Here is a 109,349-nt window from a genome sequence, read left to right on the forward strand (position 1 = left end):
AGCTCAACCACGATCATGCTACAATCCATCACACTCATTAAGTTTGAAAAACTCAGGATTATGGATAGTACCTAGAATATCAAAATGAACTCCTCTAGCCGAGTCAGTTTCTTCTAAAGGTACCTTTTTTTCAAAATCAGAAAAACCATTTAGAATGTGGTTAAAGTAAAATTTGATGAAATTTCACTTCTTTTGATTAACAGAATCTCTGATATCGTATGTGATGTTTTCTATTTTTCATGGATAACCGTTATAAGGATCTCCATCTGATCACACTAGAGACACAAGACGGAAACGCAATATAGCAAAACAGTAACCAGATAATATCTGGATACAAAAGTCATGTTTATGGCAGGTGTAAGGAAGGCCACAGTGCATGTAGTGTACATCTTCAAAACTAAAAACCTCAATCAAACAAAATAGACTTTTATTGTGCCAAGTATTGAAATCTACTATATGAAGCCAAAAATTCAAAATGTAGTGTGTGAAGTTATCTTTAGATACAGATTTTAAAACAACTTAGTCACTTGATAAAGGGTAAATAAAGAAAAAAAACAAACAAACATATGATCAGTAATACTGATTTGTACCGTATGGAATGGACCTTTGGAATGTTGTCCAACCTTGTTATTAACATAATAAAACAAAAATAAACAGGCACTGAAAAACGAGTGTAAGAAAAGTAGTAGTATATTACCATAGGAATAAAATGAAGGTATATGGCGAGCTCCTCTGTTAATTTTCTCAAGCCAACATGAGACAGAGTGACACTCTTTCAACTACATGAAATCCCTACAAGTGTTACAAACAATACAACATTTGTGATATTAAGTCCACCTGCCTTTGGAATAAATTTGGAAAGTTTTAGAAGCATACAGGAGTGTCTTCAGGCGGTACCAGGGGCAGGTCACATGGGCAGATCAACACTGTTATGGCGCGTTTTCCTGGAGGTACCATCGTAACGGGGCAGTGCTTTCTGCAGGCTTGACATGGCAGCCGTGCGCTCCACGTCAATGACCGCATAGAGCTCTGTCCTGCGGGTGGGCGTCTGGGGCAGAGGTGAAGTGGGCGTCTTTGGGGTCTGAGGGTTGCTAGAGTTCTCTGTCTCCGTCTCCACCTCAATGTAGTTCAGTTTGTGGGACTCAAAACAGGGGCGGCGGAAATCAAAGTTAAAGAAGGTGGGTGCAGAGCGGTCCCGCCAGCGGGCCGACTCTACCTTGTTAGCGCTGAGGGGGGCGGTCACATTCTCTGTGTTGATGTAGTAGTGAGTGGGGTCAGGGCTGTACTGCCGGTGGTTGTGGAAACCATTGATGGGCTGTGACTGAAGCTCCACAACCTCTTCCCCGTCCTCATCTTCGGATCCGCCCTTTGGGTGTTCCCGCAAAGGAGGTAAGGCGGGGAGGTTCTCGTAATCCAGCAAAGCCGTTCTTCGTTGGGCTGAGTTGTTGACGTTGGCCTCAGGAGTGAGAGGTGGCGGCCGAGTCCGACGGCGAGAGAGAGCCGAGGTTGAACCATTAAAGTTCTCTGGAATGACTGAGACCTCAGGAGAGATTTCCTCAGATCTACCGCTGTCAGTCACATCTGTGCTGCTTGTGTTTTTAGGGTGTGAAATAACACTCCCATTTGAGTTCTGGGCAGAGCTACTTGCCCCTCCCTCTGCCCCAGCACACTGCTGTCCTGACAAATTTGCCTCTCTCTGCCTCTGTCTCTGCACAGGAGTTGGCCCCAACACAAACCGAACACCTTCAGGCTCCAGCTGCACTCGAGGACCAGGATCAGGGGCCTCTTGAGGGATGGATTCCTCTCCATCAGGTAACGAGACATTCAGCACTGCAGGAACATCTAGAACACTTGGGCTGTGCTGCTCCAGCAGACCAGTGGTGTTCACATAGGTGTGCCCCTGAGGAGTTATAACACAAGACATGCTTTAGTGACTATCACATCTTTAGTGTCATGACATTTTTAATAACGATAACCACCAGCTTGTTGTGGTCGTTAACCAATAATTTCACTTCTTTCGTTTGACCTCCTTCCAAACTAATGTGGCAGTTTAATTCATTAAAAACTCTCCACCATAAAGGCGTAACTTAAAAGCCTTAAATAATCCCATATTCATAAAAAATCTTAGTGCAAAGTGTTGCTCCTAGTGACAAAATTCTAAGAAAGTTCTCAGAAATGACATTAGAAATGTGGACATTTCCTCTTAAAATGAAAGAAAAGATCCTAGTAAAGAAAAAAGTAAAAGAGGGTCTTAAGGTCCAAAATTTTTAGGAGTATGGATGAGGGCTTTTAAGAGGCTTAAGAGGTTTTTTTTTTTGGTTTGTTTTTTTTTAGCAGCGGAGAAAATGGACAAAATGTGAAGAGGGAGAAGAAATGTGTTGCACACAATGCATGACAGTGAGTTAATAAGACACCTTATTACCATAAGACATCTTATTAGAGACACGCTAACATCTTCAACAGAAATGGAAGTAATCACTATATTAACTACATTAACATATTTGGCAAGTGGAAAAATGCAACTATGCATCAGTTGTAACTTTTGCTCTCTTTCTGTATATTATATTTATTTTCATGCTGCTGACTACACATTGCAAAGTTTCTGCATTGACAACATTGGCTAGCAACATTGTTTCAATGTCTGTAAAACCGGGCCTATGTCTACACCAGACATAACTGGTGATGCATCGCAACATGTTTTGTTAATTATTGAATTTTTCCAGTAACTGATGAAAAATAATCTGCTCCCTCTAAAAATTTCATTTTCACCTACCCTTACAGCCTCTTCCGCAGCTAAGAGAGGATGTGTGGACTCCTCGCCCAGTGAGGGAAGGCATGTGCTCCCGACAGATGGATGCCGACTAGAGGGGTGAGAGGATGCATCCCCCAATGAGGGATACCGTAAGCTGCCATTTGGTAAGGTGGGGAGAATGTTGCCAGGAGCTACAGTAAAGCAAACAAACAAACAAATAAGGTAAACTATACTAAATCAAGCAGTCTTTAAATGTCTGTTTTATGTTTAAATCATTATAGCAATATCTTGGATATTGCAATTACCATAGTGTTACATTGTTTTGCCAAATTAACTGTATATTGGTCTTTGTATATGAATTTACTTACAAATAAACACTGCATTTGACAAGTAAACAGATCATATTTGCAGTGCAGTTCATTTACTTTCACTCGAACCACTGACAGTCATCAGTAAACTTTTATACACGTATGTAATGCTAAAGTCTCTAAATACATCTGCAACATTCAGCATCAACTAAAAAAAAAAAAAAACAGACATTAGAAACAATTTAGGAGGTCTGACAGCTGGGCAAGTCACACCTATGTGTTTCATAAAGAGTTCCATGGTAAGAGTGAACAGGTTTATTCATGAGTTAGGGTCATACTGTGATTAAAATTATAATGTAATATATATAGTGTAATGGTGAATACATTTTTAAGTAGGGCTGCCCCCCTTACTATAAAGACTGTTTAAAATACGGTTTACTATAATAACTTTTAACCAAAAATGTGCATTGTTATTAGGCGCATATCTAAGTGTTTGTGTGGAAGCTAAATTATTATTATGCTTTATTGCATAATGTGCCATTTAATATGCTCATCCACTATACTATGGAGATGACAAGTCAGCGTTAAATTCAATGCATGCTATTGTGAAATCACAAAGGCTGCGATTCAATTAAATAAGTATATGCGCTGTGGATTTCAGAGCGAAGCGTGACAATTTATGCATATGCTTCTTCTATGTGTTTCTTCCAGCGTCTCAGAGCAGCTCCGTTCACAGTAAATGCTGCTCCACATGAACTTGGTCCCTGCATGTGCTGTTTGTTCTCAGAAACTGAGTGGGAACCCTGTAAATTATCAAAATGTTCAGAGTGTCTCCTTTCTGTTTTTTTTCTGACACATTCATAATCATAACTTTTGCCGGCGTGCAGGGGCAAGTTTGTGCGCTTGAGTGCTTAATTTTTATTTTAATGGCTCATTATTATGGTTTAGTATTTCTCTGTAATGTAAAACAACATTAGCAATGTTATACATAATATTCTTTCCCAGCACTGAATCTCAAACTATTTTCCAATGCCACCCCCTGTATATATTTAAGTAATTAATTAATATCATAAACTTGTGACTAGTCAACGAATGGTTTAAATGAATGACTATTAGTCGACTTGAAAGATCTTTGGGCGGTGGCAGGGCTGTTTTAAGGTTTCCTTTAGGGGTAGGGTTTGGGGTTGGTAATAAATAACTAAACAGAAAAACTAAACCAAAACTCACAATCAGTGAAGGAAAATCAAACTAAATTGGAAAGACAGATTCATTTTAAATGGGATTACAAACTAAATTCTATAAAAACCATGACTGTGACATTTTCTTAAGAATTTGGGTGGAAAATAAGCTTATTTGTCATTACCATAATGCAAAGGTTTTCAAACTGTTCCTGGAGCCTTCCAGCACTGTACATTTTGGATGTTTCCCTTGTCGGACACACCCAGCTCAGATCATGGAGTACTCTACTAATCAGCTGATCATCTCATTACTGCATTACATTATTTTTGTATTTATAAATTTATAAATCAGTATGAATTAAACAATATGAATTAATTGTTTAATTCAGTATGAATTAAATTAATTGTTTAATTCAGTATGAATTATACAATGAATTTCGATAATGAGAACTCGAATGTCACAATGCGAAAATCTTAACAGTCTTAAAAAATACTTTTAAGTAAAATATACTTATTCTTTATATTCTTCTTTATATTTTTGGAGTGGGAGGTATGATCTACAGATGTTCTTTGGAAGTTTGATGAGATTCACCCAATATGTTATAGAAAAAGTCAGCTCCTAAAAGAACTATTGCTACTTTTCAAGATCTTGCCAATATTGTGAAAAGATTTTTCTGTATTTAGTAGAGCTGTAGATTAATTGTTAAAAGATTGAGATCTCGATTCATTATTTCTTACAATAATTCAAATTATCACAGAAGTAATGGTATAAAGGTTTATAGCTTGGATATAAACACTGATGTCTACGGTAGTTATCAAAATATAGTAAATCACCTTTCGAAAGTAACATAACGCTTCAAATAAAGCTTGACTCAATTACCTCATTATGCCAGCAGGTGGTGTGTATTATTAATTATTAATTCAAACCGATTTTAAAATAAAATGTAAATTAAAAAATGAATTCAATTTAATTAAATATTTTTAAAAACAAACTGCAGCAATTAATATTTTTTCAGAACCTCTAGTAAATTAAGTTATTTTGTTTAGTTATCTATTCAGAATCGCGATTTCTATTTAAAAAACAAAAAAAAACAAAATCGTGATTATCAATTTATCCAGAATCGTGCAGCTCTAGAATTTAGTTTAACATCCAAACCCAAGTCTGAAGAACCAAACATGTTTTGAGTACTTTATAGAACTTTGGTTAGGTGGCGAAGCTACACACAGTCACATGTTTCTGTTCAGAGCTCTAAATAAATGTTGATGAATGAATGAAGTGCAGACATACTGGTTGGCGTGTGTGGTGTGAGAGGAAGGTCTGGTTCAGCTTGTGTGAGGGTGGGCTCAAACACCGGCTCCTCTACTACGCTGATGCTGTTATTATGCATGATGTCCTGCAGCATGTTGAAGATCTCTTCAGCACGTGAACACTTGAAGGCAAATATCCCTGCAGACCGTGAACACATGGTTAAGAACACTTGCTATTCTGCTGTAACAGTTGACCAAAAAAGTCCAAAAGTGGATACTATCTGTTGCAAATAGTGACATATTAGAGTAATAAAACAATATTCTAATATATATACACCTTATGATGGACAAACAAACACACCACACAAACACACAGTGCTTCCCACACATAGACTTAACCAGGGCTGGCCACCCAGGTATATTAACGGCCGCCCAATATATTTGGTGACACATTTTTGCTTTTATTATTTTTGCCCTTTTATACTTATAGGGGCCGTTTAGATGTTGCATCTAAAAATGCATGCAAAACGCCACCCGTGCCATTTTCTTTTTTCAAAAGTGCTTTTTTCAAAAGCGCATGGTGTCTGTCGTTGCTAAGCAATCACAAGCCATGTTTTCCTTGAAGATGAAGAAGTTTCAGCAAAGGATAAATGGATTTATCCATTTAGCTAGTAGCTCTACTATTAGATATACAGTATTTGGAGATGAGAAATAAAAAAAAAAAAACGCCCTGTACAGCTATGATCAGCTGTTCGTCCATCTTGGCTAAGCTTTTGATGTTGTTACGGAAAGGGCGAAGCTGGTCGGTTGGTTTGTCACATGACTTGCAGTGTGCTTGTGGCATTCTGAAAAGTTGAGATTTTTTCCATTGTTGCGGTGTAAAACCGAGCGTGTTACGACGTTTGAGAGTTATAAAATAAACTTCAGCGTGCAAAAGAGGCAATGTCTTGGACCCTAACTAGTGGAAAATCTCCCCTTGCTCTACGCGTTTCATACCTGCTCATTCTGTGTGCGCGAGAACTGTTTACTCCCACTGACAATCCTACATGCGCTGCAGAGACACACAGAGTGTATATACGCGGTGTATATTTCACAGACAAAGACCAGGTATGTGTGTGTGTGCGCGTGTTTGTGTGATCATTTTCGTTCCACATTTAATTTATAAGAGCAGTTGGCAAAATCCAGAAAATGAACAGATCTCTATGAGCCTCTGCTGGATATATATGGTCATCACACTTTTTTATTCTAAAACTGTATTTCCTACAGATTTTTCTCTAACCAACTGATGGAGGAATTCTGCCCCAACACCTAGATCAATATCCAGAAACAACTCATAATTAATTTTGATCATCATCAATTGTTTTTGTTTTTTTATAAAAATGTAATATTTTATATGCATTTTAATTTTGCGGTAAATTGGTAAAAAAGTACTTTATCCCCCAAAACACGGCATAATCTTTATCAAAATGAATTTCAATAAATAAAAATATTGTTAAAAGTCACACATTATCTGTTGTTTGTCACATGTAAGGGACCATTTTTGTGCCGTGGGTAATAGGAGGATATTCCACCTGGCTACCACCAAAAGTATATTTCAAACTTGTGGGAAGCACTGAAACATGTAGCATTATTAATTACTTATCAGGAAAGCCAACATTTGCCATCCTGCAAGAGGCTGCAGTGTTGAATCTAAATGTTGGGAGCACATCAAGCCGGACTTACCTGATCAAGCATGCAAACGCTCTCGAGCTCATCCTTTTGAAAGCATGGGTTCAAATGTTAACAGTCGTATATTAATAACTGTGCAAAGAGCTGGTGAGCAAGACCTCATTTGGGATGCCTTCAAATTGCTGAAATTTCTGTATTTTCAAGTCTCACAATATGCTTTTCTTATAAACTTGTAATTACATTTAAGTATGATGTATGGTATGGAAGATTTTAGCCTTACCTTGACCTGTTTGGCAACGACGGCCACTTTCAAATGAGAAGAGATTTGAATCGTAGCCATAGCGACGCAGGCACAGGTAAGGCCACTTGACAGCATCACATTTCCGTGTGCGTAGGACCAGCTCATCCTCTGTCAGCTCCATGATTCCTGCTCCCAGCTCATTCCCGTCATCATCCACATTCACCACCTGTATACATTGAACCAAACCGAACTCAACACAAACCAAATGGACTCAACAAACAAAGCCAACCCACCACAAACAAGATCATCACAATGTAATACATGCATGCTGAAAAATACCGACCTTAAATTTACTCTGGTGATTGTCAGGGATTGATTCTTTATCTGGACAGCTAAAACAGCTTCCCATGGCTTCTTCAGACCATTTGATACCTAAAGCACAACACAAAATTCAGCAGTGTACAACTGGCCTGAAGCACAAATTAAATTTTGACAGTAAAGGGGAAAACTGTGGACTGTTAATTGATAACTAAAATATATTAGTTCACTGTGCACAAGATGCAGCGGAACACGGAAAATGAAGTATACCTGGGTGGAATGGCAATCTGCTTGCTCAAGAGGTAGCGTCACGTGTTCCACAACAACGCTTAGCTGCTCACAGATGCGCCTGCCTATTAATCGGCCTCATTTGCAGCACAATCGGCCGATGCAGATTAAGCGAAATAAACCGTGCTAAAATAAAGCAACCCCGCTCTGCGTCATGCCTAAGCTGTTCTAAATTCACTGTAAACCACGGTTTCACAGGGCTTATTGCTTTTATAAAGCGGTTATTTCACATACCTGGCAAGGTTTGACAGACAAAAATATAAAGCTATTACTAAAAAATTTTATTCTTCCGCCAAGCAATTTAGCTCTTTAGAAATGGAATGGTTGCCAAGCAACACACAGATGCTGCAACACAAAGGCACAGTGGCACAGTAATACTTATGTATTGTGGTCAGAAGTGTATGTTTGTAGAGTAATTTACAACGGCTTCAGACGCGGCTCAACCAATCATAATCATGGATCAAAACTATCCATTTTATAATAACTTAATTTGATACTTGCAAGCTGTTAGAGAGGCGGCTCTGAATGTGTGAGCAAAGGCACAGAAAACAGCGTGATAGCGCTGAATGTCTCATAACGTTTGTGAAATTACAGTCTCAGAAAGTTTTCAAAATACTGATTTGATCTGATAATCTTTGTGGACAGCCTACATGCTTTAGTGAATAAATGTTTGCGGGATTTAGTAAAACATTCCCAAAGCACAATTAATACCCACAATTCCAAGCCGAAATGCAAACCCTGGTTATATATTATATTGTATTATATTATATATTATCAAAGTTCAATTTTAAAATTCACAAATATTCTGATGATATATGATGTCAATCAGTTAATACGATGTCATGAAAACTGCATTTATATTGCAATACTGTACACATTTGTCATTATTTTCATGTTTTAAAAAATATTTTATGGGGGAGTTTTTTTTTTGTAGCGGTATATACCAGGGTATGAAAATGTATTTATTTTGATTTATTTTCAAAAGAGATAATAATAATGACAACTGTGTAATGCTGTGAACCGTGATATTTATCAGTTATCATACTGTGAAAATCACATACCGTTGCAACCCTAGTGCCCAATATATTGGACCCAACAGTAATGTCAGACCTAACAAGGATGAGTAACCCTTATAATTCTATTGCTTTATCTGTTAAAGCTTGTTTAATATTTCCTAAGCTGTTACGCAAGCATAGCAGTGGGCATTTAAAGAAAATATGACCCTAAAACAAAGTGTTTAAAACAGAAGACCAAACACTTCTAGAGTAGAGAATGACTAATCATTATATATGAATTATATATTATGAAGCATGACGCCTTTAAAAAGTGAAATGACAGTTCTTACCCAGATCCAGCCACCAGGGTTCCTGGTTCATTCCCCAGCCCAAAGCAAACAGTCATTCTCTAAATGTAGAAAGGGTTTACAGATGTGACAGCTGAGCCTGAAGCAATTCTATAATGTTGAAAAAATAGATAAAATAAGAAACATTTCATATGTAAAGCGTTCTTTACTGCATAAGTGCCAGTTTACACTGCCACAGCAAACTCCATCAAACACAGTTGTTAGGTTTTGTTGGGTCAGTGTGACAGTGATAATTATGTTTTCCAACAATCTCAATCCAACTTCTTCCAACTATCAACTTAAGAATGTTGGAAATTATTGGTTGAAATTACTTTAAAAATTTACCCAAAAACACATGAACTGATAAACCTGTGTGTTTGTGTTTTGTTTTTGTGAATTGTGGGGACATTCCATAGGTGTAGTGGTTTTTATACTGTACAAACCGTATTTTCTATTCCCCAACACTACCCCTAAACCTACCCATCACAGGAAACTGTGCACATTTTTACTTTCTCAAAAAAACTCATTCTCTATAATTTATAAGCCTTTTGAAAAACAAACACACACACACACACACACACACACACACACACACACACACACACACACACACCTATTTAGCATTTCCATAGTAAGAGACATTTTAAAAGAAATAAATGAGCCTTCAGAGTTCAAGTTTGGCTGTACATGTTTACTAAACATCCTTACAAAACATTTTAAAGTCACTTTGGCCTAGAGCTGCACGATTAATCATATCGCAATCGCAATCGCGATGTCAAGCTTGTGCGATTATATGACGCAAAATGCTGCGATTTTATGAAATAAAATAATAATAAGTTAATAAAAAATAAAAAAATACATGTGTGGACACAACAACCTATTATCTGAGAGCTGTTTGCCCATTTTATACACCGCTAATAAAAAGAAGACCAGTCAGTTTCAGTTTAGGCAGTGGCATGTGTGGCGCGCATGGTCATGACTTTTCCGGTGTGCAGCGCAGAGAACGGGTAAAGATGGATGCGGAGCAAACGGTCACTGAACTGGTGGCAAGAAAAAACGCTACCTCTGTTATATGGCGATATTTTGGCTATAAGATTATAAACCCAGATTAGTAGTGGTTGAAGAGGAAAGAGGATTTAATTCGGTATCGCTCGCAGCGCTGTTATCAGTGCGCACATGACGCACATACATACATACATACAAGGCTCGCGCGCACGGAGAGAGAGAGAGGCGCGTTATAGCTCGCGAACTCCAAATTGATTTCTCTTTCGCGTCCTCAGTGCACTTGGATGGTCACATACACGCATTATGTCAGTCAAAATACCCCTCTCAGCAAGTATTCATGTAAACACATTCAGTTATGTCTTAACTGAACGAGGTGAGAATTCGGATGTATATCTGTCCGATGTGTGCGTGCATGTCTTACTCTTAAAGTGACAGCAACCTATAAATACCTGCTGTTGTCTGTCATGTAAATCAAACAACAAAACACAGCTTTAACAAAGATTAATCTATATTAAATTTATACAATGAACAGTGTCATTTTACATTTAATTATTACATTTCTGTGCATGAAAATTAATACTACAGTTAGACCTTATACTTTATTTGTAACTTTATGTAGTATTTATCTATGCTTGTTGTAATTGGTGTACAGTATTTGTTCTTTTTACAGTCTGTTCACTTGCCTTTAATAATGTATTATTTAGGCTAGCAGTTTATGCTATGGTATCAGAATAGTTTAAGTGGGCTAAGTAATAAATGCAAAGTTAAGTTACCCCCATCCAATTTTTTATTTTTTTTTGTGCTGATCCGAAAAATGATCCGATCTGTGACGTCATAACCGTGATGTGATCCGAACCGTGAGTTTTGTGATCCGTTGAACCACTACAGATTAGTAAAGAAACAAATATCTTAAATGGGATTATAACAAGTTTGCAGTAATGCAAAGATGTTATTTAATTTCATAAAAATATTTTAATTTGAAAACGCTGTGCATTTGTTTGCTGTTGTTGCTAGTTTGAGTTGAGAAATACACATTTCAGCATTATCAGTAATCTGTGTGTGTATTTTCATTGAGAACCAAGCAAGATGACTCATGATACTATTTGTTTATTATATCGCTATCGCAAATCGCAATCGCAATATTGACCTCAATAATCGCAATATGACATTTTCCCCAAATCGTGCAGCCCTACTTTGGCCACATATACACTAAAGTTTCAGGAGTAACAACCACATTTGAATACGAGAGTGAATCCTCTAAATTATCGTTCCATATGTGTATGGAACAGGACTCACTCCTGAAATTGTGATGATTGACACCATGGTAACTGGGGATGTGCTCGAAGCCTAAATTCGAATTTGGAAAGGCACGGAAAATGAGTAACGTATTCTACAGAGCCTCTAAAGGGACATGGTTAGGCTTGCTGCAGTAGCGGGTTACATTACAGTACATCAGACTTCACTTATCACATGAAGACAGTAAGGAGAGATGACTGAGGATTTGTCTGAAATGTTGGAGGATTTGGTGCACAACAGAACCTGAGCGTCATTGACAGAGTTGTCAAAAGTACTGACTTCGATACCTAGTCGGTACAAAAATTTTAAAAATGACACTTTGAGCGCTGTATCCGATGACCGCGTGAACACAATGGCCAATCAAAGGTGTTTACGAATCCGCTAAACAGCGCTCAAAGCGTCAAATTTTTTCAATTTCAGTACTGATAGGCACCGAAGTCGATACTTTTAACAACTCCATTATCTTGTAAAATGTGCAGTCAGTACTGCTGCTCCATATAGTCGTGCTCAAAATTATACATAGCCTTGGTAAATATGACCAAAGAAGGCTGCGAAAATAAATCCGCATCGTTAATACTCTTGATCTTTTATTTTAAAGGTCCCGTTTTTCGTGGTTTTTTTGAAGCTTTGATTGTGTTTATAGTGTGCAATATAACATGTGTACATGTTTCGCGTGTAAAAAAACACAGAATTTTTCACATAATTTACTTCTCTGTATACCGCTGTTTCCACTGTCATAAAAACGGGCTGATGACTTCCTTGTTCTATGAAGTCCCTCCTTCAGAAATACGTAACGAGTTCTGATTGTGCCAGCGGTTCCTGTGTTGTGATTCGAAAGCAGCTAAGCGAACCTTGCCCGGAAAGGTCACGCCTCTTACCATAACGTGGAGATGCACGCGCTCAGTGTTATTGTAAACATGTCTTTAATTTTACCCTATCAATTTGAGCCGGAATCAGACCCGGTGATTGGACGGTGGGATGAAAATAACAGCGTTTCGACGACATGGCGACAAACACACTCTACAAACGCAACTCTTGTGTATTCCTGTGGGCGGAGGTTAGTCAAAAAACTGTTTTAGTGACGTCATTAAAGAAGGAGGTAGAGGGATGTAGTCCAAACTGGCCGTTCGATGTAGGCGACTTCTGTTAAATAAAATATCTCGCTTGGCATTGAACTTTGAGCTTTAAAATTTTACAGATTTTATTTATACTCTAACAACAACATTACACACTAACTAAAGTTTGAAACATGGGATCATGAAGAACGGGACCTTTAAAAATCTACAAAAATCCAACCTTTCATTGGAGAATAATAATTTTAAATGGGGGGAAAATCTCATTATGAGAGAAATGTTTTTCTCTAATACACATTGCTCACAATTAATCATACCCATACCTCCTTTTCCCAAGATAACAGCTCTGAGTCTTCACCTATAATGCCTGATGAGTTTGAAGAACACCTGACAAGAGATCAGAGACCATTCCTTCATGCAGAAACTCTCCCGATCCTTCAGATTCCCAGCTCCATGTTGGTGCTTCTTCTCTTCAGTTCACTCCACTCATTTTCTTTAGTGTTCAGGTCAGGGGACTGGGATGATCAATGCAGAAGCTTCATTTTTTGCTCAGTGACCCATTTTTGTGTTGGTTTTGATGTTTGTTTGGGATCATTGTCCTGATGGAAGATACAACCACGGCCTATTATATGACTTCTAACAGGGACAGTCAGGTTTTGATTTTTTATCTGTTGGTATTTGATAGAATCCATGATGCCATGTATCTGAACAAGATGTCCAGTATCTCTGGCAGAAAAATAGGCCCACAACATTAAAGATACATCAGTATATTTCATTGTACACATGGTGCACACAGCGGTAAAAAGTACCCCATGTGTACAATGAAATATACTGCTGGATCTTTAATGTTGTGGGCTTATTTTTCTGCTGGAGATCCTGGACATCTTGTTCAGATACATGGAATCATGGATTCAATCAAAAAAATCAAAACCTGACTGTCCCTGTTAGAAGTCATATAATGGGCTGTGGTTGGATCTTCCATCAAGACAATGATCCAAAACAAACATCAAAATCAACACAAAAAAGGTCACTGAACATAAAACCAAGCTTCTGCCATGGCCATCCCAGTCCCCTGACTTGAATCCGAAAGAAAATGAGTGGAGTGGACTGAAGAGAAGCACCACCAACATGGAGCTGGGAATCTGAAGGATCTGGAGAGATTCTGCATGAAGGAATGGACTCTGATGTCTTGTCAGTTGTTCTCCAAACTCATCAGGCATTAAAGGTGAAGACTCAGAGCTGTTATCTTGGGAAAAGGAGGTTGCATAGTATTGAAGTATTGAATAAAAGGGTATGATTAATTGTGAGCAATGTGTATTAGAGAAAAAAAATTCTCTCATAATGAGATTTTCCCCCACATTTAAAATTATTCTCCAATGAAAGGCTGGATTTTTGTAGATTTTTTAAATAAAAGATCAAAAGTATTAACAATGCAGATTTATTTTCACAGCCTTCTTTGGTCATATTTACCAAGGGTATGAATAATTTTGAGCATGACTCTATGCTTGAAAGGCCACATAACAGAGCACTTTTGCAGTGTTTACATGCCCACTTATTACAATAGTTTTTTGGCTTGTTTGGGTTTGGCTCATGAAGTGTTATGGAGTTATTTAAGTCCGAAAGTCCGGGTTGCAACATTTTGGTCTTACTTTTAATATAAAGCATTTGGATTCATTTGGGTTTTTTAATAGGCATGCTCTTGTTTGCCGTTTTTTCTAGCAAGATCTGGCAACACGAATGAGTCAAGGCGCATACTCCTTTTCCTGATGCATCTCTAATTTGCGTTAACAAGTAGCCATTAACAAATAGTTGTTCAGTTCAGTTTCCATACACTCTGCATAGAATTTTTAAATCTGATTGTCACTACGGAGTTAATTCATTTGTACAATGCAATTGTCACTCCTTAGATTACTCAACTCTGTGTGTACAGAACAGGATTAAGCACTAAAGGTGAACTGACAACTGAATTCAGCTGCAGTGTGTACATAGCCTTTACGTTTTGAGAACAAGCCTCGATCAGGAGGTAGAGGTAAAGTATCTTAATGGAAAACAATAGTTTGGAAAATGAAACATTCCTGGAATATTTTCATAAAGCAATTCAATTCTCGCACTCAAGCATTTGATACCATTATATTAAAGGATTAGTTCACTTCAGAATTAAAATTTCCTGATAATTTATTCACCCCTACGTTATCCAAGATGTTTATGACTGTCTTTCTTCAGTCGAAAAGAAATTAAGGTTTTTGAGAAAAACATTCCCGGATTTTCCTACATATAGTGGACTTCAATGGCTACGAATGGGCTGAAGGTCCAAATTGCAGTTTCAGTGCAGCTTCAAAGGGCTCTACACAATCCCAGCTTGCACTAGCTCTGCGATGTGCCAGGCATTGCGTAATCACGTTGGAAATGTCACGCGTGATGTAGGCAGACGTACCAAGCAAGTGTTTACAAAGCGAACGTACGAAGACTAAGTCAAACAGCATTTACAAAAAAATGGTAAAACAACGATGTAGGATGATTTTGAAGTTGGATGGAGTTTTTCACCCTACCACAGTACTTCCGCCTACGTCACGTGTGACCTTTCTAACGTAATTACGTAATGCATGGTGCATCGCAGAACTAGTGAAAGACGAGCATTTATGGTTAAGTAATTATAATTATATATATATATATTTTTTTTTTTTATAGAAAATGACTGATTGTTTCTCTAGTCCTAGTCCTCTGAAGCTGCATTGAAACCGCAATTTGGACCTTTAACCTGGTGGTAGCCATTGGAAGTCCACTATATGGAGAAAAATCCAGGAATGTTTTCCTCAATTTCTTTTCAACTGAAAAAAGAAAGGCATAAGCATCTTGGGTGACTTGGGGGTGAGTAAATTATCAGAAAATTTTAATTCTCAAGTGAACTAATCCTTTAGAGCTCTATAAAAAAATATAGAAAAAAATCTTTTGACAGCCTTGGATCTTTATAAGGAAAAACAAGTGCTCATTTAACCTTCACAATTACAATGCTGCAAAACATTTTAGAGTAAACAGACTCATAACTAATGCCATTCATTTAGACAGATTAATTTAGATTACTATTAAAAATGAATAGTATGAACTGGAGTGTATTTTCTTCTTAACAATGCAACACTACACCGTACTGTAAAAATAAAATGACATCGCCTGTTTAATCGGTTTATAGCTTAAAACAGGTTTTATATATTGTATGATATAAAAAAAATATTTAAAACCCATGACTCAAGATCTGTATTCATGTTGGTTTTATATGGTTTTTGAAAAACTTACCATTTTTTAAAGAAAGGTTTTAATATTTTAACGATCAAGCAAAAAATAACACATTTCCCTTAAACCTTACACACACATAAGTGCACGCATCTTAATCTTAACCATTATTTACAAACAAAAGTTTTTAAATATGAATTAAGTTACAATGTATTTTTATATAATTAATGAATAAATATGTTCATGGAGTCACACCACGTGACGTCACAACGTGAACTAACCTTGCCTGAGGTTAGTTCATTATCTGATATTTTATTGACCCTGACACACAGGCATGAGGGTCCACAGGGGTTTTCTATCTATGACATTTTCCTGTTTGTTTGTTGTTGGTGTTTTTTTTTTATGTTGGTCGCACCACACCACTTTTATTAGGCAGACTGAGGTTTTATATATATATATATATATATATATATACACACACACATACATATATATATATATACATATATATATATATATATATATATATATATATATATATATATATATATATATATATATATACATATATATATATATATATATATATATATATATATATATATATATATATATATATATATATATATATATATATACACATACACACATACATACATATACACACACACACACACACACACAATATACAAATATAATATAACAGATATAAGCAGTAAATGAATATACTCTATATATATATTAATAAGCAGTGAAGCAGCATACTGTTTACTGTAGCTGGGATAGTTTTAATGCAGGATCCAATTCAAACGTGTACATTTAAAGTCATAACGAAATATCTACAGCTAAGCATTTATCAAATGACAAGACGCAAAGTGAAAAAAGAACAAAATAAACCCAAATTATTGTTACTCGATCAAATCATAATAAATAAAAAAAGTTTTTACTGGCACATTTTTGTTGTGAATTTCAGAAATCTATTTAATGCATGAATTCAACATGATTAACGTAGCCCAGCTAACATATGCATCTGATAAGATTAGCTAGATAAACATATTCTATTAAATAGATGGAGAAAATACTTACGATAGGCTTGTGATCAGTCAGGATGGGTACTTTTCATCGCTTAATATTCCACATATTATAACAGGTTCATATGTTAACTTTATGAAGAGTAAGAATCATTAGCCAAACTAGCACAAGTCCGCCCGAGCGCCAAAATAATCTCCCCTCTTTCACTCAATTACCACACGTTAACTATATAAAGCACGTTTAACGGCCCGCCGTAGCGTAAGATAATGTAAAGTTAAAGTTCACATTAAAGAGTAAATTCAGAATTAAGGTATTTTGCTGATTAATTTTGTTGCTATCTGGGGCCGCTGCAAACTAGTATGTGCTAGCATTAGCATTTAGCTAGGAGACACTGCGCATGCGCGAGTGTAAGTCATTTTACTTGGGATACATTTGGGCGAGTTTTGGAGGCTCAGCGCAGAATGGGTGGTCTGAAGTGGCCTAAAACTACAGTTTACAGTACGTAATAAAATTCTTCAGAGAAATCACCGACATCAGGTCTCTAATACACAGTACTGCACGTTAGCATTATTGGATGTTTCTTGAACGACAGACAGTTTTGGCCTCGTGGACTCACTAAACTCAATTAAAACACTTTATTAATTTCCACTAGTCGATTTTAAACAATTTAAATAGACTATGTCCAACAGTGGATAAACTGTACATACATCACATGGAATTCTGTCATGGTAAAAATAACAAATTTTGATATGGCAGTCTTTTCCGTGTCCTAAATGCACACAATTATGTAATATTTTGTTTTTGCAAAATTTGATAAAATTACAGCTACTAGAAATTATGCACAATAAAAATATTCTGTCCATATATTTACCTAGATATTTCTTTATTTTCTTAAAACAACACACAATTCTCTTCAATAACACAGTTGTATTCATGTTAAACAAGTCTTACAGTTTAGGCCTAAGGTTATTGGGGGAAATTGTTTGTTGTCACGTACACTACAACTAAGAGATGGTAACAATTTATGTTAAGTATGATAAAATATTAAACACTAAAAACTTAAATATAAAACATTTTAAATGCTAATATTTTATGCTAATATTTAACCATTTAATGATTCTTGGGATCAGTCTGACCCCATTTTAACTTTTCTTAATTAAAAAACATGATTCCTTTCATCTTAAATATATATATATATATATATATATATATATATATATATATATATATATATATATAAAATATATATATATACACACACACTACCAGTCAAAAGGGAAACATTACTATTTTTAATGTTTTTGAACGAAGTCTCTTATGCTCAGTAAGGCTGCATTTATTTCATAATAAATACAGAAAAATAATATTGTGAAATATATTATTACAATTTAAAATGATGGTTTTCTATTTTAATATACTTTAAAATATAATTTATTTCTGTGATGCAAAGCTGAATTATCAGCATCATTACTCCAGTCTTCAGTGTCCCTTCAGCAATCATTCTAATATGCTGATTTGATATTCAGTTATTATCAATGTTGGAAACAGTTGTGTTGCTTAATATTTTTTTGGAACCTGTGCTACTTTTTTCAGGATTCATTGATGAATAAAAGGTTAAAAAGAACAGCATTTATTCAAAATATAAATATTTTCTAACAATATAAATCTTTACTATCACTTTTTATCAATTTCACACATCCATGCTGAATAAAAGTATTAATTTCTTCCAAAACAAAAGAAAGAAAAATATTACTGACCCCAAACCTTTGAACGGTATGTGGTTACAAAAGATTTCTATTCTAAATAAATGCTGATATTTTTTAACTTTTTATTCAGCAAAGAATCCTGAAAAAGTATCACAGGTTATAAAATAATATTAAGCAGCACAACTGTTTCCGATATTGATAATAAATCAGCATATTATAATGATTTCTGAAGGATCATGTGACACTGAAGACTGGAGTAATGATGCTGAAAATTCAGCTTTGCATCACAGAAATAAATTATATTTTAAAGTATATTAAAATAGAAAACCATAATTTAAATTGTAATAATATTTCACAATCTTTTTGGTATGTATTTATTATGAAATAAATGCAGCCTTAATGAGCATAAGAGACTTTGTTCAAAAACATTAAAAATAGTAATGTTTCCAAACTTTTGACTGGTAGTATATATATATATATATATATATATATATATATATATATATATATATATATATATATATTCAAAAAAATAGGTACACATCACAAAAGCTGTTATAGAAGCAGTTAGCCACATCCAGAAAAATGAATGGATCTCTATGGGCCTTTGCTGGATATAGGGTCATTACACTTTTTTTTTTATACAACTGTAATTTCTACAGGTCTTTCTCTAATTCTGCCCCAGCGCCTAGATCAAAATCCAGAAACAACTCATATTTAATTTTGATCAACATTAAAGTGTTTTATATGTATGTAATATTTATAAGCAAAATGGTGTAGTTGAGTAATTTTGCAGTAAATAGGTAAATATCCCCAAAAACACAGAACAATTGTATAGTTGAGAAGTAAATAATAATTAAAAAATTATTAAAAAAAGTATATTTTTATACATGTGGGGGTTAAATTGCTTACTTCACTCTCAGTTTTAGATCATCCTGGTTTTAAAACTGTAAAAAATTATTTTATGCAATAACGGATTATGATATTTTAAGTTAGAAAGTCTGGGTCTGGGATAAATGTAAACCCCTAAAATCATCTTAAAAGACATCTTAAAATAAAAGACATCTTAAAAGTAGCATAAATAAATGATGAAGGCATGGTAAATTACAAATGAAATTGCAGTTTTTCTCAATTGGTAACACACACTAACTGATTCATTTGGCCCAAACTATTAATTCTATTCAACTATTAATTTCCCAAACTGTTCATTCAGTTATACAGTGACATTTCTCAAAACTATATATAATATTTTCCATTTTCACACACTTTAGAATTTTAGAAATGTTTTCTCCAAAACTTTACACAAAAATGTCCCAATTTAACCATGTTCTCATTCAGCATGCACAAGTAGGCTACAGAATATAATTAACTCAAGCCGACACAACGTGCTACTATGTGTTACTACTATGGGCTGCTATCCTTTAAATATGGTCATTGCCAATACTGCAATGCATTTCGGCTGAGGAAGATGCTGCGGATCCTGAATTTATATATTTATTTATTTTGACTGAACACGTAATACACATGCGCATGACATCACCGTTTTCACAAATTCACGTTTTTGTAGTTTACACTGAGAAGATAGCGATATCGTTTTCAAAAACTTGCACTTTATTTGAATCCTATTTTCAAATGTTTGCATTTTCAGGCCCCCAAATTGATGTTGTAGTGTAAATGAATGGCCAAAATGCTTACAGTTTTCCGTTTTCCGTGTAAACGGCCCCTAAGTGCACTTCTTTTTCACAAGGGTTTGTCAAGTCATCAGTTGGCTTTACATACATTCCTCCATTGTTGATTTATTAATAACTGTCATTGTGCCACATATTGATTTATTGATATTTATATCATTGAATAATAGTCATTGTAGTATGAAGCATTATCAGTAAGCTCTTTAGTTTACAAAATAATAAAACTAGCAATAATGCTGCAAGCCTCTGTATGAACAGTAGAGGGCAGTACAGGATCTGTAGGAGGCATGCTGCAATAAAGGATTAGTTCACTTTCAAATTAAAATTTCCTGATAATTTACTCACCCCCATGTCATCCAAGATGTCCATGTCCTTCTTTCTTCAGTCGAAAGTAAATTAAGGTTTTTGATGAAAACATTCCAGGATTTTTCTCCTTATAGTGGACTTCAATGACAAGGACTTCAACCAAACGGTTAAAGGTCAAAATTACAGTTTCAGCACAGCTTCAAAGCATTCTACACGATCCCAGACGAGGAATAAGGGTCTAAACTAGAGAAACCATCACTCATTTTCTAAAAATTATTAATTTTAACCATAAATGCTCATCTTGAACTAGCTCTCTTCTTCTTCTTCTGTATTAGAATTCCGGCAGTGTAGACACTGCTAAGTGTATTACTGCCCTCCACAGGTCAAAGTTTGAACTAAATTGTCATATACAATATGCTTGTGCAAGTAAAAACATCATGCTTTTCCGTGGAAATTTGATCATATTCTTTATGTGAAGATATGTCAAACCTGCCTTTGTTTCTTCAAGCTGTAATGTTGCTGAAAATGTAAAAATGTAACTCTTTGGAGTCAATACACAGAAAAATGACCCAATATCATCAAGTGTTTCATTTGAATGTTTATTTATGAAATAAGAAAGGGGCATCATTTCATTAATAGTCATAGTCATTACAGCATGTCTTTCCTCATATAACATGAAAACATGTTGATATTCAGAGTTTACCAAATCTTTCTCTGGTTAGTCATAGCAAATCATTCTTAACACAATACTTTGGTCAGAATTTGGGCCTTTTTGTTTTGGATATTGCCCGCTTTTGACAATACAATATTTTTAATTAATTAAGTTCTTCCATTGAAAAGTGCTACAATTTGTGAGTGCATCTGATGCCAAACTACACTGGTTTAACAGCACCTGCATGCATCTCATTCACAAAACAAACCAGACTGCTTTGAACCTCGAGTCATTCACATGGAGAGTGTTTAAAAAAAATAAAAATAAATTGAAAAATACAATAGAATATAGTAAATTTGCCATAACACAAATAAATGGTTTATTAAGGCAAACTTTATTTCTAAAACAAAAAATCTACAAAATAAGTTTATTTCTTTTTAAAACACTGCTCATGCAAACATGATGCAGGCAATATTAAATAGTGATTTCAGTGATTAACAAAGGTAAACAATATATTTATATGATTCGGGGACTTCTATTACCCCATCTAAATTCATATGATTTTATGATCTAAATTCATGCTGTCCAGCCAGTGCTGTATACCAAAGAAAAATAATTATATCTAACACAAGCTCTAACCCTTTGTGGTGCATAATGAGCAGGTAAACTGGTCCTAACTAAGCAACATTGGCACCTGTCACCACTTTGACAAATAAGAGTCGTCACACCTGAGATTAAACGCACAATATCTGTTACTTGTAAACAATTCATTAGCCATGCAGTCAAAGATAGAATTCTTTTTAAAACCAAGAAATGGACAGGAAGTTATTCTATTGTTCATCTCAAGTTATTTAGCTAATCAGCAAATTTCTCATTCATTATTATCAAGCTGAAATTATATTGTCAATAAGACATGGTCAATGTACAAATAATCTACAGAAGTGGTTAAATTTGTAATCATTTTAAATATAAATTGAGCATAAATGAGGAAGAGTGCAGTGACAGTGCCTGAATCCTAACCATATGGAAAAACATTCCCATCCCATACATGGTTAAAATTTGATGTGTGTTTTCTGCATGATTTATATAGATAATACAGCATAGATGCAGCGTGAGTGGGTGTGAGTTTGAAGTTGACATACTGTCAAGTTAAATAAATGAATCCAGAGCTCTGTGCCTGTGTTTGAGTTATTTTTTCCTGGGGTTGCTGGGGTAAAGGCTGGCTAGTGTATTTTCTTGCTGAAATATGAAGAGTTTCGAGCAGAAGGAGCACATCTGAGCTCTTGATCTCGAGAGTCACTGTAAGTGCTGTCGGTAGCTTTTTATTTTCATTAAAGGCAGTTTGACCATGCAGGCGTCACTGAATATTGTTTGGTTGAGAACAGAACATTTTTATATAACTTCGTTCTTGATAATCCATGTGATATTTTAAAGAGAATTTTCTGATGCATTTAATTGGGTCATTCTACAATTGTGATGTCATTTCCATCTCATCAATTCTACATTAAATGTAGAATTCAGAAACCCTTGTTATTAGCGGCACCGGTGGCCGTTAAGTGAACTGCAGTGAGCAACTTATTGCTCATAAAGTACAAGAGACTGAATGTGATTGAAGGCCCCGGCAGGGCGAAGTTCTTTTTCGTTCTTCGCTTAAAAGTAAAAAGAAATTGGAAATATCTTTGCAGTGATATACTGTTAACAAACATGCCAATGCCGTCCACGCAGCTGAGAGCGACGTTAAGATTAGTATGTAAATATGTGCGCTTTCCTCTGAATAACAAAATAAACACACAAGACAGCGGTGAGAAAACCGCAGTTAAGAAAGGGTCTCCAGAGTGTGTGTAAAGGCCCTGATATACTTCAAACGGAATCGAAGAACGAACTGATGTGACGTCATTTAAAAAAAAATCAGGCCAAAACGAAGTTTGTTTTTGGAGTTCGAAACAGCTAGCCAAAGCGAACCCTCTGGAAAAGTTCGCTCCAGCTGCAAAACACCTTCATACAACCATTGGTCTGTGACGATAACGTAATTGGAGTTTTGTGCTGAGGCTCCGCCTTCTTTCACACAAAATACTGGATAGCTGCTTTATAGTAGAAAATAAAGTTGTGCTTCTGATGAAATGAGGCACTGACACTGTTTGTCATGTTTGATATTGTAAAGCTGCTTGCTTTTAAGCAATCTATTAATTAAATTGCCATATAAATAAACGTGGCATGACTTTATTGAAATGCTAATTTGCAGAGCTCGCGCTAACATACCCATGTTGCTATGATCAGATGCTTATGCTTTCTATATAAAAAATGCTAGTTGTTTTCTAATTTTTGTTGTGTTTATTTTGTTACTGAGAGGAAAGCGCACAGCACATATTTACATATTCATCTAAATGCTGTGTGGGCGGCGTCAGATGTTCGATAACAGTATATCGCTGCTTACGTATTTCGAACTTCATTTTACCCCTAAACGAAGAACGAAAAAGAAATTCGCCGTGAGTCAATCAGGGCCTTAAATGTCACATCCTTTTCATTTTCCTGGTGAGACCGGTGTCATGACAAATCAGGTCCTCCCTCGAAATCGGGTCTCCCCAAACTGTCAGTTAATGATTATCCTAAGTATATACAGATGATATTAATTTAAAATACCCATATAGCTTACAATATAATGTGTAAGAAAACAAATTAGAGCATAATAAAACCAACTGAATGTATTTCTTACTCTTGATTAACTGTTAATTAATAAATAATAATTATAATAGCCTATTAAATGAATAATTGAACATCACTATTTTGTTTTATTTATAACTGAATCATTTGGACATTTACTTAATTTAACACAATTACATTAAAGATGATTGAGAATACATGTAGGGTAAGTGCAAATGCGTGTATAAACTAAGCTAATCAGGCTAAACGGGTAGTACATAAGCTAACTAATACAGACGTAATTGGTCATTATAACGTAGTTGAAACAGCATTTATCATAGCATAATTTTGTAGGAATTGTAAAAAGGTGCAAAAGAGAATACCTATTAAAACCAATTTGAACCAATAGGATGGTGTGGGGTCCTAATGGAGACCCGATTTCGATCAGTTAAGAAGTTAGATCAGTATACAGGCTTTCATAGACAATGGGGAAGGTCTTGTTTTTTAAGTTTCATTACAAGCTGTTCATGCATTGGCAATAAAAAAGTGATCGGCTACATGAAAATTCTTACATGTAGCGCCTTTAAACATGCCATGCAATCTTAATGTTAATTCTTTTTCAGTTAAGTTCTATTTTAAAATATTTTAAACTAAATAAAAGTCAGATACTATTGGAAAAATAATCGAACAAAAAGGTAATAGGAACCATTAAAATTATTGGCAGTAATGCCACTGACATTTCTTGATGAATTATATTACAATATGCATTAAAAATACAAGCACTGATCTTATTATTATCATCATGACAGAGTAAAACCATTTAACTAGTCTATTTAAAATGTCACAAATAATTTGGTATTTCTCAATTTTTCTAATTTTTTCAAAGTTACAATTTTCATTTTAAATAATTTTCTATCATTTTTCAAAGCTAAAGTATCTGCCACCACAATTGTAGAATGATTCAATGAACAGATCTCATTGCTTTCTCATTGGTTCTCATTGAACCCAGAATAACAGTGTATGCCTCAAAACTGTATGCAATTAAGACTAATGAATGCAAACAAAGCATATGCTACTTCTGTATGAGGCTGTGCTTGCATTTTTGTGCTTGGATACAGATATTCAGAGTAGCTACAGTTCTGTCTTTACAGGAATAGTTCACCCAAAACTGAAAATTTCGACATTTACTCAACACATTTGATGTTCTATTTTCAGTGGAAAAAGAGACACTTAGCACAATGTTCATGCTGCTCTTTTCCATACAAGGGAAGTGAATGGGGACTAGAGCTGTTAAGCTACAAAAATGACAAAAAACATTGTGAGAAACAGACCCAAAGTAAATCAATATGTTCAGCATGCATAGAACATTCCCCTAATGGTAGTGTATGGACCCCTTTATTCCTAACATTCTAAGAACATTCTTTTAACTTGACAACTAGTCTTTTAACTTAACTAACTAGTTAAGTTAAAAAACATTCTTTTAACTTAACTAGTTCAAGAACATTTCAGAGTGTGTGTGTGTGGGCGGGGGGGGGGGGGGGGGCAATCTAATAAAAGGGTCATTCCTACAGTTTGGTGGATTTTGAACAGTTTTTTTTTCTTTTCTTCTCTTTTCTTTTTTAGTCTTATCAGAGGGAGAAAAAGTTTGCCTATCAAAAAACACACTGGTCAAGCTCAGGCTAGTATCACCTAATAATTCTGACCAAATATTTCAAATTTCACATTCTATGAACTCTATCCATCCTGTTACATGTGTAATGTGTAACAGGGTGGATCATAACAGAGTGGATGTTTTAAACTAATAAAGCCCATTATTAGCTAGGACAGAACAACATGCTGGCAGAAGATTTACATACAGGAAGATTTTTAATATATATAATTTATATATATAATTTATTTAAAAAATAAACTATTTCAAGTCCAGTATAAATTGGCACAACAGGGTGGATATGTTATGTTTTACACTATTGAATAAGTCTTCTAAAAATGAGGAAAAGAGAGAAAGTTTTATGACTGATTTTACTTTGTTCTTGGTCTCCCTACAAGGAAATGATGTCACTTCAAGCAAGTCATGTGATTTAGGGCACACACTTAAGATTTTAAAGAATAAGTAGCACCAATGTAACAGGGTAGACTAGAGTCTGAGCCTGAGGTACATAAACTAATTTAATGATTTTACACATAAAAAAAAAACTATCACAATAAATTGTATTTTACCTCAAAGAGAGTAAGTAAATGAACATACTAATATTCAATTACAAATTTAGAAATATATATAATACTTTTATTTAGAAAACATGATTGAGGACATGGGAATTCAGGCTTTAAAAAGGTTTGTTTTTAAAGTGCCCCTATTATGGATTTTTGAAAATTACCTTTCATGTAGTATGTACCTGTAAGTATGATTAATACTGATGTTTATATTTTCTAGTGATAGTTCAAAATTCTTAGTTTTGTATGTTATGTTGTGTAACATACAACCGTCTGTCTCCTGTTAACCGGCTAACTCACATTTCTGTAGTTCTGCTATTCAGATGTGGGTCCAATATTGTCTAAAAATGTGTTGATTAATGCAGCTCGTCTGTCTTACTACTTGGAGTAATGATCAAGGATGGAGCACAACTTTTGTTTACAAATGCATTATCAGCTATTCACGTTTGTGCTTGGCTAATGTGGGAGTTTACAACATACAAAACAAACAGTTTTTTTTCCCTCTGCATTTTTATTATTACAGTAGAGTGGAGCTCTATCTGTATTGTAATAGGATGTTAAGATGCCAGTCCGCGCTAACTAGTTGAAGTATTCTCTCTGTGAACAGTAAACACTCATTGTAATGTCAAACAATGATATAGCCATTTTTCTTTGTTAATAGTTAAGACGAAAAAGTCTTTACACATCTGGCCTAAATGTTTATCTTGTTAGAGGTTTTCAGCTTCGCTTGGCATTCTGATACAGTTCCCACAGGTGCACCTGCACCTACATAAAGTTACTGTAAGTGACAGTGCTATCACGTCTTATAAATAACTAAGATGACACTTACCATATAAATACGTCGTACTCCAGTCATTATTGCATTATTGCGTTGGACTCGGGCTCGAATTGATTCGGTAAAATCGATGCTATCTTTTCTGTCTATACATTGTATACAATGTCTTGCGAACTGATAGCTGTCATTCAGTTATGGCAATGGGTGCGCGGTGTGCATTACACGCAGTAGAGCAATCACAAAGGGCCATCTGACCAATCAGAGCAGTGTAGGCTCACGGAAAGGAGGGGCTTAGAGAGACTGGCTGCGTCCGAAAACTGTAAAATGCTGCCTTCTGAGGATACATTTCAAGGTAGGAAGGCATCAAGGCACATCCGAATCCAATGTTAGCTTCACTTCCTGTTTCCTGAGATATCTTCATCTGATCGATTTTTGAAGGAAGCATAGATGTATCCTTAGCTGCCTTTGATATCCCACAATCCTGTGCTTTCCATTCTGTGACAGTTGAGCTAGAAAATTAAAGATGGTGTCCAAAAGTTGCGTTTGCTGCTCAGTTTGTGTATAAATGTACGATTTTGACCAACATATTTCAATTTTGATATAATTTCTATCGAGAAATTACTACTGTAATAATTAAATATTTGTTTAGTTCTCACCAAAGCTCACGCTATATTGCTGTAGATCATTGAACTATTACGCTGCCTCAGAAGTCTGTCCGAAATCAGTTTCGTGAGGTACCTTCATGTACAAACGCTGCCGTACAAGTCATTCTCTTATAAGACAGCGAGGCAGCAAGACAGCTACCTAGGTTTTCGGACGCAGCCATCGATTCATTGAACTACTTCTAACGAATCATTTACAAAACATTGAAACCTTAGGTGAAATTAAATGTATATTATGAGAAAACTAAACTGTTTTTTGACCTTGCATGCATGTAAACCTTGTTGTAGGAGACTCCCAAAACAATATTAGGAACCTTAAAAAAAGGCATAATAGGGGCATTTTAAATTATGGTTTCATGGGGACATAAAATCCACCAAACTAGGAATGACCCAAACTTAAAATGTTCTTCATTTATTTATTGTTTTTTAGGTTTCATTTATATAACCATAAGCTAATGTTCCCAAAATGTTGCAGGGGAGTTTTTTTTTTTTTTTTTTTTTGATAACCTAATGAGAACTTACACAGAATGTCCTCTAATGATTATTTTGAACATTCTCTAATGCTTTAAAAAAAACTAAAACAAAAACATAAACATAAACTAACCTTCTCAGTTAAATATTTCTCTTTCCATGATCATAAATTACATTTTGCTGAATCGCTCAATGACTGACATTAGTGTAATACAGCATTTAATTAAATGTAGAAATTAAGATCACTGTCAAAATGTAAAATAATTATATGTTATAAAACCAAATCTTACATGTTTGGAATGACTTGGGGATGAGTAAATAACGACACAATTTTAATTTCGGCTGAACTGTTCCTTTAACGCAGAGTAAGGCTTTTCCTGTTAAATCTCTGTGCTGTGCTAGTGCCGCAAAAGCTAAGCACAAATTCTTTACAGTTTGAGGCTGTCAAATGACCAAGAATATGGAATACGGAAATAGTAAAATAATTTAAAGCGAATACTGTACAATGAAATGAAAACCAAGGCCTCGCACAACTGGGTGAAAGTTTCTCTCAGTTTTGTATCAAGTGTGGATTCATGCTTTTTCTAAAATCACACTTGCTCTATTTACAACGTCATGTAATAAAATGAGTAAATTCCGTTGTTAAGCAGCTTTTCATGAGGTACAAAAAACATCTATTTGTAAAAAACGGTACAATTGTAAACGTCTGTTGAAGTTTGTCAGACACAAGAACAGGATGTGAGACAGAGACTGTGGAGTCATATCTGATGTTTGACTGATTGAAGAGGCCACGCGATACTTTAAAATAGTCTGAAACACCTTCTGAAACCTTAGTACGCCCGACAAAGGACAGTGCCGGGCGTAAAGTTCCCTAACGTCACCCTACATACTGGAAGTCAGCATGTGCAAGAGCTGCGTTTCACTCAGACAGGCCGTGTGTGATCCTGAGAGTGACAGTGAACCAAAGAGAGGACGTATGGTTTGTGCGCTCACTCAGATCTGTGTCTGCAGAGGGTGCACGGGGTGGATGAGTGACGAAGGGGGTTTGGAGGAGGTGGAGTGGGACGAGTGCTGAGGTTTGATGCCTCTGCACCTCATGTACTGGAGGAACTGATCTGGGATTTCCGCAAGAACGTCCTTGGCCAGACGGGCCATGCTGAGAATGTGATTCCCTCTGCGATCAATGTAGTCTCGGAAAGGAACAAACTGAGGAGGAATCAGACAGAGATTTAGGAGAAATATGTTGTTGATAACTACAGAAAATCATTTTGACATCCTTTAGTTTGTAAAAAAATAAGCTTAAATGACATCTAATGGAAGTCTTTGTGAACACCCACTTGAAAAAGAGGTGTGCTTAATTGTATTTAATATGTAGTATATTTAATCTAACATACTAAAGCACATGTAAAGTGCTTGATTACAATTTTAAATGTAGTGTATTATTTGATATTACATTTAAATGTACTAAATTGCAACTACATTACAAATATACTTGAATTGATGACATAAAAGTTTCAATAGAAATGACAAAGTATATTGTATTTTACCTCAAATGCTTTAACCATGTCTCAAAGACAGTAGAAGAGATTCCATATTATTCCATATAAAGATGTCCTTATATCCTACTTAAATGGCTCAAAAAGCACTCTAAAGTTCAGCTATTTGCATCAAATATAAATGATAAATTATAATAATATTTTATTATATTTATTATATATCTAGGCTACAAGACATTATAAGATCAGGCCCATTATTTACCACACTATTGAGGTCCTATATAGCACTTTTAAAGCATGGTTCTTTATGGAACCTTATAAAAAGGGTTCTATTTAGCACCAAAAAGGGTTCTCCTGTTGTTACAAGCTGAAGAACCCTAATTTGGTACTGTTTAGAATCATTTTATAATATGAGTGTATAATAAATTTTCATTTAATTGCAATTAAGTTTCCAAAACATTCAGTTTTCACCTAAGTAAATTCTTTTAAAGTAAATTTTTTCTCTTTTTAAAAGTATGCTAAAGTGTAGAAATCAGAAATCAGAAATGTTTGTTACCCTTTTAATATGATATGTCTCATGACCTCATCTCCAAAAGTTATCGTCCAGTTATATAAATGTAATTTTTTTTTTAATCCAATTTTGCAATAAAGTCTGAACTATGCATTAATCCTCCCATTTAGTTCGGGTTAGTTCACCTTAAAATGAAAATGAAGTCATCAATTACTCTCCCTGGTGTTCATCTAATGCTGTTTACTCTTCTTTCTTTTGCAAACCACAAAAAGAGAATATTTTAAAAATGTCCCACTTGCAGTTGTCTATAAAATGACACTGGCAGTGAATAGTAACCAGAATCAAGCTTTTTAAAAGTATCACAGAGCGGTCCCATGTGATGTGTCGCATATCCTGGGTGTATATGATAAGGTTTGGTAAAAAACAAATAGATATTTAATGGTATTTTATTATTATTTAAAGAAAATCCTGATCTTGGCCATTAGTCTTCTGTGCTCGACTGCGCGTTTGTGAAACTCTATTAGTGCTGCAGTTCACTCTAACTCACCCAGAAGAAGCACAAGTTCTGTGCAATCAAGACTAAGAAAAATGCAACATGAAATACAAATCCATGCTTTCTTCTCTGAGGTGAATATATCCGGTGTGTTCATTGCAACTGGAAGTTATTGCGTTCACATCTGTCAACTGTCATTCTGATTGTCATCTGACAACTGGAGTTCTGGTCTGGAGACGTTCAACTCAGTGAAGAAAGTACACAGATACTTTTTTGGGGTCTCCAGGCATTGTATTTCATGCCGCATTTTTATGAATCTTGATTTCTCACAACTTGTGTGTTTTTCTGGGTGAGTTGGAATGAACTGTGGTGCTAATAGAGTCTCAGGAACAGCCAAGGTTAGTATTTTTGTTAAATAATACAATAAATTTCTATATGCTTTTTACTAAACCCTATCGTTTACCCACAGAACACATGGAACATACGACACGTGTCACATGGGACCGTTCTATGATACTTTTACATCTTTTTTAAAGCTTGATGCAGGTTGCTATTCACTGCCATAATATGGATGAGCGCAAGTGGGACTTTTTTTTTTTTAATTTCACCCTTTGTCGTCTGAAAAAGAAAGAGCAGCATACGGCATTAGAACAACACCAGGGTGAATAAATGGGTATCCCTTTAATGCACATTTTCATTGTGCATAATTCATGAGCACACATTACTGTATTCCAAAGAAAAAAAAATTGTTAAAAAATGTTAAAACTTTGCTTCTGAAACAACATTTCTTGTCAGTTGATGTCACTAAGCCAGTTTATTTTTAAATCCCTCCCATTTACCCATTTGCCATCCACTGAATCACCCATGAATAAAGTCAAGTCCCACCCAATTTATTTTTCATAATATTGATTCACTCAGAAGAACATCACATTATGGCTGTAGACTTGGTTGAGAATGTCATTTCATGTTAACTTTGAAAAAAATTGAATAAAATTCCTGGTATTCTTGTAGAAAGCAAGTAAAAAGTAACCGGTTAACCTCACAGCAGTCTCACGCTAATACATTTAATGTTTAAGGATGATGGTTATACCCTTCAAAAATGTGATACTTAAAATTTAAACATTGATTTTCAGTTCTGAACACTTGCCTGCTAGGCTTCCATTGTAAGTGCATTTACTGTAAACATGTTTCCTGTTTGCTTTTACCACACAAACTGAGATGAGTCAAAAATACTGTCAGTGGTCATTGACACAATGCTTCAGATGCTGTAAGATATCGGGCCCTATTTTAACGATCTAAGTGCATGGTCTGAAGCGCATGGTGCAGGTGCACTTAGGGTTGTGTCTGAATCCACTTTTGCTAGTTTAATGACGGAAAAAATGGTTGGCGTGCCAGACACATGGTCCAAAAGGGTTTCACCTTGTCTCTTAATGAGTCATGGGTGTGTTTTGGGCTTAACATGCAATAAAACAATCAGAGTCGCATCTCCCATTACCTTTAAAAAAGCCAGTTGCGCTTGCGCCATGGCGGATTTGCTATTTAAATGGCGGAATTTGCAAGACTAAATGCTTCTCCAGCGAGGAATCCTTTTATTTTTAATATTTAAAAATGTTTGTGTGCTGCTGTGCATCCCTGTGTGTGTAATAAGCAGAGTGTATGCGTGTTGTGCACCCGCCTATAGGCACATATTACTAGTGTGCCCAAATTTAAAAAATAAATAAATAAATAAAATACTCATTTCGTTTTCAGTTGCCTCAAAATATTAGTGCACCAACAATGAACCTGAACACACCTCATTTTCAAACCAGCACGCCCATAGGCGAACAGATGGGCGTGAGTGCATTTGCTATTTAAACAACGTGGTGCTGGACGTGAAATTAAAAACTGTCAGGCTGAAACTAGCAAAAATTGTGCCGGGTGTATGATATAGGGTCCATTAGGTTAAAAATCATCTGGAATTTTGGAATATTACATTACTATTTTGGTCCACAGAAACATGAGATACAGGGTTGGAAAACTCACCTGCACAATGTCTCTCTCCGCAAAGCGACCCCTGGATGATATCCTGACCTCATCTCCATCTAGTTCAATCATCTCTGTCAAATGGAAGAAAATGCCACAGGAAAAACGATCATGTGGTGCTTCCACTCATCTCAGACTGTTATAGTGAAGTGTGCTATCATTGGATTTCATATTGGAGTTCAAATACATCCTTCAATGCTGCAGCAGCTATGAAATGAGTTCAAAGAGCAGATCATGACTGCTGTGAGATAACAAGAACACTGGGAGCTGCATATAAATGAGGTTTTATCTTCATTAAAGGAAAAATTGTATGAAACACTATGCAAATTATGAGCCCATCAGAGACTAAGGTGTATTTTTTTTAATGTGTACTGGAAATATGGATTTTTCTCACTTATGTTTAGATATATTTGAGAACACCACTAACCCTCTGATTTCACCGGGGATGGTGCATCACAAGTACAGAGGAGGAATGCAAGGGTTTGTGAGAGTAACACCCTGTCATGTGACCAAAAGCAGAGAAACTGTTCCAATTCACTGCATCCCCACTTGAATACAGCTCCATTAGAACTTTGTTTAGTGTGTAGGAACCCTACATTCAGAATGCAAAATGTCTGCCCCAGTACAGAGCATTTATTAAAATTAAACAGCAAAACTATCGATACGCCAGGGTCATAAAGTAATTTTCGTATAGAAGTCTTAAAGGTACAGTAGCAAAAACAGCCTATTCAATTGGAAGGGTCAGAAAGGGGGTGTAAAAGAGGATGGAAATACAAAATTATTACTGTGTTTGGAAATGTTAACTTACATTTTAGGTGGGTTTATGTAAAATAAAAAAATAAAAAATTTAAAATAAAAAAATAAAAACAACTGGGCCAAATTCACTAAAAAGATGCACCACTTTAACATGAGAAAATGTTCATTAAACAAACTTTTTTTTAATGTGTTTAATGTTAATGTGTTTAAATTAGTTCATATAAGTGCAAACATGCCACCTATGCAATTGAGGGTCAATATAAAATGCACTGGATCAATCAGTGGTTTAATTCAATTGAACATACACAAATAGTCAGGTATATAAAAAAAAGTGCAGCTGCCAAATTAAAGGTACACTATGTAACCTTTTTTGTTAAAAATGTACAAAATTTACATAATGAGCAAGTACATCATGAATCCATCTTTACTTTTATCCTCAGATATAAATCAGATATAATTACTAGAGGCAACAATAATATTCAAAAGGTGAACATTTATTAATAAGCAATTTAATAAGTGTTTATTGTTTAATTATTATTCATTAAACTTATTAATAAATGTTCATTTATTAAACACATTAATAAATGTTAATTTCCAACATACTTTGGGTTCATTTTAAGCAAGCAATACAGTAACTTTTAAACAATAGTTGAGTTAAATAAAACTACCTAGCAGGTTGGGCAAACATTTAACCCAACCGCTGGGTCAAAACAACCCAAATTGAAAGAATTGTCTGTCCATTTCAACCCAACTTGGGTTGATTTTAACAGAGCATTTTCTAGACTGTACTGTTAAACTGTTTTTGGAGAACATTTTTTTTTTTTTTTTTTAATCACTTTCCTGCTTTTAAATACAGTCATAAAGCAATTTCAAAATAAATTAAAATTAGTCTGTTGTCCAATTATTTTATCTTGTGAAAAAATATTATTCCACAAATAAATTTAAAAATAATTATTACAAAAGAAAGGTTGATATCATTGTCTGTAGGTCCAAACTATCCAAAATATTCTATTTTGTTTTATGGAGATACTTCAGTTGATTTGTTTACATACATATTGGGAAACATTCCAAAAATGCTCCAAAATGTAATCGTACATTAAGGCTATTTGCCCTTTTGTTGCGCTGTTATTGTCCACAAAAAGTTGGTGGTATTAAAAGGGATGTTTCTACATTATCTAGAGGTCATGGCACATAAACAACAAAATCAGTGAGTGCAAATCATTCTTGTTGAATTGTGCTATTACAATACAAATAATAAGAATTGAACAAATCCACAATAGGAAGAGGCAGAGAGAAAACGTTTAAACAAAAGTAACTAGATCACACATTTACCAGATGAAAGGAGAGGTGCAGGGTTAGTTAAGGAATGAACTGATAAACCAATGGAAATTTCAAAACTCTTATAGTACGTATGCTACTAATGACATTTTGGAAAATGTCTGATTGGTCTCACTGGAACATGTGTGAACATGTTTCTCATTTGATCTGATCTGGTCTGCTGAGTCTCTGATAGACTGGACTGATATCATATCACATCTTCACACATTCTCAAAGACACACACATCTCTCTCATCTTACCATCAAATTCAGCCGGCCCGACTCCAACGATTATAATTGACATGGGAAGACTTGAGGCCTTGAACAGAAAGAAACAGTTAATTAAAACAAGACCCCCAAGAATACACTCCTCATATAATAATTCATCACTTGCATAATGAAACATGCATAAAACAGACTTGCAATCATAGTATTACAATACACCATGTTGTGTTTAGATCATAGAGACATGAGGCACTTTCCTCTAATTGAGTACAAACTGGTTTAAACAATGGCTAATTTCAAACACTTTAAATGACCCCTGTAAAATGTTGATTTTTCTTTTTAAATTATTACTAATATTAATGATCAAAAATGTTATATTTAGCTTTGTCCTGCATGTTATGTTCAACCCTGTTACCATATGATTTATCACTATAAAAAAGGTCCATTCCATTGTGACATACAGGAAGTGACATCTTTTGGACCTTTCATATAGTATGGCATCATGTGGATCAATACACTTGTATATATATATTTTTATGAAGCAGATTCTTAAATGACAATATATGCATGGCATTCACGTAAAACATCACAATCTTCTTTCTTTTTTTTTAACATCCATTGAAATAAATGAAGAAAAATTATACAAATAACCAGAACAACACTCTTATCCCTACCCATCCCAAATTATCCCACAAAAACTGGAAAAAAGGGAAACAAAGGGGAAAAAAAGGGGGGGGGGGGGGGGACGAAGGTATGGTCTCAACAAAGGAAAGGACAGGGTTCCATATTTTATAAAAATGAGTTAACAGAGTCTCTAATGGACATTAAGTCCTTCAACCAAGAAAAATTAGAAGGGGGGCATGAGGATTTCCAATGAAACAATATTTGTCCTCTGGCTACCAATGAAGCAAAAGCAATAATATCAGCATGCCGCTTATTATACGAGCCATCAACAGGGGGTACTCCAAAAATTGCAATTATTGGGCAGGGTTTCACAAAAAAAGAAGACCAGAATGAATACAATTGAGGGCAGTTATGTATGTGTGGGTATGATCTGCTGGGGATAGCGAACATCTATTGCGCCTATCATCTTCTATTAAAGAAAGTTTCTTCAATTTCGCATTGGTGAAATGAATTCTGTGAACAACTTTGAACTAAATAAGATTCAAATGGGCACAGATACAGACAGAGTTAATTTTAGCTAGAGCATTATTCCACAGCTCCTCGTCAAGTTCCAGTCCTAGCTCTCTCTCCCAGGTTTCCTTAAATGCAAAAAGAGGAGAGAGCTGAGACAAGCATAGCAGGCCATAAATTCAGGCAACGTGGCTGTGATTTCAGAAGTGACATTATATCTTCAACTAAAGTTTTCATTTTCTCAATTTTATCACATTTTTGTTGAATGCATTTCTCAAAATCAATCATTCAACCCTGCTACCAGGGCTGTGAACAGACATTTTGAGGGGCTCGAACCAAAAAAGGGGCACTAAGGGGGGTGGGGTGCCTGTTAATACAAATTATCCAGTTGTTACAGATATCCAGTTAAAACAAAAGCACATGCTAGACCTTCACTTTGAGTCTTTTGAGTTGACTCTGAGGTAGTATCATCTTAATATAGAGAATGAATAACAAACCTTTTACTATCACATTGTAAATAAAATTGTTAGGCTTAGTGCTAATTCAATTTATATTGCTATAATTACTCTTCCATTCAAATAATTTAATGTCCATCTTTCTTCAACACACTCTAGCATTTTACTGTTAGCCAGTTTAACAGTCTTATCTATCTGATTTGGCTAATGCTCAGTGGGCTCTTCCCTCAATCTCTGAACCTGCCTCTGCCTCATCTTTAATGTAATATTATACAGCATAAAGCTGGTGTATAAATATAAATATATACCCTGGTGTATAAAGCACACGATGAGGAGATATAATCACAACAAGTCTTTTACTAGGAAATCCAAATGGAGAGATCAGGAACATATAGGAACACACACCAAAGAATACATGAATGATACCGGACAACACATGACTGGAAACACAGGGCTTATATACATGGGATAACAAGGTGGTTGATTAGACACAGCTGGATGTGATGATGAGGTGATCAGTTACCATGGTGAATGACTAGTGGCGGGAAATAGAACAACAAGAAGCCCAAAATGATTCCAAAACAGAGTGTACATGTAACAAATTCTAATTCTCTTCCAAGTATATGGATATTTTGTACAAGTTGTTAGCACTATTAGAAGAACAGCATTTTCTGTGCTGCTTTTCCATTGTTTTCTATGTAAACAAGTGCTAGACGGACATCTTTGACTATGGCACTTACATCTCAACAGAGAGCCGCATGTTTAGAAAGCCATGTAAAGAAGTTCAACTTTTAAAAAAAATGTCTCAAGACTTTGTGGTCATCTCATGTTTTTAAAAGCAAAAAGTACTCTGTGTGATCAGCACTTTGGCTCTTTCTATTAAACTATGCATAAATACATGATACCGTTTTGTTCTTAATTGTTTAAACAATTTACGAAATTATATTCGTAAAATTACACACACAGCTCTTATACTGGCCTATGTTACACTTTAAATAAACAATTTAATGCAGTGTGAGAGGGGCACCTCAGCCGATGAGGGCAGAGGGACAGTGGCTCTAGCCACCGGGCCACCCCCTGTGCAAGGCCCTGCCTGTTACCAAGTAATTTTAAGAAGAAAAAAAATTACTGTTAATGATTTATATTTATCAATAACTACAAAGATTAGGCCCCTTCTAAATGATGGCTCAATTTTAGTTCAAAATATACAAATATGTAACTGTTACTCGAAACCCTGTTATGCATTCTGGAGTATTTTTATATCTTTTAAATATGATTGAACTTTTATGCATATTTAAAGTTTATTTAAAGTGCCATGGGGTGGCAGCCACTGGGATGTAATTATAGAAATATGAGGAACATTCATAAAGCTCATGTAATGACTTTTCATCTGCACACTGACACATTATGAACGACTCCTGCCACCGTTCAAAGAGTCTCTACCCATCACAGTCTGTACAGTATATCATATTTCTGTCTCGGTTGACGTATTTTGAAGGAAAGACAAATGGATTCAATTTAAGATGTTTTTCTAATTCTGTATACTTATATTGTAATAATATCCACAAAGAGGAATCGACAACTTTTGTGAGTGGGCGTAAATTCTTCTGTTTTATTCAGTGCAATGATAGTCTCATTCTTCATCAAATAATCATCTCTTCTAGTGATTAGAATAATGAATGATTAGGCCTGTTGTTTACAAAAAAGTGATTTTTCAATACATTGTTTATACATTTTTATAAATTCTATCATGTATAGACTGTAATGTGTTTCAGTATTAATAAATTGCATTGTGCCATATACAGTATATGCTGTGGACATATTTATGCCTTCAGAAAGGAAACAGGGATGACGGTAACAGCGCTGACCGTTTTTTACTTTTAGATATCAATCAACATCAGTTTTGTTCATCTTTGGTAGCTTCTTTGAAGGCATCTTGAGTAAAACAGCTCTATATTTAACGAAAGACATACAAAAGACCAGAACCGGAAGTGATGCAACCTGTTTTACAGAATACGGAAGTTTGTTGCACATAACCCCCATTTGACATTACAAGCCTTGTGCCCAATACAGTTTTTTGATACAGAATCAGATTTACTGGGAAAAGTCAATACTGTAGTACAAGAAAATGAACATTTGTATTTATACAGTACATTTATTTTTGTAAAAATGTGTTACATGTACATGTAAACTAAAAATTCACAGTTGCTTGTTCATTTTTTAAACACTCTATTATGTCTTCCCCTAACACCACCACACATTCTTATCTTAATATTGCTCTTCAACAACAATCAATTGTGAATTTTCAGTTTAAATGTAACACATTTCTACAAAAAATAAAACAAATGTATTCATACAGTACTGCTGTAGCTGCTGCTGTTTAGGGTTGTGACATTCCTCAGTGTTCAAAAATGGTAGTGATTGTGCTGGACAAACTCCATATAGCCTGTACTGTATGCTTCCAAACTTGATTGGTAAGATTGTGATTACTATTTCAATACAATGCCAGGCTATTTGCCATAGCAGACATTACAAAGATTCCATGGCATAGGTATTCATGAAATATACATGCATGTCTGACAGATTTTGATAACTGAATAGATAATTTTGCATGTGACAGCTCACACGATGAAAGAATGTTTAGAAGCCCTGAAGAGTTTGACAGTTTCACTGAGAATCAGCTCATCAGTTTTGATCAACAAGCCATGTGCATTTAGTTATTGTGCAAATTGTAGACAATTGTATGAACTCTTTTGCACACATGTGCCAAAACACATGCAATTTGCTTAAATCGATAAGAAATTCAAAGAAACTAACTGTTCAGAGATCTGAATTTATTGTTTTGAGAAAAAAAATTCTCAGAAAAACTGTATCATAACTAAGTTACAAACATAACATTAAATTGGACAAAGATTTAAATTCTGTAGCATGTTGTCTTTATGAGACATTCATGGATTTGTTGATTTATGGATTATTTGTTGATTTAAAATTGGGGAAATCGGGTAATTGTCAGAGCGTGGTTGAGGCAAAGAATGAAAATAAAGCTATGCGCAGAAGTCTTTATTAATAACAAAATCAAAATAACAAAATGCTCAGGTATCTCAGAACTTATCAGAACACAAATAGAACAACTAGCATACATTGACAATAACGGACAAGGGACAACTGAAACTGAGGGCTATGGGCGAATTCCAAACGGCATTTTTAAACCCTTCAAGGGCACTTGAAAGTGACAAGGGTTCCAAATTAAAGTGAAAACCTGAATCCCTTGACAAAAGGCCCTTCCACAAGTCTGATAGTGAAGGGTACGTTTGATGGTCACTTCAAGGAAGTAATTTTATCATGTATGGTCATGTGACCTGAATGGCGAGTCCTCACGATTCATTTTAAACATGAAAATTTTGTCATTTTGTTCCAAACCTCAATGAGTTTCTTTCTTCTGTTAAACACAAAAGAAGATATTTAAAAGAATGTTGGAAATCAAACAGTTGACGGTATCCATTGACTTCCATAGCAGAAACAAATACTATGGAAGTCAATAGCTACCGTCAACTGTCAATAACTGATAATTAACATTCCAGATAATGAGGAAATTATGCTGTCTTTCACTGCTCCATTCGCTAAGTGCGTTCCAAGCGGCTTCATTTCGACCCACAGGTGCCCTGCCACCTTCAAAGTCCCCACTTCAAGGGCTCTGCCCTTCAGAGTGAGTAGGGATGCTCACTTCCGATTGGAATTTGCCCTCCAAATACACAGGCAAGCACTAGGGACTAAACGAGATAATTGACTAGAAACAGGTGTGACACATGAAGGCAAATCGAACATTATGGCAACAAATGAACAGAGACAAAGGAAACTGAACTGGGAGCAGTTCAAAACTAACTCAAAGTCCAACTCAAGCAAACCTAAGCACAAATCAAACGAGACAGTAGCAGCGTTGATGCATAACTTAGGGACACAATGGGGTCATTATGTCAAAATCTTGCTGTATAGAAAAATAAAGTCATACCACAAAAGTTGGCGTCAGCTGTTCATTGTCATGTTTTTAGAAATATGGCACACTTGAAGCACACTTATCTTTTCATTTTTTCATTTTTTTTCTGAATGGAATTAAAATTGCAAGGAACTGTTTTTTTTTTTTTTACTTACGTTTACGATGGATTCTTTAGTCTGAGCCATGTCGGAGATGACCCCATCAGAGATAATGAGGAGGATGAAGTATTCTGAACCATCCTTTACTAATGATGCATATCTGCAAAGAAGAAAGCTGATTACTTCATGTAACATACACAGGGGCTGAATCCCAATTCATATCCAATTCATCCTAATGTCCAAAGTACATCAAAAAACTGTCAAAAGTACCTGGATGGTATACTATTTGTGGTAGATTTTCCATGTATGCACTCAGGCATGTTTTTTGGGCTACTGTCTACAATTGTTTCTCTAATGAGGCACCAGGATGCAATAACATTACATTGTAGTATGTAAAATGTAAAGAATTGTAGCCAAATTCTACATTAAAGGGTTGGAATACTTTTTGAATGAACTGTATATGGTGAAAAAATGTAAATGGTTTAACATAATGTAATTTTACTGTAAAACAATGTCAAATTTAGGGATTTTGAAGGCAAAAAATATAAATTACCATATTATTTACACTGAAACACAGGGCACATCACATATTTACTTAGTTCAGTTTCTTTTTGTTATCAGTAATATACATTTGGGGGATTTATATTACATTTTCTGTTACTGAGTTAATGTTTATTGTATTATTTTAGTGTCATTTTCCATTGTACCACCTGTATTATCATGGTCAGTACATTTTAGGGTACAAATCATATTTTGATTGTTCAAGTAGCTTGGTATATTAATCGAACATCACTTAATGAAATAAAGTTTTATGTTGTAAAATATACAGCTCCAATATTCCATATTGTTAATTTAATGGGATATTGTACAATATATGGCCAATATTGTCAAATATGTAGAGTGTGTTATTCAGTATCTGTTTTCTCGTTTCCTATGTTTAGTTCCTGTTTTCTTGGTGTCCTAGTGTTTCTAACTTGTTGTTTGTTTCATTGGTTATGGATTGGGTTCACCAGTTTCTTGTTTAGTTCATCATTATCCTGTGTTTTTATATGCCTGTTTTATGCTTGGTTGTTTCGTGTTTTTTTATATATAGATTCTTGCTTTGATTCTGTCTTGTCTGTTTTTGGTTTTTGTTCATGTCCATGATTTCATGTCTTTTATTTTAAAGTTTTCCTACTGACAGGTTCCTGGTTTGTCATGTGATTTCCCTGACCCCATCATGAGATCCTGTCATGTGTTTCCCTTGTTCATGTGTCTTGTTTTCATTGGTTCTTTGTTCCTTGTGTCACTTTCTGATTGGTTCATTGTTTCATTAGGTTCAGGTGTTTCTTGTTGCTCATTGGTCTTTGTGTATAAATAGTCCTTGTGTTTCATTGTTCCTTTGTCTAGCTTTTTTTGTGATAAATAGTGTTTAGGAATTTTTAAATATAATTGGCCTCACCTTGCTACATGATTAATGACAGGGGAGAAGTATGTTGGTCCATAAAGACGAACAGACTTCAGACTCTGATAATATGCTTCTAGAACGCCCTCTATACCGCTGCAGTATGGGTTATCTGGGTTCCCGTTCTGTAAGTACACATATAAATAAACACATACACATATGCACAAGTTTATAATACTAGCATCCCAGTGAAGGATGCATACATAAATGTACAAATGTATGCCTTGTGAGTACATATGAGCCTTGTGAAAAGTTTGCTTAATTATATTAAATGTGCACTTGTTGAATACTTCAAATCTATTCAGTATAGTTTTAATAACACTTGCATATAATATAATATTAATGAAGTAAAGTGTATTTAGAATACACTTTCATGACTGTTTCTTGAACATAAGTAAACTTTTAAAAAGTGCACTTTCTAATCATTTCAAATTAATATTTTGGCTACACTTTATTTTAAGATGTCCTTGTTACAGTGTAATTATACATTTAAGTACTGAGTATTAATTAACCTAAGTATTAATAAATATGTTCACTTTAGACATTCTACTAAAAGTAACTTAATGCACTGGCCAGCACGTTTTTGATGGTGCTGATCCACTATCTCCACTGGTTTTACCCCATTAAAAAAAAAAAAATAAATAAATAAAAGGAAAAGTATGTTTTAGAATTCAGTTCGGGTATATGACTATTATCGAATCAGGAAAAAACAATTGCTACACCTCCAATCTCCCCAAATAAGGCTCCATTTAGGAGAGATATCTTTAAAAAAAAAAAGACACATCTTCAGTATGTACCTCAGGATCATTGGATCTTTCAGCTCTTTAAACACTAGACGCCCTCTTTCGAGGCAGCCTGCCTTAGGGGGATCAGTCCTAGGTGTGTGTCTCCAACTATCTCTATTAGACCCACCATTTTAAAATCATTGAGGTTCAATTGTTCTATGCTCATAGAGTTGTTAGACATGTGCAAGTTGTGCCCCTGGATTAGGATTTTGGGTTAGGGTTAGTAGAATAAGTTGACGTACTTCCAAAGGTTCCTCTGGTCAGTAGAATGTCTTTTGGGGGACTATCAAAATAGTGTGAGCAGATATTAAGCAGACACTCTTAATAATTCTCTATTGAAAGTTAGATGACACGTACTTGCAAAGTTAGTTACTTATAACTAGTACATTATCTTAAGGGTAGGTATACGGATTTGTGTTTTTATAGGAGTGTTTTTATTATTATGTATTGTTGCATTGTTTATGGATAAATCATATTCTCAATTTAAACAAACCTTGAGTCCAAGACAAATTTTCCCTTGGGGATAATAAGGTTTATTTCATTTAATTTCATTCCATTTTTAGTAGAATATCTAAAGTGGACTATTGAAATATCGAAAGTGTTACCACATACTTACTACAGGGTTTGGTTTAGGGTTTGGTTAGGATTAGTTGCATGCAGTTATGCATAATGTATAGTTATTACTACAGTAACTACACGTGTAACAAGGACACTAAAATAAAGTGTTGCCAAAGGTAGTAAAGTACATTTCAAATCATTACATTTTAATAATATTTTGTCATGCTTTAAAAAGTAAATTTTTTGATGTATTGACTAACATACTAAAGCACATGTAAAATACTATCATTTTAACTGCAGTGAGTTATTCGATATTACATTTAAAGTTAATGTATTTTAAATGTACTAAATTGCAACTTCATTATTAAAAATGTGTAATTATAAATGCATGACTTTATGATAAGTTTATGCTTATCAGTATATTCAGCAGTACACTTTACAACCTTATTTTAAATACAATAGATTTATTAAATTATTTATTTCTGTAATAAGTACTCTTTTTAAAAGGTATACTAAAGTGCACTTCTTTTTCACAAGGGTAGAACACCATTTTAATGTTAAAATACTCCTTTTAATATTATCCAATAGATAACACAACTTGGAGATTGTATAATTGGCAATGTTAGCAATGAGCAAACATTATCACAGCAAAATGACAACAACAAGAATCAGCCATCAAAAGTTTGATGTGAGCTTACATCCCAGAAGCTTCCTGAAGTAAGAGGCACGTTTAAAGAGAGCTATTCATTCAAGTAAAGCTTTAATGCTCTGCTGAGTGCATATGGAGTCTCCCGAGTTCAGCCCTAAGGAAAAGTGTGTGTGTGTTTTAGCTGTGTGTGGGCAGCTGCAGCCGCAGGCAGTGCATCTGTTTGGTCCAATAAGAAGGATCTGTGTCTCACTGTATACGGGATTATGTGATAGATTCTCTGTGACGGTTTTGTGGGTGTGGAACAGGAAAAAAATAGAAAAAAAATAAGGAAAATAAATTCTGTCCTCTTTAGAAATGTGAGACAGCTGTGGTAATCTCCATTTGCTAATGTCTATCAATCTTTTTCAATCTCCTTTATGAACTGTCTCATCCATATTTATCAGTTAGTCACCCCTCCAGAGCTCTTATTTGGATACCAGTGGTGTGGTCGTCTAGGGGTTGTGTGAAATCAAAATTGGAGCTTTTTGGCTTTTGTTAGGTCATCTATATGCTAATGTACTCATAAAAGTTGACAAAATTATCTTTTAATAGATGAATGCATTTAAAATCTACAGTCTCCTTATGGCTAATATTCATACTTTAATTCTTTCCCTATTCATCAATTCATATGAAAGGAAGTTATAGATATTTTTCCCCTTTATTTTGCGCTTTATTATGCTTGTCCAAGGTAGACAGGGCTAACTGCTTATTGAATAAAGAAGAAGCACACTCAATACATCCCACTCATTTGAAATACGTCAACACAGGAACAAAAGTTGCAGTTAGGGTGCTGCTGGAGAATATGTTTAGAAGTGGATCTGAAAGAGCTGGAGATGGAGAAGTGGAAATGTATAGTCTATGGTTGGTGTTCGACAGGGACCTGGGTAGGTTTCATACCCTACTAAAAGCATACCGATGGTACAAGCTCTGCCATAGCCCACTGTTTCTCAATGTATCTTCCTTGGGCCCAAGCATTGTAGATTTTGAATCTCTCTTGATTCAGCCAGATTTGTTAGGTAAATGAGACACTTAAAATGTCCAGAACTTTAGGGAGGCCCTCAAAAAACAGGCAAAGTGTATTTATATGTGCAATGAAATGCTGATAATGATTTAGCTCATTATAATGGCATTTAAAACAGATTTTATTTTTTTTCCTCCAGTTTTGATGTGAACGCATAAAAAGCCACACATGGGACACATGCACATGCATGAATAAGTTGACAAAATGGTGATAAAAGCACTTACATGCAAAGCATAGCTGGAGTAATGGGTAAATCAAATTGATTGTTGTTTTTAAAAAAAAAAAACATTTTTAAATATAAAAACACCAATTTAGGGCATTGTCATCATTACAACTAAAGGATAGGACAATGTTAATATACTTGGTCTTGGTGGACTAGACCTGCTACACACACTGTAGCTGCAGCGATCACTGCTCCTTTTCTTTTTGTTGCTGCAGGGACTTTCGACTGCCAAGACATACAGAGACATGATGCTGCTGTGAGCATGTTGGACACGCTGCTGCTGCTGCTGCTGCATATATAGACATACATAATATCCTCCATAGCAGATCTTGACAGGTGGTGCAGGGAGAGGTGGGTGATTTCAGAGAAACTCTGATAGCACACTGCAGGAATGTATACAGCAAACACCGAACCAGACTATTTCGATGTTAAGCAAGGAAGATTACTCGCTATAGATACAGCAGAGGCCAATCAGTAAGTGCCATGTAGTATGATGAGACTGCTAGCAGATTACATGTAAAGCATAATCAAGTGTAAGTTTGTGCATGTAATATTCGCAATGACAAATAGTCACCTAAGATACTCAAACAAAATTCTCAAACATGCTGTTTGAGAACAAATAGTTTGCATATAAAATACAAGCAATACTTGTATTTTCTTAATAATAGAATGAAAAAAAATTGTCCTCACCAGTGGAAATTCGTGAGATACGCGGCCATCGGGTGGCAGTTTTGCACCGAACCCCAGTGCAGGGAACAGCTTATCACTGTCATAGTCCTGAATAATCTCCCCCACTGCTCTGAGTGCCAGTGCATACGCATTCAGATGATACGGGCTCATGTAGTGTAGAGAGGTAGGCTGGGAAGGGTTGCCTGTGATAAACAGAGCAGAAAATGCATGAATCAATAAAGTATTTAAATATGAATTAAGTATTTATATTAGGAATTTAAGTATTCATATATTAATATGAATGTGAGAATTCATGCTGTACCAGTAATGATTTAGAATTTTGGGTAATTCTAATATAATGGTGTCATCTTTGTAATGTGTGTACTCATGATCTACTCACAGTATTTGACCATTTAGCCTAATGTCTTTGTCCCTGCAGTTCCCTTTTGAGTGGAACTCCACGCCGCATCATAGCTGTCACGGTTCTATTATGTTTGGACTTTGTTTGCTGTTTTCCCACCTGTCACCACGGTTACTGATTTAATTTTATTATGTTCAGCTGTTCATTATTAATTACCTTGGTTGATCTGTGTATATAAGTTCCTGTGTTTTCCACTCTCATGGGTCTGGACTCATCTATGTTATGGTTGTGTTTGCTTCCCTGCCTTTGTTTGGATTTACCTGTGGATATTATTAGAAACTGTCTGGGATCTAAATCTTCTTTGACGTGCATGTTACTACAGCCAGTTGTGACAATAGCATTGATTCGCTGAACGTGATGACATAGCGACGTAGCATAGCACGTCACCACAACCATAAACGGATACCTTAACAACGTGTCATCAGCTTCTTTTTCTTCAGTAGCCACCTGTTTGAGTGCCTGTTGCTGTTTATGTGTGCACTGTCCTTGAGGGGGCTGACTGCGTTCATTGTGAAAAGTTTAACATCCGCAAGCTCCGATCCCACTTGGCTCTCCTTCAAAGTCATGAGAGCCAGGCTCCTGCATCCTGTGGTATGGGTCCCATGGCTGCCAAGACAGCTTGGTGACTTTGGTCATGTTGCTGCAGGTCGAGTTGGCGGAAGCAGAGCTTGAAACGGGTGACAGAACCCTTTTACCTGCCTTTTCAACCAGCTCTGAGGACCCTGTTCTGGATCTAGAAGCTTGCTCTGCAATCTCTTCAGACCAGAACGAGGAAACCTGCCTTACACAAGCCTTGTAGGGCAACATCTGCCCTTGTGGGCAAGGCATACGCAGCAGCAGGTCTTGCAGGCCTTCCAGGCTGACTTGCTTAAAGAGTTGGATTATGGTGAGGGATTAACCCCCGGGCAGTGAAAGAGCTACGTGGGGCCACAGATCTCACACTCCATTTGACCAAGCAGACGGCTTCGATGTTATCCTCCAGGGCAGCTAATAAGAAGCCCTGACAACCATGGGGTCTGGCCCCCAAGTTTGAACTCCAAGATGAGTGTACTTTCTCAGGTTCAGAGAACCACTTTTCTGGGGTGGTATGGGATTCAACCACAATGCAGGCAATTCTGTCTACTAAAAGTGTAGAATCAATCCTAACTGCTATGAAAGATATCAGTATAGGTTCTCTGATGATCTACCACCCCGAGCTGGAGATCTGGAAACTTTGGGTCTGGTCCCTGAGGGGGTCTCAGCTCATAGATTCGTCTCTCAACCGAGAAGCTCGAGTTCTAGAGTCCCTTCCACCAGGAAGCTATACTGTATACTCTAAAATGGTGACTCATGGTGTGAGCAGCGCCACATGAACCTAGTCTGCTGCCCTGTTGGTTCAATGCTGGAGTTCCTTCAAGAATGCCTTTCAATGGGTTTGAACCCTGGTACTTAATATTCAACAATATTATTGATTTGACTACAGTGACACTACTGGATGAGAACTGAACTGAGCTGGATGACATCACTGTTTATCTGTCAAACTGCTTTATAGATGAAATGAACCAATTTAATAATTGATGATCTTTACAATAAAACTGAATCAACACTGAACTGACTTCAGTTGAACAACGACACTATTTACTTTTAGAGCTGCTGTACAGCCGAAATGAACTGTTTGCATCATTTTCCTGTTATCACTGCAAAGCTGCTTTAAAACAATCTATCTTGTATAAAGCGCTATATAAATAAAGGTGACTTGACTTGCTATGCGAAAGGTCTATGTGGCCACCATTTCAGCTAGCCACATATGTTTGGATAGAGCTTCTGTTGGGAGATATCCTCTGGTGTCTCGGTTCAGGCCTTCCTGGCACCCATTATACTGCACCCCAGACCAGACTCAACATGTTCTCCAACCAATACGCCTATATAGGTCATTTATCACTTCCCTGAAATACAAACCATAGAAGCATTTACTAAAGTTGCACCCCATCGACAACAGGACACTTTCATTTTAATGCATTGTACCCTTTTATCTGCTTATATGCTTTGGTGGCCGCAATAGAGGGAATGCGTCAAGCAGCGTATCTCGCATAGGATTGGCTTCACCTCTAAGGGTGTTGCGTCTTCCAAATCTCTTGCCAGGGGTGTGGCAGGATGCTCCTCTCTGCACACATTCATCAGGTTTTACAGTCTGGATGTGGATTCAACCCCAGTGTCTCAAGTCCTTCAGGGTTGATCTGGATTCATCCTGTGCTCAACAACTGTCTGTGCAGATACACAGTCTTGCTGGACAGGCACTATCCCGTGGTGAGGTGGCATTGGTATTAAGATTCCCATAGCGTCAACGCCATGATTAGGTGTTGAGTTTCACTCAAAAGGGAACGTCTCAGGTTACTTAAGTAACCCCCTGTTCACACATCTATTTATGGTTTTGGTGATGTGCTTCGCTACGTAATCACGTAGCCAATCAGGAATTGATGTGTGTAGACGTGCTTCAGACACCGGCTCACATACCCAATGCCATGACACGGCATCTCGTTCCCCTCTCAGGGAACCAGATTACATAGATGTTTCTGTTCAACCTTGTTATGCTGTGAAATTTCCCTTTTTAAAAATTATGATCCATCTTCCATTATTTTTAAGAGTGTTTTTTGACCACTTGCTTACAACAAAGGGTATTTAGTAATTCATTATGTATACCCTTAAGTTAGCTCTTTTAAGCTGAATAGTTCAACATTATGGGTAAATAATCTGTGATTTTTTTTTTTACTGCACAAAGTAAAAGAATATTGACTGTAAATAATGCAGTGTGATTAAATGCTATTTGCTGATCTTCAGCCCTGTAATATTCAGTTCAACATTGAATGCAATAGAGTGAGTACTGTACATTCAAACATGTTTTGAAAAAGAATTTGACTTGTAACTGAATGTGACTTGTAATTCAAAAATATTCAGCTAACAGACTTTAATTTAACATCTGCTATGTTTTACATAAGCAGAACAATGAGAAATTGTTGAACATTTTTGACATTCTCTTCTGCCTCTTGTATTCAAAAGTCAGTTTAAAAAGATAAGAGAGGTGTTTAATTTTAACTTTCAAATACTCAAGTATAATTAAATGTGGATCCTTCTTCACACTCAAGGTGTGACTTGTAATTGAGTACAAATTTTTATCAGAATCTGTACAAATTCTCTGTACTTTTAACACAACTGTTAGTACTTTGGAAGGTTACAAATTTATAATTAGTACTTCGGTCTATAGGGTGGGAAAATGATGATCTCTTGAAAGTTCATAAAGTAATAAAGTAATAAAGCTTTCATTTTTAGAAGCTCAAAAATAAAAATATATTCATAAATAAAAAGATTAAATTTACATGCACACAGAAAAAAATAAGCCATTATCATAACATGTACATGATGCTAGAAATAATTTTTACTTGAAAAGCAATCTTTCAGTAATGTAAGCTCACCGTTTGAAGCAGTAAAATCAATCGCCACCGTGAAATTAATTTGAGTGCTGCAAGTGAACAGAGCAAAAACATTATTGTAAGCACATATGTATCATAACATAAAATATATGATGCTTATCAAAGCATAATAAAGCTCCTCAGTCCTCGGTGAGCTGACTGTGTGAAACTGTGTCTCAGCTCAATTTAATCTGTGGGCAGAAACGAAGGAAGTAATTCCCTGAGATCATCTCTTTGTTTATCTAATATTCTCTCTGCCGCTTCCTGGTTTTTGGTCTATTCAACAGAATGCATATAACAGCGAGATTTGTGTCTGTAAGGATTTTCCACAGTAGTCTTTTTGCAGATCCTTCCAATTATTCTGCCGATATTTCCAGTGTTTGCTCGACTGTTTGAAGGCCAGGTCATGTGCCTGGGGTCTCTGTGTCTCTCAGAATAGAGCGGTCTATTTATAGCTCAGTTTATTACGGCATCATAATGCAGTGCGCTCCCTGTGAATATGTGTGTGTGATGTAGAGAAAAGAGAGGGGAAGGAAGAGGGAATTATTTATGGATGGTGAGGCACAGCAATGTGTTTCCAGTCTCAATGGATGAGCTTGAGTATGACCGTACCATACTTCTTTATGCATGGAATACCCAGATGACGTTACATTTGCTAAATATGTGAGATACTGAATTCCACAATTTCTAGAACGATGTATCTAATTCTATAACTTAATGCCACTTGCCAAATTAAATAAATATTTACGGTAATAAAGTTTATTTGATTTACTCATTGGAGTAAAAAGGACATGTGGTAATGTAGCATATTACTGTTTAAAACATTTATTTTTCAATAGTATTTCATATACACAAAAAGTTTAGTGACTTCATTTTAAATTAAATTGATTTTAATTAAAACTTAATTTTAACAGTATTTTACTGTAAAAATATATAATTAACATTAAAATACATACATTTTGACTGTCATTTGTAATGGAAGATTGTTTCTACCACTGAATAAAAGAATAAAAAAGGTAATTGTAACTTTTTATCTCATAATTCTGACTTTTTTTCCCCCGCAGTATGGCAACTTTATTTCTCAGAATTGCAAGTTTATATCTTTTAATTCTGAGTTTTCTCAAAATTCTGAACACACACACACACACACACACACACACACACACACACACACACACACACACACACACACACACACACACACACACACACACACACACAAATACTCACCCTCCTTTGATGTAGTCCAGGAACGTAACCTCAACATCAATGAAGCAGGACAGCAGAGTGACCTGTCGACATGAAAGTTTGGTAACACTTCCTATGTAGAGTCCTAAAGGGCATCATCACACTTTCGATAAGCAATGCATACTTTAATCATAAATGTCATATCAATATTCATGCTCAGGGTGATGATGTAACTCTCTAGAGTCACGGCATCAGGGCAGACCAATGATGAGCTACATCAACATTTATGAATATTTATATGCACAGCTTATGAAGGCATTGTGCATTGCTTATGAAGATATAATGTAGGACCTTCTATAAGAAGTCTTACCAATAAGGATGTTTGTTTGTTAGAACAAACAGGTATTGCTTTCTTTTGTTCTTCTTTGGAACTTTTTTTGTTTGTTATTTAAACTGGAAGATCTAGTTAAAAATGCACTCACGGTTCCTGAGTTTAGATATTTCTTCTTCTTTTTCTTTTTCTTGGGGTTCAGCACCTGCAGAAATGCAGCAAAATCAGACAGGACGTTGCTGAAATGTTGTTGAATCTCAAAAAATGGTGACCCAAAATTTAAGATTTTTATAGTTAAATTGCATATATAAGATTTACATTCATTTGGTTTACAAAGTAAACTTAATGTCAGAAAAAAAAAAAAAAAAAACGCATTCCAAAAAAATCATGGCATAGTTTTTATTAACTAATTGGATCTTTGATTTTATTTAAATAATATTTTCAAAATGCATTTGTACAAATTTCTTACAATCAGCATAAATTAATTTGTGTTTGTGTTTTATTCATTGTGAAATCATTTAAATTTATTCAGTTAAAAATGTATAAATATACTTAGTATATGTATGTACACTTATAATGTGGCTACCTGTGGAGCAAGCAACATTCAGTTAGTCAAAATGTAAGAGATTCACTGATGTTAATAATAATATATAAACTTGGTTATTGTGTATTTAAAACACTTTCAGTTTAAAAGTACTTGTTACAGAAATGTTACCCATTTCATTTATGTACGACTGACAAATATGCATCACACAAGTTTATTACTTTGTGTTAAAACTGTCTAATCCAAATGGATGGATATTTTTATATACAATTCAAATTCATCTGATCTATCATCTTATATTTAGGCCTAAACTTTTTCGGTAACACTTTACAATAAGGTTCATTAGTTAACATGAACAAATAACGAACTGCACTTATACAGCATTTATTAATCTTTGTTAATGTTAATTTCAACATTTACTAATACATTATTAAAATCTTGTTACCATTAGTTAATGCACTGTGAAGTAACACGAACAAACAATGAACAACTGTATTTTCATTAACTAACGTTAATGAAGATTAGTAAATACAGTAACAATTGTATAGCTCATGGTTAGTTCATGTTAGTTAATGCACTAACTAGTGTTTAACTAATGAACCTTATTGTAAATTGTTACCACTTTTTCTGTTGAGTATATGTATATGTATGTATGTATTTGTTTGTTTGTTTGTTGTCTTTCATTTTATTGTGTTTTATATATAATTTATTTTATTTTTTATTTTAACATTTTATTGCTAAACTACATTTTAATCAAAATATTGCAAAATGTATTTCTCTGTAGCTTATCCAGTATATTCTCACTTTTGCCACAATATGTGAATATAGGCAGAATGCATGAATTCAAGAAATTCATCTGTTTCTGAACAGAGATGATGGATAATGGTTGTGCTGAAAAACTAGATCATCAGAAGCTCTTGGCGGAGATGAACGTTTGACGATGTCTGCTAGACCTCTCACTGTTATCTAAGGTTCTTGTGCCGCGGCCAGTTTTGATAAGTGTTCTTGTCATGGGTTTGATTTATGCTTCAGTAATGTGGAGGTCATACAAAAGATGAAAAAAGATGAGATTTCACAGGGATGGGGGACAAAATGTCACAGTAAGGCCAGAAACATAATTTAAGCTAGTAAGTAAATGCAGACACAGTTCTCAGGGGGCAAAAGAGTTACTGTATATCAGTATTTAATATCATATTAAATCAGTATATGTATATATTCAGGTACCTAACGAAAACATTTAAATGGTTTATACCTACAGGGTTGTAAGTGGTGGATCATTTTTTTAAATCGCTTTATTGAACAGTCCGGTGAATCAGATTTTCCAAGGCTCTACTTTTACTTACTTCCTTAAGCCTCAACAACGCACTTATGAAGTAATGTAAATGTCTGCACTAAAGTCTTGGATATTTCAAGAAGACATTTATGATATTTTAGGCAGGCATGTGTGAAAAATACATGGGGAAAATGAAAGTGGCTCACCTCCCACACAGTAAACTGAGAGTGGCCTTTAGAGAGCTCCCTGTAGCTTGTGCTGAACTCTCCAATGTAGTCATGACTGAAAACACACACACAGTCTCATGCAATATCTTGAAGCATCTTATTTCAGTATTTACAGAATGGTTGTTTCTTTCTTACCCTCCATCTCTGTCCCAGTCATACACCTCGATTTTTATTGCTCTGCAAAAAAGAAAAAGAAAGTTCAGTCATGGAAAGCATTTGCAAATTTAAACATTAAACATTTAAACATTAACTTCTTTGTTCTGCTGAACACAAAGGAAGATATTTGGAAGAATGTCAGTAACCAAACCGATCTCGGCCCCCTATTGACTACCATAGTATTTATTTTTCTTACTATGGTAGTTAATTTTGGGGGGGGATCTGTTAGGTTACTGACATTCTTCCAAATATCTTTCTTTGTGTTCAGCAGAACAAAGAAATTCAAACAAGTTTGGAACTACTTGAGGATGAGTAAATGATGAGAGAATTTTCATTTTTGGGTGAACTATCCCTTTAAGATTAAGTTAGATATTATTAGCTTTGTGGTCAAGGTCATGACACTACAAGTTCACATCTACGTCTGCTTTTCTGTTATGAATTGATAAACATAAAAACAATAAGGTAATGAAAAGATGCTGAATTTATTTTCTGAAAGTCATTTTGACAGAATTTTTTAAATTATAGAGTAGTTCATAATTTCAACAAGAGCTAGTTATTATTGTAACAGGATTGACGCATAATTTAGTAAATGTCGCCATGAAATGAAAATTGACAATTCTTATTTTTACAGAATTTTGCAGAGTATATTATAAATGATTTATACATCATTGGCACATCATTATTATTTTTTTAACCCATGTGCACTCAAAATCTTTAATCAAATCCATACCCCCTCCCATCTGTTCTCTTCATGACGTGTGTCTTGGTGGAGGGCGGGACTAAATATCCTCCACAAATGACCTCCAGTGCCCAACTTCCTATGATCCAATCAATTCTTAAAGGACAAAATCAAATCCCACTCTACATTTTTCTCATTCCAGAAGCCGCTTCACTCGGATATACTGTACGCATGGCTGTGGGAACTAGGGGTGTTAATTTCCCACCTTTATTCATAAAATTACTCTAAAGATTACTGTTTTAATATGTTGTTGAATGTGGTTAGTAACTTCGAGAAATTAATACATTTCAAAGCCGATCTAGCTGACTAGATGAGTGAGTTGCGTGACAACACTGGTTGAGGAGCAGCATGTCTCAGAACTCATCCGTCACTTAATGCATGTTCACCCAGACATCGTTGAAAACCTAAATATAGAGGTCTTTATTAAAGCAAAACTACATTTGAGTATCATAAAGTAAGACGCAGGTTTTTGTGCTGCCGCCGTGTGGTGAAATATACAGTGTTTTAACGTTTACTTAATCATGGGGTGGTTTCCCGGACAGAGATTAAGCCTAGTCCTAGAATAAAATGGCCCTTTAAACCAGATGAACAGAAATCTGTTTTCTCTGTCATCGTTTAAATTAGTCCTAGACTTAGTATAGTCCAGAGTTTAATAAACTGATTTCCTGGAGGAAGACTAGAGCTACTCCAGGACTAAATTGAGGCTTAAATTAAACCTACCAGGAGGCAGGTTTAACTTTGAAGTTGTGTTTCAAAGAAGACACATGTATTACTTAGATATATATATCGATATTGATAAACACTGTGTATGTATGTGTGTATATGAGAAATGTTAAAAAAGTGTTATTTTATGCATTTTTTAGAAAGATGAGAATATGGAGAGACGTTTTACTGTTTAATGTTCTATTATGTAAAAGTTTTTGATATGTTAGTGTTTTTTGGAGATTACCATTGTGGTGAAGTGTTGAGTTAGTGCTTGGGTTGAGGACCTGCTAACAAGAATTGCCTTTTTAAATATAATGAAGGAACTTTTATGATAGTGCTTTGGATGAAACCGGTATTATTTCTAGACTGCCGACACTGATCATCACATGTGTAAATAGTTATGTTTAGTTTGTTGCTAAAGACAAAACAAAAGCATTAATAATCATAGGATTTTATATATATATATATATATATATATATATATATATATATATATATTTCATCTTTTTAAATAGAATTAATTACAAACAGATTTCCAGGCATTTCTTTTTTTTCCCCACAGCTGATGTATTTTGCTTGCTTTAAAAGAACCGTCTCTTGTTTAGTAAAGTTTTTTGTTTTTTTTTGGATTGAAGTCTTTTTCTGCTGCCATTGTTTTCCTTGGATTTGCTTCTCAGTTACATGCAATTTTAAGCTTTTCCTGGTTCATTCCATGTTTTACAGGCAACCTCTCTCATGCTAATTCAGATTAGCACAGTTGGTTTTAAATTAATCTAGTTTATTTTAAGTCTGGACTCCATAGTCTATGGATAATCTGTACTTAAAGGTGCTAAAGAGGATCTTTTCGTCGACTGAGAAACCAAAGACTGTTAGTGAGTTTTTGAAATGATCGCATGCGTAAGAACAACCCCCCTCCTTCACAGCTCATTTCGAGAGAACGCCTCCCAAAACTCATGCACGAGTATTAGAACACGAGTGTTTACCACCGGCATTCGCTGTGTTGTGTTAGTGGATTCATTATGTCGGACTCACCGCAGGTAACTCATAATCTGCAGTTGTTACTCCTGTCTCCTGACAAAAACACTGCATGCGGCGCCTGTGGAGTGTGGAAAGTTACTGGAGCGTGCAGCCGCGCTCGTCTCTCACAAGGAACGTCATGCAGTGATTGACAAGCCAGAGGGCCAATCCGCGCACGTCTCTCACAAGGAACGTCACGGCAGTGATTGACAAGCCAGAGGGCCAATCGTTTACGCGATGATGGCGTAAACGATTGGCTGATGTTTTTAAGGCCCTACCTCGTGCACAGATGATGTATATTAATATTATTCCTTTCAGTGCACCTAATAAATAGTCTTTTTATCAGTTAGTAAAGACAGTTTCAAGTAATATTGCAAAAATGTATAAAACAAAACATCCTCTTTTGCACCTTTAATCTGTGTTTCAGAAAGCCATTTTTTAAGACACAATTAACTATACTAGATTAAGACCTATCCTGGCTTAATTTAAACCATGTCCGGGAAACTGCCCCCATGAGTTCTGAGCGTTCTCTTATAACTCTGTCCTCATTAATTTGTATGTTTGTCTATAAGTTGTTTAATATTGGGATTTTGTTTAAAATCCCCCACCATGGCTCTGCCCCTCAACATCAAGCCCCACCCACAGCACCACCCTGATGGATATGGATATACTTCAAAATACGGAAGAAAATACTAATTGCAACTTCTGTTTCATGCCAACTTTAATACTTTTGTTGAGCAAGGGTGCTTTAAATTGATCAAAAGTGACAGTAAAGACTTTTACAGTACACTTTATCACATTTTTAAATGGTAGTGTATGATAAAATTTATATTTGTTTTTGATCAAAATGTGCATATTTACTAATACAGTGAGAAGTGAGAAACCAAAAAGATCCAAATGTGTTTCTGAATCCTTTCATTCCCACCAAGTTGAAGCTCAGAGGTCAAATATTTGACCCACCTGTCATAATCCCCATTACACAGTGCTCTGACTGGGATCTTGAAGGCCTGCCATACAGGGTCCAGTGTGTTTTTCACCACCTCTGTCTTATGACAGATGGTAAATCTGACAAACATTGGAGATGAGAAACAGTCAGTGTGAAAAGGGGTCTTAAATAGGTCATATCACACATACACCATTTACTAAAAGTGTCAAAGAAGACTGAGACCAGTTTCAAAGACAAGATATTAAACAAGGCATCAAGCATAACCACATTATTAGACTTGAACGTAGCATGGAAATGCATCTGATATAAGCAGGGCTTAATTTGTGCCGGAACAAGCCGGATACAGAATCTGTGAAATCCGATCTGGCACCACATTTAGGGATCCCCCATCTTTTACACCACTGAAAGATATTTTCATTGTACTGTGTACATTTGATCAGGAAAATTAACTATAGTAATGATAATGTTGTCAATAACTTGCTATATCTGTGTGAAATATATAAAACCTTATTAAGAAGTAGAAGAAATGCAGCTACAAAGCGGTACATGCCGTGTTTTGGCGATCTGTTTCTATTGGATTTGACTGCTATTTGCATTTACAATGCACGACAATGTATAGAGAATATAACATGTATACTTCAATGCACTTCTGTTATATGGGCAACTGTTTTCTGAAATCTTTGCGTTTAGAATCTAGCTTAGCATGTGAATAAAATCTCCAAAATGTGCATAAACTTGTGCGCTCGCTTGAACTGGATAATTTTTTTATTTGACAAAAAGAAACACACAAACTGTGGTGGAAACACATTTACAGAAAAAAAAAAACTTTATTAGGAATATAAGATGTGCATTAAAAAGTATGAGACTGAATAAAATGCCTCACGTTTTGTATATGCTCTTTGAATAATTGACTAAAGGATAGATGAATCATTGCACATTTACATCCACTACGTTATGTACATTATATCTTGAGGGAACCTGCCTTATCATGATGTAGTCCATTGTTTTGGAGAGAGTTATTTGTGTTGTTGGACATTATTTTATTAAATGCTACGAAGAGACAGAAAAATGGATAAAAGCTCTCATATGGTGGCTTAAACGGCCGCTATGCTCATATACTGGCAGTCTCTCCATAAATACCTGGAAGCGCCTGCGCACAAAATGATATGGCCAGAGATTAAACTTCTGAATTCAGCATGAACATCAAGGGATATGTTGGAAGAATTGTGTGCCAAGGTCAGACCTTTTGTTGGTCAGACCTTTGATGTTTTACATGCACAAATGGTCACAATGCACATCAAAATAACTAAATGCAAATTGTGCATACGTTCCATTACATTTCCTAACCCCACTAAATTGCTGGATCTCCCCCTTTGTTCCAGGAGCTCGGAATTTACAAATTAAGCACTGGATATACAGTAAGTACTGATATGAATAATAAAAAAAAAAAATTCTATTGTCTGTATTTTATGAACTTTGTCCAATAGGAAAATGGGGAGAAAAACGAAAAACTTACGTTCCATCTTCATTGCTACGGTAAAAGACCAGGAAAGGGTCAGACTTTCCAAAGAAATCTTTCTTGTCCAGTTTGTTGCCACAAAACTGCATCAGTACTGACTCCTGATAAACAAAAAACACATTAACAACTAATGGTGGTTGTGCTGGGATGTACTGAAAATATGGGGCAACTTTTCTAAAAACAAAAACCACACACATAAGCACAAACTGCACGATTCTGTTCAGTAAATATTTGCAAAGAAAAGAGACAAAAAGAGATAAGAAAATAAGACAAGTGACCAAACAAGAAGAAACGAGACAAGATGAAAAAGGAAAAGAAGAAAAGAAGAGAATATGACACATGAAAAAGTAGAGGAGACTAGAGTCAAGAAGAAAAGAGGAGGAGAAGAGATAAGAAATGAGACGAAGAAGAGATGAGATAAATCAAGAAAAAAATAAAAGACTCAAATAGACAAGACTAGATGAGGACAAACATCACAGGCAGAGACAAACACACACCGAAAAAAATTAGAAAAGAAAAGAAGACAAAAACTAGATGACAAGAAATGAGACAGGAAGAGAAGACATGAGACAATGCAAGACATGAAGAGAAGAAAATAAATGAGACAAGAAAGAAGAAAAGAAGCCAAAAAAGACTAGATGAGAAGAAATGAGACAAGAAGAGAAGACATGAGACAATGCAAGATGCAAGGAGAAGAAAATAAACAATGTGAGAGAAGACAAAATAAATGAGACAAGAAGACAAGACAACACTAGACATGAAGACAAGAGAAGATATGGGATGAAAAGGGACAAGAAGAGACCAGATGAGACTATAGGAGAGAAGAGAAAAAGACGAGATGAGACGAGAAGTCAGTTGACGTACCCTGCAATTTCCAAGTTCTTCAGCTTTCACAATAATAGTTCCACAGTTTTTCCCAGGAATGCCTCTAAAGTTAGAAGGAACAATGTGTGTTACTGAAGAAGCCCTGACAACACTGATCTTGACAAGAAACACACAACTGACCAATTCTAAAAAGGGTTCAAATCCTACAGGAATGTCATTGACACTTAACCTTATAGCTTACTCCAGGAGGACTGATTCTGTAGTAAGTGTCCTAAAAAACAGAACTTTGCTTTGGATGTAAGTGCCTATTAAAAGGAGTAATTAGTAAATACTGTATGCTGACTGTGGTAAATGAATGGGAATGTACAGCCCATGCTGTGTGAATAAGTGAACATCAATAAGCGATCGTAGCCAGTCGACAGTTATGAATGTATGTATCTGAGCTGCATAAATAAATGAGTGTTTGTGGAAGCAGGCAGGCGAATACACGAGTGTTTGCTTGCTCTTATATAAGACTACACTTAAGAAGCCCAAGACGGAATTGAATTTAAATTGTATGGACCCAACACTTCAACGTCCTGCACAAGTGCCTGACAAAGATGAATGATGAAAGATTTTGAAGATAATTTGATGAGAACAAACTTCTCCCTTACTTATGCCTTGGCAGTGTTGCCTTAAGTGCTTGTTTCAATTCCACTAAGTAGTTCTGGGTTATGTTATAGAGGTTAGAGTAGCAGATCCATGGTAACTGAAGACGTGTCTTTAATATGCTCTGGATCTACAGATGTCCTCTGAGGCACTCTTCTAAATTAACCTGAAATGTGCAGCTGTCTATCAGGAATTACTTACAATGAAATTGACAGACAAAGAGAGAGAGAGAGAGAGAGACAAAAAGCTACCAGTGTAGCTCTAAGCTACAAGCTAATCATATTTAGAACTACAATCAAGCAACTGTTTTAATTAACCTGATAGCTCATGTACTGCAGGGCTGGGCAAAAATACATAAAAATGTATTTTAAAATAAAATACCTTAATTTTAAGTGTATCAAAATAAACTATAAAATACAGCAGCCACACCATGTATCAAATAAACTACTCTATTTTTGTATTATAAAAATATAAAAAAATACTTTTACAAGGGAGCATGAAATTTGTTCGCAAACCTTCCATCAGTTGGTCTACTTGATCGACCCCTTCACCATTACACTGGTTACAATGTTTGATAGAAACAGCTTTTCTGTTTTCAACCAGTTAAAGGCACAATATATACAGTAGTATTTTTGGATTAAAATATCCAAAAACCACTAGAACAATGTTATATATTTTGTTGACTTGTGTCCTTACATTATTCCAAATGTTTCCAAGAATGTTTAAATCCAGAGAAATAAGCAATTTTAATCAGGACACGGGCTGTGTCTGTGCGTTGCCTATCATTGATATCATATCCGTGTTACCCTCGGTTTCTGATTTTATTTTGTAAACCATGGAAACACAAAAAGCGCTTTAATATATTATATGTTTTATTAGACAGGTGAGAAACTGTTTGGATTTATTCATCGACAGAAAACTAATCATGTTATATAGCTTCATGTTTAAATCTCGTTTTCTTTATTTTCCACGAGTACCATGTTTTACCATGACTAATATTGATCTAGCTTACTGCAGTATGCAACAAGTGTCTCATAGCAGCCACCGAGCGAATGCGAAAAAAGTGTAAGCAGAGACTGTGGCATTATAAACGCTCCACTGCTCTTGAGGTGTGTGTCGCGCATGTCTCTCATTAGCAATCGCTCCAGCGGCCTCATTCCGCTCCAGCATCACTTGGCCCTGCTCTGCTTCATATTTGTCACATTCCCAGCCATTCCTGGACTCCAATTCCCAGAATCCTCCCTGACAATCACCCACACTCACTCATCTAATCAGTAATCACTCACACCCAGCTGCAGCACATTACCCGGACTATATAAGCCAGTCACACACACTCACACTTGCGAAGTCTTGATTTGCCCCGGTGATCACTACTGAGTGTTTTCTTGTGGACTCTTTATTCCCTGATCTTTGCCTGTGTTCTGGACTATGTTTGCCTGCCACCTGCCCTGATCTCTGCCTGCGACCCGACTCTGTTTATCTGCCGCCTGCCTCGACCATTGCCTGTCCCAGTTTATGTCTTTGCCTTTGCCCCTGTCTGCATTGTTCATTATTTAAATAAAAGCTGCAAATGGATCCCTGCCTGAGTCCCGCTTCATTACAATATTACAGTAAAGTTAATAATCTCATCCATGAACATGATTTCTGACCGAGTCCCATCCCGATTTTTTTCCACCTGCTGTAGACGTGAAAACAACACATTCCATGATTCCACGAAATCAAGGATAAGCGACTTCTAGTGGCGAAAATTTACATATTGTGGCTTTAACAGATCAAATATTCACATATCCCTGTGATCTCCCAGATGAAGTTTAGTTTTAAAGTAACTAACAGTTTAATGTTTAACAGTTTGCGAATGACTCATACTTGTATTCTAATTTAGTTACTTGGTGTTTGGTAATGAAGGGCCTACTTTGCATCAGCAACACTGACTCAATGACAAACAAGTTATTTATAAGAAGACAACTGATGGCACCTATATACATAGCAACTAGTTTCTAACTAATTAATAATTTGATTGTTAGGCTACTAAAACGAACACCAAAACTTAACAGGAACTGTTCAAAATTATAGCAATTTATGCAAAAATTGATTTTGTACCTTGACCACCTTCTTCCATTTGGATCAATTTTCTGTTCTGATCTCAACAAGTCTCTGCAAACTACTGAGTAGGCACCAATCAAAGGCCGCATTTTTACGATATCATCATGTAGACTACTTTCAAAGTATTTTACAGTAATTTAAAACTACAAAAATACAAAAAAATAAAGAATTTTGAGACAAAATACAAAGCTATTTTCATCAACCCTATCAAATACAAATTATAAAATACTATTTTATATTTGAAATACATATTTAAAATACATGTATCATGAATACTGCCCATCCCTGATGTACTGTATGGCATCGAGACATTCCCTGTCAGAAGGGACGTAGCAAATAATACAATATCATCAATAATTTTATCACTTCTATATTTCTAAGTTTGTCAACTTGTATAAGCATTGACAATTTTAAGTGCGCAACTAGCAAAAGGTTTTACTATGGCTAGTGCTATTTACTTACCTCTCAGGAAATTGGTCCTGGACAAATGTTTCTTAATAACCAAATTAATACTCCTTAAATCTCCACTCAAACAGTGCTTACCAGATGATGCCCTTTTTTTTGACAAATCTCACTCACATTTACACATACTGAAGGTTGGCCCTTTTCAGGTTTTCAAAATGTTTTTGAGAAAGGTTTCAAAAGGTTTTTGTAAGAAAAATATCCATATTTAGAACTTTATGAACTATAATCACTGGCTTCTGGTAATGGCCGTATGCAAGTCGAGTTTGGGTCAAAGAGTGACCTCTGACCCGACGCATGGCGTATTGGTGAACGCGGAAGTGCAGAGGATAGAGCAAAACAAAACAAAACAACAGTCACGAATTAGAAGTCTAAAATGAAAATTTTTAAAGAGAAACGTCAGAGGATTTTGATATAAGAGAAGAGGAGCTTGAGTTTGTTGCACAGCCCTATTTGTTGAACCGCGAGAGGAGTCTAAGCTTACGATACTCCTACATCCAGCGTCATACATCGGGTCAGAGATCACTCTTGCGCTGGAACTCGGCTTGCGTACGGCCATTACCAGAAGCCAGTTATTATAGTTTATAAAGTTTTAAATATGGATATTTTTATTACAAATAACCATTGCTTTATTTCAGAAGGCCTTTATTAAATCCCTGGAGCTGTGTGGATTATATTTATGATGGATGGATGCCCATTTTTGGGCTTCAAAATCTCACGACCCCCTTCACTACCATTATTAAGCTTGTAAGAGCCAGGATATATTTTAATATAACTGTTTTAATCCATCTCTTTTGTCCACTTTTAACCCCTTCTGTAAATGTATGGATTTTTTCAGATCTTTCAATTTAATGGACAAAATAAGCTTGTGCAATTTACATATGAACGCAACCGGAAACTAAGAAAAAACACACAAGGAGCAGCAGCTTTTGTTTCTGCTCTGACAACCGCAAGACCACGGCGAACGCGGTGAGTGAGTGTTAGAAATCAGGAATGGTGAGAGAAAAGCCTACAAGGTTTAAATCCTGTCTGGCTAGCATGCTTCCCATAATGTTTACTCTTTAGATCAGTAGGGAGTCTTTTGTGGCTGTTCGAATGCATTCGACCATATGAGCGTTTACGCTACGAAAGCAGTCTGGTCAAATGTGTTTTTTTGATTACCTCTGGATGTGGTCAAGCTCAAAACGTTTTAGACCCCGTTTATACCTGTATTTAGTGTCGTCCACTTGCACTTGTGATCCGACAGACCAAAACGCATCTTAATACCAGGTGTAAACAGGGCCATAATTACATTGAATAAATTGAAACTATTTAAAGGGGCATTTTTACATTTGAATTACATTAAAACTTTACAAGACATAAATCTTTGTTGCTGTTTTAGTTAGTTACTCCCCAACAATGAGATTTTAGTTCATCTTTGAAGTTCATATGAACGTACAGTTGAGCTTTTGTTTACCATATTTGATGTTCTGTATGTATTTGATTTCTTCACTGTTTATTTGTTAATAAAAGCCTATTAAATCTGTTCATTATATAAAGTAATTGTGCTTCTTCAGAACTTGGAAACTGATCAATTCATATGGATCACTTTTCCGATTTCTTTTTAAGGCATCAATGTTTTGGTGGAATGGACTTTCAGTGAAGGGACAGAAATCTCCCAGTTTTCATTAAAAATCTTCATTTGTGTTTCAAAGTGAATGAAAGTTTTATGGGTTTGGAATGATATGATTGTGAACTACCCTATTAACAGCTTGAGAATGACTCCTGCTTTGGTTTATATCACCGAGTCCTGCACAGGTCCTGCTTGGTAAAACCCGCACCCGCAGTACTCAACAGAACACGACCCATTATCCGACAGCAGCACTAATTTAATTCCATACCCGACATGACCTGATCCATTTGACATGAAGATCACGACCCGAAACACAACCGCATTAAATCTACTACATCAGGTAGACAAAAATCATTTATTTTTTCAAGTAACACAAGCAATCAAATCAACATTAAGCATTCTGAGTTGAGGCATTTAAGAAAAATAGACACCCAGACCACATGGTAATAATTAACAGAAAACAAGAGAATGTGCATTCGTCGTATAAACAATACAAAACTTTTGCCTATACATCATGTGAACAATCCGCCTATACAAGCTATTTTAAACAAATGTGCACAAATCAAAGCATAGGCTATACAGATGCTCAATGCTGTAAATTGCATTGTAATTACAAACCTTTGGCGGTCTTCGGACTACAGAGTGTGAACACAAATAAGCATGGGACCATTTGAAAGCAGCTGCCTATCAGTGGGTACCGAATTATTGATTCCCTACTGACAACATAAATATTATTCCACCCATTACATCAAATATTAGCGGCTCACTTGCCTGCGTGCAGGACTGATATCAACACAGAGATGTAAATGTGGCTGTATCAGCAATTAACATATGATCAAGAATGAAATTAATTCATACAGAGTTGCATGAGCTATTCAGTGTGGTTTATTGCTGTAAACGTTTTTAAATGTATTTATTTACAACTGCACTATACTGTACATCGATAAATGAATGTCCAAAGAGGTCTGAGTGAGTGAATGATTGAGTGCAGGCAGCTCTGGTTATATAACACTCTGAGATCAACATGTTACCACCCAATGTGATGCCAAACAGCACACACAATCAGACAAAATCCAAACACACACTTTATACAGGGAATCATGAACATGGCAGTTTGTATATGGGCAGTTGACAAATGGACACAACCATGAACATTAAGATTTTATAGGGTTAATTTACCCAAAAATGAAAATTCAGTCATTTACTCAATTACTCACCCTCATGTCGTTCCACATCCATAAGACCTTTGTTCATCTTCGGAACACAAATTGAGATATTTTTGATAAAATCCGATGGATACATTGCCAGCAAGATAATTTCCTTTTCAATGCCCAGAAAGCTAAGACATATTTAAAACAGTTCATGGGAGTACAGTGGTTCAACCTTAATATTATAAAGCAATGAGAATACTTTTTGTGTACCAAAAAAAACAAAATAGCGACTTTATTCAACAATATCTAGTGATGGGCGATTTCAAAACACTGTTTCATGAAGCTTCGAAGCTTTACAAATCTTTTGTTTCGAATCAGTGATTTGGAGCGCGTATCAAACTGCCAAAGTCACGTGAACTATTGAAATTTCGAAACACTTATGACGTAACCGTTTCAGCAGATGACCCAGAAGCAAAGGAGCAATTTAACAGAGTTTATTCAGAGTACAGTTCAAAGTCCAACAAAAGCAGAATGCCAGGTGTCGTCACACTGGGACGCTGCAGCTGGTAAACAGGAAAACATAAAGGGAATTCACTCGCTGATGGTAGCTCGCGGAGCACAGGAGCTCTGTGGCCGATCTGGGCGTGCCTCAGGCTGTAGATGGAGAGCACGAAGCCTGGCGGATGGAAGGAACCAGGCTTGCAGACAGAGATAGACGGACCACGAGACAGCTGAAGGGACTGGGACTAAAACTGTGATAATACACAAACAGTAATTAATGATTTCTGAGAGATAACACAGGCGAACACCACTAACAGGTTGTTAATCATCCGACAAAGACACAAACAAACTGGTAACCGTGCCCCCGGTGGCACACGTCCAGCAGTCTCCTAACCCTGTAGACAGGAGAACCTTCGACAAGAACAGGACAATGGGTGGGTCGGGCGGGAGCGGGAATAACCGGCTTAATGCATGATATGTGGAAAACAGGGTGGACGCGTTGTAAGTTAGGAGCTATTTGAGTTTGACGGCTACAGGACTAAGAACCTTAGCTATGGGAAAGGGACCGATGAAGCGCGGAGCTAATTTGCGGGAAGTGCACTGCAGGGGTAAATCCCTAGTGGAAAGCCACACTTTCTGGCCGCAAACATATCTGGGTGCTTTGACACGACAGCGGTTGGCAGTACGACGTGTGCACTCTCTGTTCTGGCACAGAGCGGATCTCACAGTCATCCAGGTGCGCTGGCAACAACGGATAAACGCCTGGACCGAAGGGACAGAGGCCTCTGTCTCCTGGGAGGAGAACAGAGGTGGCTGATACCCGAGACAAGACTGGCAAGCTGATAACCCAGTGGCTGAGGAGGGAAGAGAATTATGGGCATACTCGACCCACGGTAATTGTTCGCTCCAGGACGAGGGATTGCGAAAGGCCAAAGTTCGGAGCATACGACCCAGAATTTGATTTGTGCATTCAGCTTGTCCATTAGTTTGAGGATGGAATCCTGACGACAAACTGGCCGAAGCGCCAATCTGTCGGCAGAATTCCCTCCAAAACTGCAACACAAATTGAGGGCCCCTGTCCGAGACAATATCCGAGGGGAGGCCATGCAGGCGGAAGACGTGCTCAATGACTATCTGAGCCGTCTCCTTTGCAGAGGGGAGTTTACAGAGCAGAACAAAGTGGGCGGCTTTAGAAAAGTGATCAACAATGGTTAGAATGACCGTATTATTGGCAGACGACGGAAGACCGGTCACAAAATACATGGCGATATGGGACCATGGACGATACGGAATCGGGAGAGGTCTAAGAAGTCCAGCGGGAGGAGAACTACTCGACATAGTCTGAGCGCATATAGCACAAGAGGCGACAAACCGGCGCACATCACGAGCCCCTGTGGGCAAAATCGCTGACTGACAGCCGCGAGAGTTCCTCTTACCCCAGGATGCACGACTAATTTAGAAGAATGCCCCCAGAGGAGGACAACAGGATGGAAAGACTTGGGAACGAATAACAAATCCCGGGGGCATTGACGAGGAACAGAAACATTGGTTAATGCCTTTTACCTGCTTCTCGATTCCCCAGGTAACGCCTCCTACCACACACCCGTCAGGTAAGATAGTCTCTGTGGAGGAGGTGCTCTCCGAGGTACCGAACTGGTGCGAGAGAGCGTCAGGCTTCGTGTTTTTAACGCCTAGCCGATACGAAATGGTAAAGTTAAAGCGGCCAAAAAAAAGCGGCCAAAGAGCCTGGCGAGCATTTAGATGCTTAGCCGTACGAATATACTCAAGGTTCCTGTGATCCGTCCATACTATGAACTGAACAGCGGAACCCTCTAACCAATGTCGCCACTCACCTAAAGCCAATCGAACGGCAAGAAGCTCGCGATTGCCAATATCATAATTGCGTTCGGCCGGCGAAAGTCGATGGGAAAAATAAGCGCATGGATGGACCTTCTCATCGATTGGCGAACGCTGAGAAAGCACCGCACCTACAGCCACATCAGAGGCATCGACCTCGACTATGAATTGTCTCCCGGGATCAGGCGTTATTAGTATGGGTGCTGTGGTGAACAGCTCCTTAAGTCTATCAAACGCGAGTTGTGCGGATTCAGTCCAGATGAAGCAAGTCTTAGATGAGGTGAGAGCGGTCAGGAGCACAGCAATATGACTGAAATTAGAGATAACCCGGCGATAAAAGTTAGTAAACCCCAAAAATGTGTGTGGTTCGGGAGTCAGGAATGGGCCATTCAATAATAGCACGAATCTTGGCAGGGTCCATACTAATGCCCTCAGCAGAAACAACCGAGCCAAGGAACGTTACTGACTGGACATGAAAGGCACACTTCTCAGCCTTTATGAAGAGCCTATTCTCTAAGAGGCGCTGTAAGACAGTTGAATGAAAAATTGAAAAAGAAATAGTCTCTTGATGATTGCCAGAGATGGTGAGACTCACCGGTACGGTGACATGATGAATACCAGACAGCTCACTGCCATCTAGTGCGAACACAGGGGTAGGATCTTCTAACTTGCGAACAGGGATGTTTCTCTCCCGGGCCCAATCCTCATCCATGAAGTTACCCTCCGATCCCGGATCAATGAAGGCTTGACAGGAAGCAATGGCACCAGCCCAACGGAGGGTGACAGGAAGAGTGGTGACAGTCCTAGCAGGAGGGCAGTGTGAAGTAGCGCTCGACAGTAATCCCCGGTCTACTGGCGAGCGCTTCCTTTTAACGGGCAGACAGCAACCAGATGGCCCGAACGACCACAGTACATACAGAGATGGTGGAGGATACGGTGCTGGCATTCGGCGGGTGAAATCTGAATGCCCGATGTCTGCATGGGCTCAGGGAATTGGGCAGCTTCGAAGGACACCGCAGTGGAAGTAAGATGAGGAGTGGGTGGCACAGGTTGCGCGCCGTGGGCACGGCGCCGAAGATCAGCTCGCTTCTCCAGTTTGATTGCCAATTCCACCAACTGATCAAAAGCAGCGGGGACTTCGCGCATAAATCTCATCTTTGATATCTGGATTCAAACCCTCCAGAAAGCGTGCTGTCAGAGCCGGTTCGTTCCACTCACATGTTGCAGAGAGAGTGCGAAACTCAATGGCGTAGTCAGGAACTGAACGCTTCCCCTGGCGCAGCACAGCAGGCAGACGGGAAGCCTCACGTCCAAAGAAGGATCGATCAAACACTTTGGTCATCTCCTCTTTAAAGGTGGTAAAAGACTGGCAACATGCAGCCTCTGCCTCCCAGACTGCCGTAGCCCAGTCACGCACCCTTCCAGTCAACAGGGAAATAACAAAAGCAATCCTGGCACGATCAGCCACATACGTAGAGGGCTGAAGGGAAAAGACAACTTTATACTGGGTCAAAAAGGCTTTGCATTCAGTAGGCTCACCCGAATACCGTGGCTGGTTGTTGATTCTTGGCTCGGAGGCGGGACTGGGAGACGGAGGATCAGACAACTCGTGGTGGAGAAACTGAAAATGGTGATTCAAGTCCGTCACCTGAACCACGAGGTTCTCCACAGCGTGTCTAGCAGCCAAAAGCTCCTCCTCATGCCTGCCAAGCATAGCACCCTGCATCTCAACAGCAGAACTGATGGGTCCCTCCTTCGCCGGGTCCATGGCTGGTCGGATGATTCTGTTGTGTGTCAGCAGAAGGCCCAGAAGCAAAGGAGCAATTTAACAGAGTTTATTCAGAGTACAGTTCAAAGTCCAACAAAAGCAGACTGCCAGGCGTCGTCACACTGGGACGCTGCAGCTGGTAAACAGGAAAACATAAAGGGAATTCACTCGCTGATGGTAGCTCGCGGAGCACAGGAGCTCGGTGGCCAATCTGGGCATGCTACAGGCTGTAGATGGAGAGCACGAAGCCTGGCGGATGGAAGGAATCAGGCTGGCAGACAGAGGGCTCAGATAGACGGACCATGAGACAGCTGAAGGGTCTGGGACTAAAATTGTGATAATACACAAACAGTAATTAACGATTTCTGAGAGATACTGTAACACAGACGAACGCCACTAACAGGTTGTTAATCATCCGACAAAGCCAGAACAAACGGCAGGGAGAAATAGGCAAAACAATCAACGAAGACACAGAACAGGTGCGGACGCGAGAAGGTGTGAATGCCGACAGAAATGACAAACAGCTGAAACAAATAAGCATAGAAGGCAGGGAAGAAAGGAGAAAACAAGGAGACAATCAAACCCGGCTCATGACAGTTACAAAACAAAAGATTCGTAAAGCTTCGAAGCTTCATGAAGCAGTGATTTGAAATTGTCCATCACTAGATATTGTTGAATAAAGTCGTTATTTAGGGTTTTTTTGGCGCATAAAAAGTATTCTCGTTGTTTTAAAATATTAAGGTTGAACCACTGTACTCACATGAACTGTTTTAAAAATGTTTTTAGTACATTTCTGGGCATTGAAAAAGGAAATGATCTTGCTGGCAATGCAGGCCTCACTGAGCCATCAGATTTTATTAAAAAAAAAAAATCCTAATTTGTGTTCTATTGAAGTAATTAGTGTGTGTGAAGTGAGTAATTAATGACTGAATTTTCATTTTTGGGTGAACTAACCCTTTAATATGTTTAAAAAATATATATATTTGTTTAAGGGAAAGTATATTTTACATGGTGTGACTGACTTTTGCCTTCACGAGATCATTTTAAATGGTTCTATGGTGTGGCAAATATTCTGTGTTGTCTCTCAATTAATTTGAGTACATGAAAAAATGTACAATTTGAAATGTGCTGTTTTGTTTTGATACTATTCATCTATTTTGACACAGTCAGTTCCAGTTAAATAAGTAAGGCTTATTTAATGCTCATTAATGCTGAAATTCTCTCTTTTTTGTTATGGGGGTGCCGCAGGACTGATTAAATGAAGTAAATCCACATACACATTCCAAGTTTAATTAATAGGGGTAAAACTCTCAAAGCATACAAGATTGAATCCTGATTAAGAACATTTTAAAGGATCCCCAAGAAAATTCATTTGTAAATATAACAAATTTGTAATTTGATTCTAGAATGGAGCTCTGTTCTAAAAACCTTCCTCACATAATTGAAAAGCAACTGGATGTGCTTTTTGTTATTTAGGTTGATATGTAAATTCAGAGGAAGTCATTTTTGAAAACAGATTCTGATTAGATTTTTTTGCAGTTTAGCCAAGGGACACAATTTATATGCAGAAAAAAATGAATATGAAAATGTCCTTCTTTGAGGACAGTAAAATAAACTGAGATAAATCCAAATTGAAAGCAGTGTTAGGTGAAAATTGAAAACATATTTCAACACATTGTGTTTCAGAGAAGCGTGAAGCTCAAATGCACGACTTACATGAGTGGTCTTTCCATACGACTTCCTAGAGATCCCACCACCTCTCCCAAAGTACAGTACATCTGGCCCAGGAAGTCCTGCGAACACATACACACGTTAGGAATGGGAGCTTTCTTCACATTTCATGATTTTTGGCCGTTTGAGTACAAGGTGCCTGATATCTCAGTACACATGAAATCAAAATGGACCCTTATTTATCATGAAAAATAAGCTATTATATTAATGCTTAATATTACTTTATAAAATTATAAATCATTAGTTACATTAGCATAAAAGAATAGCTGTTTCAGAGGCAGAATGAAGATTAAACAAACTTTTTTAAAATAATGTGCACAAACAAATCATTCACATTCATTCACTCAGAAATAATTCACAGAAATATGAAAGTCAAATGGGTTATGAACTTGCCTGTAAGCTAGTATTCTCCAGTGGGAAATGGGAATGATTTCTGACCGATATTCTCTCTATCCAAATGTCCCATGCAAACATTTAAAATGAACATTTCACATTCAGTGTATTCAATCCTAAATGGACATAATTAAATAATCTTAATACTTTTTGTTTGCATATTTTAGTTCACATCATTAGTTTTTATATAATAATAACTATATTAAAGTAATATCTACTTTTTTATCTTTTCTTCATACATATTATCTTATTATCTTATATTTCATAAAATAATTACATAAATATTAGAGGCAAAATTGTAAAAGTCTTGGCCTGAGACAAGAGTAAAACAGCAAGGCATTTTAAAAGTAAATGAAAAAAAAACATAAAGAGACATATTTTAAATATGAATAATGTGGGGAAATAAAGAAAAATGGACATGAAATCTGTTTCAGTATTAATCAACACATAAGTCCTTGAAAAACAAGGATATTGATGAGAATAGGACCTAATTTTAGATAAGTTGATGTTAGGCTGCATGTGGGCAACATTTGTGGCAGGAAGGTTTTGCAGATGGAAAGGCAGGACAGAAAAAGGCAGACATTCTCCTGAGAGAGCTGATTAGAATGTCTGTGCCCAGCATCTCTGAACATCAATCCCACAGGTGCACTCTGGGATATAGAGTGACCCATGGTTATGACCCCACAATATCCTTGAATAAATCATGATAAAACCCCCATGATGAGGGTCAAACAAGGTGTCTGTACTGCCACACACATAACCAAAATATATAACAAGTCTTTAAATTCAACCAACACACAAACACAGTGTCCATCAGTTTTACATTTACAAGAAAACACTTACATGTTTGGACAGGTTGTCACTCTTTGAGTCAAGGTCATACCTAGACATAAAAGGAAAACTATAAATGACACTCAATGAAATGCTTGGAAAGATTAAATGTGTAATTTCTGTGGCACCCAAAAGATGCTGAAATAAGTCCTAAAATCCAGAAATGAGTTGCATTTTTGCACTTCCGGTACCATCATCCCAAAGTCAATGGGTTTTCTGAATGGATTTTTGGTTAATTGCCTGAAATAAGGTCTGTGGTTAACACAATTTCAAGATATTTCCATGTTTTTTCTACAACATAAAATACATCAGGAATACCCCACTCATTAATTAAAAAAAAAGAAAAGAAAAAGATGGAAAAGGCAGTTTTGAAGAAGTGGCTTAAGAGGCCTACAGAGTCTATCAGGAACATTAAACGTCATCAGCCGAACAGTTAAACTTATCTGCTTACTAATTCCATATTACACTTTTACATTGAATTTATACTCATGCACTTGAAACTATTCTAACTCAAAATTTCTAACTTGTCTAGTTTATAAAAAGGATTAAAAGAGTGTTACGAGCCTCTGCTCTTTCTCTTGTTTTCTTTTTTCCTTTCTGAGCATAGTTGCCAATTGGATGAGGGCAGAGCCTGATTATCTCCAACACCTGTGGCCTCCGCCTATTCAAGAGCTGTTGGTGGCACTTCACTTTTGGCCTACCTCAAGAAACCTGTTGTAGGTGGTTTTGGAGTTTGTTTTTCTTTTCTTTTGTACAGGATGGTGAGTTTTTTTTTTTGTTTAGTTATATTAGAATAGAAGGAAAGCGTAGGTAAATAAGCTGACCCGGAAGATACTTTTGTGTTTATTTTTCTCGGGAGTGAGGAAAGTTTAACTCTGAGTTGTAGTTTAGATTAGTTAGCTCACCAGTCCTGATTTGAGTTTTGTATGTTTTTATTTTTATTTTGTTTTTGTTTGTTTGTTTGTTTGTTATAGTTTTGATACTTTTACTGCCAATACATTTGATCTTTTTTTTCCCTGGCCATTGCGATTTATAAATTTTGAACGGCTTTTTATGTTGGTCCCTAATCTGGGTCGTAACAAAGAGCTTTTGAAAGTTTAATGATGCTGACGCTGAAGTCATGCGACCCTTTAGCCCAGCTTTAGCTTTTAACTTCTGACAGTTGTATTTAGGCTTCAAAACTGATGTTTGTTTGTGAAGATTATCTTTATGAACAAAAAATGCAAGTATCAAAATTTTGTTGGGCACAGCTTATTTTATGCAATAATCCAAAATACAATGGAAAAATCCTGTTGGATTTTTGTAGAGGGAACCAGGGCGATGCAAATTTGTGAGTTGGCCTACAAAAATATATCACTGCGGCACTCTGTTGCAAAAATAACTAGATTATTTTTTCATAGAAATAATATAAATGTCATCAATGCCATGGAATCACCCACACATGCAATACACTCTCATGGCAATTGCTTTGTCAAATTGGTGGCGAATTTTGTCGGAATTTGTACAATGTCATTCATATATTTTCGTACGATATATTACGCCCCACTGAGGGTTATAGGATGGGATGGAGTTTTTTTTTCCATAGATTTTTGTATGAATCAAAATGTAAAATACAAAATCGCCAACTCTTAAAATAGTTATGTTTTCTCATGAGATTGGTGGTTCCCAGTGTTATATTAGGGTGTTTTGGTATGGTTGCTAGGGAGTTGCTAGGTGGTTGCTTACTGAAGTAAGTCAGAAGAGCCCAGCCCTAAATCATTCTAGGCATGACTTGTATCCTTCCTGTAATACAAGTGTATTAAATCTAATACAGTTAAAAAGTAGTACTTTTAAACCTAAGGTTTTCTTTTTGGGATTTACATTTTTTAATGAGGATTTTTTTCTTTATTATTATGGTATTAGGACTGTGTTATCAACCTGACAATTATCGAAAATATCAAAATTAATTTGAATTCAGAAACTGACATGCTCATTGTAAAAGGGGTGTATTCAAGTATAAATTGCAGTTTTAATGTATTTTTTGAGCAAATGACGTCATTCACCGCTTGGCAAGCACCAGACGCTCCTGTCTTTCATTGTTATTGCTGCCTTTGCGCATTAGGATAGAAGAAATAATTTTAACAGCCAAAATTGCACACTTTACCTTTAAGTCATGTTTTTTACTGTTGTTTTCTGTATGTCACTGCTTCTGTTTTCTCGTGACATTCTGAATGAACACGAGCCTGTTGTTCACCGGCAGCTTAAATGAAGCCTCAGTGGGTGGCAACAACCTACATGTTTGAGGAAAAATCTGTCATGTTGGGATACATGTTATTTTCCTCTCAGCATGAATCTACACTCCTGGCTGTCTCTTTCTTTGTCTGTCCGACTTATTTTTCCTCCCGCTGTGCAAAATGAGCAGCGTCAGCACATGTGCGGATATTTCCAGCCATGCAGGAGAGACCGCTGGGATCAAGAAATGCTTTTACCTGACCGAACAGGGCTGTTCACAGATATTTTGAGGGGCAGTGGCCCAAAACAAAAAACAAAGGGGCACTAAGGGGGGTGGGGGGTGGGTGGGGTGGTACATGTTTTATTTTAGATATGCTGTAATGTTGTATGTGTGCTAACTTTATGTCAAGAATCTACCACACTCACACACAACGCAGTCTGCAGGGGTTTGGTTTTCAGCTTGTGCTGGCTATTGCTGTGGATATTATCTATGCCAAGCACACTGAATAATTTGTCACCAACAAGTGTATTAAATATGGATAAATATATTTCGATTATTATTAAATTATTTGATTGTATTTGGTCACGTCTCCACCCATCCAACATATCTGCACCGGGCACATTTTTTGACATGACGCACAGCCCAGCATACCCAGTTAAAGAAGTCACCGCTCACCACTGATATAGGCTATATATATATTTACAGTGATAACTGGTATATAATTTTTAGAGACACCATTTTCTTAAAGAAAATGGTGTCAGTTTCCATCTTAAGTAAATTCAGTATTGATTCATTCCGATGTAAGAATCATCAGTTATTAATTTAGTTAATTTATCTACATCAGCACTGTAAAAAACAGTGATGTCATCATCCAGCTCAGTTCAGTTCGCATACAATGGTGCCAATGCAGCCAGATCAAAACACTGTTGAATAGCAAATGTCAAGTGTCCCCAACTAAGCAAGCCAAAGGCAACAGCGGCAAGGAACCCAAACTCCAACAGGTAACATCAGGTGGCAAACAGTTGTTAAAATGGAGAAAAAAACCTTGGGAGAAACCAGGCTTAGTTGGGGGGGCCAGTTCTCCTCTGGTGAACAGTGCTTTATCATGATTCAGGCAGCTATCATAAGTCCGATGGGATCGCAACAGTCAAAGTATTTATTCCAGTTCCATCCAGTTGAGGATCGTATTCATCACGCCGGTAAGGATGGTTTGTTGAGGAACTGTGCCACTGCCTGTCGTGTCGTGCCTTCAAAGTGGATTATGAAGTGGACTGAACTTCATTATGTCCCTGATGTAAATATATGGCCTTTTTCTATCTTTTTTATCATTTACCAGGTAAAAATGGTAAGTTGTATCATTTAGAAAAGTATTAGCACATCTCTCGTCAAAAATCCAGGTAAATATTGCATTAAATTTGGATCTGACAATTTCTAATAGAAATCTCCATGGTTACTAAACAGATACACTCTCTCTTTCTCTCTCGCTCTCTCTCTCCATCTATCTATATAAATATATATATATATATAAATATATAATATATATATATATATATATATAGAGAGAGAGAGAGAGAGAGAGAGAGAGAGAGAGAGAGAGAGAGAGAGAGCATCACATATATATAGCCCCATATCTCAGAGAAGGGACCAGGTGTAAAACTATAAACTGTCAGTCAGGTGTACACACACTCACATACTGATGGATGTGACATATCCATCAAAATGTCACATCCTGAATATGATAATATGAGGACAGGGAGATGATTACATGATCGACCAACTGCACACACACACACACACACACACACACACACACACACACACACACACACACACACACACACACACGTCACTGATGTTCTATTCTACCTTTGTTAATAAACACTGCATCATGCATCATCTCTAGATGATGTACTGTACTGTACATATGGGACGGCCACTTTAATTCTGTGTGGACGCTCTAATGGAGGATCTGCAGTGTGTGTTTGACCACGTGTATGTGTGTGTGGCAGAGGTGAATAATGCATAAATGTAATTTCTGGGATACTGCTGTATAAAATGTGCTTCACTGAGCAGAAGCAAGCCAAAACCCTGCAGGCAGTGTGTGTGTGTGTGTGTGTGTGTGTGTATATGTGAAATCATACAAAACTGCATTAAAAGGTCTCCTATGTTACTTATGGAAACAGCAGTTTTTAAAAGGCTCTGGATATCTAATTGTTTACAATGAACATGGAGATTATTAAATATGCAAATCTGTGTGCTCATATTCAATTATTGATACACGAGTCATTGACATGGTATTCATTTTTTTTTTGTCTGCATGGATTCATGTTTTGAAAACAAACAAACAAACAAACAAATTGACAATGATCTAAAACACCCCTTCTACCATGCACAGGTTTGCAATTTCTGAATTTCTAAAATTCATTTTGATATTTCTGTGGCCGTAGAATCAGAAACAAGAGTGAACAAGAGTTATTACTGATTCTTAAAAAAAAAAGTTGAATATATATTTCAAAAAAGTCAGTATACTAATTAAAGTGTTAGTTCACCCAAAAATGAAAATTCTGTCATTAATTACTCACCCTCATGTCATTCCACATTCCACATCCATTTGTCTTCAGAACACAAATTAAGATATTTTTGATGAAATCTAATAATCTAATATCTGATCCATACATAGGCAGCAACGTCATTGCACCTAGATTGTTAAAAACATGGTTAAAATAGTCAACATGACTACAGTGGTTCAACCCTAATGTTATGAAGCGACGAGAATACTTTTTGTGCGCAGAAACAAAACAAAAATAACGACTTTATTCAACAATTTGAACCATTGTCATACGTAGTGAGGCTCATTATTGGCCGGATCCTGTGTCAACATCACATGCATGCGTCATGCTGCTCACGTGTTCAGCTTCGGCCAATACTGAATTGGCGTTCGGACGCAAACAAGGAAGTCTGCACTGAGTTCACTATGCATGACAAGTTTGACAACGGTTCAAATTGTTGAATAAAGTCATTATTTTTGTTTTGTTTTTGCGCACAAAAATTATTCTCCTCGCTTCATAACATTAAGGTTGAACCACTGTAGTCACGTTGACTATTTTAACCATGTTTTCAACTACCTTTCTGGACGTTGTTGCCTATGTGTGGATCAGATACCCTCGGATTTCATCAAAAATATCTTACTTTGTGTTCTGAAGATGAACAAAGGTCTTACGGGTGTGGAATGACAAGAGGGTGAGTAATTAATGACAGAAATTTCATTTTTGGGTGAACTAACCCTTTGAGACGTGTATATTCGTGTATATAAATATACTCAAGATGTAAGGAAAAAAATTATTACATTTTAATTACACCACTTGACATTTAGAGACAATTTTTTAAAAATATATTTTTAAAAAATGTATGAGCCCAGTGATAACACAAAATCTAATTTTAATGAGTTTAGCTCACGGTTTTTAAACTAGAATTTTATTCTCTTCATTTGGCATTTTTGGCAGAGAACATTGATAATTTCCAAAATGCCTCATTTACCCAAACATTTAATCTCAAACACAAACACATTTGCTTGCTGATTATACTCACAGGTCAAAGCGTAAATTTTGTCTCTCTTCAAAGAAGTAATCGAGGATGAATTTGTGCACAAAGTCTGGATTCAGCGTGTTATCGATGACTTCTGTCCTGCCAAACTAAAGAAAAGAACAGCAAATGGCATCATATGACCAGCATGAATAAAAGTAATGAAAATTAAAAAATGCAGTTCTGAAAACACAAATTCAGAAAATACAATACCTCTCTCCACTCCCTGTTTGCCACTGTCTGAGTGTACAGCACACAAACTACACAGAAACAAAGTCAAAAGAAAATTTCTTAAATGCATTAAAATGCAACCTTGTTGGAGAGAAGAGTGAAAATAGCAGCCCTGGTTTAATTAATTCAGCAAATTAAGAAATAGGGATGTGCAACGATTAATCGCGATTAATTGTTTGCAAAATAAAAGTCTGTGTTTACGTAATATATGTGTGTGTTCTGTGTATAATAATTATGTATATATAAATACACACACATGTATAAATTTGAGAAATATATGCATGTTTAAATAAATATATATCTTTATATATATTTTATATTACATATAAATATACATTTTGTATATATAAATCTAACATTTTTCTTTAATATATACATGTATGTGTCTGTATTTATATATACATAATTATTTTACACAGAACACACATATATTACGTAAACACAGACTTTTATTTTGCAAACGATTAATCGTGATTAATCGTTGCACATTCCTATTAAGAAATCAAGTATGCACAAAAAGCATGCAATGAGAAGAGCAATGTCTCTCTCACACACACACACACACACACACACACACACACACACACACACACACACACACACACACACACACACACACACACACACACACACACTCTTGTACATCTGTCTTTGTGAGGACATTCTTTGACACAATGCAATCTCTGGCTTCTTACCCTAACCCTACCCATCACAACTAAGTGCCTAACCTGAAACCTTGCCCCAAACCTGCCCTTAACCTAATTATAACCTTATCCCTAAAACCAAGTCTTGACCCTCAAACAGACCTTTAAAGGGCTCTCAGAAAGTGAGGACTGGCCAAAATGTCCTCACTTTACTCTCTTGTTCCAGACTCCGATGGTCTAAAATGCAAACAGGTCCTCACAAAGGTAGTTGTACACACACACAGACACACACATCCGTCTCCCAGGACAGATATGAGTACAGGTGGTCATAAAGTCACACTCTATAAACTCTATGAGGCCCTAGGGTCCAAACCCAATATAAAGGTGGAGATTATGCACGCTCGGCAGACAATGATGTCTATTTTTTAATTAGGCATATTTTTAGACACAGTCTGATGGCAGGTATTGGCTCATGTTTAGAAGGAAGGCCCCTGGGCAGCCAAACAGATGTTCAGAAATGGAATTATTTCAGCCGCCTGCCGGTGCTTGTGATATGAATTGGCAAGACTTGTGTGTGTGTGTGTGTGTGTGTGTGTGTGAGAGAGAGAGAGAGAGAGAGAGAGAGAGAGAGAAAAAAAAATCTGCCTCAGCTGTCTAAATGCACTCAGAAACTCTTCTAACTTTCATTTTGTCAGCTGGGTTTATAGACACATATGGTGACCTGGACGCTTTCCAAAAATACACACACATGCACAATAACATACACTGAAATTTACATATATGACTATATACTGCCATACGCTCTTAAAAAACAAAGGTTCTTTATTGGCAATGGTTCCATTAAGAACCTTTAACATCCGTGAATCTTTCCATTGCACCAAAGGTTCTTTATAGTGGAAAAAGGTTCTTTAGATTATTAAAATGTCTTTCACACTAAGAAAAAAATTGTTCTGTTGAGAACTGTTCAATGAAAGGGGGGGGGGGGTTCTTCTATCGCATCACTGCGAAAACCCCATATTGGAACCTTTATTTTTAAGAGTGTAGATGAGATCACAGTGATAGATCTATTCTTTGTTGTCATAGAAACCTCCTTCACATTAGAAGTTGGGAACAACCAGCCTCTGTGTCATTTCTGGCCCTTAGACCATTTAAGTAGTGCTGCACGATATTGGATAAAACTGACATTGCGATATTTTGTTTTTCTGCAATACATATTGCGATATACTATATTCACTAGATGAACTGAATAGCTCTATTTGTATATAATTAATAATTCTAGAATGATTGGGGTGATTTTAGGGGAGTGCATCTGCATAGAAAATAATAAACAAATTACAAGCATGGATAAATACAATATACAAATGAAATACAGTGCTTTAGCCTATGTTTTTCAGGTATGTCTAACAGTATTCAGGTACAGAAATTGAATAATCAAATGTATATTAACACTGCATAGTCTTCACTGTATAAATTAAACATAATTAATCTTTGTTAAAGCTACAAAAGTGATTTTCTCTTTGTATTTTGTTGTTTGATTAACATTAATGACACAGACAGCAGCAGGAATATTAAGCTTAGACCGAATGCACGGATCCAATATAATGATATGCATCTGTTTTCTTTCCCAATTGTTTACCATAAGCCATAAGCAACTGTGTTTAGGATACTCACAGAGACGGGCATTTTCACATGATTTTGCGTGTATGTGTCCTTTTAACACAAAAAGACGAGAAAGAGAACTGAATTCTAGGTTCGCACATAAAAAACAGCACGAGAGTTACGAATTGAGTTTTCTTTCACGTTTTCTTGCCCTAGAATGGTTTGAAATCGCTTCAGTGTTTAAACTGACAGGACCTAAAGCACGTGCAAATGCTGAACTTTCACTCTGTGATGGTTAAACTTTGTAATTAATCAGAGAATCACGTGGGTTTCGAACCTTGGTGCCTGGTCTGTACAGATCAACTATGATCCCTATACTTGACATGCACGGATGCGGATGTGCGTGGATGCACACATTGCGATATCGGTGATAAAACAATGTATCGTGCAGCCCTACATTCATGTATGCCATTTCACAAAAGAAAAAAAAATGCAAGTACAAATATATCCTTGATTCGATTTGTGGGATAATCTGTATAGTAGGGGTGTAACGATTCACTCGTTTTCTCGATGCATCGATTACAATTCCTGACGATGCATATGCATCAATCTTGAAACATGTTTTTTGAATCGTAAATCATTAAATTCGGCCGATAATCGATCGCCGTTATTCGCGCTCATACAGCTCTCCTTCACAGACACTCGCTGCACTTTTTACCGCCTTTCACTGGATTGCACTCGCGCTCCGTCCGTAGATCTTATACACACATTTTTGAGCAGCCCACGTTTGAGCTCTCCTCAGGACGGCCACTGCTATTCGCATGAGCAGATGACAGCTCTCTACTATAATAGAGTATATAATATAATCTATTATAATAGCAACTAAGTCACACTGCTCAAGCCAATGATAAAGCTGCCAAGTTGCAGGGTCACTACTGTTGAAATAAAATGCTTTCATTTCGTGGAAATGTCACCGTTATTTTATGTAAGATAAAATACTGGAATTTTATGGAAATGGGTCATACCATTGACAATACCTGAGCAGTGGACGTAAAACCCCGCTTATTTAAGGACGCATGCATGGACGGAGCAAACACATAATGTAAGTTTTAGGCTATTAAAAAAATGTAGCTTCATTAAGAATTAACATGAACTAACATTAACAATGGACAAAAGGTTTTTTTTGCCCTTACTCTCTGACCTCCTGAAGGCCGCTGTGTAATTAACACCCTGACTAAATAATAACCCTATGTATAAAAAATGCAGAATCGAATCAAATTAATCGAATCGCATTGAATTTTAATGTGAATCGCCTCAAATCGAATCGTTCTAAATTTGCAAAAATCGTTCTTGAATCAAATCGAACACCTATGAATCGTGAATCGATTCGATTCACTGTATACCCAAAGATTCACAGCCCTACTGTATAGTGTAACTATCTGATAATGTTGTTGTGATGGTTCAGCCCAGGTGAGGAAACACTTTAATGTTTTTTTTTACTGTTATATTGCTACTTGCTTATACTTGACCGCGTCTTCTTTTAAATGAACTGTAAATGACTGCAGTCTAAAACATTCATGATTTGCAATCATTTAAGTATCTCATTTTCTTGTGTTCTTGTGATTCCTTTTTTCCCACATTTTAGTTGTTGTTTATTATCACCATTTATTTACTTCATATTAATGTTAATGTTTATCACTATTAATACTATATTATAATACATTGCAGTTCATATGAAAGATAAGTATTTACAGTATTTTTTATTGGGGGGTGGGTGCAAGTGTTGGCTTGTGGTGGGCACTATGTAAAATCTCGCCTAGGGCACCAAGAGAGTCTTCTGCTGAATTTTAACTCCCTGCCAAATTATTCCACACTTCATTGAGGCCGCTAGCTTGTTGCATAATCCTCTTAAACCTAAACCTACCTATACTGGGGACTCAGTGGGTAATAATTCAGCACAACACTGGTTTCAGAATTCGGCACAACACTGATCCTGATTAATCTTGCAGCTCTACAATACATGTGTCTCATTAATGGAAAAGGAGTCTCTTTTCAGGAGTTTTATCCACATCAAATTTTCTAATGGTCTTATGTCAAGTTTAATGTTTTCAGCCAAAATCTCGCTTCATCCCAATTAATTTACCTGAAGTGGTTTTCTCTGATGATCACTTCTGAGAGGATGTGCACTGATAGAGAAGCATGTCCATAGGCTGCAATAATAAGTCCAATCACAAAAGTCAATATTGCGCAACCAACCATTGAATACTCTGCTGCATTTTTGTATTATAATTTTTTTGTTATTGCGCAATGTTTTTGTGCTGAACTGGAATTGCTTTCATAGGCTATTGAGTGAATAAAAGATGGAAATCCCTTTCATTTCCCTAAAAAAATCGAATCAATTTGAACTGGAATGCCATCCCCCTCGAAAGTATGATTATGAGTTTTTCAAGGAAAATGAATGAATGATTTCTGTTTTTGTTGGGTAAGAATTACACACAAACAAAGACCATTTTCAGGGCCTTCATCATCACCATCATGAACAGTACTGTAAGAGAGTCTTCTTATATAGAGCGGCACATGTGCTGAGTCTGAGCTGTGCTGACGTGATGGGGCCAGTCACGCAGCGCTACAACTCCTCCCAACATACACCGGCCAAAAGACACTGGAATCAGGGACTCCAGACGGCTAAATATAGCCTCATCGCTCACTGCCTGAGTGTGTGGCCGTCCACAGTGCTTCATGTCATATTGCAGGCAATATATTTTGTGTGTTTAGGGAAAGGACCATTTCTTGTTGCACTGATGTACTAATTCAAGCTTACTTGTGTCATATTCTTTTCATAATAATATTAAGTCTCATTTACAGTAGGATCTCAAATAAGGTCTCTTTAATATCCCTGGTATTTCTTCTGCACAGCAGTGACCATGTTTATGTGTACATAATATTTCAATTAATATCCATATTCTGGTTAAGCTTTTAATCTGAAAAAAGAGGTTTACATGTTTCGCATGCTCCTATAGTATGGGCAGAACATGACACTAGCAAAACCACGGTCAAGGGTTTGATTCACACACATACTCACAAATGTAGAGTTTAATGCATTGTAAGTAGTTTTGGATAAAAGCTCACCCTTCTTCACTTCTAATCTCTATTAACACCCTTTACTAACGTTTTTTTTTTTTTAATTCTGTCAAATTAAATGACAGAAATGTTTCTGTTAACACAACTCATTTAAATGTAAGAAAATGTAATTAATGAAGGTGTAAATACAGCAAGCTAAAAATATCCAGATACCATGTCAACCTCACTTGCTCATACAGCGCACTTGACATAATTTTCTTCTTTTTTTCTTTTCTTGCACTCACCCAGACCATTGTTTCACACATTTAAAAAAAAAGAATGAAAGAGATGAAACAACAATGAACTACTAGAGAACGCAACATAGAAAAATGCCTGCATTGACAAACGCTTTTGTGGGACACCTCCAACCCAGCAATATATTCCATTTCTTCTTGCATGTTTTGCAACACTTTCAAAACACAATGTCCAGTTAGTGACAATTTATCATCTATTATTGAAAAATGTACATTTTATCAAACTTTGAGAATTGGCTTTAATGGTAATTCACCCAAATATGAAAATTATCCCATAATTTACTCACCCTCAAGCCATCCTAGGTGTATATTACTTTCTTTATTCAGCCATACACAATCAGAGTTATATTAAAAAATATCCTGGCTCTTCCAAGCTTCATAATGGGAGTGAATGGTACCCGAGATTTTGAAGCTCCAAAAACCGCATTCATCCATCATAAAAGTAATCCAAAAAGCTCCAGTGGGTTAATAAATGCCTTCTGAAGCAAAGTGATGCTCCTTTGTGCTTAAAAAAGATTAAGGAAAATAGTCTAAAGCCGTGGTACAATGAGCACACTCGGGTCCTCAAGAGTGCAGCCCGAAAAGCATTATTGCATACAGAAAGGCCTTAAAAACTGCTAGATCTGCTTCTTTTTCGACTCTCTTAGAAGTAAACAAACACAAGCCTAGGTATATATTTGATACAATGGCTAAATTAACGAGAAATAAAGCTTCAACTTCAAACATTTCCAAACAGCACAGCAGCAATGACTTTATGAACTTCTTTACTTGCAAGATTGAAAATTATAACCATGCAACCATCTACTACAGTATTGCATCAGACAGTGCATTGTCGTGTCCCTGAGGAAAATTTCCATTCTTTGCTATAGGAGAGGAAGCATTGTCTAAACTTGTTAATTTATCAAAATCAACAACATGTATGTTAGACCTGCAACATGATCCTAGAGAATTAGTAAATTACAGACTGATCTTGAATCTACATTTTCTGTCAAAAATACTAGAAAAGACAGTATCCTCACAACTATGTTCCTTTTTTAGAAAGAAATGGTATCTGCAAGGATTTCAAGTCAGGATTTAGATTGTACCAACCCACATGGAAAAAAACTATATAAACATATATGTTTCAATATAGGTTTTGATATAGGTTTTACATATATGTGACATATATAAAATTGGCCGTTTTCCTATATTATATGTACATATATGTACACATATATGCACACATATATGTACACATATATGCACACATATATGTACACATATATGCACACATATATGTACACATATATGTACACATATATATATACACATATATGTACATATATGTACACATAATATAGGAAAACGGCCAATTTTATATATGTCACATATATTAAAAACCTATATCAAACCTATATTGAAACATATATGTTTATATAGGTTTTTTCCATGTGGGACCAATTTCACGTGTTCGTGTAGCGGTGTGTTTTCTGCGTTGTGTCGTAATCAAAGACAGACTGCGAAAAATCTTGCCATCAGGTCCTCACTTTATTCTGTATAACACAAATGGCAATATATGAGGACTTGTGCAGCATACAAACAGCATGCGGCAGCAACGCACAACGCTGAGAAAGAGAGATATTAAAAGTAACTTAAGTAAAGAAAAATAATCAACGAAACATCTGAATGTACATCACAGAGGGGTTTTGGATTACAATCATACAAATATATCATGTGAATTCAGCTGTTACATGGCCTTAATTGAATCACCGCAAAAACTTTGTGCGACCTACCGCTGTGATGTCTCATGCAGACTGGGAAGCAGCAAAGTGCGTCAACACCCCAAGTCAGCATGGCGGAAGGAAACCCCAAATATGGTCATGGCAAGTGGAATCACAAAATAATTGTCTAAATACATAACTGCTACATTCGCACATACATAAGTTCTTGCATAATTTTTTTCGTTAATTCTTAGTTTTTGCCTTGATAATAGAAAATATGAGCTAGGCATCATGTATGACAGTCAAAAATGAGATATGAGCTACAAAATGACCAGATCCTGCCATTAGCTATATAGAAGACATATCTTGTATGTATAGGGCATATATATGGATATGAAGAAGCAATACAGGAGACCTATATTACCTGTATATGCACATATATGCACCTCAATTTTGCCTATATGTGGCATATATACACATATATGCAGTATATATACGCATATATGCAGCATATATATAGCATATATGCAGTATATATGCGCATATATGCAGCATATATATAGCATATATGCAGTATATATGCGCATATATGCAGCATATATATTATCATATATGTGCATATATGCAGCATATATGTACATATACACTGCATATAGGTTTCATATATGCGCATATATCCACATATAGGTTCTTTCCATGTGGGAAAGTACGGAAACTGCTCTCATTAGAGTTAAAAAATGATTCGCTCTTATCATCCAATCATGGTTGTATCTCTTTATTATAGTGTTACTGGATCTTAGTGCTGCATTTGATACTATCGACCTTTCTTTTGAACAGACTCAAAAATTATGTTGGCATTAGTGGAATTGCATTGGCATGGTTTAAATCATATTTATCTGACCGTTATCAGTTTGTAGCAGTAAACGAAGAGATGTTATACCAATCACAAGTTCAGTATGGAGTACCGCAAGGCTCAGTACTAGGACCATTGCTTTCACCCTGTACAAGCACCCTGTACATGCTATCATAATATCATAATATATATATACATAATATCATTAGGAAGCATGGCATTCTGTCAACACTGCATTGGTTCCCTATTAAACATTGTATACATTTTAAAATTTTGCTAGTTACTTACAAAGCACTAAATACTTTAGCTCCCCAGTACTTGAGCGAGCTCTTAACGCATTATAGTCCTTCACATCTATTGCATTGTAGCGTCTGGACCAATCAGACACACAATTATTCATTATATTTAATGGATCATCCAGAAACTCACGCTCTCAAAGTTCAGTGAACTCATCCCCCTAAACTGCAACTGGCATCCCAAATGAAGCTAACACACAGACAGAACTAGGTGTCCTGGTACAGGACACAAGAAAACTGATAAAAACTTTTTATGACTGTCAGGAATTTGTGACTCTGACTTCATTCTTTCTGAGAAGGACAAATAAACCCTCTTAATCCTATAGATTCTATGTATAACCACATGAGAAATGTATAAACGTGTATCCAATTTTCCCCTCTCATGATTTTCCTTTTATAGGTTTATTCTATGTATTAATTCTCTCTTTTGAACTATTTTGGTATTAATGTTTCAGAGTTGCAAATTTATAGTTAACTAAAATCACATGGGTAGCATGTTTGGTATTGATGGACACCAACTTCCGTTTCCTATTTGTTAATTAATGTTGCTAACTCTGTGACACATTAGTATTATAAGAATCTAGAAGATTCTTCTCTCATACATCCAATCCAATGTCTTATGCTAATATATTGCTACAGAACAAAGACTCGTAAAACAACCCTCTAAATAGATAACTCCTTATTGGCTCAGACACCTTAAGAAGGTGTGACATCTTCACCCTTTAAAATCACTGATCACAAGATCACACTCTCTCTTTTTTGTTACTGAAAAATGCTGATGTGAAGGTAATGCTAAGAAGCTAGAAGTTTCTAAGGAACCTCAAGCTTGTGCCAGGCTCCGGCCTAGACCTTCCATTCACCAAAGATCCTCTGAATCCAACTGGTTCTCTTTCATCAAGACAATATCAGCGAAGATTCAAGCCTCCACAAATTGCATCAGGACAGTTTTAATTCAAATGTGCGAGACATGCAAGTATCAAACTTAGTCTCATTATTTGATACATTAAGTATCCTTGCCCCTTTTAAAGAAGGTCATGTTAGAACTAAACTGATGGTTTGCTCAAGGCTGTTGATCTGCTGAATTTCAAACAATGCTAGCTTTCCTGTATTCTGCTTCGGCTCTCTCTTTCCAATTGGTAAACTGTATGCATGTGTGTGTGAATGTTAGAGTAGTTAAGTGTTTAGTCTAGTTAATAAAGTCTTGTTCATGTCACACGTAAAGTTGTCCGTGTTTCATGCTCATACCCACATGGAAAGAACCTATATGTGGATATATGCGCATATATGAAACCTATATGCAGTGTATATGTACATATATGCTGCATATATGCACATATATGATAATATATATGCTGCATATATGCGCATATATACTGCATATATGCTATATATATGCTGCATATATGCGCATATATACTGCATATATGCTATATATATGCTGCATATATGCGTATATATACTGCATATATGTGTATATATGCCACATATAGGCAAAATTGAGGTGCATATATGTGCATATACAGGTAATATAGGTCTCCTGTATTGCTTCTTCATATCCATATATATGCCCTATACATACAAGATATGTCTTCTATATAGCTAATGGTATGGAGTCAAATTAATGCCTTAAAGTTCTGCACAAAAATAAAGTTTTGCAAAACAAAAAAAAAAGAATTGAGCAATAAAAAAATGTTTTGCAAACAAAAATAAAGAATTGCAAAGGAAAAATAAAGTATTGAGCAGAAAAAAATAAGTTTTGCAAACAAAAATAATAAATTGCAAAATAAAATAACGTAGTGCAAAAATAAAAATATAATCAATTACAAAAATCAATGACAGCTGTAATCCTATTTTATCTTTGCCACATATTTTTCATGCTCAAACCTTCTAAATCATTTGCAATGCTCATTTTATTCTGCGTTTCAGTCAAGCGTGCGCTCACTATACCGGCTTTCTTTTGCGCTGCACTTTTCTGTGCGGATCTCTTTATGGCACTGGTTTGACGTGGGGGTAGAGTCAAGAAACGGGGGCACGCCCCGCGAAACACGTCATCGGCAGGAGACGCAGATCGGAACAGAACACATCAAGCCCTGCGTCCCAATGTGCATACTATCCACCCTATCCGCCCTAAATAGTATTGAATATTACTAGTGTCACATACTATTTAGGATGGATAGTTTGCACATTGAGACGCAGGCAAGCATAGAGACAGAGCGCATTTATTATAATCTGAAAACCACGCCCACTGGGGGAAAAACAATCCAACCGTCTCCAGGCTGCCTTCTTGTCTTTTCTGACTCATTACAAAAAACAGAACAATGCCTAAAAGGTGTTGTGTGACAAGGTGTACAGCTAACAAGCTAAAAAACCCAGAAATAAGTTTTTATAAGCGACCCCAAAAAACGAATGTTTAAGGACACAAAAGTGGATACAGGCAGTGAGACAGAGCGCAACGGGTCATATTACTATAAGAAATGCATTGGAGGGGGTCGTAATCGGCGACAACATATGCTAAACAAACCAACAAAAACAAACCATTCACTATTTTTAACCATGTCAAAGAATTATTTCACCTGTCGCCGATTACGTTCCCCTCCAATGCATTTCGCGGGGCGTGCCCCCGTTTCTTGACTCCACCCCCACGTCAAACCAGTGCCATAAAGAGATCCGCACAGAAAAGTGCAGCGCAAAAGAAAACCAGTATCGTGAGCGCACGCTTGACTGAAACGCAGAATAAAATGAGCATTGCAAATGATTTAGTAGGTCTGAGCATGAAAAATATGTGGCAAAGATAAAATAGGATTACAGCTGTCATTGATTTTTGTAATTGATTATATTTTTATTTTTGCACTACTTTATTTTATTTTGCAATTTATTATTTTTGTTTGCAAAACTTATTTTTTCCGCTCAATACTTTATTTTTCCTTTGCAATTCTTTATTTTTGTTTGCAAAACATTTTTTTATTGCTCAATTCTTTTTTTTTGTTTTGCAAAACTTTATTTTTGTGCAAAACTTTAAGGCATTAATTTGACTCCATATAATGGCAGGATCTGGTCATTTTGTAGCTCATATCTCATTTTTGACTGTCATACATGATGCCTAGCTCATATTTTCTATTATCAAGGCAAAAACTAAGAATTAACGAAAAAAATTATGCAAGAACTTATGTATGTGCGAATGTAGCAGTTATGTATTTAGACAATTATTTTGTGATTCCACTTGCCATGACCATATTTGGGGTTTCCTGCCGCCATGCTGACTTGGGGTGTTGACGCACTTTGCTGCTTCCCAGTCTGCATGAGACATCACAGCGGTAGGTCGCACAAAGTTTTTGCGGTGATTCAATTAAGGCCATGTAACAGCTGAATTCACATGATATATTTGTATGATTGTAATCCAAAACCCCTCTGTGATGTACATTCAGATGTTTCGTTGATTATTTTTCTTTACTTAAGTTACTTTTAATATCTCTCTTTCTCAGCGTTGTGCGTTGCTGCCGCATGCTGTTTGTATGCTGCACAAGTCCTCATATATTGCCATTTGTGTTATACAGAATAAAGTGAGGACCTGATGGCAAGATTTTTCGCAGTCTGTCTTTGATTACGACACAACGCAGAAAACACACCGCTACACGAACACGTGAAATTGGTCCCACATGGAAAAAACCTATATAAACATATATGTTTCAATATAGGTTTGATATAGGTTTTTAATATATGTGACATATATAAAATTGGCCGTTTTCCTATATTATGTGTACATATATGTACATATATGTATATATATATATATGTGTACATATATGTGTACATATATGTGTGCATATATGTGTACATATATGTGTGCATATATGTGTACATATATGTACATATAATATAGGAAAACGGCCAATTTTATATATGTCACATATATGTAAAACCTATATCAAAACCTATATTGAAACATATATGTTTATATAGGTTTTTTCCATGTGGGTATACTGGAGTCCCTAATTATGCAGATCCTGACAAACATGCTCTGAGTAGTACTGTACAATACGATTGTTATTTCCCATAACCTGAAAATGAACATTTCTTAGAATTAATAAACAATTAACACTGAGTGTTCATTGGCCAAACAGGTTAATTGATTGTAATATTAATTTTATTACGCTAAGTTAATTTTATTAACTGATCCAAATATTTATAAATAATTATAACTAGTTATGATTAATTATTATATTTATTTTGAGCTAATTTGCTACACAGTCTCAGAATTCTGGCCAGTTGATAATACTTATCAAAATCAACTGCAGGCGGTAGATCCTTATCTCTGGAACAGTCTTTCTAGCTTTGTTTGGGAAGCAGACAAAACCATGTCAGTTTAAATATAGACTAAAACACATCTCTTTAACCTGGAATACACATAACAGATTATCAATTTCTATTATTCAAATCAGTTAAATGATTGTTAGGCTGCAAAAATTAGGACAACCGGAACCGGTAACACTTCCTATAACACCCAATGTTCTTGTTACATCATAAGAAGAATGGCATCTATGCTAATATTAGTCTCGCTGTTTATCCCGAGGTTACCGCATTCAGCCGTATCCAGGCCGTATCCAGATCAGAAGGAGGACCTGCACCTAGACACGACCACAACACATCCCTGAAGTGTCAGCAGAGATTGTGTCAACTAGACAATCCATGGTAAAAGCCTCATCAACACATCAGCCAGTGGCACAGATCCTCCACAAAACCCGCCTTCATACTGGCAAGATGAATCTGCTCTTCAACAAGATGGAACTGGATTAAATAATTGGAATGCTGAGAGACTGTCTCCAATCCAATCTGACTTCTGACTTGTGATGCCGCCTGAATCATAATCATACAGTGTTCGTTTGTTGGCCAGAGGAGGACTGGATCCCGTTTCTCCCAAGGTTTTTTTTCTCTCCATTCTGTCAACTGATGGAGTTTGGGTTCTTGCCACTGTCACCTCTGGCTTGTTTAGTTGGGGACCTTAATATTCAACAATATTATTGATCTGCCTGTATTGACACTATTGTATGAGACTGTAACATCACTGTTTTCTCCAGAGCTGCTGTATAGATAAATGAACTAAATTAATAATTAATGATTTTTACAATGGAAATGAATCAACACTGAACTTAGTTAAAGGGATAGTTCACCTGAAAATGAAAATTATCACATGATTATCCCATGATCTCTGACCTGACATATAACGTAGCTTCTCTTCATATCAAAATCTTCTGAAATTTTTCTTTAAAACTTCTCTAAAATGAGAAGTGTTGGAAGTCTAAAATGACTTCTAATCAGGGGCAGAGCCAGATATTGTAAATATTCAGGGCTTAACCCAGATGTAGCTTGTCCCAGTGCTTGTCCCAAACAAATGTTGGCTACTGTAAAATAAATGAAAATGAATATTTCATAAGTATATTTTACTTCACATTACAGTATAGGAAAATTACAACACTTCCGTCCTAATTTCTTCACTTGCAAGACATAAACCCATTAGCTTTTATTTTGGAGAAAACTAACATCAGATCACCAGCTGATCATGCGATCAAATGTGCGCACTTCTCTTTAAAGCACGCAGCACAAACAGACTGCCTTTATACTAAAATCACTGCCTGTTTGCTGTTTTATAAAGGCACAAAGCCATATCATGGTTTTGAGTTTAGTTCATTGGCAAAATACAACATTAGAGACCTTTTATTTTAAAAAAACCTCAAACCTGAAAGATTCGGGGCTTTTGAAAAAACATTCAGGGCTTGAGCCCCAGAAGCCACCCCATCGCTCCACCCCTGCTACTAATTCATAACCGGCATTTTGTTTTGCTTTATCCTCTCCGCTTCTGCGTTTGTCACATGTCCTATGTTATACGCCCGAACTCGACTCTCTCATGAATGCGTGGATTTCCATTACCAGAAGCTAGTGATTACAGTTTATAAAGTTATAAATATTGATTTTTTTTTCTTACAAAAAGACATAATTTTGCTTCAGAAGGCCTTTATTAACCACCTGAAGCCATATGGATTACTTTTATGAAGGATGGATAGACTTTTTTGGGCTTCAAAATCTTGGGTATCATTCACTCTCATTATAAAGCTTGAAAGAGCTAGGATATTTTTTAATATAACTCCGATTGTGTTTGGCTGAAAGAAGGAAGTCACTCATTTAACAGTTCGTCTATTGCCAAAATTATGAAAAAAAGATCAGATAGTATAGAAAATTATTTTAAAAAAATTGAAATCAAGAAGGTTTATGAATGTGTAGGAATGTAAAACAGAATGTGTAGTTTGTGCATAAAAAAATGTCTGTCAAAATATAACATACAACACGTTGAACGATGTTCATTAACCCGGCAAAGCTTTTCAATTAGATTGGCATTTATTTTCTTTAGCATGCAGTGTTAAGTATCTCACTCAGTTTAAACTTACGTGCGTTATGTATTATGCACGTTACTGATTTTCACAGGCAGCATGCTGAAGCTGCTCAGGCCTCCAGAAAGCAATTATGCATTCAAAACATCCAGTAGTGTGGGTTTTCCAGGAAATACGTGAACTTGCTGGACGTCGGTTTCTTATAAATACTACAGTCTATTGTGTATTGTTATTTTTTGACAGACATCGATGTTGTGATATTGAAATGATGTAGTTTTGAAAACAGATGGATTATAAGGTAATAATTATTTATTTCTTATCCAGCAAGTATTCAGTGAAGTGACTGATGCCCATGAGTGAGTTATGTCGATGTTTTTAGTTCTAATATTCCAATAGACAGCCAGCCTACGTTTTTGACAGATATGACACTGTGCGTAAGAGGTGAACTATGATTTTTGGGTAATTATAAAACATCCTAGAGACGTTCAAAATGCTTTTTGCGTAGTTCATTATATGTATTTTATGGAATAAAGTTTTTTGTGGCTTAAATAAATTACATTTTTCACCAGGAAAGGAGTGGTTTTGATGCATCGAATTTGTTTTTATTGTTTCTTTTAACTAAAATCTTTTATTTAAACCCATGAAAATGCTGTTCCTGTATATTCAATTTAAAACTGTTGTTCCATTAATACCCCTTAGCAGACTAATTTCTCAGGACTCGTACACAAGCACCCCACACCGCAAGTGTAATACTGTATCAGATGAGCCAAACAAGTTTACTATGTCAGAAAAGCCATACATATGGAGCCTGTTATGTGATGCAAACTTATAAATGAATCTGTTTAGAAATCATGCTCTATGGTAAAAATGTTTTGAGGTGATAACATAGTATTATGCAATGAACTGTGCAAAAGTCTTTATTAATTGATAATCTGTCCCTGTAATTGTAATTTGTGTGAAATGGAATAAAAGATTGAGTTTTACTGCCTCTAGTGTTCATTTCAGCTGGGGTGACCCTGAATAGTCGACGATTCGAATCTTCAATAGGAGGAGCCCGATTCTACTACCAATCTCACAATCGAATCGTCGCAGAGGTGTTATGAGACGAGATATGGGGGTGCTCAAAATCTGATTTTACATAGACATACCGGTTCTTTCCCAATAGGTTAACATACAGCCTATTATGTTAATACTATAAATAAAAATGTGAAGAGAAAGAAGCTTTTAATAAATATTTTTAATGTGCGTGAATAAATCCAACCACCCCTGTGACAGATTTAAGTTTCACTTCCATGATCCGTGACCGACAGAGGAGCATCTTTGCGGCAGGGATTAAATCTTTAACAATGTCTGGGATAAAGTGTACAATTGGATGCACTTTGAAATGGGAAAAGATGATCCAAAAAACCTATGATGCAAGTTGTGCCAACAGCTCATGTCCTAGAACTCAACAACGACAAACACTGCGGCGTGCTTCTGCTGGCCAACGAGCTGACTATAGCGCGCTATTTGAAAAAAAGACTCAAACGGACACAGGCAGGGGTGCGTTTCCCAAAGCGAACTATGGTCGCAAGTTCCGTCGTTACCAATAGAGTTCAATGGGACTTACGACCATGGTTCACCAACGATGCTTTCGGGAAACGCACCCCAGATCGTGTGAAAGACTGGATTTTTCTCTCTCAATCAGGTAGAGTAGGCTACAAGTGATTTCAAACTATTTCAGCCGGATGTAATTTGATTTTTGGATGTTGTGAATGTTTAGCTAAAAAGACTGCCACTCCAGTTTAGCGTTTATTGCCTCTGCAGGTAAAAAGACAAAGTTGACAATTCTGGCTATACTTTCGTTATTTTAATAATTTCTTTAATTTTAATTTATTTATTGATCACTCTGGGTTATTTAATTTAACTATTTGTGGCTTGTGTTTTGAATATATGCTGCACTTCAGGCTTTTTGCAGTTTGACTTGATCATATTTCATTTTTTTAATTAGACTATTTTCATTTATTAGAACGGTATATTCTGTTCTAATTCAATTCTGTAAATTAATGTTTGATAAAAAATTATAATTTTTTTATTAAATTAATGTAATTTTTTGTTTTTTGGTGCATCAATATTGCGCTGTAGATTAGTTAAAGCTTGCTCGCACAGACAATTTAGCCGATGTAATTTGATTTGCTGACATATGAAATGTATATCTATCTGTGTGGCCTTTCTGCAGTTATTAATATATATATATTAAGGTTTATTGATCCAAAATGTTTTTATTCATTTTCTTCTATATCTTTGTGTGGTGTTCTGTACATCGTGGCTGTGAATGTTTGTCCACATTGCCTTTCATTTGTTTAAAAAAGATTAATTGTCATTGTCAAATCATTGTCAGTTTCGTCTATCACTTGACAGGCAGTTTGGTCGGTTTATAGAAAGATGTTTCTCTATGCTGTGTGTGAAATAAAATAAAAGTTGTCTTAAGCCGCGGGTAGGCTATAGCCAGGCCTTCATTTTCCGTGTCCCACTCCATCTCATGCACAGTTCAGCGTTCATTCGAAAAAGAAATGGAAGAGCCATAGCAGCACAAAACTACTGGAGACCAAAACAACAACAGACGCCCGCACTGATAAGCACAGTACCTGCAAGACATTTTTATTGGTCGAATCTTATGAAAAGAGAAAGATGAAACTTATTATTGCATATGTGTCAACCACTTGTGTTCGTGCAAGCATTATAAAATGGAGTAAACTGTAAAGGCTATGTGTTCAGCTGACTGTATGCAAACAATAAGCTGTCTCACCATATTTAAAGTATACTTTGTGCTAACTGTTCCAAACACAAAATGTTCCCAAAACTTTAGAGACCTCAGTCCACTTAGATTCTTTAAATATGATTTCAAAATGACTTCAGAACAGACGTTCGAAAATCAACATGATTATGACACCACAACCATAAGGAAATTAGAATAAAACCTCCCACCTACTCAATATAATAATGTTGCAAAGGTGTAGAATATGACTCCTTTAAAGGAAGGCAGAAACGTACTTTGCGAACAATATAATTGGCCCAATTTCAAGATGAAAATAGAATTTTTTAAGCAGAAAAAATAATCAAAACAAAACCTTTTAGAGCATATAATGTTTGTGTGTGTGTGTGTGTGTGTCAGAAACAGTCAGTGTAATCAGCCATACAGCAGAATAAACAATGCAGGCCTGCAGTCAAACGCATCTGTATGTTCATTAAAGCTGTGAATGTTAGCTGAACATCTGGATTACACAATATAGTCACAACCCACGTGAACATACAACACGTGAATAAGCAATCAAAACAAAACCACACATAGAAATACAAATGCGAATAACGCTCTCCTGCAAATGAAAGAATATGCACATACAGCAGGGTTTCATGCACAATCAAGCTTTCTAATAAAAATGCATACAAATTAAAGCAGGCAGGTAAGATTTCGCACACTAATGATGCTCCCTATGGGGATCAGAGCTCTGTTGATGAGTGTGTTAACTGCATCACAATTTGAACCCAGACAGCTTTTAGATAAACCAATCTTTGTACCTACAATGTTTCAATGCATGCTAGAATAAATTGATAAGCTTCTTATAATTGTGATATGTGTGATACCAAAAAGCTTACTTGGATCAGACTTTGAGAAGGTGTCTCTGTCCAAGAGGTTTCTGTAGTAGAAAGAAAGAAATTAAGAAATAGGAGTTAATAAAGTCCCCTTTAAAAGGTTTTAAAGAACATCAAGCTCCCCGTTACTTAAAAAAAAACCACATTAACCTAACATTAAAATGAACTCTAAATGAATAATGTAAAATAAAATATGCTAAAATAAACTAGATTCACTTGGATACTATTATACACTAAGTTTCAATACAAATACACACTCAGAATCGCATGTTGGTATAAATATATCAGTGGTTTTATTCCTATGTTCAGTGGTTTATTGATCTCTTTCGCTTCAGCCATTATGAACATTCAGGTGCGGCAGGGTATTGCCAACTATCCCAAGATGCAATATACATCATTGTGATTCAATGTATCGCAACGCATCACAGTGTCATAATTGAGTCGTGATTGAAACTGCGCCAAGCGCATGAATCTGTGATATCACTCTCAATCTCACTTGAGGGATCACTTTGCACCGTGTGTAACTGAAGCAGCTCTGACTGAGAAATTTCATTTTCAGAGGTTTGTCTTATTTAGATGCAGGAATTAAATGAAACAATCAATAAATAAAAAAATAAAAACAGCAACACAGACATGAAGTATCAATGTAACATTGCGAGAAAAAGAAATGTGATATTGCAGAGCAGTGAATCATAGAAGGAAATCTCACACACTGATCTCTTCTGACTGTGCAAAGACGAGTGAATCATTACGTCTCTAACAGTAAAACCTCGATAAGGAAAAAAAAAGAAGAAAGATGTAAGGATGCAATGGCAAGAACACTGGACACACTTTAAACTTCTCAATATTGTTCTCACTTATCAACTGTTCTCACACACTGATTTTTTTCACTTGCTGCTATATGATTACACACAAAAGTTATCCATAACATGATTCAATGAAGTCACAAATTATATTTAAATATATAACCAATATAAAAATATGTAAGTCAACTGATTATAACAATAACACACAGCCCTAAATGCGGGGGCGTCAATTAGGTATGGCAGTGTATGCCGACTGCCATATCTTGGCTGCCTGGTCAAAATGCAACTTATATAATTTTATTCATTGCATGCAGGATTAATGGAATTATATTACTATGTGTAACATATAATTTGTATTTTTAAATAAAACAGAAAAGTAAGTAAATTAAAGTGATCTGGTTGTTAAATTCGTGTCATGTAAGATCAACGCTCTGCCAATGTGTCTATTCACAATGTGATTTTGCAGCGTTGAGTATCACAAGGATTTCTTTTGAAAATAATGACCAATCAGAAGTTGCAGGTTGTCTGGTAACACTTTACAATAAGGTTCATTAGTTAACATTAGTTAATTACTAGGGGTGTAACGATACGCTCAGGTCACGATACGGTACATATCTCGATACGGAGTTCACGATACGATACGTATCACGATATTTTGAACAAAATGAAACTGAAATTCAAACAACATTTATTAAAAAAACATGAACAAATTTCAATAATTTTCCTTGTTGTACATAATTACATAACATGACATAACATAGTTAACATGAACTAATAATGAACTGCACTCATACAGCATTTATTAATCTTTCAACATTTACTAATACATTATTAAAATCTTGTTAACATTAGTTAATGCACTGTGAACTAACATGAACAAACAATGAACAACTGTATTTTTACTTTACTTATTGTAAAGTGTTACCGGTTGTCCTAACCAGCCGCAACGGTGACACACGACAATTCTATTTTAGAAACAGTTTCTATTTTTTAAAAACTCTTTCTAAATTCTATTTAAGTCGTGGCTGGAACAACAACACAAAGTATGGCAGAGTTAATATCAGGTAATGTTTATATGCTTTATTTAATGTTAATGTTAAGTGTGTAACGTGACTTTGAATATCATTTAGTACTCCCAGCTTTGTAGCCTGAAAGCAACAATGGATATTCAGACTTATGAGCTTTGAAGTGCTGGAAAAAATTTGTGTGAAGAAAGTGGGACTGTCAAGGGAGTAAGATTGGGGTCTGGTATACCCTTGCTTTTGGTGAAATGATGCCACTGCCTAAATGAACTACATTCTTTATAATCCTAACTAAATATATATCCCATAATACATACACCAACCGAATATACAGTATATCCTATAAATGTAAATAATAAATATATAATCAATAACACAAACCCCAACTGAATATATAACCCATAAACTGAATATATTGTAACCAATAACCCATAAGCCCAAAGGAATATAGTATAACCAATAACTCTAATGTAAAATGTATCCCATACACTGAATATATAACCAACTGCATACAGTATACCATTAAAGCCATCACCCAAAATCACCCAAAATCACAACCCATAACAACAGCAGGACCAAATGAATATATAACCAATAAACAATGTGTTACAGTAGACTGGAGACAGACACAGATGTAACGGGTAACAGTTTGTTTATTGACCACAGTAGAGCAGGGTGAATCACACAGGTGAGTAAACTGGTAGCAGATTGACTTGAGCAGGTAATGTGAGGTATATTTACTGTCCTTTTCTTTGCAGGTAGAAACACGCTGGAGTTTTGGGATCGCTGGAGAACTTGGGAGCTGACGGAGACACACTCACAAAGCAGACGAGGAACACAGAAGGAAGGGACACGCTGGAGACAGGTGAGTATACGAAGAGGAGTCCCTGAGGTAAGCATAGCATTGAGGGTATGCGAACGAGACCGGACGTGGAGTGCTGTGTGCGTGTGTGTTTTATGGTGCTGTTGATGAGATGAGTGATGAGGTGCAGGTGGCGGTGATCAGTACTCTGGAGAAGGTGCGCGCTGTGATTGGGTGACGTTGGAACCTGACGTGTCTGTGACACAATGACCCAATATTGTATTTATAACCAATGACCTTGTCAGATGTGGTAGCAATCCAACATACACAACTCATATAATCAATAGAAATAGTCGTTAATCCGACAAACAAAAACATTCAGAGAATATACACGCTAACCACATAAAAACTAAAGACGATAACCAGCAGGGAATAGAACAAAACAGGGAGAATATTTACATGGTGAACAAAACAAGACACAGGTGGGATTAATACGTAACTATAGAAACAAACAACGACATAGCCTAATCAGTAACCAAGACTAAACAGAGCAAGAAACAGGAACTAAAGGAAACAGAACAAAATGTCAAAATAAAAGTCCACATGACAGAAAATAAACATCACTCACCTATAACCCCAATGAATATATAACCAATAACACAACAATTCCTCAATATATAACCCATAACTCTAACTGCCCAAATTAATACATAACCAAATAACCAAAGACCCCAAATGTAACCCATAACTGCAAATGAAAACAAGAGAAGACAATAAACCTAATCTAATAAACCTGAAAATCTACAAACACATGCTCTTGCAATTGATTACATAAACTGATTCTATGCTTAGCGATTAGTGATGTTCAGGCACTCAAGTGACGCAGACAGAAGCTCTTATGCATGACCTACTCTATTTACACTAATAATGTGCTTGCCTCGCCTCCCCGTACACAGAACAGAGAGCATCTGGCTGCATGTATGTTGGGTGAGAGTGTAAGTTATTGTGCATCAGACACCATCCAATATACAGTAACTGTGCAGCTGAAATCATCCAACCACCATCCACTGCTCCGGCTACCATGACAATTGATTTAAAGGTATAGCTTACAAAAATACATGGACCTCCAAGAAAGTACAGATAAGGTATATATTTTTGTTCATATATATTACATGATACAGTGTGCCACCCAGAAAGGCCCTTTGAACACTTATGGATTAAACTGGAAGATTAAACATAAGTCTCCCCTCCCCACGCCGTAGATCCATGTGGCACCTGAAGCGGGCAGACCCAGCCATTACAGTGCAAGGCCGAAACATGATGGTAGCTACAGGAAATTCTCCAGAACGAGTATCCTCATTAAACATTTACACGGCCGTTCCCCCACAAAACAGCACATTCCCATTTCAAATCCCAGCACAGCGGAACCCTCCACCCACATCAAACCCTCTCCATCACAAACAAGCCCAAGTGCCAATCACATCCACTGACACTCCCTGTCCTCTTATGATTTTAATTAATGTTTATCCCTGGTCCTCTTCCGGACTCGTTCCGCATTCATATTTGGAGCATGGTGATAAAACACAGAGGAATAATTCATGAGGAATGTAATTAAACCATGAAGTGTGATAAAGTTTAGTGGCACTAATGAGGACGAGCCTCCTGAGTGTAAAGTCCGAGTCAAAACTCTCGCTCGGTAAAGATCACCAAATTGACGAGCAAATAAAGACATCAAGACTAACATTATAACAGTAGTGATAACAGATGAAATCAATATTGATTATGAATTGCAAGAATGTGAAAGTATGGCTTTTAAATATGTCTAATAAAGTAAATACTCAGGAGGATTTATATGTTGTTGTTTTTTATTACGTACTTTAAATGCCAAGTTAATTTTCTGAGTCCAAAATAGTTTCAATCAATGATGTTCTTGCAGTATGTCTACCATTAAAAAATTCTGTGAAAATGTTTCAGGCATTAGAGGATTAGAGGACTATTTTTGTTCATTACAAAAAAAACAAAAAAAAAACAACAAAACAATTTAAACTACTTAATTTAATTACTTTATCATTTAAATAAATGTTTTATAGATATATGATATCTATCTATCTTGATTTTCAACAAATTATTATTCAAATTATTCTATTCAAATAATTCCTCCTCATTAACAAAGTCAAGGTTTGTGTTGAAAATGTTTATGAGTGCCATAAGATGACTCTAATACTGCATGTGTATGAGAGCTGCAGCTGACTGCATTCAAGAATTTGACTGACGGATAAACAGAAATCAATCATTCCTGTCATTCCTTAAATAGTTTTTAAGGCCAGAGAAAAGATTCTTCTCCTGCTTGTTCTCCTTTGCCTCTGTATTGACACAACCTCCAACAGGGAGGGTCTTGCTTCAATATGTTCAGACGGAACAGGTCAATCAGTCGATCCAGCGCTCTCTGCCTCTTCACTGCTGAATCCAGGAATAGCTTCTGTTTTCACCTTCACAACTATTGATGCCTAACTCAGCTATTTTATACTGAAACTCTATTTTATTTTCTATTTTAAAATTTAAATGGTGATAAAAAATCATCTCACACACGTTAATGACAATGCGTACACAATGTTAATCACCTGTTAATCTTTTTAACAGAATGCTAAAGAAAAACTGTTAATTGGTTAATTGTAAGTGAAAATTAGTAAGTTAAAATATTGTTTTTATCATACTGTAATGTTATTATAATATTTTTATTATTAAAAATGCATATAATTCTACTGTATTACATCTTTTGCAATTAATTATATTGTTAAAATTAATATGCTCTTAAGAATAACAAAACAATACTGTACGCTGCTTTATAAAACTGCCATTCTGTTAGCCAAAAAAAAGAAAAAAAGTTGTATATCACATATGTATGTTTATCTAATTCTAAGAACAATAAATATAATTTCACTGTAAAATTTTGTAAAAAATGAACTTTTATAGAATAAAAAATATATGAATTATCTGAATTTTTGTTGAAAATGTAAATTTTAACAAGACAATACAAATTATTTTTTTATGGTAAAATATTGTTCAAATATGTATAAATATAAGTTACCTGGTTGCCTTAAAATTTTGAGTTCATTAAAATTACAAATTTGAGGTAAAACAATGAAGGTGGTTGATTTTAATCAACAGAAACTCAAAATATTTTGTTATCTGAACCACATTAATTATCTAAGTTAATTTGACAAAAGAAAAATTGTGATAAATCATGAAAATTATTTTTAGTGTAATACCTGAAATATCATTCCTGTATTTTACAGTAAATTCTGGCAACCACAGCTACAGTTTTTACTAAAACATGTTACTTTTTTTTTTTTTAAGTGTAGTGTACAAAATTCAAGAAAGTCAGGCAAATCAGCAGTTGATAAAACTCATGAATCACTATTAATAAATCTTAAGCAAAAGTGTGATTTTTCATGTGATGTTGGTTAACATTTACATTTCTCCTCCCTGAAAATGACACACATGATCAGCTCATGTTCACAGCAGCACTCTCATCTCAGGTGTGGATAGTGTTGCATTTTAATAAAGAAAGGTGAATAGATTGAATTAACCTAGTTATTCAAGAGTTTTTACATATCAATGGACATCCATTGTGTGCTTTGAACAAAGCATCTGATTTAAATTCCGAGGTCTAAAGAAAGGTAAAGAGGAAAACACGCTGCTTCTCAAGATATCAACGCTTCACGGATGCCACTATTATGCAATACTGAAGAACACAGAACTGTCTGATGGAATGCATCATAAATATATAACACATAGATGGAAGCCTTTATGCACTGTGGATTCATTGATGCGTATATAACACAGTCAGATGCATGTTATTTGTTTATAAGAGCCACACAGTAACTTCTTATAATACACTGTAATACTTAGAAGAATTTAATGCATTATAACACATGGACAACATCAAGTGCTAAATCTTGTGTTATCGTGTATTTTGATGCAATATGCACCTGAAAAATTACATTATAAAAAAAAATCACAATGTCTAAGATACCTTTATAATGTATGCTTCATAGAACGTTAACATTTCTGAACGACAGAAATTGCATGCATGCATTCAGATACACTCCTCACAGAACCACGCGCGTCACTCACCTGCACGACACGGTGATCTCAACTTTAGTGGCGGGGATCACTGCCGCGAGCGGCTCGAAATCCGCGAGACTCGCCATATTCAGTAACCCGCTCATCACTGTGGACATGATGCTGGGTGAGTGCTACGGAAAGACACTGCGAGCATCCTTCACTCCGTGGATCTGGAGTGGGTGCTGGTGGGTGCGTGTGTAAGGGAGTCACATCGCTTCACACGCGACGTCACAGGCGCGCAATCAGTCCACGCGCGAGAGAATTCCTGCCAGTCACGCGCGCCAGTGAGCGCCGAGATGCCTGCCAGCACTATGCGTGAACCATCCGCTCAAATACAATCGTCAAGGGAGTATATACTACTGTAACTGTGTACTCACTGAACTATCTATAGATAGGTTATATCAATTTCTGTTAAATATCTGTTATATATTTAGGCTTTTAGAACCTTAAGCAAATAAACTTTTATATATTCAGGATTTACATTTATATATTCAGGTTTATAAATAATTATTTCCTGTTTGGTCGTGTGTATATAATATATATATATATATATATATATATATATATATATATATATATATATACACACACACACACACACACACACACACACACACAGTATATATATATATATATATATATATATATATATATATATATATATATATATATATATTTCTGTACTGCCTTATATTAATCTTTTAATCATATTTATAGATATCTTGACACCACAGTTTGCAATCAGTCGTCCTGTCCCTGCAGCTGAAAAACACCCCCACAGCATGATGCTGCCACCACCATGCTTCACTGTTGGGACTGTATTGGACAGGTGATGAGCAGTGCCTGGTTTTCTCCACACATACCGCTTAGAATTAAGGCCAAAACCATCTTGGAGTCCTTCAGGTGTTTTTTAGCAAACTCCATGCGGGCTTTCATGTGTCTTGCACTGAGGAGAGGCTTCTGTTGGGCCACTCTGCCATAAAGCCCCGACTGGTGGAGGGCTGCAGTGATGGTTGACTTTCTACAACTTTCTTCCATCTCCCGACTGCATCTCTGGAGCTCAGCCACAGTGATCTTTGGGTTCTTCTTTACCTCTCTCACCAGGGCTCTTCTCCCCCGGTAGCTCAGTTTGACCGGACGGCCAGCTCTAGGAAGGGTTCTGGTCATCCCAAACGTCTTCCATTTAAGGATTATTGAGGCCACTGTGCTCTTAGGAAGTGCAGCAGATTTTTTTTTTTTAACCTTGGCCAGATCTGTGCCTTGCCACAATTCTGTCTCTGAGCTCTTCAGGCAGTTCCTTTGACCTCATGATTCTCATTTGCTCTGACATGCACTGTGAGCTGTAAGGTCTTATACAGACAGGTGTGAGGTTTTCCTAATCAAGTCTAATCAAACACAGCTGGACTCAAATGAAGGTGTAGAACCATCTCAAGGATGATTAGAAGAAATGGACAGCACCTGAGTTAAATATATGAGTGTCACAGCAAAGGGTCTAAATACTTAGGACCATGTGATATTTCAGTTTTTCTTTTTTAATAAATTTGCAAAAATGTCAACAATTCTGTTTTTCTGTCAATATGGGGTGCTGTGTACATTAATGAGGAAAAAAATGAACTTAAATGATTTTAGCAAATGGCTGCAATATAACAAAGAGTGAAAAATTTAAGGGGGTCTGAATACTTTCCGTACCCACTATATATATATATATACACATATACACATATACATATATATATATATATATATATATATATACACACACACACACATTATATATGACCTATAGACATCACCAGACTCTTGGTTTCACACTTTGAAATGCTTTTCCAGGCCTTTAATGCAGCCATTTTCAACGGTTGCTTGTTTTGTGGAGTTTCTGTCTTTAGTCTCCTCTTCAGCTTGTGAAATGCATGCATAGGATTTAAATCTGGAGACTGACTTGGCCAATTTAAGACCCAAAATTTCTTTACCATGATAATCTCCTTGATTGAGTTGGCAGTACTAGAGTTTTGGGTCATTGTCCTGTTGCTATACGAAGCACTTCCCCTTGAGTCTGGTGGTATTTTCTTGAACAATGGTAGGCAAGATTCATTTGTACACTTCTGAATTCATTCTTCTGCTGCCATCATTGAATAAGTCATCAATAAAGACGAGTGAGCCTGTTTCAGAGGCAGACATGCATGCCCATGACATGACACTACCTCCACCATGCTTTCCAGGAGAGGTTGTATGCCTTGGATCATTTGCAGTTTCTGTTTTCCATACCGGCGTGATGAATCCAATCTTCAACCAGATGGAACTGGATTAAATATTTTGACTATTCTGATCCCAGTCTGACTTATGACCTGTAATGCTGCTTGAATCATAATAATACACTGTTAGTTGTTGACCAGAGGAGAACTGGCCCCCTGACTGAGCCTGGTTTCTCCCAAGGTTTTTTTTTTCCATTTTTTGTCACCTGATGGTGTTTGGGTTCCTTGCCACTGTTGCCTCTGGCTTGCTTAGTTGGGGACACTTGACATTCAACTTGATATTCAACATGTTTTTGATCTGCCTGCATTGACACCATTCTATGCCAACTGAACTGAGCTGGACGATGACATCACTGTTTTCTCCAGAGCTGCTGCATAGATAAATGAACTAAACTAATAACTAATGATTTTTACAAAGGAATGAATCAATACTGAACTTAAGCTGGACAATGACACCATTTTCTTCTAGAGATGCTGTGCAGACAAAATTAATTTACTGTTATCACTATAAAGTTGCTTTGACACAATCTGCATTGTAACAAGCACAATATAAATAAAGGTGACGACTTTTTTCTCCACACTTTTGCTTTCCCACTTTGATAAAGGTTCATCTTTGTCTCATCTGTCCATAAAACTCTACTGGCTCATCTCTGTGTGTTTTTGCAAATTCAAATTGGCTTTCCTATTTTTGGTACTGATCAGATGTTTGATCTTGCTGTGTAGCCTCTGTAATTCTGTTGGTGAAGTCTCCTGCGAACAGCAGATTGTGAAACCATCACCCCAGCTTTCTGGAGGTTGCTGGTGATTTTCATGACAGTTATTTTTTTTTCATAGCCCTTGTCATATGTCTATCATCAACTGCTGTTGATTTTCTCAGCTGACCTTGTCGTTGTCGGTTGCTGAAGCTTGCCAGTGGTATCTATCTTTTTCAGGACATTCCAAACTGGACATTCCAATTCAGTCTCCAGATTTAAATCCCATTCTGTACTTCTGCCTCATATTATTCTTTTAATCATATTTATAGATGTCTTGACACCACAGCTAACAAAGCAATTTTGCCTTTACTGTCCCAATACTTATGGAGGGCACTGTATATATATATATATTAATATATTTAAAAAATATATATTTTTCCCTAAAAGTATAGGCTACTATACATGGTTACAAATTAAATAACCTTGTCAGTGTTAATTCAATCCAGCTGCATTTTTGTATGTACTTTTATTGTATGGAAATCAGCAGTTTAGACATTTTGCTTAAATAAAATAAAATAAATTGTGTTTCACATTAGAAGTTAAATGCAAGTAGCCATTGCAAAAAAGTGCAATTAATAGTTTTTAATGTGCACTTGTAGTTTAGGCTACTTCAAATCATAAAAGTATATTGTATATATTGTTGTTATCTGTATGTGCAAATAATATAATATTAATGAAATAAAAGGCCAGTTAAGTGTACCAAAAAGAACACACTTTCATAACGGTTTCTTAACACTTTTGTTTCAATGTCCAATGAAAAGTTTTACTTTAAAGTACATTTTAAATTGTTTTAATAATCATTTGTCATGCTCTAAAGAAAGCAAAACGTTTGACTAACATACTAAAGCATAAGTAAAGTACTTGATTATAATTTTAACTATAGTGTGTTATTAGTTTTTAATATTTTAAATTTACTAAATTGCAGCTTCATCATTACAAATGCATTATTACGAATACATTTAAATACAAGACATACAAATTTTAATAGAAATGGAAAGTACATTTTATCATAAATGCTTGTCAGTAGTACATTCGACAGTACACTTTAACCATATTTCAAATACAAGTACAGTAATTACGAAAAGTGAACTTTATCACAAAAACCCAGATTTCACTGTTTTTTGGCCCTGGCACAAAATGACCATCTAACATCATTTCACTAATCATAGCATCAGCATATGGGAAAGTGTGAACAAGAACTAGTCAGGTGAAATCTCTATCATTCTGAGTGGATTATAAGAACAGACTGATTGCTGTTAAAGGAGGGAAGAAGTGCTTCCAATCATTGTGTTCTTGTGTTAGCAATGGTTACCTCCAAAGAAAGACATGCAGCCATCATTGCTTTGCATCAGAATGGCCTCACATGCAAGGAAATTGCTACGAAGAATATTGCACCTGAAAGAACCATTTACAGAATAATCAAGACCTTCAAGGAAAGAGGACTGTCTTCTCCTGAGGAGTCGCTACATAATCGTGTCTCATCAGTGCAGAGCTGCTCAATATTGGCAGCAGGTGGTTTCAAGTGCAGACTTTTGGACAACAGCCTGGTGTCAAGAAGGGCAGCTAAGAAGCCACTTCTCTCCAAGAAAACCATCAGGGACAGACTGGATTTCTGCAGGATGTACAGGGATTAGAGAGAAGACTGTTGCAAAGTTATTTGACTGTCTGGGACATCTGGAAAATCTATTGTCTGGAGAAGAAAAGCTAAACTCTACCATGAGTCCTGTGTCGTGCCGACAGTGAAGCAAATCAGTAAATACAAGTAAACCACGTTTACAAGACTGTATTAAAAAAGCAGGTTATTTCCTGGTGGTGACGTCAAAATGGCTACATATTTTCAGAGTATTTCAAAATGTCAATGGGAAACATGCACCGTCATTCTGCTCTCATATTTGAAGTTTCTATAACTGTACCACTTGTCCTTTGGCTGCACGAGATGAGAACACTTTTTATATTTCTTGGGTCAAGAAAAAGTCGAACTTTGCAATATATTTCTCCTCCCCTAGAGTGAAACACTCGCTGTGGCTGGATGTCATTAATCTGCCATAAGTATCACGTCACACATGTGCACTTCAATAAGCCGACAGGTTAAGGTGTTTACATGTCGGGCAAAATCGGGGTAATGGACAAAAAACTGGCTCTGTCAATTGGTTTATTCTTCAGCCGTTTATATCCTTACTCCTATGAAGCAAAACGGGTTAACACGTTTAAATGACCACACACGTTGTCAGCTTAAGCATAATCGGGTAAAGAACGTGCATGTAAACACAATGGCACTGATATCATTACATTGAAATTTTTGATCCGTGGCCAGGCAACTCCCTGGATCTTAATCCCATCGAGAACCTGTGCTCGGTCTTCAAAAGACGAGTGGACAAGCAGTAGTTCACAAATTTTGATCAACTCCAAGCTCTAATAAGGCAAGAATGAATTGCCATCAGTCAGGATTTGGCCCAGAAGCTGATATCCAGCATGCCAGAGTGAATTTCAGAGGTCATGAAGAAGGGCAACACTGTAAATATTGACTCTTTGCAGCAGACTTTGCTAAACACAAAATTTATCTCACTGCCAATACTTCTGGCCATGGCTTTACTCTTTTTAAAAGTATGCTGAAGTGTACTTTTTTTTCCGCAAGGGATGACAGAATTTTGAGTTTTGGATGAACAATTCTTTTAAGGGTGTTTCTTCAAAAAGGGCCCATTGTTG

The 109,349-nt window shown here is 36.2% G+C and overlaps 2 protein-coding genes across 3 annotated transcripts; both read right to left on the reverse strand.

Moving 5' to 3' along the window:
• Positions 1–410: 410 nt before the first annotated feature.
• frs2b (fibroblast growth factor receptor substrate 2b) lies at positions 411–17,387 on the reverse strand. 2 transcript variants are annotated; one of them, XM_048159166.1, is made up of 7 exons: positions 17,032–17,387; positions 9,347–9,405; positions 7,739–7,827; positions 7,435–7,621; positions 5,527–5,685; positions 2,774–2,943; positions 411–1,900 (listed from the first exon to the last, which is right to left on the reverse strand). In XM_048159166.1, the coding sequence occupies exons 2-7, from the start codon at positions 9,375–9,377 to the stop codon at positions 908–910; spliced, it is 1,629 nt and encodes a 542-aa protein (XP_048015123.1). In that variant the 5' UTR covers positions 9,378–9,405; positions 17,032–17,387; the 3' UTR covers positions 411–907. The 2 variants fall into 2 exon arrangements, with proteins under 2 accessions (XP_048015123.1, XP_048015122.1); XM_048159165.1 differs by having other exon boundaries at positions 9,347–9,454.
• Positions 17,388–27,676: 10,289 nt separating this feature from the next.
• cpne8 (copine VIII) lies at positions 27,677–103,951 on the reverse strand. The gene is made up of 20 exons (XM_048159324.1): positions 103,646–103,951; positions 96,882–96,922; positions 78,379–78,425; positions 78,172–78,275; positions 72,384–72,423; positions 71,133–71,209; positions 59,354–59,417; positions 58,487–58,590; positions 56,985–57,089; positions 53,543–53,584; positions 53,387–53,462; positions 51,515–51,568; positions 51,075–51,136; positions 49,848–49,894; positions 45,999–46,180; positions 42,031–42,158; positions 40,647–40,749; positions 34,945–35,002; positions 32,611–32,684; positions 27,677–29,294 (listed from the first exon to the last, which is right to left on the reverse strand). The coding sequence occupies exons 1-20, from the start codon at positions 103,750–103,752 to the stop codon at positions 29,082–29,084; spliced, it is 1,728 nt and encodes a 575-aa protein (XP_048015281.1). The 5' UTR covers positions 103,753–103,951; the 3' UTR covers positions 27,677–29,081.
• Positions 103,952–109,349: the final 5,398 nt, after the last annotated feature.

Source organism: Megalobrama amblycephala, linkage group LG15, assembly GCF_018812025.1.
Source record: "Megalobrama amblycephala isolate DHTTF-2021 linkage group LG15, ASM1881202v1, whole genome shotgun sequence".
Taxonomy (NCBI): Eukaryota; Metazoa; Chordata; class Actinopteri; order Cypriniformes; family Xenocyprididae; genus Megalobrama; species Megalobrama amblycephala.

What these genes read in the sequence shown, in the direction of transcription:
- frs2b (XM_048159166.1), bottom strand. Translation starts at nt 9,377, where the DNA reads ATGAACCAGGAACCCTGGTGGCTGGATCTGG. An exon ending in ATCACCAGAGTAAATTTAAG is followed by an intron (nt 7,622 to 7,738) that starts GTCGGTATTTTT and finishes CAATGTATACAG; the next exon opens with GTGGTGAATGTGGATGATGA. An exon ending in TCGTTGCCAAACAGGTCAAG is followed by an intron (nt 5,686 to 7,434) that starts GTAAGGCTAAAA and finishes CACGGTCTGCAG; the next exon opens with GGATATTTGCCTTCAAGTGT.
- cpne8 (XM_048159324.1), bottom strand. Translation starts at nt 103,752, where the DNA reads ATGTCCACAGTGATGAGCGGGTTACTGAATATGGCGAGTCTCGCGGAT. An exon ending in TATCTCACGAATTTCCACTG is followed by an intron (nt 42,159 to 45,998) that starts GTGAGGACAATT and finishes GTGTACTTACAG; the next exon opens with AACGGGAACCCAGATAACCC. An exon ending in CGGAGAGAGACATTGTGCAG is followed by an intron (nt 29,295 to 32,610) that starts GTGAGTTTTCCA and finishes ATTCCTCCTCAG; the next exon opens with TTTGTTCCTTTCCGAGACTA.